Here is a 144,179-nt window from a genome sequence, read left to right on the forward strand (position 1 = left end):
TAAGAGAACCAAATTACAAATATACTCTGGGGCCAGCCCATGTACTGCTTTATAAGTTAAGATAAGAACTTTGAAATCAATACGTGATTGAACTGGAAGCCAGTGTAGTTTAGAAAGCACAGGAGTGATATGACTGCGGGATGGTGTGTAAGTTAAAACACGAGTTAAATCCCTGGATGTTCTGTGTATTGCAGCAGGAATGAAGGTATTTGGTAATGCTGTTACATGACTACAATGGTATGGTTGTGGTATGACTACAATGGTATGGTTGTGGTATGACTACAATGGTATGGTAATCAGAAAAGTTCTTTTTAATGAAAACAGACAGGTATGTGTGTCATTGCTTACCTTCGTATTCTTGTTTTAATTTACTTCTGATGATTTTTCATAAAAAAGGTCAAAGACTTTGGGCAGGAACTGAGTCTAATTACTCTGTTGTATGGTTCAGTAATGATTCGGTTTAAAAAAGCGGCTTCCTACAATTGCTCATCAGTTGTTCATCCAATGGAGCAGTGTTTCTCAGGTGTCTCCAGGGGGTCAGTGATTTTTTTTAATGTAGTTACATTGGTGTAAATTAGCCTGTTTGATTGGTCACTTGAATTGAATAAATCAAACTTCAAAAACAAGTAGCCTATAAATAAGGGGGGTCTGTGGAATTTATTTTACAGTTGAATGGGTCACTAGCTACAAAAAGTTTGCGAACCTGCAATGGAGAGTATCAAATGAATCTTGAACTCTTCACCTGATGTTCCTGACCATCCATTGAGTTTGGATAAAAGTGCCAGCTGGAGTATTCGCTTACAATCTGATCTCACTTGGTATGACAAATGCATTTCTCACAATCATTGTGTTGTTCTGGTCAGAGTATGAGTACCACTTAGATTACTCATATTACTGCGGGTTGCTTTCATGCAAGTTTGAGACAATGGGCCTAAAACCAGATCTGATGATAACCTTAAACAACAAAATGCTTCTTGTTGTCTTTACCATATCACCTGCATTTCATTTCAGCACAGTGAACTATGACAATAAATGAAGTTAAAGGTGTACTCCTGCGTTTTTAATCCTAATCTCTGTTAGAGACTTGAACAAGGCCCATGTTGTGAACAGAGTACGTGATCATGAATAACAGGGTGCCAACGTGATGATAGGAATCAGTCCCTGAGGCAAACTTTTTTTTTTTGGGCAAAGGCTTAAGAAAGAAAAGGAACCCTCCATGCCACACCCTCACCACACATTGCACTATTCATACTATTTCGACCCACGGTGTTCCAAATTTCCCTGTAGAGAAAGACTCGGTACAGTAGACTCAGTGGCCTGCAAGGCAAGGTTTTCAGTCGGAATCCACTTAGGGGGTCTAGGTAGTCAGTTCCACTATTTCCTACACACTATGCCCCTGTTTTTATTACCAAAAGCGATTCAGTCAGTCAGTGTGCAGTATAAATACAGCTGTATCACACTTATGCATTGCTGTCTTTGAGGAGTATTTCCATTGACCTTTGTGTTACTGTAAATTATGCTACGCTGCAGTATCCAAAATTTTTTTTTGTTGTTGTTGGCTCTTAGTTTTTAAACTAATTGCATTTTTAAGTCTAAAATGTCCAACTAAATGTCCGTACAATGTGAAATTATGCTGGTATTTGGGTATCATGGGGTTATAACATAAAAACTTTTCCAGAATTTTCTAGTAAATATCTTTTTCTAACCTTATCTATGAAAGCAAGACACTACGGGTAGAAACGACAATTTTGGTCACCTCAGTTATTTTTTGCATCTATAACACATGTTCTCTTAAACCACTGCATTATTTGATGCTTAGCAACTTTGAATCATTTCTGAATTTTATACAGTTTATAACCCTTATAAACCACACCAACTAGAGTGGAAACATATTAAACCACATTGTATTTAAAAAAAATTGTCCCTAAAATAATTTTTTCTCCATTCAGAACCAAACATCTCAGTTTCTGGATAATTTCTACATTCATGAAATTTTACATGTTAAATCCTATCCCTAATTAGAACAATATTACAGAGGAATTTCACAAAATTTTTAATTATTTTATCAGATTTACACTGTAAAATATTTTTTAAAATAACAATTCCACCAAAGTTGTCTGTAAAAGTCTTTTTCTTGAGAGTGTCTTCACAGTGAAATAAATATTTTAATTCTAACAACACTGAAAGACTAGATTTTTAGTTTTATTAAGTATGCACATAATACTTGGCATTATTAAAGATATCTATTGTGATATCTATTGTTGTTTTATTGCCCTATTTAGCTGCAGTGTTTTGCCTTAAACATGCATTTAACTGATAATATAATGCTGTTTATATTTTGAATATCAGATTGCTTTAATGAAGGATGTTAATGCACATTCGGTGATAAATGATGCCACAGTTGATTGGAGGCTGTGAAGAGGGAAATCCTCTCACACAAGGCTCAGATTTTCTCCTTGGGCAACTCCGCCCTCTCCAGTAGCAGTGCAAGTGTGCACTCCGAGTGAACACAGTCGGCTTAAAGTGCCCTTCCTTTGTGCCACCTGCGTCCATTCCCTGCGCCGAAACCTCCGGTACAATGCGCCTGCTGTGCGTGATCTGCGGACTCCTGACGTCTCTGTCCGTGTGTGAGTGCGGGAAGCCCGACTGCTTCTCCATCCCGGTGCGGGACCTCGCGCTGCACGCTGGGGTGGTGTTTGAGGGGGTACTGGAGGAATCCCCGGAGAGACCAGGGTACAAAACAGAACCGTTCCGTGTGGATGGGGTACCGGACCCGGGTGCAGAGCTTCATCAGAGTAGGATAAGAGTGCACCGGGTGTGGGAGATCAAGACGGGAGGGCTCAGGAAGGACGCCGTGGTGTTTCTTATCTGGTCCCGGGAGGATAAGTGCTTTCGGGTGAAAGCAGGGACGCGGTATGTGTTCTTCACGCAACCCACCGGAGACGCGTCGGTGTTGCGCGCGCACTCTCCGCCTGTGCAGAGCAAGCGCGCGGTGAGAAAGGATATAACTCACGTGCTGTGCCAAACATGCGGTAAGCACCTTATCTAATCCATCTTTATTTATTTATTTATTTATTTATTTTTAAAACAAACTTTTCCCTCAAACTTTATATGTTTGGTAAGTGTTGCCAGATTGAACGCTTTCCCGTAAATTCAGTATTTACACCCTCTTTGGGTTTGGAGAAAAAAAAAAAAAATGACACACTATTAGATGTAAACATTGTCACAGTGTGGCACTTGCCCCTCCTGAAATAAACCTTGCCACCCCAATCTGTGCTCGGGTTACATCCCAAAGACATCTATTGCTATTGATGCAAACCTAGTGAACTCATGTCCATCCAATCTGGCAACACTGAGCTCGGTTAATCACAGCCGCAAAGTTTTGCTTTAGGTGTGAAGAACCTTGGTGGGGGTGTGACTGCAACCTGATGTTTTACAAGCTTTTCTGAAGAACAGGGATTGTATTTATCTTTTAATTTAGAGGAATTTTGGGTCTTCCCATGTTTTGATTTCCAAGAATTGAATTGATCTGATGTGGAAAGAGTAGTTCCGATCTGGCAACCCAGTGCTTGACTGATCGCAGCCGCATGATTTCCCTGCGCCTGGATGAAAGGTCACACCGCGTAAAAGCGCACAGAGATGCACGATGCTCAATACCAAAGGCCTGCCTCTTGAACACACAGTGAGCTACATACTGTGTAGAAGCTACTATTTCATACTGAATGTAGTGCACTTTACACAGATAACAGGGAGGTTTTTGGGACACAGCCATGGAGAATAGATGGAGCTTTCTACCTGTTGTGGTGCTGAACTTGGCACAATTTAAGGAACTTTCGTGGGACTTCTGATTGCGATTTCATTTTTTAAAAGCATTTCTAACTCTAAAAACTAGGATTACACTTAATTTTGTGTTCTGCTGTTTTTTTTTTAATATTAATTGTTAAGAGAAATTGCAGCCATATGTTATAAATAGATATTTATGTTCATTTTCTGAAGATCAGCTTCAGAAACTAGTAATTATTTAGATTGAAATATTTTCATGTGAAGCATCACATAATATTTGGTACCTATTTTACACCATTTTGTAAAACTGACCTAAAATGTTCTTTTAATATGCTCTCAAAAAGCCAAGCCAAGCCAGGACATTGCTTTAACATATATTAAACCCATATCTGTATAGTTTTGACTGTGATCTTTGTCACCTACCCATGGATCTCCATCAGTTTGTGTTTAGAAACATTAATTATTGTCTGTGTGTGTTTATTCTTGCCAAGTTTATTAATAGATACTACTCATTGTGCTATTATTACTGACCATCTTCAGTGAAAGAGTTGCTTTGAAAAACATTTAAGTCAACATTTAAGATGGTGATCTGTTATTGACTAAAATCTGTGCTTTTGGCAGAATGGGCAGTAACAGAATCCACACTTATACCAAATAATCTGTTGAACATAACAGAAATCTGTATAGGAATGGATTTAATATTGGCTTAATGTCTGAAGGGGAAATACAGTAGCCCCACAATGATACCAACTCAGAACAGGTATGATTATCAGCATTAACCAGGCAAATATTTTCAGGTTAATAAAATGGTTAATTTGAGTTTATAATTTTGGGGATATCTTATATATTTAATTCTACAATGCCACAGTAATAGGGCTATTACATTAGTAGACTGGCTAGATAACTACCTGGATCATATGGGTTTGGGTTTTTTATGCAGTAAGCTTTTTGACATCTGCCACTGTAAGGTTATCTTTAGCTGTTTTCCCCTTGTAAAGTTAATTTTATGGTATTTCCCAATAACATTTTTTTGCTCGTTTTCCAAAGATAACTAGTCTGTGTTCTGAGGTATATAATAAGTATTAAAATTACTAATACTCCCAGCTCACGTGGAGCAGCGGCACAGTGGGTAGCATTGCCTCCATACAGCTCCCGAGTCCCAGCTTCAGTCCTGAGCTTGAGTTACTCTCTGTGTGGAGTTTCTGTGCATGTTCTCCCTGATTCTCTGGTTTCTTCCTACCTCCCAAAAACATGCCGGTAGATGAATTAGCTAATAACTTAGGTGTGAATGAGTGTGCGCATGGTGCCCTGCAATGGCTTAGAGTCCCATACAGGGTGTATTCCTGCCTTACGCCCAGCGTTCCCACAATCAGCCCAGACCCTGATCGGTTACTAAAAAGTGAGTGAGTGATGGAGTGAATACTCTCAACTTTGTTAAACAACTCATTGTTTAAACCCAGCGCCTCCAGTGAATTTATTTTCTATTCTACCACTGTTTAAACATGCCCTCATAACTTTAGACATCTTTCCCCATGGCTATAACAATGTAATGTAATAATAATTGTCATTTTGTGGCCTCGTTTTGAATGTATTACTCACTTAACAGTTGCAAGATAGACCTGTATTTTTGCTTTTGTAATGGAGTTCACTTTGTTTGGACTTGGCATCTGTAACTGCTGTGAGATCAAATCTGTGATTTCTTAGCATTGTTTCAGAGTGTATGGGCATGCAAACAATGCGGTAAGGAGCTTTTTGTAGCTGAATGTTGCTTTGTTTTTCAATCAGCTGGTGCCGTGGCATTACATATCTACATGTCGTGCTGTTGCTTGTCTGTTGAAGGCATTTTGAGGTCACACATATCATTTGAACACTGGCTCATGGATTATTAGATGGTGATTGCATGATACCATGCAGTTTTTCACTCTCATAATTCTATTAGATGTTTCTTGGTCTCTAATTTGATGTTACATAAATATACTGTGATTGGAACACATATAGTCAGGACATCTGAGAAATCTAAGATGCATATTGGATGTAGAGTACACGACTTTTCATTTTGATTAGAGAAAGCGCATGTGCTACTTTTTTCATAAGAAATGCAGAAACTGGCTTTGCATTCATATAGGATGTGTGAACTATAACCCCTAAAAGAGCACTGTGTTTAAGCAAAATTACACCATTCTGTTTTTCATAAGGAAATTTCTATTCTATCGACCTGTGAATTATGAAGTGTTGCTCAAGGCTTCAAAGACACTTTAAACTTGTTTTTAGGATTATGCCATTTCAGGGGTAGTGGTGTGAAAATGTTGTTGCAACTGTTACAGCAGAAATTTTGCCATAGTGTTTTCAGAAACAAGGATAGAGGATAAAGGATCGAAAATCTGAGTTACTGTTGAAAAATGACAACATTTATTGTCATAAAATATAACAGCCAATCATGGTCAAATATAGGGGAGAGGGGGATCTAGTCTTGGGATCAGATTCACAGAATCTAGATTACGTTGTCATATGTGTCACATGCTTCTCTGCCTTTTCTTAATTTCTGTCTTTTGTTGGGCAATATATTATTCACTATAGAAAAAAAATTGAATTTAATATCATCTTCATTCTTTTTATTAAGCGAGTGGCTCCTGTTGCACATTATGGTAAAGTGTATGGTCTCTACTCCATATCTATTCTGCACTCTCTCTCTTTTTAAATGGACATTGTCACAGTAACAGCCTAGCAAAGTGAGGTTAACTAACCCAGATGTGTCAACTTATACCACCGTATAGAGAACAGATTTGGCTAAAGTGCTGTTGTATAGTAGTTTAGTAGAGCTCTCAAGTCTTTCCCAAACATCTTTTGTCTTAAATAATGGCCAGGAAACAGATTGATTTTAAAGACACAGGAGCCTTGTGGGAACTACAAATTTGGATCCTTTTGGCAGACAACACTGCTAGTACATTTGACTGATTGAAAAGTATTGATTTACTATTTGTCCATAGGGGAAACTATTTGCCCATGGGACTGTGTGACATAATGTGGAAGATGCTTTAACAACAGATGGATGAATATACATATATGGGAACGTGAGCATCAGAGCTGGACCATGGAGCAATGGAAGAAGGTGGCCTGGTCTGATCAATCACGTTTTCTTTTACATCATGTGGATGGCTGGGTGTGTGCGGCGTTGCTTACCTGGGACCTGCGGAAGAGATGGCACCAGGATGCACTATGGGAAGACGGCAAGCCGGCAGACAGTGTGGTGCTCTGGGCAATGTTCTGCTGGGAAACCTTGGGTACTGCATTTATGTGGCTGTTACTTTGACACATACCACCTACCTAAACATTGTTGCAGACTAAGTACGCCAGAGCAAATACACCTTCATGGAAACGGTATTCCCTAATTGCAGTGGCCTCATTCAGCAGGATAATGTGCCCTGCCGCACTGCAAAAATTGCTCAGGAATGGTTTGAGGAACATGACAAAGAGTTCAAGGTGTTGACCTGGCCTTCAAATTTCCCAGATCTCAATCCGTTCGAGCATCTGTGGGAAGTGCTGGACAAACAAGTCCGATCCATGGAGGCCCCACCTCACAACTTACAGAAATTAAAGGATCAGCTGCTAACGTCTTTCATCGCAGCACACCACAGATATCAGATACCACAGCACACCTTCAGAGATATTGTTGAGTCCATGCCTTGACGGCGCTGTTTTGGTGACATAAGGGGAACCTACACAATATAAGGCAACGTTATCGTTCCAATTTTAGTATATGTGCTATGGCTGATCGGTGTTTATATATAAAAGTAATGAATGCATGTTATGCTGTGGCTTCAGTATCACCACAGACTTTGATAACTGTAAAGTGTTTTTATGTATTATGCCATACTTGAGTAAATTCAATTATCTTCAGCAACCGCTTTTTCCTGGTCAGGGTCATGGTGGATCGGGAGCATATCTCGGTAACCTGAGCCCATGAGCCCATGTTCTTGAGCCCATGTTCTTGTGCCGGCCTGTAATTTAGTAAATATTTAATACACTATATGGCAAAATTATGTGGACACCTGACCATCACACCTATATGTGGGTCTTCCCCAAACTGTTCCCACAAAGTTTCAGGTTGTATTGAGTGTCTTTGTATTCTGTAGCATTACAATTCCCCTTTTCTGGAACTAAGAGGCCTAAACATTTTCCCGCATGACAATTCCCCTGTGCACAAAGTGAGATCCATCAAGACATTTGGTGTGGAAGAACCTGAGAGGCCTGTACAGAGCCCTGACCTCAAGGTGAACTGGAATGCTGACTGCATGCCAGGGCTTCCTGTCTGACATCAGTGTCTGACCTCACTAATGCTCTTGTGGCTGAATGAGCAAATCCCCACAGCCACGATCCAAAATCTAGTGAAAAGCCTTCCCAGAAGAGTGAAGGTTATTATAATAGCAAAGGGGGACTGAATCAATAATGGGATGCTCAACAAGCACATATGGGTGTGACTGGTCAGGTGTCCAATACTGTAAATATACTGTAGGTATACAAGGACAATTTTATAGATTTCAATAATGCCTCAATAATGCCTTCACTGCTATTTGAGAGGACATCATATAACTGGAGCAAACTGCAAATCCTCAAAAAGTTAATGTATCTTATAAATCCAGTTTAATGCACTTAAAATTAAATATAACATATTAGAAGCCATTATATACACCACTCTAAGTACAGGTGTTCTAATTAAATATATTATAGTACATTACTGTCACACTGGAATCACAAGTTTGCCATATTTTTGGAATCTGAACACAGCACATATGAAGGTAGCTGATACTTTTGTCTATTTAGAAATTCACACTTGAATTTAGAAGCAGAAGTTTACAGGTGCTCTAATTATTTGCATTCAAATTGGTGAGAAATGGAAAGACACTGTAAATGAATGAAAAACTCGACATGAGTAATTCTAAATGATTTTTAATGATTTCCGTCTGTGACATAATAAATGATCCATTTAATGGATCATTTATTATGTCACAGAGGGAGGCAGTGGACTAAATGAGCTTTGTTTGATTTGGAAGACCATCAATATATCCACCATTTTTTTTAACACTCTTATCTCATCTTAGTGTTTCTTTATAAATGGATGAAATAAAAACGGATTGCTCTCTGTTTAATACTCTGTATGGATAGGAGACATGGACATACAAACTGTAGGAGTAAGCAACTTTCTTTTAAAGTCCCAGGCTGTAGACCTTTTTGCAATTCCATAATGTGGGGAAGCAGCACACACACAAAAGGGACTGTCATAAACTTTAAAGCATTTGCTAATGCACAGGTATGAGCTGAACCCAGCCCCTGTGTCTGGCACTAACATACATTACCACTGTTGACTTAGACACTCTGTGGAGGCATGTCTAGCTGTGTTGACATAGTGCTGGGTAGGTATGTGTCTATTTTTACAGGGCTGCTGAGTTCATACATACCGTTATTAGCAGTAAATTAGCAGTAAATACAGAAGTGGCAAAGTGCAATTCTCTGAGACAACATGATGAAGAAACCTTGAGAATAACCAAAGGGAACTCATACTCTTCTGTGTGACAGCAGATAGTGGAATTCTAAATCATTACAGTATACAGGTGTAGAAGACTAACAGCAATCAGTACTAAGTGTATTGAAACGATGTTAAGTGTGAAGCATACTGTGATTAAAAGTCCTGAGAGGAACACAAGACAGTCTTTATGATTACAGCAGCAGTTCCTAAGTACAGGTCTGTAGGATTACTTTGAATACTGGGTGTAAACTGTTTATAAGGCTATATTACATTGGCCAAACATTAATTTGGTCAATAGAAGAGCTACTCATGTGGAATTGCAGTATAGCCATTAGGTTTTGGACATGTGAATTGTGTGCTTTGGCCAAACCAGTTCTTTCTGCGAAATAATTATAGATCAATAGTCACTAGTAAAGTTTTTATTTGCAAATGAATGCTGAATGTTATATATATATATATATATATATATATATGCACTCTATATATTAACACAGTGTTGTACTGCAAATGGAATATATGGCAAAATAATCATGTTTGCACACAATATGCATTGCACCATTTAGTTACAAAGTTTGTGAATGAAGTCAACAGGACAGCTGTGTAATATTTTATAAGTAGATTGCAAGATCTATAAATCCCTATTTTTTAATTAATATAAACCATTTTGGTAGAAGCAGAAGGAAAAATAAATCAGCTGTGAAAATGAAAACGTCTAGTTAGCTGTGAGTAGTGGTGTTTTGGAAAATTACTGACGATACTCCCAATACTCTTAGAAAATTACCAAAGTTATTGATTAATAGTATTGCTATCGTAACTCAGACATTGTCTTGAAATGTTATTTACGTAAACCCAACCTTATGTAATATGAATTATTTCTGTAATTATGTAGTTCTGGACAAGAATGAACCTAAAAAATTATATCAACTAGATTGAGCAAATATTTTGCCCAATATTTATGGTTTCCTCCAGATGCACAAGCCAAAGAACCCTTTTAGATTCAACCATTTTGTAACTGCCAATAGCCTTGGCCACCTCCAACTTATTCATTTGATTTAACATAATATCACTGGCAAGCTTGCCTTATTGTCACTATTTCCAACAAGCCCCTCCAAGAAACTTGGGGTAACAGTCAAAGACTAGCTATCAACCAAATCAATCAAGTCAGACATAACTTTGTTATGGAGCTCTCTTCTCTTCATAACAATCAAGAGAACTTCACACGACAATGTAGTCACTCATCAGGGACAGTCACTGGTCTGGTGAATGGCACATGGTGATAAAACCACTCTTTTCACTTGACATTCTGTAATTGTGGAATGAATAGTCCAGCCCTGCTTGCACTGAAGATATTGATATATATTGATCATCTGGTCATTTTTTTTGTCCTGCTAGCTTCATATCTACAACTCACACGGCAAGTCAAGAAAATTAAAAACCACCCACTCGTGTGACTTTTTTGCTGCATGCTATGGGATCGTAGTCCTGATACATCCCTCTAGTTTCAACCAGAAGCTTTCTTAAAAATAAAGCAGTAGTGCAGTAAAGTATTTGTATCTGCTTAGATCACTTTATCTTTTCTTTCTGAATAATGTTTTAGCATTTGTTACTACTATCTATGGTTCTTCCTACAACTGTAACACTTCTGGGCTCTTTCTGTTCACAAGTCATTTGGGATAAAAGCTTCTGCCAAATGGACACACATGAATGTAAATTAAATGTGGTAGTAAATTATTTTCTAGCTTATCTGTTATTGAACAGCCCCATTTTTGGATGGCATGCTTCCACTACAATGCTTGATGTATTTCATCAGAAGCTCCTTAAAAGCTCCCTCTTCCTTAATGCAGTGCTTTAAACAGGGAAGCCCTTGCAGTTCCATCTCAGTTATTATGAATATGAAGTAAATGATGTATGACTGTAGCAAATTTAGTATTACTGAGGGATTGTGTTTGGAAGGCACAAACTTTGCTTTCTTTTCTTTTCATGTACTGCTAATTTGGTATTTAGCATCCATCATTTTGGAGTAATAAGGACTTTTATAATCATTTGTTAATCATGGAAGCTACAAATGTACATCATGGAAGTGTACATAATCACAAGAGAAGTCAAATTAGTAGTGAAACAGTACATGCACCGGATGCATTCTTTTTTTTCTTTTAAATGCAGAAGGTAGAAAGCAAACGGTAGGTGAGGTAGATATAGATGCAGAAGCATCTGATCTAACTCACAAAATAAGTATATTTCAACTCTGTTATTGTTTTAGCATTGGGGAGCTTCTATTGTAGCCTTGGCCTTTTGATGCTCTATTATTGCTCAGTCTGGTGGTTTGAGTCCTTTAATCTTGTATCATTTTGCCTTCGTGAGTCTTCTTCAAGTTCATGATACAAATGACAGGGCCTGTGATCTGGGTATCAGTGTCATTAGAGGATAATATGTTTGTTATACACAGTCTGTAAAATACCAAAAGGAAATTCCTCATCTGTCCTTTATGGCTCTTCTTATCCCCTCCTTAACATCCTCCTATACATCATGGGTCTTTCAGACAGTGTGGAAAATGTGATGAGCTGCTTTGGGGAATTCTTTGGATGTTTTGGAGGTAAGAAGATGAGGCTTATTTGATGGAATGAGCAGATGCAAAGAGGGAATATGTTGTATGGCGAAGGAGGCTGGAGAAAGGCACATAGGTGAAGAATGAGAGATTAAAATACCACCAGGATCACAGCTTGTGCTCCAGACACAAGCTCTTGTTGTGTTTTTGTATGCTTTGAGCCTCAGTCCTGCTCCTGAGAACACCTGTTAGGTGGTTAAATTGGGGTACAAACGTCCACAAGACATTGTTTTCAACTAAGAACCATTTCATGACTTTGTCATATCGAGGAACTTTGTTATTTGTTATTCAATTATAACTACATTAATAAAACATTGTGTTTTTGTTGTTCTGCCATCATTACACCGATTTGTATTACTGTACATATTGGGAATTATAAAATTTGGAAGTTATAAGTGCAGCAGCAGCTATATACAATATGGTACATAAACTGTTTTTATGATCATCTCATAGCTCATGTGCAGTCTGATGGAGAGAACGTTATGTAAGGAATAAAACATGATGGAGAGTGCTGTTATAGGAAAATAGGGAAAAGATGACAGGGTGGTGTGATTTTATTTTTCCAATAACAGCACATTCCAGAAGTGTTTTATTCCTCTTATACAACAGCCATATCACAGTTATAGCAGCTATAAAAAGTCATTCCCTCACCAGCCTCTCTTTTTTTTATATCTCTAAAAAGTTAATAAAACCTTAAACTGAAGTTAGAAGAAATGCTTCTAATGTTACAGAGAAATTGGAAAGCCCTCTATCCAGAAGGATTTCTTGTGTCAGAAAACGTAAAGGAGCAGGACTGACACCAGAAAATCTTTCCAAAAATGTTAAATAAACATCTATTCACAGAAAACTTATATATATACCATATCAACAATTACATGTTTTGTGATCTGTTTATTTGGAACGTCCACATGTATTAAAGTGAGTAAATTTATATAAATCTGTAATTTACGTTACATCCGTAACTACTGTCCGAGCTGCTGTTGTAAAAAAATCACTCAACTCCTTCTGACCAATTACAATCAAAATACTGAAAAAAGCACTTTAGTAAATAAGGTGAAATAATAGTAATAGAATAATATTTCATCATTCTTATAATTATTGTTAACATTGTTGAACCAGAACATTCTTAAAACCCCAAGCCTCAAATCCACTTTTAAATTATGACTGACTATACAGAACACTGGTTCAAAGTGTAGAAGAGTGGGTCGGTAGCATGTACAGTAGACCCACCTGTCTACGTCTGGCACGTGCCCACTTCCAACCCCCCCCCCCCCCCAATTCCTCTTGTGTCCACTTCCTCAGCTGCTCAAGACAACTGCTGGAGTTAAGGATCATACTTCCCTTCTCAATGCCCACTGTGCTCCACTATAAGAACTCCATTGTTGTGCCACGTTCATATTTCAGGAATTGGATGTTCATGATATTTCCTGCTGTAAATATCTGAGGAAATTCACGTAACTGTTAACTTACCCCTAGAGAGACCCATATGGAATGGTACTGATGGCAGAATAATACAACCATGCTTCATGGATCTTAGGCTTTGACACAAACACAGCTAGAAAAGGCAAATGTTGAGTAGTATAATTTGCTGGTTCTCAAGCTATATGGTTTATCATGCAGCTTGATGGTGTTTAAGAGGTTCATGCCTTACAGTATAAAGATCTTCCTTTATATGCACTTCACATCACCATTGACAGACTGACAGCAGGATATATTTACTAGTGTTACGGCTCTTCTAGGGTGGACTACAACATGAATGACAGAATGGATTCCCCTTCCCGGCTAAAGCACACTGCCAGACCAAAACACAGAACATTTATAAAAATATCAATGAGGTTTTCACTTGTATTCTTAATAATAAACTGTTGTACTGTGAGTACATACTAAATTGTTTGGAAGATGTAGTGAATGGGTACCATTTATTTTGATTACTTGTTTTTCCTGTTTTCCTGTTTCTGGTCCCTGGAGGACTAGTGGTTAGGCCTTGGTGCCCTCACTGCTGTGGTCCGGGTTCGATTCCCAGGCCAGGGAACCAAGCCCAGCCACTGGGGTTGCACACGACAGTACACTGATAGTGCTGGTCCCAAGCCTGGATAAAATTGGGGAGGGCTGCGTCAGGAAGAACCTGTGCCAAATCTAATATGCGGACCAATGATCCACTGTGGAGACCTCTAGAAAAACTGCTACACCACCACCTTATTTTTCCTGTTTTGTGGCTAGGGAGGTAAGGAATACAATAGTATATATTATTTTCTGTTTCTTTTATTTTAGGTTTGTTAGCTGCCCAAAATCTAATACTTTTTGGTTGTTGTTTTGGCATATGTTCTTTTTGATGTACAAATTGTCATTTTAATGTTAACAACAAAATAGCTAACACTTCAACAATACTGTGAGAAAATAAAGCTACAGCAACAGGTAGAACTCACTTCCTGTTCTTGAGGAACCATTTTTTCCCCGTGTTTTCCAGTTCCATGTTCTGCCTACCTTCATTGTTCCACTGGTGCAGCACGTTGACCTCAGCACCCCAAAAACCAGAAAGAGAAGTGGTCTTAATCTGTCCCTAATCCCCAGACAGCTGTTTTGTATAGTAGGAAGGATCGGCTTGTTCTGTGCTTTTGAGAGTCAGCGCACATAAAACATGAAACAAGTTGGCAGACACACGCTCGGCAGCTGTCCGCAGACATGGTGTCGTGTGTAAACATGCTGCAGATGTTCCCTCTTATTTCTCTGTCTTATTTCTCTGACCATCACACAGCAAAGTTTTGGGTGTGTGTGGGATACTGTCTGAGCTTAAAACATGGAATCAGCCTACAATCAATATCATCATTTCATGTGCATTAAACACAATGCAAAAGACTAAATAATAAATAGATCTGTGGTCATGCATAATTATACTAATGCACTGAACAAACTACAATCTTCTCGTAAACCAGAGCCAGTCATTAAAGGCTTGTTCCATTTTTTTATTGCTCCATTAATTAAATGGCCCAGTATCTGACATCTTGATGTGTTCTGTTATTGCATAAATAATTAAGTGTCTCACTTTTAGTGCACTGCAACATCTTATTTAGCAATGATAGCTCTGCTGTTATGGTTCTGTGCTAGAAACCAAAAGATTGTGAGACTCCCAGAGGACCACTTTTGGCTTTCGATCTAGCAGTTAACCCTCAAATGCTCGGCTCTATGCTTTGATTGGATTCTGTTTCACTTTTAAGTCACTTTGGTTAAACATTGAATAAATAAATGTAGTGTTCAAAATAAATCAATTAAAGTGTAACAAAAAGATCTAGTTTGATCCTGAGCTCAGGTTGCTGTCCATATGGAGTTTAGCATGTTCTCTCAGTGTCTCAGTATGGGATTCCTCTGGACTCTCCGGTTTCCTCCCACTTAGCAAAAATCTGCTGGAAGTTGGCTAGGTTAAATTGCCCCTAGCTGTGAAAGTGTGTGTGCATGCCCTGCAGTGGACTGAAGTCCCAGCCAATGTGTATTTCCACCTTACACTATGTCTAGTGTTCCTGGGATAGGCTCCAGATTCACCACAACCCTGATCAAGATAAAGTGGTTACTGCAGATGAATGAATGATTAAAGAAGAAGAGCTATAATCTCACTTATATGAAAATCTTCTCCCTTGCAAATTTTCTCAATTTTTTTGCTGCTGTATGTGCAGTATGGTTATGCATACAACTTCATAGTATAGAGATCCTGTGTTTTAGCATAATGCTGTAAGTGACTATTTGCAGTAGTCTTTGGCTGGGTTACAGTTCTTTCAGCCTACTGTTTATGGTCATGACTTTGGTATTGGTTATGTACACCAGCCACCAGCCATTAAAACCACTGACTGCCTAATATATCTCACACCTTGACAGGTGCCATTGTAACGAGATGATCAATGTTATTTACTTCACCTGTCAGTGGTTTAAATGTTATGGCTGATTGGTGTACATTCGATGCTGGACCTGTGACTCAGTGTATTAATGTAGTTAAGAAAATTGGTAGATCTGAAATGATATATTGGCTCACACGTCCGGGGTTGGGGGTTCAAATCCTGCCTCCACCCTGTGTGTGCGGAGTTTGCACTCCTGTTTCCTCCCCCAGTGACACGAGTTGTAGGCATTTCCAAATTGTCTATAGTGTGTACGTGTGTGCAGATTTGCCCCATTATATGTTGGCACCCCATTCAGGGTTTCCCCCGCCTTGTGCCCTGAGTCCCCAGGGATAGGCTCCAGACTCCCTGCGACCCTGCATAGGATAAGTGGTATGGAACATGGATGGATGATATATTGCTTTTTCTTTGAGAAGACAAATTTTCTATTATGCTAAAAGCTAGAAGATATCATGTATACTGGGCCTTAAGTATGAGCTTTTAACCTGATTAACTTATACCTTCAAGTGATTAGGGTTTTTTGTTGTTGAAAAAGAAAAACCATGATTATTACATCAGGGTTAAAATAGCTTATAAGCAGATGTTCCTGAGCTGCTTTGAGTCACCCTGACAGTCATTTAACAATAATTCACAGTCAGCAGTCTGTCAGGGGTGTTGGATCAGAATTGGTGGCAAATCTGTACGCATACATCATAAGCCAGCTCAGAACCCAAAAGATATCAGACTACACGGTGAGTGGCAGAAGCTTGCAGCCAATCAGGAGAGATAGTGATAATCTACGGGAGAGTAAACAAACCAACTGAAAGTCAGACAGTCTAATATTATACTTTAATATTCATGAGTTGGGGTTTTTAGCATTTTTCTTGCTAAACAGGTACGGCATTATAAGGTAAAAATCTAGTGAATTATAGATTATCGTCGACTGATTTACCCTTGTTGAAGAGTTTGTATTGTTACACAGTTGCTGCTGAGTTTCTTCTTATTTTTATATTTCAACCTTGGTTATAATGAGCAAGAGTGTGTGATTTGAGCCCTCTGTTCACCAGATCTGGGTCTTTAGGTGGTGTGCTAACATTAGTTACCTGGTTCAGAGACAGCTGTGGTGTTGTTTCAGCAATCTAATTTTGAGGCATTAATATAACATATGAATAAAATACAGTAGCTACTAAAACCGAGTCCTGTGACTCTCTTTTTAGAGCTCTTTATAGGCTGTGAATAGAGATAGCTAGCAGCTATATGACTTCTATCTGTGACTTCTATATAGACTTCTATCTGTGAATAACTATATGATGGATTATAATAAGTTTGTAAGTTATACGTCTGAGGACAATAGGTAGTAGTGAACAAACTGCTCTATCAAATAAATTTAATATTGTAGATCAATACAGAGGATTATATTATGTTGTTACTTTCAGACTGGTATCACTATCAGTACGTAATATAAGCTGCTACCTTGTTTTTATCTAAAACATGGGCACAGAGCCAAGTGAAACTGTAATATATAGACTGTTCCATAAACCTGATTGGCTGCACAGGAGCCAGACACTGTCACCGGTTATTTTCGGCTTCAGTCATAATAAGGCTTGTTGGTTTTTCAACATTCTCAATACTGGTGCCAGGTAATTAGATCATAACTACTCCCAATACAAGCAAGAATGGAAATAGATTTTGCTTTATATTTACTGATTACATTTTCCCCTTTTTACTTGGGCTCCATTTTAATATAAAACTGCACTTAAAATATATGAAAAGACATCATTCCTGCACATTCAGTGCTAACATTGTGTATTTACTGCACTGGATCACCAACCACTACAGATACAAATAGAGATACCTCACCATAATAACATGTGCCTCTCTATATGTGTGTTTGACTGAAAGTGTTTTGTAATGGATTATCTTATAATATCTATGATCGCGGTTCTTTTTAACTTCCATTGAGTCTATTGGCCAAATGTACATGTGTTAATAATTCATTCATTCATCTGCAGTTACCGGGGGCACGTGATGCTTCGCACCTCCAGGGTTGGGGGTTCGATTCCCGCCTCCGCCCTGTGTGTATGGAGTTTGCATGTTCTCTCTGTGCTTCGGGAGTTTCAGCCAGGAACTCTGGTTTCCTCCCTCCAGTCCAAAGACATGTGCTGTAGGCTGATTGGCATCTCTAAATTGTCTGTATTGCGTGAATGAGTCTGTGAGTGTGTGTGCGATTGTGCCCTGTGATGGGTTGGCACCCTGTCCAGGGTGTCCCCAGCCTTGTGCCCCGAGTTCCCTGGGATAGGCTCCAGGCTCCCTGCAACCTTGTGTAGGTTAAGTGGTACAGAGGATGGACGGATCTTCAGTAACCGCTTTTATCCTGGTAAGAGTCGCACTGGATCTGGAGCATATTCCGGGAACACTGGAACACAACCTGGATGAGACGCCAGTCCATTGCAGGGCACCATACACACACCTTTGCCCACTCATTCACACCTAGGAGCAATTTATAGTGGCTAATCCACCTACTGGCATGTTTTTGGAAGTGAAGGAAACTGGGGAACCTGGAGGAAACCCACACAGAGAACATGCACAGAAACTCCACACAGATCTGAGATCAGGAATGAACCAGGGATATTTTCTCTATTATTTTCTTACAGCACTTAGGTATGCACTACAACCCCGTTGTTCCACTTTTAATATGATCTAATACAGACATTTCCTTCTGATGCTAACTTCACAGAAGTGATTGTGATGCTTTTAGACAATTTGTGGCCCTGTCTACATGTATGATTGCTGTTATTTCAGTCACCATTACACACTGATCTGAATGGAAATACATCAAATGCAATTCAAGACAGAGCCAGAGTTTCACTCCAAATATCGATGCATACCTAATACCCCACTTCAGAATCAGAGTTTATAAGGTGCTTTACAGAAAAGTTATAACAAGAAGATGAACTGATAAAGATTAAAGTACAGGTAGATCAAGAAATGTTGATTAAATTCAATGCAAATTCAATGTTAAATTTTCAGATTCACCAAGGGCGATGATGGCTTGCAGATGTTCAGGGTTTCAGGGCTTTGGTCCATAGTAAATAAAAGCTGACTCTACCCCCTTTAGTCATGTTTTCGGGATGACCAAAATTGTTGTTTGATGGCCTGAGTGATTTAGCAGGAATGTGTCTAGCAACAATTTCATGGATGTAGATTGTATGCATATGTATAAAATGTAGTAAAAGAATTAAAAAAAAAAAAAAAACAGGTAGTCAGTGAAGGGATTAAAGTATTAGGAGTGATGTGATGTTTAGATGTTTCTGCCTTTATTCCTTTCTGAGAATGGTTATGTGTAGATAACATCTATTAAAATAAGACTTGGGCCTGATTCCAATAAGAAAAAAAATGAAAACCATTATTTTGTATTAGGAAAAATGGTGTCCGTTTAAAAAACGACAGCTGTGCATTCTTGCAAAGTAGATTTTGCCTTGTGATAATTGCTAGTGGAAGTGTGGGAGGTCTGCGATTTGTGATTTGGAATTGGGCCTAAGACTGTGCTAATGTACTCTGTGTGTGTGTGTGTGCGCATGGTATTCTGCAAGAGGATTAGTGTGTGGATCATTATTGGAATCCCATGGGAGAAGTTATGTGTGCTGAGAGCATGATCCTGAACTGGACCCTTTGCTGCCATATGCATGCACACAACTGCAGGGGATACCAATGAGCCCCGTTAAGCAGTGTGTGGCATCTGTGTCTGATGGTGAATCATGGAAGGCATAGATGTTGTGTTAGCTGTTTTGTGTGTATATATGTATGTAAATGTGTCTTTGGGGATCTTAATAGAGCCATACATTGTGTGCATGTGTGTGTGACAGGATGTTGGAACTGGCCCGAAGATAACTGATTGTGGATGATAGATCAATTATATTGTGTGTTTGTGTATGTGCCAAATGATTTCCTTTTGGATGCTGAGGTTAAGGCCAGGACAGGGTGAAGCTTTTGGAATAGCTTTATCTATCTATGGTAATACAGATGTCAGTGAAAATACCCTACAGGGTATATGAATGTGTGTACATGCATGAAGGTCAGCTAGGTTCGACCAACTCTCTCGAGCACCACACCCCAGCAAAAAAAAAAATAATAAAAAAGCAATTCAATTTAAATCTGGTTAAATCCCTTAAACTCACATTACCTGGTTTAGACTCATTTTACTGTAGTTACTCAATAATTCATAGTAGTTACAAAATAACATTCGTAAAGATCAGTAACTAAATAACTGGATAATAAGCTCATGGTTACTATGAATGTGATTTCGGGACTCAAAAATCCCAAAAATATCAATTAATTAATTGAATTTGAATTTATGAATTAATTTGAAAAATGAATTTGTATTTCTCTGTAAATTATTTATTATTATAATTAATTATTCTGGCTAATATTCTCAAAGTATACAGTATATTCAGTTGAATTGGTTTACATGATGACTTATTTACTGATGGGTGGTATAGGGTGCAATGGCTAAATGGCTAAATGTTGGGGGAAAATTTTGACAATGAATCTAGAAAATGGACAATATGCAGTATGTTTTGGACAGGGTTAGGGAAAACAGGCCTACTTAATTGCTATGGTTAAATGTCTAACAGTAGAACCAGGTCAGGGCATGAGCTGCTGTAGATTCCCTTTGCTTGTAATAAAAACCTCCACTTTTGGGGGCTTGTAGTAATCTGGCTATGTGCCTGGAGCTTGGGTTGTTGGCTCTGGGTTTGCTGAGAGAGAAATTTCTCTGTAACGTTAAACAGATAGTAGCAGCTGCTCAAGTGCTACGCGTTCTTCAGAGACAAGCAGTCATTGTGTGTTTGTTCGGAGCGCCATCTCCTCAGTTCGCACATCTTCCTTCTCCAGCCAAGTTTAAACCCTACGGATCCTCTGGACGTGACTTTCTTCAGGCTTTATCCAATTACAGTCAATATTACACACAAACAGGGACAGATTATGTAGGGTCACCATAATTTGGCAGTCAACACTAGGTGCATGCCTGTAAAATCATGAATAATTCTAAATTTGGTCAAATTTGATGGAAATAAACTTTCAGCAAGATTATGTTTTAATATAAAAACATAAAAATAACTTTTTTTCCGTTATGACAAAAAACAGGGGATGGAAGAAAATATGCGAAACATTTTTTTCTTTTCTTTATTTTTACAGTTTACTAATTAGCTATTTAGTCTCCAAATTTTGTTGTGTCTAAGTAAACCAACCAACCAAACAACCAACAAACAAACGTGTTAATTATTTAACTTGTGTATAAATCCATGTGTTAAATCCTTTGCTGTAAATAAGCTAAACAAAATTCTGTTATAATATAGAATATAGAGTTTTATCTGAGTTTATATAAAATCTTTTGTAATATTTTCCACTTCAGAAAGAAGAGATGTCCAGGAAAAGAGTGCTCATCTCAGATTGGGGAGTTCTTCTGATAGACATACACTAAGTGCACATGACTCCAGTATTTTTATTTATGTACTATGAGTTAAAGCCAATTAATTGTTACAATTCTGATCATTCAAGCCAACCTTTCCCAAATTTCAATTACTTACCATTCTGATCTCTAGATGGCAGTGTTGTATGCTTATAAATCTTATAGTTCGTCACCTGCTTCCCTTTACATAATCTTCTTCATGAATGTACTTCATTTTTAAAAGTTGAAAAAATGCATGTATTGTATTGGATTACAAGATAATCTTGCATTTGGATAAGAGAAATTGAGTTCATGACTGTTAGGATAGGATTGGGAATTAATGCTATTTAATTTGGTTAAATTGGTTAATTTGGCATACTTTTACGGGATAAACGTGGGTTTAAGAGGTAATAATATAATTATGTACTTTTCTTTCCTAGTGTTGAACCTGTAATAATGGTTCATTCTCTCTATCATTCATCTCTCAACATGAAACTTTTAAGTGCACCATCAACTTACCCTCAACGAACCCTAACCCAAAGTATGTTCTTACAAGCATAACCAGTGTTGAATTTTATTAAATTTAGCCAAGATGGTTCTCCTGTATACATACATTAATGTCTTTCCTTCCTGAGGGTTATTCAGGAGTCACTGCTTTTCTAAAAAAAAAAAAAAAAGGACATACAACACATGGAGTGGTGGATATCAACAGGAAATGTTGAACAGCCCATCTCAGCTCTCCAAGTAAACAGTGACCTCACCATAGCATGATTAGACTTTCCATCGGGCCTGCTCACCTAGATAAGCTTCTTCCTGATGGAACAGTCCCACAATGTAAAACAATTTATGATGTGCATCGCATTGTATGCTCAACGTCTTGCTCCAATCACTCTTGCCTGTGTTTTGAGTGGGTTATATGTAAGGTCTTTTTGAATGAATAATTCTCCTTATTTCCTTTGTGTGGCTCTTGATGAGATGATAACATTCCAAATTGCACCATTTTTGAACACTTTTGTGTTTCTGGTTTTATTACAGTTCAATCACTACTCGTGCCAAAAAGAAAAGAAAATATCGTAGAGAATTCCTGGACAAATTTAGTTGGCTTTAGGAACGTAAGAGCCAGTTATGGAAATGGCAAATGTAGTGTGGAACAAACGTGACCCAGTTTTAAGCAGCCAGTTAGTGCTTTAATGGCATTAAGAAGCTGGACCAAACATGGTCCAGATTCAGATCAGTTCATTGGGTTCACCTGTGCTATAAGGGACAGACTGGACACTAAATGGGGAAAATATTAAACATATTCTACCAAAGACCCAGATAGTTGTATTTAAGTTCATCTTGCTGCTCTGCAATTCTAATAGCACTCGAAATGAGTACTTTAGGAAGGTGCACTTGGAGGGTAAACCAATTAAACCTATAGCTAAAAGCCTTTAAGACAGTGCTAGTATCAACTATGGGACAACATGACAATATGTAGTCTGCTACAAATGCCTCCAAATTCTCACAATCTAAACTTTTTTTCAAACAGAGCTAGATGCAATGAATAAAATTAAACACTGATGAATATTTAATTTTATCCCAGTGCGTTTTATTATTTTGACTGTCCCCAGTATTACTTTCTACCCTATTAATATGTTGTACCTTTAAGGAATTAACCCAGACTACATTGACATCACTTTCACGAATAGACATCAAATCTAAATTTCCTAAACTGGTCCTAACACTCCTCTTTATTATCTATCTTTTTTGTTTTTTCATCAATATAGATCATCTCGTATTACCCACTCATACACATACCACATTGTTAGGCAAATTTTTTTTTTAAACATATGTAAGATAAAGCTATTTAAAATATGTTCAAAGTCAACCATTCATTTTGCTAATAACATAGCTAATTTCGCTTTCATATTTCCACCCTGTTATGTTCCACTGTGTTATGTTCAACTCTGTTTGTCTTGATGGAAAAAACACCTAAATTTTCTTCTCACAAATTTATACAAACAGAAAGGTTCTACTCACATCAGTAATTTTGAAGAGTATACTTATATATAGTAAAATGAATGCTCCATAATAGCATTAATATCAAGTTTTCCAAAAGGACCAAAAGACACCATATGCAGTGTATTACTCATATTAAAAAGAACTCATTGCTTATTTATCTGAAAATGGTAAAATATAGTGCGTTGAGAAACTTTGGTTAAAAAGTTAACTGGATAAAAAGTTTCTTATCTAATCCACTGGTGGCGTATCAGTGTCTTACAGAATCTCAGCTTCCACCAAATGATGTTTCATACTGTGCCCTTATTTATGGAAAGGCTTTGTGGAAATGTCCTGTATGCCTGTGAGCACGTGTGGCACATGTGAGTCAGGCCCGGAGGTGGTGGGTGCAGCAGCAGCAGGACTGTGATAAGTCCAGGCTCAGCATCTAATGGATGAGTTCCTGTTCAGCAAGGTCAGCTTGGCTTAACCTCTCATGCTGGCTCTTGAGTCAAAAACAGGGCCTTTTTATCAACAAATGTTTTCTCCTTTAGTGTGCACCAGCTGTGGAAAGGTCATGCTTAGTAGGAACTGAGAGCCCCAGAGGGCCTCGCTCGTGTTCTCCACACACACACACACACAGGGGTTGTTAAGTGAACGGTGTGCAGCTGTTTGTACATGCTGCATATGCTTACTGGAATGAATGCTTCATCGCTGAGCCACTGTGAGCACAGTAAAAGCAGACAACTAAATCATAGTGATGACTCATTTTTATTCTTACTATAGCAAATATCTTTAACATAAAGCCAGCATTTGTTTTTTATTTCATAATGTAAAGTATGTCAGTCCTAAGTCATTTTTTTATTGCACCATAGCTGATTTTTATTCTTATTCATGAACCTTATCAGCTCACAAACCAGCAGTAATACAAACATAGTTGATAATGATAAATCTGATCAGAAATCACTATTATTTGCTCTTGATTCTTTAGTCCAGATTATTATTATTTTTTTACCCTGTGTTTCAAGAGAGGGCGCTGTGTGCTACAGTTTATCTCCCTGCTTAGTCCAGCAGTTTGATCTCCCTGAAATCATCTACTATGTACTTTTGGAGCCAGTGGTTAAGTGGACCTCATTTAATGGATTCATTAATCAATAATGCCTCTTCGCTCTTTTGGTAGATGAATCTTGCTGGTATGAGTCTGCATGTTGTCTATACTTTTTCCTATTGAACGTGACCCCAATTTTTCCACATTGGAAAAGACTTACAATGATGCATGTAGAGACCCATAAAAAGGCTGATACTGGCTGATACTGTTGTCAGCTCCTTCGCCACCTACATGGAAAAAAAAAGTTACAAGTTTTTTTTTTTTTTTTGTTTCTAACGTTTTCTGGTGGTTTGTAACTGTTATTATTATTGTTAATTAGTGTTGATGTCACATTGTAAGGGATTGCAATAGTTTAACAGATATGGTGTCACTGATTCTGGATATATTTGATGATTTTCTAATGGGATTCAAATGTATCCTACAGTCGTCTGATGGTGTCTTGGTGACCTTTTAGTAATAAACTGTGGTTTAATGTTTATTCAAAGGAATAAGTGGTTGTCTGTGATATTCGCACCTGTAATGATGCTGAACTTCAGGCTGTCTGCAAGGAAACAGCACCAATATATAGTATTAATGGTTATTTAACTAGACCTGTCACACACACTAAATATATCGTAGATCTGTAACTTAATTAAGAATGAGTGGGTTCTTAGAATTGAAACTACATCATTCTGATGGGCAAATGTTAAATGGAAGCCAATTGATATTAGTGAAACAGAAATATGTGACCAGCAATTAACTGTGAATTTTATTGAATTTCTTTCTTTCTTTCTTTCTTTCTTTCTTAATGGATTCATTCTTTGGACCTCTAAACAGACTGACATGGAAGAGTCATGTATCCTCACTGGCTGACTAACAGATCTCTGTCGTGTCTGCATCCATAGAATGTGAAGTATACAAAAACAGGCCATTTAAAACACATACCAGCAATCCATCAGTAAAAAAAATGTTGCCAGGAATTCACCTGTGGTAATATTTTGTTTCCAAACCCATATTTCAGCAAAATCCTTGCTATAGGATTGTTAGATGGCTGTCCTGCTAGACCTGCCTGGTCTTAACCGTTCCATAACCTGCACGTAGTTGTTTATGTAGTAAGAACAGAAGTTGTTTTTACTAGGGTTTGCGAAACCCTTTGCTTGAAGCCTTTGTGTGTCAGACACCTCTCCCTTCAGTGAAATGTAATGGGCTTTCATATTAACATTAGTCATAGTTTAAACTAATTCTAGTTTAAATTCATTCTTGGTAGAATAGTAGTCATAGGAAAATAGTCATAGGAAAGGTAAATATGTTAATGACTATGCATTTCCACATGGATTATGGGTTAGGAATATAGAAAGGAGCAGCAGTCTTTATTTTTCATCATTTTTATTCACAGCTATTTTCAATGTGATGGCTAAAGCTACATTGTCAACTAATCACCATAGCATCTTTCAGAAATGAAAAAACACATATTCTTACAGAAAACACTCTCAGATACTTTGACAATAAACCATTTAAAATAAATTTAAAAAATGTATAAACAACATTCATGAGTGTCTGCTATATTCACTATTATTAATACTACAATTGTAGTGTATTTTACAATGTATAGGCCTATAGTTAAACAATCTTTACAGAAGACTGTAAATAGATTATTTAATGTAAGACTGATGTTTTCACAGACTATGGAAAAGTGCTTAATGGTTTTGACAAGCCTACATGAACACTCCTGGCTATATCCTAGCTACACTGTGGTGTTTCATGTCATACTAAGCTTAAATGGTTCAGTGGGATTGCTAACTCCTAAATCAAGATGATTCCACACCAGAGAAGGAGGTCTCTTGTATGAACCTTCCACAGTAATATGTATATGACAATTATTTGTTAGATCTTTCACCATCCCTCTTGTTCACAAGATATTAGACCTTGGGTTGGCCTGGATTTGGGATGCATTTGAATCACTTTTTAACAATCATGTGTAGAAGCATTGGTATCAGTAACATGTGCGTTTGGACCACACCTCAAAGTAGTTTTTCAAAATATCAGTGATCTGAAACTTTTGCCTCATTGGTATCAAGTGTCCCATGTCTAGTATCTGTCCCCCGTGTTGAGAATATGTTGTTTTAAAACCAAAATTACCAATGGTGTCAACCAGTCACTTGTTCCTCTGTGCACAACTGTTTTACCTCTTATTAAGAAGTTCTGGGTTTGGGGTCTTGACAGGGCATCTTTGTGGAGTTCAGATCTGACGTTTCAGTTTATACATGTACTTATTCATACAGTATGTTTTAATGTCTGGCTATGTAACGAAGCAGTAACATGCTCTCATAAATCATGATGTATTAAACCATATAAAAAACATGGCATGACTGGCATGATCATAGTAATAGCACTATTACTCTACTCTACTATTTATATGGCTCTTATTATATATTATGGTTTATATGGATCTTCATCATTCACAACCAAATCAGTGTCACTAAAATTGTACATTGCTATAGAGCACAGTGGCAGACTTTGACACTGTTAATTCACAGAAGCACATGGAAATTGTAATTGTTTTTTAAGATAAGCATTGAGCTATTTTTAAAAACAAGGAAATTGGAGCAGGGCGGCCTCACTGAATGGCTTTAATCTGTTGTTTTGCTTGCTGTCTTTCTGCAGCAGGATCATGCCCTTTATGTCAGCAATGGACTTTTTCCATGGACCTGTGTATTGTACTGGGCTAAAAATGGTATTAAATACAATGGCTGTGATATTGATAGAAATACTTAGTGAATTGTGATTTTCGTTAGCATTATACATATTGCAAGTACATTTGATTAACAATAATATAATAATTACATAATTAGGTATAATATAATGCCTTGCATTGCATTGTAGCCTGCATCATTTTTTCATGGTTTAGCAAGAAAGAACATCGCCAATTCTGCTAACCAAAATCTTCTAAATGATTATTAATGTCAAGTTAGGTGATAGTACACATCGGTGATATTACGTAAAACAGTAGTAGTAGTGCTTTTAATGCATTTTAAAAATAGGCTACATAATAGACTACATGAAAATAAATAAAACTACATTCATAAAATACAAAACTATTGTTGTGGTTTCCATATTGCCTAGAGACCACAGTGACGTTAGTGGAAATGTCCTTAGGTGAAAAAAGGTAACATTTTTGGTCAGGACAAGCTAGTAAAAGAGCTTGTTTCATTCTATAAAATCTGAATGTTTATGCATATCCTGAGCTGCTGCTTTTCTGGGTGAACAGTTGAACTGTACTTCAGTGACAACACATCCAACATATTTTTCCTTCTATACTGTTTGTATTGTTGGTGACTTTTATTTACTGTTTATTCACTGATTCAGGATATAAGTGCTAGGATGGGTGGACGAGTCAAAGCTTTAGTACTTTCCTGGGGTGAGTGGGTTTGTTTGGCGAACACATCCTGTTGTAAGTAACCATTCCGCCTCCTCCTCATGCTGTGACATACACTTTGCCATCTCCTGGTGAGATTGTGCAGGTGGTGGGCTCTAATCTGTTTGGCTTTCTATGGTGTTTATGTTCTACTTGCCTATGTTTCGTGAGGGCATGTACGGTCACACACAAAATCATTTTAGGTTCATTTTAAATCATTTTGCTTGTTAAACTAACTAGATAGTTTTCAGTTGGTGGCTGTGACAGACTTTTTAGGAAGTAAATAAAATCTAAAGGATTTTAAATACATGCTGACAGAGTCCGCAATATATGAATGTAATTTATAGCTACAAGATATTTACTGTGTTCGGTTTCACGGATGTTTCTTTATATCATGTAAAAAAAAAAAAAAAAAAGTGTGTATGTTTTGTTGTATGTATGTCTACTCTTCGCCTTGATAAATGCTTCCAACCTTTTCATAGAGCAAAATTTATTTTATGTTTGGGATTGTTGTCTTGTTGCAGGATACACCCACATTTCATTTTTAACTTCTTGGAACTTTTATAGTCAGCTGTACATCATCACTTAAAGGACAGAAAACACATGGAGTAAAGGTACTTGGAAACTGTAAACTACAATTCATGCCCTAATTTACTTTTGAATTCGAAATTACATCCTCACACGCACCAAAAATGTTGGAAAGTGTCTACATTCGTTTACAGCACATGCAAACATTCCCATAATTTGCCTTTATAGCATTTGAAACATGCACAATTGGATTTATGAAATTTATTCATGGAAAAATGGATAGGAAGCTTGCTAGTAGTTTTTGCTTAAAAAAAAAATTAAATGGCACAAGCTGATTTTAATAATATGCACACCTTTCACTGAAATACTGTGTAAAGGGCACTTTGTACATTAATTCAATTCAAACTTTACAGAAATCCAGACTCACACTAGTAGGGCACTGACATTAACTCTGTAGAACCAGGAGAAGGTGCACGGTGATGCCCAGGTAGCAGCAGTGCAAACCTCCTGGCATGGCACACCTGGAGTAACGGCCATGAGGAGGAGATGCTCCTTACAGAGTGGGATGTTATGGTATGGGCTCACTTTTACACCATGGTGGTGACGTCCACCTCCCAGTGGGCCAGGCTTTGTTTAGAGCAGAGAGCCCTTCATGTCTTTCCACCATTCAGTCTAAGGGTCTAAGTGGTATCGTAAGGTGCACAATGAATGTGCTGCATGTCAGTTTTATGGAATGCTGCAAGGTCAATCGAAGGCCAGAATCCCCAGGTTTAACCACAAAGTCACTCCAAGTTCACCACCTGTACTAGTCGGTGCTGCACTGTATCTTATTGTGCCTATTGTCCTGTTTTGGTAGTCGTTGTACTGTCTTGTGCTCTCTACACGTCTGCATGTGCACCTTATGTAAAGAAATATGTAGTCTCTTGTAGTTCTGTGTTGTTTTCTGTAGCACCATGGTCCTGAAGGAACGTTGTTTCGTTTTACTGTGTACTAACTAGCTGTATATGGTTGAAATGACAATAAAGCCACTTGACTTGACTTGACCACCACATGCAAAGTGAGCTTATTGACAAAGCATGCAGCTCTCCCACTCTTGCTCTCACTCTTTGCTGAAGTGATTGCAATAAGGCCGTCTTAGAGACACCCCATTCATTTCGGAATCTTGAATAAGCTCATAAGCAAGGGTTAGGGACTCCAGAACAAGCAGTAGATCTCATGCTGGGCTCTTGGGGAATTCTAGAGGAAAAGGCTTTCAGTAAGGTTGTCAAAAGTTGCCATCCATGTTGCTGTGATGCACCCCAATGGCTGCCACAAACAGTTTTAGTGTAGACAGCAACTTTCTGCCGTGAAGCTATTCCTAAATAAAGGTATTGTGGTATCCAATTGAGCAGCGAACACCATTCGTGGAACAGCTTACACCGACATACGTGACCTGGCTGGGGGTGCCAAATCCTTCTGATGGATTGGGACAACAGATCTGTCCAGGGAGGAAGCATCCAGGGTGCTCCGACCTCAAGGGAATGTAGCAGTGGGAACCTAGTCCTTGCCAGCCATTTTGAAGCTACAAGGAGGGGGCCGAGTTGCTAGATTCTGTGCAATGTGGGAAGAGGAGGAAAGGTGTATAGTAGATGGTGGGGACAGTTGTCGGCCAGTGCAACAAGAGGGGTGGGTGAGGAGGAAGGCTTTCACGAATAGCCTGCTCTTTTGTTGGCATGCAAAGGAGCCAGAAGTATCCTGATGACTCTCAGACGCTATCAGAGGAGACAGGACTGAGTGCATACATGTCGAAAAAGTGGAAAAGGTAGAACTTCAGATTGGAATCTCAAAAAGCATCTGTGTCCTTCTGAATCAGAAAGTATATTGAGCAGAACCTTTTGAGTAGAACTGTGCGTACTACCTTTTCAGCTGTGCCTCTGTCTAAGACAGAATGAACCTCTCGGGTCAAAATGGTCTTATTGGCCTCGAGCTTGAGCTTGTACACTGCGTCATTGTCAACAGGATGAAATAATGGAGAACTTTTCTCCTTACAGCAGTCGTTTACTCAAGAAGATTAGTTTCCAATATACACAACATACACAGATACACTGCCTACAGCCTGTTTGTACTTAAATCTGTCCCACAAAAAGATATCGTGATTGAACTTTTTCCACTAATATGATTTGTCCAACTGGATATTTATTTAAAAAACCTTAAAATGTTAATAACTACTTTTGTAACTAATGTGATTGTTCTGATGTAATTTATCTATCGCCTCATCTCAGGCTATTATTGGCCTGCTCTATATTATTTGCAGATGAGCACTGGAGTACCTGACACTCATATCCAGGTAATGCACGCATCCTGTATCTAGGGCAGCTCTGTATGATTAGCATATCGATCTTGAAGATAATTTTGCTTCAGTATGTAATGAGTTTATCTGAGTTTAGATTTATCTACTTAATCTCTATACTAAATGTCTATATAAAGTAAATAAGTGTTGTGTGTACTTTAAGTGTTTTATCCTAGTGCACCTGAGGTCACTTGTGTGTGTCTAATTGTTAATAAGTGCTGACTTATTAACAATGCAGGATGCAATGATAAATTTCCGGGCAGATAAGGAACAGTCTTTTCCATTAAACATATTAGAAACCCAAACCTTCTGAAATTGCCAGAGAGCAGGCAATAAATTTGGGGGCTACTAATGGAGAAATTCAGCAGATGCCTACTTTATGATCCGTTCAAGTTGTCTCTCACACTATAATTGCTCTGCCGGATTCATGATGTTGTTTTGGCATTAAATCTGTAATAAAATCTGAAAAGCCTCTAACGTAGCATTACTGAATGGAAATCACTCAAAGTATTTTTGCTCACTCACTGGTTAGAAATATCCAAAATTCTTTCATTTCAAGTTTATTTATATGGATTATCCAGTTCTAAACACATTATACTTGTTCTTATGGTACTTTCCAAGTTTAAATATTTACTGTTTATTCAATGATCATGTAGATATCATGTAAAAATACGTAAGGTCAGGTCAGTGTAAAAGCTCTTCCGTTAATATACAAATTGCTCATGATGAACTTCCAATTCGTTGGCAACTGACACAAGATAAAAATGTATGTTTGTTCTTCGGGTTAAAGGATATGATCATCAGTATACCACAAACAGAGGATTCATCTCTGCTTACGCTCATTGCTCTGTGATTCACCAAATTGTTTATTTTTGTAGATTTATCCTATCTGATGGGACACTCTCTTATTATGTTTGACTATTCAGTAAATGACTTGGCATAAAATAAGAGAATATTTTGTCGGTCAGCATAAAATAAGAGAATATATCCATCATGACAGACAAGTGTAGAGTAGAAAGGGTGATGACTGAATTAATTCTGCCAATTATCATAATCCCGCCATTAGAATTTAGTGGAGCGGTAGAAAGCACGTGAAAGCCAGTACCTGGAGATTAAATAGTACCGGGCCTGCATGCTTTTGGTTTCTGCTTCATTAAATCTTATGCTTAGGAGCCATGCGGATGAGGGTATACCTGCTGACTTCAGAAATGCAACATGTGAATTTCCATTTAAAAGAATAGTATTACTGTTACCTCGAATCTTGAAAGTGCATGATCATTTCTGATCTGCACACTGTGAAATTGAATTCTCCAACACAGAAACTTTCATATCTGTTCTGTCCTCAAGCTTTTACTAAAGTTCTTCAAATCTACAGGTCTTGTCTTGGCATATTTGGAGATTTAGATTTGGACTTAAGGGGCCCTGTACATGTGTATGTGCACATTGTAAGTCTCCCTACAGATCCATATGTTCTACACTTTGCTGAGTGGACTTTTCCTCAGACTATACTGTGTTTAATAAACAGTTTAGAACAACTTCACTTTCGCCAGCATTTCATGAAAACACTCCATCACACTGAGTACACACGACATAGACAACATCTGGCTTTTTGTGTGAAAAAAAATGGCTTTGATGATTTGGCGGTCTACTCTGTTCATCCGAATAAATGCTTGAACACAGCGAAGCAAAAGTGCATGTTTAATGCTATCCTCCATTACTCATAATATTTACAAAACCCAACTTTAATTGTGGTTTTTGTCATTCGTTTTTAGTTGGAATGACCTTTTATGGGAATAAAAACATACACCTGCGAAAAGATGTTCATCGGGTTCAACTCCTACTCGTGGTCTGAAAAGTTGGGAAAAATATTTACTTTATCAAAGCTGGTGTATCTTTCCGACAAAACAACATTGGTGACTAATCAGAACTTGGCTCATCCTGTAGTGACCCATAAAATGTACCGTCATCCAATGCATATAGACTGTAGATGAAAAGATGGAAAGTACATACTGTAGTTCTTCATAATATTACAGCATTATCACCTTCAGATTGCTACTAACAAATAAATAAGTAAATAAATAATACATTTGTCCAAACCCTGCTCCTCTAGTTGTCCCTTAAAAAGGTGAGATTATTTCTTTTAGTAACTTTAAGGGGTGTTAAAGTCAACAGTTATAGGGGTGTTAAAACAACAATTAAAGTCACAGTGTAGTCTCAAAAAAATAAAGTTATAAGGGTCTTTAAGTCTGCACCCTGATTCACATCTGACTCACACACCTCAGGACTCAACATGAGGTGTAATGGAAGGAAATGCGATTGCTCCCAATTTTCAAAATGGCATAAATTAGCACCCTAGTGAAACTGCCACCACTTTTCCCATCCCCTTTAGATGAATGTTGTGTATCATTTAAGACATCTATTATCAATAACTTTTAGAAATGTTTAAACTTAGAAAACTGCAATGAGATTAATAAAACAGGTATGATAAATAGCTTTAACAGTAGTAAAAGATGTTAACCAAATTGGGGATTTGATGGCTCAGTAGTGAAGGTTTTGGCATCCTAATCAGAAAGTAGTAAGTTCAAATCCCACTGCTGTTATGGTTGTGTTCTTGAGCAAAACCCTTAACTGCTCAGTTTTATCTTGTCTCAATTGTGAGTTGGTTTTGATAAAAGTGTCAGCCATATGAGCAAATGTAATTTTGAAACTTAAATGACAAGTGATCAAGTTGAAAATGGTAAAACCGAGTTAATAATAATGAAATGATAACTGGAAATTGCTTAAATAATTATTTATGCTATGTCACAGTGATTCATAGTCTAAGTAGCTAACAAACTGTTTCATGATTTTTGGGTATTAGATTATTAGGGTTTTTTTTTTGTTTGCACGGCATGATTTTTGATATCTTCCATGTTAATATTATTTTTAGCTTGACTTTCCTTGTAAAATGGGTATTAGGACACTTTCTGAGAATTTGAGTAAAGCAAAATTTGGCTAAATACACAAAAAGTATTATTATTATTATTAGTAGAGGTAATGTAGTTATCCCTCAACCCCCTATTTCAACCATTTAAACTACTGGTAGACTGTCATTGTACCTAAATCCCTAATTGGTCTATCAGTGTTCTCCATTATCTTAAAATAAGATCAGTTAATCTCGATACAGATTCTAAGAAAACAGTTTTGCCAGTAATGATTCAAGTTTAAATGGAAAGGAGCATGACATTGAAGCTTGCTATTTTCAACAATGTGTAATCTTGCAGGTTTCTTTAATGCTTTTGGGAAACTGGTTTCTGCCTGGTCCAAGTCAGTGGACTTAAGAGGTTCAGGTAGAAGCCAAAAAAAAAATGCAAGTAGTCAGGCAAAGTTACGGCTCATTTGATCTATTCAAGTTCAAACAAGCTTCACATATAGATGGATTAGTATGAAAGCCCTTCCTAGCTACTTGGGGGGAAAAAATAAACTGAAAATACACTTAGACTATTTCAAAGAAGCTACAGTATGAAAATGAATCAATCAGTGGCTAATTTACACAGTATAAGTTGTTAGATTCATAGTTGTTAAAACATCTGCCCCACAAAAATTGAGTTTTGACTAAAAATAAATGTTTGGAAATCTGGTTAACCTTGTGACAAAGAGATTCTATCTTTTGCTGTTTTTGAGACCTTGGGATGTAAATTTTGAATTACAGCACATTTGAGAGAACCTAAAAAAAAAAAAAAGAAAAAAGAAAAAAGAAATACATTCAGTAATCAATTAAGTCTTGTATTTTTTATTTATTTATTTTTTTTAATCAGGATGTGATGTTGTCCTCACATGTAGGCGACTGTTTTGGATCATCTGCATTGCTTAAAAAGCCTGCAATTTCTCCGAAGTCCTTTGGAAACTTCAGGATTGTTAAGTGCCCTGAACTCATTGCTATAAATTGTTTGTATGAGAAGTCTCAGCGTAGATGAACAAGAGTCACCATTTACGCATCATGTTCATTTATTGTTCAAAGGAAATGACGGCAATGAGCAACTCACACTTGTCCTCTGCATACCTACATTTCTTATTAAGCTATAAGAGCAATGTGGTTTTTTCCCATGACATCTTTTAACAGAATGATTGCTCTGTTTTGGATTTTAGTCATTTCCCTGTTTAGTGGCTTTCTCTTTTGAGTTACTTAACTGCGATACATACGGAAAAGCACTGTTTATGTCCAGTAGCAGATCCAGTTGATTCAGTAGTAGCTGTGTTTGTATTAATAAGGACATGTCCACACGAAGGCTATGGAAATTTACTGTTTGTGCTCCCTATGCTGCAGATATGATCATAATGGTCATAATAATTTACCAGGGGTTATTATTGTTAAGATATGTCTAAATGCAATGTTGCATGTTGTAAACAGAGTTAGCAAATTCCCTGTTTAAAACTTGCTGGCTGGCTAACAACAAACAGGCCTGGTGATTTGTCTAATGCTAGCCTAACATAATGTGGTTTTATGTTGAGAAAATATTTATAGGAAGTTTAATATACTTTGATTCTTCATTCAAATTCATTTGATTACTTCAATTTTCATTCCTTGAATAATTTTAAATGTTTAAATGTAAATGTTTCATAGCAGCTTATTGTCTTGAGAATTTGATTTGAGAATGGAGCATATTTAGAAAGTGTGAAAGGTACTTTAAGATTCGCTAACCTAGTTCAATGAATTTGTTGATTTCAGCTGTTAACATAACTCACTGCAATCTTCACTGGTAGCTAATACTAGCCATCTAGATAAAATGAGTTAACCTGATAGGATTTCTGAAAGGAATCTTAAGTCAAAAAAAGTGTACACAATCAGTTTGTGTACAGTAAAAATAACAATTTAATCATCAATTTCAATCCAGCACTAATGGTGCTAATGTACAGTTCTCAATACTATCATAACTTTGCTAACCTAGTTGCAGTTAGCTAGTTAATTTGATCTCTTATAATGATATTTTCATACTGGATATCTAAAAATTATTTACAAAATTTAGCCATTAGTCAAATAGTTTCATCATTATGGTATTAAAATTATTTTTGAAAGACTTGAAGAAAAACTGCACCAGTCAAACTATGTCAGCTGTGCTGAAGTGCTGGCACTGAAAAATATATTATTTCAAAGAGTATAATGTGTCTTAATATAGATAAACCATACTGTTTATCCAGTCAGAACAGAGGTCAAGTGTCCAACTGCCCTGACAAGGAAGTCAAGTTGACATTTATAGTAATTTAGTATTTATACTGTAGTACAGTAACATATTTGGTTAATGACAATAATGCATAATTGCTATTATTACTTAGTATTATTATTAGGAAGACTCTTAACAGTGAGCATCTGTGCATCAATTATTAACATTAAAACTAAATGACAGTTACTGCAATTAGAAAAAACAAAACTACACATTCAAAAATTTTAAACACACATTTAGCTGACTTTTTTCGGATTAAAAAAAAAAAAAACAAGTAATGGTGCTCTCTGCTCGCTCGCTTTGACCATGTGTTGACCAGTGCTCTAGCCCAGCTCGGGCTAGGTAGAATTTTTTTTTAAAAAATGAAAAAGAAAAAGATACACTTGCTTGTAATAACAGTTTTATCAATAAGTGCAACACAGCAACATATGCAATAAATATTTTTGTTTTAATATTGCTATGCCCCAGGTACAGAGTTAATATTTCAGTATTTATTCTTTTAAATTTTAGTGTAACGTTTTGCTTCATTAATCCCTTTAATGTCCTTCAGAAAACTTTCCTCCCACATAACCTGCAGTCTCTTTGTAAGCTACGGGAGGAAACCAACCTCTGGTTTTGTTAACACATGCTCCGTTGCCCTTCACGGCTGAGCCCATCTCTGCTGCTGTGTGTGTCCCATGCGCCCTTTCGAAGGCACCACATTCCAAAGGCTTGGCTCACCCTGAAATCGACTGTGCATGTTCCTTTGTGACGCATCAGTCAAGGAAGGTAGAATGTTCTTCAGAAAAGAATTTGTGATCTCCCCTGTCCCACCTTTCATTAACCCCCCTCCCCCTGTTTGTCCGTTCTCCAGTTTACCTGGTGACGTCGGGTTTCACATGCACTCTGAGTTTCACTGTACACCCACGGAATGAAACAGAATCACAAGATTAAATCAGGGTTAGGAATCACATGCATTTAGGAAGTTTTTCTCAGGACTTTGACTAACATGCCACAGCTTGCACAGATGAAAAGATTGAGGAGTAAAACTGAACTGTGCACATAATTGCTGAGAACATAGATTATGTTGCCTGCTCATGGCCCATATTGAATTTTTTTGGGTTTTTTTATTGACAAATGTAATTTTAAAAAGTATATAATTAATATTTTACGTATATATATATATATATATATATATATATATATATATATATATATATATAAAATAACTTTGTGAAATATTAGTAAATACACCCTTATCTTGTATCAGATCAGAAGTGGTTGGTATAGTAAAACAGTCTGGGTTCCTGATTGCACACCTGACCTTGTTAAGGTCTTTTTCATCAGGCAGCAAGTCAAGCAAAAAAAGAATATGACTCATCAACATGTTGTCAACACAAACAGAATGCTATCAATTAACTAATTCAGCAGTCTTACTTTGTTGAACACATGGAAACAACGGAAATTACGTGTCCCTGTTAAGATCTATTGATAATAAAATTATATGTGGAGCACCTGTCTTTTGAAAAGGATGACGTTATCAGTTGCATCTTGTAGTTTTTTCCATAAAGGGCACTTGATTTTGTTTACTGATTTATAGTAGGACTGACATAGGTACAGTACAGTAAATCATGGCCCCTAAAATATGATCTGATCATCTGTCATAGCAACCTTGTGTGTTCTTTGTTAAGTAATACTCTTATTTAACGAAGAACACAAAATTTTCCTTCTCATTTGCGTTATTGGTTTAAACAGTGACTGTCATTGGTAGAAGGTGAGTGAACCTCTTGAAAAGAGAGTAATTGGAGTCAGGTGGTCCAGTCAATTCAGGTGAGGGTTTCACCTATGCCACCACACAACTTTAGATCTGGACCTTAGAGAAGAGCTGTAGAAGCTTGTAAGACATAAAACTTTTAAAAATGGATTTCTAAAGAATTAGTCCACAGTCTGGAATATTTACTGTTGCTCCCCTCCTGCTGTCTATGAATCCACTGTTGCTCTCTCTGAATAACCATCCAACAGTGAGCTGTGATGTGCACCAATAAAGTCCTTAAAAAAAAATGACAAAACCCTTGAGTAATAGTTAAGGAGCTGCAGGCATCGTTTCCTTTTGATTCCATGCTTAGAAGTCTACCATTAAAAAAAAACCAAATGCTGTGCTCATGGGAAGAGACTTAAAAAAAAAACCTGAATGTCACTGCTTACCAACACTAAAATATATATATAACACTCTGGACCTGCTTTGTTGCACCTGGACAATTTGTAGTCATTGATTTTATTTAATTTTTTTTATTTTTTAGCAAAATAAAATTTGTAACAAAAATGACAAAGATTAGGGTTGGGATTATAGACAGGTTAGTGTTTATATATATATATATATATATATATATATATATATATATATATATATATATATAATATACATTATGCAGCCATGAATTCAAACAAAATATGATCGAGTACTATTGTTAAAGTTCATTCACTCATTCATCTTCAGTAACCACTTAATTCTGGTCAGAGTCGCAGTTGATCTGGAGCCTATCCCGGGAACCATAAGTGTGCGGGGAGCTATCAATATCACCCATGCATGGCCAATCCACCTACTGGCATGTTTTTGGGAGGTGGGAGGAATCTGGAGGAAACCTACGCAGACATGGGGACGACACGTGAAACTTCACACAGACAGTCTCAGATTGGACTGGAGACCCTAGAGCTACTGTTATAGTTGTTATTGCCTCCCCTTCTCCTCAAATTGGTCACTTGCCAATTCCCACCCACTAGCCAGCTCTCTGTGGCTGTGGCATTTTCCAGGTTTGAACTCATGATCTCCAGAGAACGGGGCTGATCAAGTCATGATTTTAACAATTATAGAAACATCATAGCTATAAAGCCAGTTGACTTGCCACTTGAACTGAACAGGTTGAACAGTATGCTGGTCACACAACGGCTTTCCTATAGGAAGTTATTCACTTCCTAAGCTAAAGCTACATAACTTTGGAACAAGTGTAAACAATGTCAACATGAATCTAACAGCAAGTTTAATAAAATTGGGTTGTTTGAAATCTACATTTTAACACGATAACTGGTTTAGAGGAAAGTATTCAGGAATAAGGAGCTACACTCTCAGAAAAAAAAGGTAGCAAACTACTTTTCCTAGCTGCTTGGGTTTGACCATGACGTCTGCCTCTTTGTTAGCTTTAATAAGTGTCTTTAATAAGTGTCTTTAATAAGTGTCTTTAATAAGTGTCTTTAATGTGAGAAGGTTGTATGTAGTGTACACTCCTGGGGAAAAAATGTGCCAAGCCCAAAATGGCAAAATATTAAGCTTTCAATAGTCTTAACAACAAATCATTGGTCAGGAAATTAGCAAAAACTGAACAAATAGATAAAGGAAGTTAGTATGGGAGAGCTTTTCCCTTTGATTTCTTTACATGTTTAAGCCTTGTGGCCCTTGATGTACTGCATCAGGTGTGGCAGATAACCAAATAATGACTAAACTAAGAAAAAAAAACATCCCAGATGATACGTATGGAAAATTTTGTACACCCAGCCAGACATGTGTTAGTTTGAATTTTACATCAAACCTTTTAATCATTATCATGATTTTACCTTTGCATACAAGAAGACTACATAAGTGAATTTCTCTGTTTCTTGCTTTTCCCCAAACAGCTCACTGTAGCAGAAGGAAACAAGCAAATGGTGGCACAGGAGCTCTCAGGAGAGCATTTGTTTAATTGTTGCTCATTTTCTGATCAATGATTTGTTGTTAAGACCATTAAAAGCTTAATATTTTAACATTTTGGGCTTGGTCCATTTTTTTGTACATGTAACTAGCTTTTAGACTAAAGCTTTCCTACAGTAAATCAGTGGTCCTTAAAGTCCAACTATGTACCTTAAATGTATTTTAAGGGTTTACAGTTACATATTAAGGTACTAAAGGTGTGCCTTTGGTTTTACTACACCAGAGTCAAGGAGAAGGTACCTTTCTTCCAGAGGGTGCTGTGAGTCTAATGTATAAATATGATGGTACATTCTGTTGGTTTGTTTGGCTAATGTGGCTAATATTTGGTATTTGTTATGTTTTTACATTTGCTAGTGTTCCTGTGTGTATAGGAGGTTTGAGCAGCTTAGTTGTAGGTGTAGAGAACGTGAATGAATTGGAGAGAAATTTGAGCTGTGGGCTTTTAGTCGAAGTTGAAATCCCGCCTCTCGCTCGAGCTGTAAAACACGTGCGCGCGGAGGCGGCGGCTAGTCAACAGTTGGCTGGAGAGTAGCGCGCGCACAGACCGCGAGGAACAAACACTTCAGCCGTGTTAAACCTGAACTCCATTCGCCTGACAGCACTGAAGCTACGAGAACGCGGTTCAACATGTCGGGAAAAGGTGAAAAGGGCAGAAAAGGGGAAAGGAGAGGAAGGCGCGGGCAGAAGGAGGAAAAGAGCGACGTTCCAGGTGCGTAAATTCCTCCAGCTCGGCAAGGTGTGTGGGAGTGGTGGCGGTAACGGAGTCTCACTCAAAATACAGCGCGTGTGACGTTTCGAAATCACGTTTCTGTTGTTTTTTTTTTTTTTTTTTATCTGGCTGTCTGGATGTGTGGATGTGTGGATGTCTTATCTGCGGTCCCGGAGTTTGGTTCTGATATCAGATTGAAATTTTTCGACTGTGTTTCTCAGCACAGGTGCAGTGTGTTGTGAGTTTTCTTGCCGCTTCCGTGTGAACTGGGAACAGTCACGTTTTTCACGTTGTAGTAAACAGTCACGTTGGTAAACAAAATAGACTAGAATAGACATTTTGACAGTTTGAGTCTCTGTAAATAAATTCCCTAAGAGTTACCAGAGACTTTGGGAAAGGTAAATGAGTTGTGACTGGTCTTTTAAAGAGGCCACGTTTCAGACTCAGAAGTTCCAGTCTCAGAAGTTCAAACTCAGAAGTATGGTCTCCGTTCAGTCACAGAAGTAGCAGTCTCAGAGATTCAGTCTCAGAAGTATGGTCTCCGTTTAGTCTCAGAAGTAGCAGTCTCGAAGATTCAGAATCAGAAGTAGCAGTCTCGGAGATTCAGTCTCAGAAGTAGCAGTCTCAGAGATTCAGTCTCAGAAGTAGCAGTCTCGGAGATTCAGTCTCAGAAGTTCAGTCTCGGAGATTCAGTCTCAGAAGTTCAGTCACAGAAGTAGCAGTCTCTGAGATTCATTCTCAGAAGTAGCAGTCTCGGAGATTCAGTCTCAGAAGTTCAGTCCCAGAGATTCAGACTCAGAAGTTCAGTCTCAGAAGTATGGTCTCCGTTCAGTCAAAGAAGTACCAGTCTCAGAGATTCAGTCAAAGAAGTACCAGTCTCAGAGATTCAGTCTCAGAAGTATGGTCTCTGTTTAGTCTCAGAAGTACCATTCTCAGATGTTCAGTCACAGAAGTTTTAGTCTCAGAAGTTCAGTCTAAGAGATTTAGTCTCAGAGATTCAGACTCAGAAGTATGGGCTCCGTTTAGTCACAGAAGTACAGTCTCAGAAGTACCAGTCTCAGAAGTTCAGTCTAAGAGCTTTAGTCTCAGAGATTCAGACTCAGAAGTATGGGCTCCGTTTAGTCACAGAAGTACAGTCTCAGAAGTACCAGTCTCAGAAGTTCAGTCTAAGAGATTTAGTCTCAGAGATTCAGACTCAGAAGTATGGGCTCCGTTTAGTCACAGAAGTACAGTCTCAGAAGTACCAGTCTCAGAAGTTCAGTCTAAGAGATTTAGTCTCAGAGATTCAGACTCAGAAGTATGGGCTCCGTTTAGTCACAGAAGTACAGTCTCAGAAGTACCAGTCTCAGAAGTTCAGTCTAAGAGATTTAGTCTCAGAGATTCAGACTCAGAAGTATGGGCTCCGTTTAGTCACAGAAGTACAGTCTCAGATGTTCAGTCACAGAAGTTTTAGTTTCAGAAGTACAGTCTCAAAGTTTCAGTCTTAGAAGTAAGGTCACAAAAGTTTCAGATTTAGATGTTCAGTCACAGAAATTTCGGCCTCAGAGTTTCAGTCTCAGAAGTACATTTGCAGAAGTTTAGCCGTAAGTGAATGTAGTTATAAAACCGTCCCATTCCCTTAGACCACATTAATCTTTGCTATGTCACAAAATGTTCACTGAGGATTGTTCACTTTTTATCTGCTGACACTGTCACCTACCTTTCTAAAATCCCATATCTTGTTTTATCTGTCACTCTCACATAACACACCACTTCCTCACTCATGTAATTGTATACAGTCGTGTTGAAACAGGCATATTTGTGCTCTGAAAGTGTTAGATGTTGAAATTTCTCAGAGTATAATGTGATCATATTCATTCATGAGGCAGCATGCACTGGTGTAAGCGCTGCTCATTTAAAGCCTCTGTTTGGCAGGTGCCATGTGTTTCCTAGTGGTCTCTGTGAAGCTCTGACGGGTGTTTCTTACTGTCAGTCTATTCTTCTCTTAAGCAATGGACTGGCAGAGGGTTTAATAGACATTTCTGTAAGAAAGGGATTAAACAGATCAAACCTGAGCACTGTGTAAGATTGCAGATCTTGCAATCAGGCCACACTCTCAGAAATAAAGGTGCCAAGTTGTACTTTTCCTTATCACTGGGGTGGTGCCATCAAGGGAACATGTTTTGTACCTTTAGTATACATCTTTTACCTAGACAAGTACATGTGGTGTACCTTTAACTAGCTTTTAGAGTAGTGGTCCTTAAGGTTCAATTATGTACCCTAAATTAGTTTTCCATGTTTCCCAGGTAAAGTATACATACTAAAGGTACAAAACATATCCCGTTCGTGACGAAGAAAAGAAAAGTACAGTTTGGCACCTGGTCAATAACAAAGTTAGTTTATAAAAAAAAATCTCAGTCGGGATGTTAATTTCATAAACAAGTCACTTACATAAACACTTGCATAAATAATTAGTTAATTCAAGGTTATTAGTCATTTCCTATTGCTAAACAGCTTAGAGAAATGTAAATATATTGTTATTTGACTATTGTGGAGGATCGATGGCTTTCTGCTTTGGAAGAGGAGTGTCTTTAAACTCCCACAGCCTCCAAACAATTACAGCATTAAGGTGATTCTTTTAGCAGTCATAAAAACAGTTGGAACTATGTACCCTTTTCCTCACAAGTCCCTATAGTCCATGGACTAAAGGCAGAAGAAGGCCGGATTAAGTATTAGATCATGGAATTCCTCGCTCAGCAGAGCAATGATGGCTGGAATGCAGACCCTGGTCTGTGAAAATTCTGTGGCCTAAAAACCAGTGTAGGAGTTTCCCTGAAGGGGACTCCTCCATGACACAAAGAAACAGCTGGAGAAGCAGCCTGCGTCCACCAAAAAAGAATTACAGAAAGACAAGTTGTAAATGAAGCTATCTGTCATATTGCTTTTATGGCTGTGACACATGACTCATTTTACAGTGTTGTAGATGAAAATGATTGGACCACCTACTCTGCAATACACATCTAAGGCAAGAAGAGATCAGTAAATTCAGGCAGTATTGTTAAGTCTTAAGGCAGACATCTGTATTCTGTCTGTGACACTGACCAGTATTGAAGCACTATTGCTCAGTAGTTCAGCTATAAATGTCAGATTGATGAAGTTGAGTGTTCCTTGGTATTGATTGGTTGTGTGATTTACGTATTACACAGATGTTGTGCCTGCTATCTTTTTTGGGTATTACATATATTGTATGTTTACTTTCTTGAGCTTTTACATGCTCCTGTACAGATTAGTACAGCAAAGAAACACATCTGCTTTCACTATATTGACTGTACACACGCGCACGAAAATATGTACACCATATCACTGTAATCTGAATTTGCCAAATTCTTAATGATGTCAGTTTAAATGAATGAATGGCATTGTCTTGAGAATTTCAGGATAGTTACAAGTTCAGATAGCTTTAACCTTACACCTTACTTACCTATGGAATTCACTCTCTTATCATTTAGGCTTTTTTATGAATAAGAGTGAAGGTTTGGGTTGGGCACCTCTGGAAGGTAATTGCAAATGAAAGTAACAACTGTCACGAACCTGTTTTTTTTTTTTTTTTTTTAACGCATAAGTAAAACCGGTATGATGATATCCGGGGGAAACCTGCAATATTTCCTTGAACTTTGTCTATTCAGGTATATTCAGGTATTGTGAGTTCTGGCTTGCACAGTGCTTTGTGTAATTATGGACCTGCCCAGAGAATAATCAAGGAGACCGGATGTCTGGGAGTATGGCTGGGCGATATGACCAAAAGAACATATCGCAATATTTTTCACATTACTGATTATACTACAGCTATGGCTTTTAGCAAGTCACCAGTTGCTGAAGTCATCCTTTTCAAATATATTTGTTCACTTTTCTAGTTCTTAAATGAGGGCTGTGTAGCTTGTTTTAGGTAGTGGTAAATATGAGCATAAGAGACTTAAATAAAATATTAAGAAAATCACTACCATTAATCTACAGTACAACAATATAAAAACAAGATCTGTTTGGGCTCGCATTCATGGGGTAGGTTTCGGTTTTTTGGTGCCGTCATGACAGAAAACTCGGATGTGTAAATGGAAACATGTGGTCCTGGTAATCGTGATGTGATCGGTGCGGGAAAAACAGTTTCTAAAAATAAGCCAACCTGAACAATATCAGCTTTAGTACAGGTTTGCTAATAGCAACAAAAATAACATTATGGGCTTCTTGTTTCTCAAACTGTGAATATTCAGAGGTACACAATATCAAATTATTTTGATTTATTTGGAAGGTCGTTGAAAGCGTTACCAATATCTGGGTTAAATAATTTTGATACTAGAGCATTGGTATAACAATATTGTTTTCCACCCAGAAGTAAGTCTTGTATCTGTGACGTAAGGCTGATTTGGTCTATCATTGTGCCACTACATCGCCAATTCTTTCAGACATTTTTAATATATAAAGGATAAATACTATTGATGAAGGTATTGCAAAAACATTTTCATTAATTAATACATACCATTAATTAATACTACCTAAAATAGGGGATCATAATAATGAAATATGCTGCTCCGCTCCATGAGCAGTAAATAGCCACAATTAACAGTATATTAATTTGAGTTTAACTTTACTGTCCAAGCTTATGTCCTGTGCCTTGCAGGAATTTTGCATTGTATTTTACTTTTTACGAGCTTGCATTTCACCAAAAAAAACAACATTAAAAAATATTTTATGAGCTCCCAAGTAGCGCAATAGAAAAGCATTTGCCCTATCGTCTGGAGATTGCATGTTCGAATCCTGACATTGTCACAGCGATCTGAGAGTGAAAAATTGGCCATGCTTTCTGGGTGGGAAGGATGGTACTCTCTCACCACAGTGACACTAGTCAATCGTGGACATCTGTGAGCTCGTGTATGCGGAAGAGGGTAGAAAGCACTTTCCTCCAAGTCTGTTACTCATTCTTAATATCGTAAGCCTTATGCATTAATTGATATTGTGAGGGTTTTCTAAGCAAAGTCTTGCTAAGTTAATATCAAGAATTAATCTTAAATATGTTCAAATCATCATAGCAACAAAATAAAATTAGTTTTCTGGGACAATGTTTGTGTATTGGATTTTGCATTAATGTTATTAGTGATTACTAATTCTGTCCTGACTCTAACTGGTTGAAGGATTAACAGTGCTCTTTATATTTTTCACATGATTTTTTCTGTTTTTTGTTTTTCTGCTGTTATCTCCAGGGAAGTCATTATTGGGTTTCTGGTAACAGAATGTTCTTGGTGTCAAGTGAACAAGGGGACATCTTATTTCACTTTCGCATTGACAAGTTAAGAGATATTAACAAGGAATGGATTTAAAAGTATTTTGGACCTATCCAATTATTTAAATGATTGTCCACAACATTCAGACAAGCTCAGAGGAGTAAATACCATCACAGACCTCCACTCAGATTGTAGTTTCATCAGATTTTTCTCCTTGTAGTTTTCTCTTAAATTCTTTTGACTGACAAACAGGTTATTTATCAGTGAAGGGTGAAAGCAGCATGAAATACTTTGCATAGTATTCATAGCATGTCAGTAGCTTTTGTTGATTCCCAGCCTGCAGAGATCCTTTGGGGTAATCTGAAGCCTTTGAAGCTGAGTTTATTAGTGTATAATGCCTTCAATATCCTCTAACAACCTTCACAAAGGTGCTCCATAAACTTCTTCTGCTTCAACAGGTTGAAGTAGTTGATGGCCTACTCTTAGTTAACTGTTTGCTCATCATTTGCATAATGAACTTTCCCCTAAACACATCTCTTACAGCCAGGACTTCGCATTTAACTACAGTTTCATGGCAACCCTGTGGGTCGTTTAAGATGTGAAAGGAGGCTGATTATTCTTTTGTGTTTGTCTGTAACTGGAGGAGCGGGTGTCTCGAAAATGTGCGGACCCACCATGGAGCAAAGCTGTTTTGGAAAGGGGCAAAAGCCTCTGTTGGTTCTCATGGGATTGTGGAATGGCTAGGATTTGCTGAAAAGATCGTCGGGCATAATGAATATTAACAGACTGAAGTAATGCAAAAACACTCCAGGGCTGTTGGCACACAGTGAACACACGTCCATGTCTCCCTCTATCTAAGACAATGGACAATCGGTCATGGCTGGTTTTTCTTCAGAAAGGGGCTTGGCACTTAAAATGAGTTTGTACTGAGATTTTTAGGATAAACCCTGTTAAATGTGTTGAATAGCTCTGGATGGAGAAAAATAGTCATGAAAAGACAATGCAGCCCCTACTTTCTTTTCAGGTTATGCCAATCATTAACCAGCTGATTTTTGTCTGTGTTTCAGCCACACCCAAGTTAAAGAAGCTGACTAACGTGAAAGTGGAGGAAGGTCAGAAGGTGACATTGAAGTGCGAGCTCTTAGCTGGCGGCAAACAGACCAAGATCGAGTGGTATCAAAACGGCATCAAGATTGGCAAAAATGAGACCAGAAAAATCAAGCTGAAGAAAAGGTGAGTACTTGTATTCCTGTTACATATTTCTACTGAAAAGAGACTGTTCTTTTCTTCCTGTTTTGTGGAGCAGGTGAGGCCTGCTACAAGCAACATTAGGTCATGAGTTAATAGATTAAACAGTATGCTGAAGTAGTGGAAAAATTATTGTCCTGGAGTTGATCACTGCCTGTTGCATATCCCGGAGCATGGGAAGCTACTCTAAACATTTGTCCATATTACAGGTACATGCAGGCAGACTTTTAATAAAATTTGCAATCCTGAATTATTGATTTTTGTTTTTAGAAATTAATTGGAAACAAATTGTTTCTGTGTATTTAGAGCCCATTTTATTTAGCAGTTAACAGTCACTTCATTTTTTTTTTTTTTTAAAACTGTACCCCTGTCTAATAATAACAATTAAGACATTTTGGAAAACAGAACCAACTAGTTCAAGACCTGAGTGGTTTGGAACAAGAATTTTATTGCACAAGCAATAACTGTAGAGTTCCTATATTTGGCATGTATTTGTTCTCCTCCCTTCATTTTAATATCATAATTCCAGGAAGACAATCAACCAGAAAAGTTTATGGTCTGACTAATAAACTTAACATTTGTGGCCTTGGGCAATGAGCAGAATAGTTATACATGAGTGTGTTGTCAGAATATAAATGTCATAATCTATTACTGGCAGATTTAATTTTGTATTAACATTTATATTAAATGGCCATTAACATTTAAAAAAAAAAAAGATTCCCCCATTTTCCCCTAATTTGGTCTTGGCCAATTTCCACCCACCAGCCAGCTCCCCACCATCATATGGCAGCTGCCAGCCAGGGAGGGTGAAGGCTAATACACGCCTCCTCAGAGACATGTAAAGCCAGCCAACTCCATCTTTTTGAGCTGCTGCTTATGCAGCACCACAGAGCAGAAGAAAGCGCAATCTGCCCTTTTCCGCATACATGAGCTCGCAGATGCCCATGATTGGCTAGCCTCACTGTGATTGACAGGGGAGAGAGAGTATGCCACCCCTCCCATCCAGAGAACACAGCAAGTTGTGCTGTCTTGGACTGTGACATTGTCGGGATTTGAACTTGGGCACATTAACATTTACATTACAGTGTTAACATTTTGACCAGGTCCCACTGATGCTAAAATGTTTTCCAAGTATTGTAGCACTGAGATCAAAAGTTCATAATACTACTCTTAAAAATGTCACAGATTGTACCCAATGCACAAACTAATTGATGAAAAACATACGTATTGGCAGATAAATTCTCACTTCCTGATGCCATGAGCATCATGTGAGGCTGAGATGATTTGGTCTTCTCAAGTCCACTTGCATGTTTCCTGTTGTAAAAATTATACTGGGCATGCGCACTTAGTGTCTGACCCATGATCTATCTATCTTTCTTTTTGATGCTGCAGTCATAAATCACACATTCTTTGAACTATACAAAGCAGTCAAACAAATTAAAATCTACTTAAAACACCTAATTCAGGAAACACCATCATAATAAATTCCACCATGGTGGAATTATGGAGATTACTTGACCACCATCATCAGCATTTTCAAAAAAGCTCCATTTTCCCTTATCCACATTACAACACAGAAACCGCAATTTCACATTTTGAAAAGATGCATTTTCATTGGACGAAAATGTCACTTCATCGTGGCTGGATAAGAAGAATGGATAAGACAAGAAGTGCTTTCAGGATTATCCACGTTATTATGGGCTAGGCCTCAGTGGTACATAGTAAGAAAGCTGCATATCTTGTTACAATTTATCTGCCTTTTTAATTTATTACTGTTGTCAAGCCCTGCAGTTTAGCTATTGTTGACAGAAACCTAAACAAGACAGTATGTCTGTTTTCACTGCATGTAAATTATGATGTATATTAACATAATATACAAATGTTCCATCTGTTTGATATATTTTTTCCAGAAAAGAAAGGTGTGATGTTATAACTGAGAACTGCAATTCATATTATAGTAAATAATAATATTGTTTTATGTTTGTCTGACAGAGGGGCATTATCAGAGCTGCAGTTAATGAAAGTTACAGACTCTGATGTTGGAACATACACATGCAAGGCTGTGAATGATCGTGGAGAAGATACCCAGATTGCCAGTGTGCAGGTCATGAAAGGTAAGAAGAGAGAACTGCTAGTAATCAACATTGCCTAATAACCACTGGATTGCATTATTATTGTATGTATAATTGTCCAGTAGAGGTTATAATAGCTGATCATTTAAAAGTTTTGAAAATAGATAGAAGGCTATCTTTGAAGTATGACCCTATAAAGGAAAAGGAATTGATTCAATCTGAGATATGTCAGTGTTTAGAACACAATAGGCTCGAACAGCCAGCAGGTATGCTCTGTACATAAACCTGAATTATCATGGGTTTTCCTCTTTGGTTTAATGACCAGACATTTTGTTTTATCATTTTATTTATTAAATTATTGTGCTTTCAAATTGCTATCCTTGTGGTAAGTTTTCCTAAATGTCTAACACATTTGATGAAGCCAGTTCTTTCTCGCTTTACCAGCTTGTCCTCAACTACCCCATTTAGGTTAGATAATTTGAGTTAGCACACCTCTTTAAAGCTCATTCTGAATTGATAAATATTGGCTCTGGGGTCTAAAAACTTTGTGTAGCATTAATATCACTGTGAAGTAAATGGGTTTCCTATTGCCCAGTCTTTATCCTCTCAGCGCAGCATTGAACGGGTGATCAGTATGCAGCCCTGTATGCTTTAATCTGATACGTAATCACTTTTTTCAATTAGCCAATAGTGCCTCCTTGAATGCCTGCCCAGATAGAAAAAAGCTGTTTCATCCGCGTGTCTGCCCAGATATTATTAGAACAAGGACAAGCTGAATCTGTAACCTCCTTAGCATTGACACCTCACAGACTCTACACAACATCAAGATCTAGACCTTGTCATTGGTTCAGTTGAGATTTCTTTTTTTGTGTCCACAGCCTGACATGATTCCATCAGTGTAAAATGATTATTGGTACTGGTAGCTTTATTGGTATATTTCTGTCTGCTGTTCCTGTGCCAGGATTGACTTTGTTGTGTACAGGACACTTATTTTTATTTGAACTGAAGGTTTTGTTCAGATCTAGAAATATAAATCCTGATACTCAGGAGTCTACTGGAGAATTTTAACAAAATAATGTATCATAAGGAATAGTGAATACTTAGCATTTGTCCTGTTGGTTTTGTTTCCTATTTTTAGTTTTTTTTTTTTTTTTTAATTTCTTTATTCCTTTCCATTCAGATGATAAGGTCATTGCTTTACTTTGTGTCGATCAGAGGCCTGTAGTAGTGGCCAGTGTAGTGGTCCTGCTTTCTTGGGCTGCTGTGGGGAAGAAAACACTCTTGGCACAGTCGGTAATGATCTTCATGCTGTGCAGTGGTGTAATGGAAATGCCTGCTGCTGCGATGGTGGTCAGCAGCCAAATTTCCACAGATAGCAATCATGGCTGTGGATAACCTTGATATGTTTTATAGGGATAGAGAGTGTGTGAGGGCCAGGAGCATTTTTTTAAGTAGCTAGTGTAGATGTTCTACAATGCTAGCCATGTGACCCGATGCGTCTCCTTTCCAAAGATTTCTAATGAACACACAAGTTAGAATTCAACACCCCACTGATTTGCGGTATTTTGTCTAAGTAGTTTCCCCTCATGGTTCACCATATTAGTAGCATTTTCGTGCAACTTGAGACCACAAGCCATCATTATCTCCCCCATAAAGACTTCCCCCGTATTCATCAGAGTGTCTTATTTGACTCATTTAAGGGAAGTCGTTTCTTTCTATTACATTGCTGTAATGACCTGCACCATCCAGTTGTATCACATGGTCAGGTGTTCATTTTTTTTTTTTAATCCATTGTCTGCTCAATAGATAAAGCAGCCTTAATTCAAATAGCTAGTAATGCTTTTTTGTAGACTGATATCAATTGTATTATCATGTATTAGTGATCAATTATTATGGACTGTTTGGGATTGGAGAAAATAAGTGTGGTACAGCTATTAACTGCAGTATATGATTTCCATTGGTTGTTAACTCCATGTTATGCTTAAAAGTGTTGCATCACTAGAATTGGTATACATGACTTATAAGGATTCAAATAAATTAATAGCTCTTTGATACTAAATTAAAGGTAGGCAACATATGGCTACTGATTTGAGATTACTGAAAGTAGTATCAGAGATGAAGACTAATACTGTTTTTAATTTAAAAAAAAAAAAAAAAAAACTTTTTTCCCACTTGGCTGTTAGCCCTGACTCAACTTCGGTGTGTGATTTATGTAGAGCATAACCAAATCTGACAATTCTATTAGTTTGTAATGTCTCCTACAGAATACCAGCTGAAGTCATGAGCTCATTGAGCAGATATGTCTCATGAGGTGATTAGTACAGGGGCCACTGGTCAGCACTCCAGACAGAAGGTAATGGCTCTGGACTGTGGAGTGTAGACTGCTCTTGTACCTCAAGTCAGTAAAAAGTTCAGCTGTACACAGGGATAATATGTCAGCATGTTCAGTGCTGTCTGCAAGGCAGAGGCAAGATGTAATATGTGTGGTATTTAAACCTAATACCATTAATTAAATTGCGTGCAAATGTCAAAATGTTTTTGTAGGCTGTTATCTGAATAGGTCATATTTCAAATGGAGAACATGAATAAGTGTCTAGACAAGTGTAAAGTCTCTTAGGGAATATGATGTGAAGGTGGTAAAAAAAAAAAAAGCTTCTTTAGACTAAGTTCATGAGGTAGGTTGAATCAGGTCTGGCATCATCTCAAGGGGCAAAGTTCAGCCGGGTTAGGAAGAGGGAACAGAGACTGGATCTTTACTAAATATTTGTGCTCTGAGTTAATAATGACTGTATGTTATGGCTGCAGTTAAATATGTTTTGTCTGTCCTTTCTTTTGAAATGGATAGTAAGAAGTTAAAAAAACACAGAACTTCAGTAAGCACAATAGTGAATATTTATTAAAAAAAAAAAAAAAAAAAACTGTTCCAAATGTTGCCTGGTTTTTCCTTTGAGTGTCTAAAGTGCATCTGAAGTCCCACTATTTGCATAAACATCTGCTCTTTTTTTTCTTCTATAAAGTTAGGACTGTGAAGACATGCTCTTCACTCTGTTTTTATTTCTATATTTAATGTTAATTCTTTGATGTGATGTGTCCTCCTGCCATGCGTGTCTTGGTTTTAAGATGGATGAATGTCTTTTTTATATAGACTGTCATTGTTATAATAGGCTTATGTAGTATGGCAGTGGAAAAAAACAAATAGGAGGTAACCTTTGCCTTACAGTTAAGATTTGCGTTAAAGGCGTATTTACACTCACTTTTGGTAAACGCTTTATCCAGATCAGGGTCATGGTGAATCTGGAGCCCGTCCTGGGATCACTGCGAGCGAGGCAGGAATACACCCCAGATGAGCCCCCAGTCCATCACAGCATTAAAGATGCATTGACTATAGAATTAGTCTCATTGGATATTTTCACACATCTGCCTAAAGACAGTAGAGTAAGGAAAAATGTTAATGTTGACTGAGACGGAGTTGAAAATGTTCTCTTTTCAGAAACGTTCATTATACACATTTTTCCCCTTTGGACTTTCACAGCTGCAGGCTATGATTAAATGTTTAGTGGGCCAGTTGTGCGTGAGCTCAGCGTATTCTTAGTCACGCTACTCTGTTCTATATCTGAGCCATTTGGGGAAAGACTCGAGCTGGAGAACACACTGTACTCCTGCCAGAGAATTAATAATTACCGCAGTTTTTATCCCTGCATTTTTCTGACATCCTATATTTCAGGGACTTTTTTTAAAATGAAAAATTTTTATAAAGGGGCTAGGAACACTGGATGAGGCTGTATTGCCTTTTTTGAGATATCTTGTTTCTGGCTGTTACAAATATTTTAGATTTAAACCCCAAACTGTGTAGATAATTGCTGTAGTCTGCCTTTTTGCCATTACATCCTGGCTTCTTATTCAGTTATTATAGCACATTATTCAATAACTACTATGAATTATTACGTAACTACACTGAAACTGATAGGAATGGTGTGTATGAGAGGAATGTGAGTCTGGACCCAGAAACTGGGACTCTAAGAGATTAATGAATGGAAAGGACAGAACATCAAAACCTCTTTGTTAATATGTGTAATTAATGTTCATTGAAACATTAAGATGCAGATTTTGCAATCAAGCGATATTTATTCATTCCGGCATATATACCATGAAAATTACCCAAAATGTACAGTATTATAGTGTGTGTTTCCTTCACCATTTAACATTTTTAACTTTTATTTGTACTGAACGCAAAACCATGGAAAACTTTTTTTACAGTTTTGAATAAGAAATATTGGGTGATGTGGTTCGGATTCACTTTAATTACTTACGTGAAGTAGTTAGAAAAGTTATGAATGTTTAACTCGCCACTAATCCTAAGCTTAACCTTTTCTTACAAAATGAGTTATCGATTTACAGTTCATATTGTTTGTACAGCATAATGGTTCAAGATGGAAATTTAACATAATATGAATGGAGGACCACCTCCACAACAATGCAAGAACTGGTAGCTCTGACTTTGATTGAATATTTTAGGCTTTATATGGCAAGCTCTGGCATAAATAAGTAAAGCTGATATAGCCTTTACCTACATTAACAAGTGCTCTACATTTCCTTCTTTAGTACTGAGTGCTCTGAGGTGCCAAATGTGGCCTGCTGTGGAAGGGAGGAAGGGACACTAACAGTATTGCACAGGACTGGATCAATTGTTTGCAATTCCCAGTAGTCATGTGATCCAACTGCCTGACTACTTCACATACATACCCACTTAGGCAAAGTAAGCTAGTTTTATTTTACTTAATTTAATGTTAAATATACAGGTCATTGGGCTTTATGTCAGGTCTGAGTCAGAATATTGCAAAATTTAGGATAGTAGAATGCATTTCATCAGGAGATTTGCTTCAAATATGTTTCTTCTTGAGTTTAATTAACAGTATGAAAATTAATGAAAATTCAACACTGGTAGATTATATTTTTCACATACACAGTTATATACAGTATGTAACCTGCAGTGAAATGAAAACCTGGCCTACTCCTCCTTCAACTGTTTATTTAAATAATAAATTAAAAACCATAAATGAATAAAAAAATAAAAAATAATAAGAAATATATGTACAGGAATGTGCAAAGAATGGCTGTACGAAATATGCAAGTATGTTCCGTGTACAAAATATGCAAGATATACATATGTATGATATACATTTCCTCTATGAAGGCTATAGTTCATATTAGATGTCATTTGATTGGAATAATTATTATAAATGCGGATTTGTCTTTCTGCAGGTTTTTTGAATCATTGGAGCTTTAGTTGGGGCTTGAGATATGTAATAGTGATTAATTCCCTTTCTGTCTTCTATTAGTTTATTATATTACATTCTTCAGTCCTGGAGTACCTGAGCTGGGCAGCTATTATGTCCTTTATACTATGTACTAATAATATATATTGCATACAGTTTACAGTATGATTTGATAATGATAGACTAGTAACTGTATATTTTAATTGAATATTAATCTGAACATCTAGCTGGCACTTCATATCCTTTGTAAATATGTTGTGAATCTATATATTTTAATCAGATGGATGTTGCTTTGGTAAATATTGTACGTCTCTCTGTGCTAAAACTGGATCGCTGAGCCACTGATAAATGTTTTAATGAATTGGAGCTTCACAAAACTTGTTACTTTGTGTGATGTGAATTCATCTGGGAGTATTTGGAAAGTGTATGAGACAGGAGCTGTCCAGTAGAGCAGTGCTGAACACACACACACACAAACGCCGCCTTCTTTTGTGCTTAAAGCCACCCCTGAAGGGAGCATGTAAAGAATGAGCTAGTGTGCACCCAGCCTTAATGATAATGGGGTCATCTTTCTAAGCCCCACTCGATCCTCAGTCGAATGACTTACTTCCTGCCTGGGCTCCATTACATACACATCTGGGCACTGGTCGCTGTGTGTGTGTGTGTGTGTGTGTGTGTATGTATCTGTCAGGCAGAAAATAGAGGGTCGCTGTGGGAGACGGATGAGCCTGTGGTGCAGGCACCAGCCAGGCGGGCAGGCAGAGGTGAGGGCCCTTATACACACACATACACACACAAGTCTGGCCTTTTAATTTTGTCCTCTCTGAACTCAAAAAAAAAGCTGCAGTTATTGTAAAGTCATAGCTAATGGGAGGAAAAGACACCAAACACATCTCCCCCTCCCTGTTGCTAGCAGTGGGAAAGTAGACTTTACTCACAAGTGCTGTCTCGTCCTGGCAATGATCTTGCTCTTAAGATGGATGTCAGGCACTCTTCTATTTGTCTAAAAGCCTCTCAGCAGAGAATGCGCATCAGCAGAGAATGGCAGCTTTAATGAATTTAAGCCAACCTCATCCCTTGTTTGGTAAAAGTTACCATCCTGTCTTTTGGCCAGAAAAGGCCCTTCATCTTTTAATGCACCAATAACATTGTCTGCCAGTACATAGTCTTCGCTCGTCACTGCGCATGGGGATTTTTCTAGGTCAGGTCCCTCAGATTCTCTTTCTCCTCTCTCTCCCTGTCTCTCTCTCTCTGCGCTATAAATAATTCACATGACTTCCTGTAAATGCCACAACAAGGAAATGAATTTCTTATTTTGTTAGTCAAATAATTACCACTGACACATCTTTCTTCCATGTTTATTTAATGTATCTCACACCTTTTTACTGCTGTAGCTGTGTGTGGTCTTTCTCGTTGCAAGAGTGCTTGAACCACTTCCTGAATATGAGAACATGTGTGATATAACGCTGTATGTCTCCAGAGAGCTGGAGGTGAAGAATAGTGCTCTGAGCATTTGCTTCAAAAAAGTTCTTGCTGCAAGAACTTTTTCACAAGCTGTAGATGCTGTTTTTAAGAATGACAGGAACTTGATGACCAAAAAAAAGGCTCTTTGAGATTCCCGTTCTGTGACTGACAGACTTGCGTAGTGACAGAAACTGACTGGCTTTGGCAAGTTGTTTGGCATTCGTTCTATGAGCCAATTCCATTTAACCCTTGGTGCTGTTTCTACCATCTTAAGGTTGTTTGTTCAAACAAATATTAAAAACACAAAAAACATGGAAGTAACTTACAGCAGTGTGCATCTATTTTGGCCTTATCAGGCCTTATTTTGCACAGATGCAATTTATCTTAGAATCATTAAAGTTTTGGGGAGGCCACATCTGTAAATAGACAGCATTAATAATGTGGCCAGACTTTTACAAGCTTACATTATTGTGAGATCAGTAACAAAAACTAATATTAAATACCATGCAAATATTGGGCCTATTAAATTGTGTGTACATTTTTTGTGAGTCAAACTGAACTAAAAATTCTCACCAGATTTTTTTGATACTGTTGATTTTTTTTGTACTTATTTGCTTATGTTGATAAATACCAAACACCTGTAAATTATCAAGCACATTCACAACATTGCAGATTTACATTTAATGATGCCTACAAAACCCCATAAAAGGCTCACAGCTAGCTGAAAACAAGAAAATGATGACTAAATAGTGAAAAAACATCTCCTAATCACAGTTTGCGCTAAATCTTTTAGTGATGCCAATTCAGCAGTCATAGCGCATTGGCTACCACAGGCACAGCATCACTCTTACTCCTTTTGTGGGGTCCCATTTCTTTTGTCCTAATTGAATGGCTGGTATTATTTGTCTTAATTACATTATTGCTGATTTGTTTGGTTTGCTTTCTTTCAAGTCATTAATATGACGAGTTTCACAAAATATTCTTGGTAGATTTGTATTGTGTCCTAGCCTGTTAGAACCAGGACTGGGAAGAGCTTAACACCTGTCCCACTCATCCCATGCAGGCAAGGGATTATGAGGCTGATAATCCCAGACAATATGTAGTAGCATATTGTCATACCGTGACAGGCTTGGAAAAGGCAAAGGAGATTTGTGTTTGTATATAACTGGAATGGTATAGAGCTGTGCGTGTCTGTGTCTGTGTGATTATTATTCTTATCATTTAGGTATATGATCATGGTGGTTTATATTAGACTGTTAGAATGTTTACATTTTGGCAAATATGACCAACTAAATTCTTTAGTAAATATTGTAAGCACATCACTCAAGTGACATGAGGTCGAACTGTCAGGAACTGTCAGAGCCAGAATCCACAGACTATACTGACACTGCCGGCATTTCTACCGCTTGGTTTTTTTCTAGTGTTTTCCAGTGTTTCCTGGGGCATAGTAGTAGGATTCACATTTATTTTTAAAAAATAATAGAAAACAAGCATTTTCCAGTTTAGGCCATGCCCACCTCTGGCGGATGCAGATCAGGAACAGATACAGATAGTGATGTTGCATTACACACCTAGTAGCTTGGTTAGCATGCTAAATAAATGTACAGACATTGACGGTGTCAAGGATATTGCTAGACAGATTAATCTGATAAGCAGATGTCCAGTGTCTGATGGAACTGGAGTAATGAAGAATATTTAACTGTTTGGAACTTTACCTTATAGTGATCCTAAATTGCATACTGGTACCATACTGTGTCATGAAATTCACATCAGTGATTTAGTACTGTATATTAATTAAATATTTTAACAGTAAGGCATGTAACATAATACCCCTTCTCACAGCACTAATGATAAATGCCCTTGTTCCTTCATTGCCTGTTAGCTGAAATTAATTACGTTGAAGATATAAAAATGATTTCGGTCCTTAATTAAAGTCTGCTCTTTGAACTGATAGTTGTGGCTAAGAAAAAGCTATTGATTACACAATAACTTAGCTAACTAACTCAAAATGGAATGGTTTCAGGAGTGACGAAAAGTCTGTTCTTTACCCTGTATTTCATGTACAGTGTCTGTGTACCCTCCCCCATCCCCTGAGTCAGAAGTACAATGTATGTAAGATACAACTGATTATGGCGTGTAAAAGGAGGGAACTCATGCATAGTAAGTGTCAGACAAAGAGAAAGGGAAAAAAATACAAGCAAATATGTTCATCCATATTTACAAATCCAGTTTATGATTTTAATGTTCAAGTGGATTAATAAAATGTTTTCATTCATATTTGTTTGTTCTCTTGAACAGTGGCCAGTAAAAGGTAGTATCTGATAAAACAATAGCTGCAGTCCCCTGAGTAATATCACATGTCTCTGTCACTGGTGGAGCTCTTTCCGCTCATAAAAACGCTCCTTTCATATTATCATAATCAATGGTCTACAAAGAGGAGGAGGAGAAGTGTGTGAGGAAATATGAGCGAGAGAGAGAAAGAGAGCAGCACAGAGAGAGGTAGAGGGAACTGGGCTGGGACCATCTGACTTGCTTGCCTTTGATTCGTTGCATTCTCTGTAATTGGATCAAGTGCAGACTTGCCTAGCTCCGCTGCACGCGTTATGTTCAGAGTGCGGAGTGGGAGTGGCTGGAGAGGGGATATACCATAGAGAGAGAGGGAGAGACAGCATGAGAGAGGCAGGAAGGGGGTAAGAGGGAGAAAGAATGCCCATGTGTGCATGAGTGAGAGAAGAAGAGAGAAAGAAGAGGAGGGGCAAGAGCGAGAGAAGAGGCGTGCACCATCCTCACTCGTCCATCCTTCTATGTTGCGTAGCGAGGTGTGCGCTGTGCTAACAATCAGTTCCTGCTCTTATCCCTGGTGCCAGCACATGGAGAGGATGGGCACCTGCAGTTCCTGGATGATTCAACACCTCTCAATACCTACTGCCAGAGCATGACAAGAAGGCTCTCCTGTTGGCTGAGCTCCAGCACAACCACTGCACTCCTCTTCTGCCCTCAGGTGCTCGCTGTCCTCCCATTTGAGCTTGCTAAGCCACGCTGTACCAGAGACCCGAGAGAGGGATCCACCCCAGGCTGCCCCGTGTGTCTGCCTCTTGAGACCACCATTATTTATAGACTTTGTGTTGTGCACATTTTACCACAAGTTACCAAGTGGGAGGATGCCGTGAGAGTGAAGCCAAGAGAGAAAGGAGTCCTTTCTGCAACGGAAGTCGGAGCCACTTCCCGGATGCTAACAAGGTTATTCTGTTGCCACTGAAGACCGTCTCTGCTCTCTCACTCCCTTCCCCCTCCTGCATGATCCGATAATGGACAACACACTTTATGAGCCACGATGCGCGATGCTGAGAGCACCAGCACTAATCCTCATGTGTAAGGCTCTAAGCTAGGAACCAGGCTTTTGGAGAGTGACCTTTGAACAAGACGAGGAGAACAACGGAGGAAGAACGAAAGAAGAGACTAACTGAAAGTGATGGCGGCTGCTGGAGTGGAGGATTCCTCTGACAGACTCGGTGCACCTGAGAGCTCCACATCTCCTGTGGATCCCTCCTCTGAAGATCTTTCTGAAGCTGGTCCTGAAGAGGCTCTTGAAGAAGTGAAGCTGGAGGAAGAGAAGCTTGAAGAGGCAGAGGTAGTGGTTGAGGAGAATGGAGAGGAACACAGACTGTTGGGATGCCTAGGGTTGACAGCTGCTTCCTGCTGTGTATGTGTGGAGCTGGAGCAAGTGCGTAGCTGTGTGCGCTCAGAGAAGATCTGCATCCTGCCCATCCTGGCATGTTTGCTGAGCTTAGCACTTTGCACTGCTGGCCTAAAGTGGGTCTTTGTGGACAAAATCTTTGAGTATGAGCCGCCAACTCACTTGGATCCCAAACCTATTGGCCAGGACCCTATCATTATTGATGCGGATCCCACAATGGGTCTACCTATGTCATTTTCACAACCCACCTCAACTCGAACCCATCTCCCAGCCACCACTGCAAAAATCCCTGCACACCCTGAGGTGTTTGTAGAGGATGATTCCACAGCAGGTCCTTTTGCACCTGCCTCGCCCAAGGTGACCCACTTTTTGCCCCCCTCAAGAGTGACTACCCACTTAAACCCAGCCTCTCAGCCCACCCCCAGAACTACAGCAGTACCTGGCAGGAACAACACACCAAGCCAACATGAATCCAACAACATAGTTACTAAAACATGTAAGTACACATGGTGTTTGCTTAATGCGTCATTGCTGACTCATAGAATGAAAAACTTTTTCATTTCAATCTGCTGTTATGGATAGGATGGAAATTGTTCCTGTGCATGAGCAGTGTTTGTAGTGCTCTTCTGACTTTACGTTTTATACATAATAATGACCTTTAATTGGATTTTACTGAAAAATCTCAACTGCTTAGTTTCATGTGAAAATTCCTCCTTCTCCTTTAAATAACATCACTGCATATTTTTCATGAATGTCAATATTGGCATGGACAGTATTTTTTTACAGCTCACTGCCTGAGGCATTTCCTCCTGTCCTCTCAAACCAGCTCTCAGTTGATTTGAATAATTTGGTTTTATTTGCTTTTACAAAACCAGTTTTACATCAGGGAAACCGGACCGAGAGGAAATGCCTGGTGCTTGCATACTCTACCTGAGAGTAGGCATGTTGTGTCTTGTCAGGTATGTCACAAACAGCTGTGACAAAGCCTCCAAAGAATGGGCAACTTTACCTAGGATTGAGTGTATTATACACTCCTCTTTGTATGCACAAATGACAGTTACTACTCTTTATCCTAAACAACATTACCTTCTGTTCTACCACATCAATTACTTTAGTCCATAACATCAGCTATAAAACATGCTACTAACATCCTTTTAGTGAGAGTGAAAAGCTTCCAGCCCGGCTGATTCATTTGCAGCTCTTTAACAGGCATAGGCAATGCCGTTTCCTCTAATTCAGATGCTGTGGTGTGAGGAGACTTCCTCCTTTGGGTTCTCTGGTCCATTTCAAGGTCAGTCTGCAGAGGATCTAATCGATTCCCATCCATCGCCCAGCCACATAGAAAGACTATCCCCAGTAATGCTATCTTCCTGCCTAACTACTCTCCACCATGACTTTGAAAGCTGTAAGAATTATAACAGTTGGAGGGCAGCCAGACTCTCACCTTCCTACCTACATCCAGTACTATTCCTTTTTTTTCCCTCATCTATATGTGCTGCATTTAGCAGTATAGGGTGGTATGGAGGTTGGGCTGACCCAATGTCCTGGCATAGCTAGAAACAGAGGGAGAGGGAGATGAGACATAAGGCAGTAATGACAACCTGCACAACCAAATGACCTTAGGACAGGCATTTGAAATAAAACAGAAGTATTATTCATTCCAGAGTAGGCACAGTGAGAAGTTATTGATGAGATATGCAGTCTCTTAGGTTTACCAAATTTGTACATCCTACCATTATAATGTCACTGGCAGGGAAAAAAAAATACATCACTTGGATTTCCATTATGTAAGTAATCCTAGTAACATATAAGTTTCTACGGTAGAACTGTGGTTCAGTCTATGACAGTAAATTCAAAACTGCTTTCAGTTAGACATATTTATTGGTATTTTTGTCTATTCAGCTGTATATGGCATGTATTGCCTAGATCAAGACCGGTGGAACACTAAAAGCCCTTCCCTTTTTGAGCAGCATGATCAATTGTCCAGGACTGAAATGGAAATGCGTTTTTGTTGGTAATCTCAGTCTAAATCAATAAACGCAGAGAGCAGGTCAGCTGCTCCAGCAGGAAGCCCAATGAAAGCGATAGTGATTGTGACCCTGCCGGACACCCACTGACTAATCGGCCAAGATGAAAGACCTGAACAGAAACATCATGCAGAAGCAAATATATCAATATATACATCAATAACTTATATTTGTGTAAGTTTGACTCATAAATAGATGAGCACTGCATAAATGTACATATTTGTGAACTAGTATTAACATACTCTTTAACATATCCAAAATTATTATGAATACTAACCTATTTCTGTTCCTAACGTCCAATATTCATCTAAAAACTGTAATTGAATAAGAGCTTGTCTATGCTACATTTGTTGTTGTATTTGGTCTGTTTCAAAAATGAAATAATATTAGCTTGTAGATTAGAATCAAGCCTAGTTCAACGTAATAAATCAGATATTTTTTTTTCAGGCAATGCTGCACCTGTACTTTACCTGTCTTCAGGCAACACCTGTCAAAACACTTATCTCAAAATATATATATATATCCTACAGAGGTGATTGTAGTCCTCATCCTACCACAAGGTCCTAACACACCCACTTCATTGTGACAGGGAAATAATTTTGTACTACATTTTTTCCCTCTTCTCTGTGGCCTTTTTTTGCAAGGGAATTACATCTGGCTTCCCCAGCCAACAAAGCGTCAACACAACAGTTGTCTTGTCCTTTGCGTCATAGGGAAGAATAATTACAGTGTGAGGCCATAATTTGCAGTTAAAGGAGTGTAAGATTACTGTTATGTCATAAGTGTGTCTTCGGTTCTTTGTACTTCAAGTGGCTGTCTTGGTTAGTAATTTTCTGTCAGTGGTGTTAAAATGTCAGGATGTACAAACCTTTTTTGGTAAACCTAAGGTTATGCCTAGAGAGATATAAGGATTTTTTTTACTTAAATTTCAAGCTCTAATGAAGCATAAAGGGAAAAAGTCTGGGGGAACAAGATAAATGAGTTTTAATATGAATTGTTCAAGTCTTGCTCAAAGATTGTTCCCCACTGAATGCTCTTGTAGCTGGAATATATATAAATAAATATCTCTGCCATTTAGACATATAGTTTCAGGAACTGTATAATATATAGTGTCATCAAAAATCATTTTATTATTTATCAGTATAATATAATTTGAGCTTATCCTCTCCTTTCTGGAAATGGATGATGGAAAACCACATTTAAAATATTTATTGCAGAACTGAAAGTACTTTCACAGCCCATAATGGCAGTCATGTAGTTTCCTATCTCACAGCATAGATAGTTATTTAACTGTAAGGGTCTCTGCTCTTATTTAATAATGTATACATGACTGCTGTGTGAAAGGAGTTATTGATTGCCAAAGTCTGTCTCACCATCTACTCTCATCAGTGATTATGTTGTATCTTGAATGCTTGTTGCTTCCTTTTTTATCTTTTATCTTTTTATTCAAATGACTGTTAGTTCATGAGTATTCCTCATGATGGTAAAAGATATATTTATCCAGGGCCTATCTTCTCATTTTCCCTCTTGTCAACCCTTGTTCTGGGATAATAAGGTTCACATAGAGGTCATGTCACACACTTAGCAAATTAGTATTGGTCTTTCACATCCACGGTGTTCACTTTTAGTAGAATAAGAAAATTTCACAGCTATTTATGGTTTGAATTCTTTTGTAGTCTGAGGATGAATTGGTGTCTATTTTGTTATCTGATGTGCTGTTCAACTAGTTTTCATTCCCTAATTTGCCAAAACCTATACTGGATGTCTTGCATCAGTCATGCCATTGCTGAAGACAAGAATTAATTATTAAAGGAAATGCAGAGTAGGGGAGTAAGTGCAGAGTAGCACCTAAATGCAGGCCAGCACCCAATTGCAAGGTTAGTGAAATATCTGAGTGGCAAAGAAATGGAAAATATGAGTCTCTGTCAAAAATTATATAAGCTTTCTTTTCTGTATCAGGGATGTCCAATCTTATCCAGAAAGGGCCGGTGTGGGTGCAGGTTCTCATTCCAATAAGCAGAAGCCACACCTGAGTCTAAGATTGAAAGCCAAGATTAACTGATTAAACAGGTGGAATCAGGTGTGGCTCCTGCTTGATTGGTTTGAAAACCTGTACCCCCTCTGGCCCTTTGTGGATAACATTGGACACCCCTGTTCTATATCTTTGATCAAACGCAGTGTATACACTGGTGATGGAGCCACTCTTTCAGTCCTTTTGATTAGGATCTGTAAATGTGAGTGTGAATGTCACTGAGGCAGGTATGAAGGTGAAGAAGCCCTAGATGAGGGCAGGAAGCTTCAGTGGATTCATCATGCTTATGGTGAAAGGCCAAAAGTAGATTCCGTTAGATCTGTGCCATTCAGAATGGATTACGCTAATGGCTCCTCGTGTTTGATCTCCCGTTCTACCCCAGTGACTCAGCGTGCAGACGGTCACGTCTCTCTGAATCCTTCCCTAATGAAAACCCCACCACTTTGACCGTGAAGCTGAGGTGAGCAGGATACATTTAAATTGATGATGAACAAGCATCCATGCTATTTGTCAGATAAAGTCCATTAACTAATGATGTGCTGTGCTCCCATCTGTCTCGCGTTAGACACAGAGGTCCTCTTGCCTTTTTAGCTGTGAGATTTCGAATCCCTTTTTCCTCCTGTGGCCACAGCAGAACGAGTTTGAAGCATGAACAATGTGCAGTGTCTGCTCACTATAAATAATCGACAGAGAGGTATAGAGATGCAATCAGCAATATCCACTGAGAAAGCACATAATGTCTTGGACAGTTTGTAGCTCAGTTCAACCTCAGAATGGCATTGATGAGTTGTCAATGTGTTGTCACGTTATTATATAATTATAATTAACACTATATAAATATATGTCCTTTTAACCTTGTTTAAAGGGGACTCCTACTACTTTAACTGAGCACTGGTATATGATTGATTATATGATACTATTCCAGAAAACCAGTTCCCCCTGGAGCCTATGCACCACAAGAATATTGTCTCAATACACATTGGTCTTATATTACAGTGCAAGGTCATCAGAGATGAGATGCACTGCATCAGCACGTTTCCTCTGTGTCAGTGCTCTCTTAATATTGTAATGCAATATCCAACTGCAATAACCATTCACACGAATCTGGCATTTTATTATTAGTAGCTTCATACAGTGCAGTATACAGTATGTCTACCATTCATTCATCGTCTTATACTCTCACAGGAAGCTAACCCCGATGTCTGAGTTAGTAAATGGAATGAATGGGGTGACGTGTAATAGCGCTCTGCAAGTGTAATTGGGCGTGACGCTGTGTAGAGCATGTGGCTGTCTGCCATCTCCAGACTAGATCGTTAAATGACTTGTACCAGTTTGTATTGAATGCTGCAATATGTGCCACAACGGTTAAGACCCACCTTAAAACAGGCCCACGCCTTTTAATGCCTCCTTTTGTTCCCCTTCTCAGTTGAGATTGCAACTGTAAGCATTGTGGTTTGGGAGCTTTTTTACTGTGCCATTTAACAGCAATGTCTGCAATTTTTGATGAGATTAAAAAAGCAATTTAACAGCAATGTCAGCAATTTTTGATGAGATTAAAAAAGAAAAAATTTTAGACCCTAACCAGTGTTGTAATGTCAGAGGTCTTTTGCTTGCACATACAGGAGATCAATCTCTTACTAAGAAATAGTGTTTCAGTTCTGGTCCTCACGTTATTGTCATATTGTCTTCTGGTAAATCACAGAGCATCCAGCCTCTGCAGTGTGGAAACAACTCTCAAAGCTAGAAAAAAATTACATCCTGAGAAAGGAGATGATCAAATATCAATGAGAATGGATGTGCTGCATCATTCACCATTAAGGAGGACTTTTAAATGGCAATAAGTATGCACAGGCACAGTGAGCCTGCAGAGGAACATTAGCAGGGATTGCAGTGCTGCAGTGGAAGATTACAGAAACTGCTTCAATGCAGTCTTTCTGACTTGCTCTCTTTCACTTTCACTCTTCACCCTCTTTTCTTTCTCTCGCCCAGCACATTTTCCAATTTTGGTGCATTTTCCTGTTTCCTCACCCACCTCTCTTTTAATCTTTCTCCTTCTTTCCTCCTTGTTTAAACACCCCCACCTCTTGTCTTTCTCTCCCCACGCCTCTCTGTCTGCCACACCTTGCGGGGTCCGTCACTCTTTTGTGCACCACACCTCCCCTTCTGCTGCAGTGCTACCGGCAGCCTACAGTAGTGTATTAACACGCCACAGTAACTGTCGCCTCTGTATTCCTCTGATATGTCATACATATCGGAGTCATACATCCTGTCCATCAGTTTCACCGCAATATATTTCTCTGTAATGGGTCACTGCAGCAGAGCAGCAACGAGTAGCATGTTTACTGTCATTGTGTAAAAGAGGACATAAAGTGAAGGTTAATTCAGGATGTGCAGCACAATCCACCCACTCTCTCTGTCCGTCTGTGATTCATGCACATGCTGTCTTCTCTAAGGAGCTGTGACGTGACTCCTTGTTTAATTTTCCTGTACTGACTGGCTCAGTATGCATAGTGTCAGCTGTGAAGACATAAAAATGAAGAAGCCTAAACTGCGGCTTAGCTGCTTCCTTCATGCCTTGTTCCAGCCCTTGTCTTAATGTCCTGCTTTCCTCTTCTGTTTTACTTGAGCAGGTTAGAAGATGGTAAATCAAAGATTTTAATGGCCTGTGTCCTGAGGACATGAGCTAGCTTTATCATATAGGGGTCGTACAGCTCTGTTCTTCATTTCACAACTGTTTAATTGCTCTTGAAAATTAATTAATTACGATGGGGTGTGGTGCCATACCGGGCCATTACTGTTACCAACCCAAAGTTAATTATTTTCTAACAGTTTGCCAATGATTACTACAATTTTTTTTTATTAATCAAAGAATGAGATGTCATACTTTTTTAAAAATTTATTTATAGTTATGTTTAATGTTATGGAACATTAAATGTAACTATATAATTGTGCATTAATCTGTGAACATTAATCTGTGAAACAGGTTAGTTCCTCATATCACTTATAGAAGCTCTAAACAGTCATTCCCTCTTTTTCCCCTCTCTTTTGATGAGAAGACAGAAAACATCAGCTTGTCATGTTACAGAGAAACTGTAAAGCCCTCCATGCTGAAAACTGTCCCAGGTCAGAAAGTTACAGCTTTGACAGTCAGAGTCACCTCTGACTGTTGCACTGACACTGGAGACTCCTTTCAACAATGCTTAATAAACAAAATGTGGTATAAATGCTGCTGATTCACGCAGCTCTAATGTTGCACATAATTTGATGAGCTTTTTAATAATTGTGAAATGTAAAATGATACAGAAGCATCTTTCCATTTGACAAATGAGTTTATAAGAGATGAATTTAGAAGAGAATGATGGCAGTGAAGTGTCTCTTCATATTGCTTTTTATGGCCCGTGGACTAATGGAGTGTGCATGGGCATTACATTCAGATTTCCATTATTCTTTTAAACTCTCTGCCTTGTTTGACAGTAGGCTCAGTCTTGGCCAGTTTCAAACAATACGGTGTCTGGCTGATCCGGTCTGACAAATGTTAATTAATAAGAATCTAATGAGTAGAGGCAGTTGGCAACTATGGGCAGGATAAGAGATGTCTCATATTGCTCACTTTTGAATGTGGAAGAGTGATTTGTCATGCTGTACACAGAGCGGTGTAACCTGCTGTTGCATTATTTCCATCACATTAGTATTTGTATTAATGTGATGGAAATAACACTATTAAATTAAATATTTATTCAGTGCTTCTGTATGAGCATTTTTTCCAGTAAAAGTGCTAAAACTTTGATAAAGCCTTAGACGGAGGTGAGGCGAAAGATGCCAGTTATCAGTGGTTTCAATGATTAGCTTGTGCTGTTCCTGGGCCCGGTGTTCAGGTGGTTATTACAGGAATGCTGGTGTGGTGATTCGCCTTAAGTCCCTAACAGAGCTTATCTCTCTGTCTCGCGCACACACACACACACACACACACACACTCACACTCAGACAGACACACACAATCGGACACACAGAGCACACACAGAGACAGGACATTTATTGCTAGTTTGTTACCCAACAGCTGATTACAGAGTGGCTCAAAATATCCTGTAAATGACATTCTGTTATATAATCTACACTATAAATGTTCACGCAACAAACACTGCAGTCATATATGCCCTGGTATCTCTGTGACAGTGTGATCATTTCAGCCTATAGAAATGAGCTGAAATTAGCTACCTGTCTACAGTAACAGTGTAGTATAATTGCATTATAGGTAAGCCTTTAAAATATCAATTTTCCTTCTTATAGAGTTTACATTTACAAATATAAATAATTAATGACATCTTATAAGTGAAGTTATGTCATGTAATGCACTGTAAGTTATTTCCTCCTTTAGACAAATATTTGGATGATTAGGAATTGATAAGTCTGTGTGGTTAACATTCACATATGACTCAGCTTCAGGTCACTGCATGTGTAATACGCTGATTGTATCTCTGTTCATGAAGCTGAAAGCTCTGTGTCTGTTTCCGTATTTTTGTGCTGTGTCATCCTAAGTAAAGGATATATTATCCAATATTACCCTGCTGTATTATCATGAGATGATACTGACTTTCTGTATTCATTCAAGTCCTAAACTAATTTTGCTTTAACACCTTCCTAAATTGCATACATGATATGCCCAGTAAACCCATCAGTCTGTCTGTCTGTTAATGTCTGTGAGTACTATGTGCTATAAAGGAAGTTTTGGAGACCTCTTCTCCTGGCCCAATACTGGGGCAACTAACGTGGCGCTGCTGTGAAGCTCAGCCAAACATAAATTCATTTACTCTCACTTGTGCAGAACTAATCTTTCCTCAGTTTCACACTTTTCTGGGTTTTTGTTTGTCTGTTTCTTTAGGGTTTGAGCCTTAAATATTTGAAGTATTAAGTAATGAGTGGTTAGCTTGGTTAAAAATCTTTCTCACTTGCATTTTCTTTAAGACATGGGAGATCACCTTACTGCAAGTTATATTCAGATATATACGGTATTATTAAGAGTGAAAAAAGGCATAAGATAGCTAATCCTGTGCAGCACAGCTCCTGCATTGAGCTATCTCCATTTTTAATCCTATAGGTGAACAAGAGCATCTGCACAAGCTGACTCATGAGAATGTGAATCAGCAGAAGCAGTTACCCAATGTATCTGGGTTTCTCCTTCACCTAATCCTTTTAGAGACATTTAGCCTCACCTCATGGAGACTGCACCTTTCCAATGCACGTGAAAGTAGCTTCCTCACATTGATTTCTCCTAGTACTTATTCTGGGGTGCAGGGGCTAAATGCTGCAGTAGAAGCTCGAGTACCCTGCAGAGGAAGAGAGATCGAGATGGAGATACTGGTGTGGTGGCAGCATGGATCACCATGTACAGAGCATTTAGTGATTTTTTTTTTTTTCCCCCCCCTTAATGGATCTTCTTTTTTTTGTCTATGTAGACTACTTTGATTCTTGGTGTGGTGCATAGTTGTCTACTTGCATCAGTTGCCAGGAAGCTAATCAATACACATCAAATGTTAGATTCTTAGCTTTTGCTAATTTAATTTAAACATTCAAAGATTTTTTTTTAGTTTCTTTGTGAAATGACAAAACACTTACTGCTACACTGCTGTGTAATGTACCACCGGGCTATAATTATACAGTTGACTGCATTGCAGGTCTGTCCTGCTCTTGTTACACAGCAAAATCCTCAGTATGGAATTAACACTTACAAGGTTGACACTGTTGCTGACTCACTCGTCATCGTACACGGGAATGAACACCTTCTGACTTTTGTAAAACTATTCACAAACTTCTCAACACCTCAGGCATGCACTGTCAGTTGTACCTCCTTATGATAGATGACCGCAAATCAGGGAGGAGAGCCAGTGGGTATCTCGGCAGAATTGGAGAGAACAGCCTAGTTCTGTAATGACAGCAGATTGTCGGGAAAGAGCTGGCCCTGGAGGTTCTAGCACCGGTCAGCAGTGTTGCCAGCACATCAATCACACTGAAGGTGAATACATTTTAGATGTAGTTTATGCTGGTTTGCTGGTTGTAGGCTTAGCGATGTAGGTGCAGTGTATCTGCCTTTATATTAAAGCATTTTTATATAAAATATATTATTTTTTGTACATTTTTAAAGATTACAGGCCAAATTTTAACAACAGCTGGTTCCAGTCAGTTTGTAATTTTTTTAAAAGGTAAAAATTTAATAAAGATTTAATCATGATATCTGCAATATTTCAGAAAGGGATATTGTGACAGAATTTATCACAATATTGATATTATATTTTCATATCATCAGCTGTGATGGGGCTCAGCTGCTGGTTGAGTTCTGTGCTGTGTCCACTGTGTCCATGGCAATAGAGAAAGAAATTAGCAGATATATGACTGGAATGATTAAAGTCGACGCTTCCTGTGCTTGCCCCCCTGTCGAGTTTTAACCTATAGCCTGCAGTATCCCTGGTCAGGATACTGATCATACAAGCATGTAATTGAGTTCCAACTTCTACTATAAAATAATTATTAAAATAATAAAATGTGCTTTTTGCACTTCATGACATAGTCATAAAGATTGTAAAGATTAGATTATGATGCTTGTAGTCCTCCTAAAGCTAGCCAGACCCTGAATTTGGTGTGTTTAAGGATATTAAGTGTTTTATTCCAGTGTAAGGGCTGATCCTTTTTTGTTTAATTGCTGGACCTAAAATAACAATAATTTTTATACTAGGGAATACTAGTAAAAAAAAAAAAAAAAGAACCTTCCTGACAAGCGTCGTCTATTTCACTTCAAGTAACTATATTATGGTTGGTGTGAGATCGGGAGAGATACAACATGCACAAATGAAGTAGTAGATCAAAAACCATCTAGAGGAAGCTTTCACAGGAAGTTATTTCCTTATTAGGCTTTGAACATAAATCCACCTTTCCTCTGCACAATGCCCACACATGCTACAACTTGGAGCCGGTTTCTCTGTTGCTCAAGAGCTGTGGGAAGCACACCCACCTGGCGCTTGCATTGGATTACATATTGAGTGCATACAGAGTCACCATGGCTTTACGTACAAACAGATGCTGTGGCCTCTTCCTGCAGGCTCTGGCTGGCCGTGTGTGAAATGAATCATCTGATGGTCCTGTCTGGCTGTAGCAGTAGCAGTGATGGCATGTCTGTAGTGTAGCACCTGAGGAACTGCTCCATCAGCCCCACCATCTGACCCACCTTCAGGGGACTCCTCAGATCATTTCAGCACCAGTTATAGGCTTGATAAAGTGCAAAGATGTGGAATGGTTTTTTTTTCTTGTTTGTTTTATCTTGAAGTATTAGTTTTGGGTTTCAGAGACAGATACAGGGGGCTGTAATGACTGCTTATTTACCCTGACACTTGGAGAACAGTGTTTTATCACAGACACAAAAGCTCCTCTTAAAGTAGAAAAAATGATTTATAATTCATCACTGTGAGTGCATCATTCTTAGTGGATGACTGTGAATAGAATAATTGGTTATTTGTGAGTGACACCCAAAGATAGGCAACATGAATTAATCAGCTTTATATGTGTACCACATATTGTTGCTTCTCTTTTGGAGCACCAGTGAGGTTTGGGCTTCACTAGTGCACTGCAGCGCTGAATCTGCATTTTAGCACTGTCGGACTGGACTGTCCACATTTACACAGTGCTGCAGTAAAACTGCTATCCCAGTGAATGCAGCAGAGGAGGAGGAGCAGGAGGAAGCTAGTGTTGCACCATCGCACAGTCTGCATGGCCTCAGCAGCTTGGGTTTCCTACCAACAGTGGAAAAAAATATCAAATGTACCCAAACTGATCAAGCCAGCAGCCTTTGTCTAGAAAAAAATTAGTGCTCAGCCCTGCTGCACTGAAACCCAAAACCTGACTGCCTGCTTTTAGGTGTGACTTCAGCTTGTACCCTTATCTTGCTGGGTACTGCAAGCAAAAACTAAATCAGGTGAAGTTATGTTCATCTCCTACTTTACTGGCTGTGATGACTTTTGAGTGTTTAGAAAGAACTAGCTAAAAATGTGGATTTTTTTTTTCTCAAAACAGTGGAATTTCAATTCAACTCTGGCATCTTAAAAGTAGGCAGTCCTGCTTTGACCACATTGAAGCACATTCAGAAGTGAACTGAATGGTCTGGATGCTCTGTCCCTCACCTTGAAAAGACCCCATGTCCCCTGCTGGCATGGTGGCAGTTTTACTTTGTTTAAGTGTCTATCATTTGAGAGACAAGTTGCCAAAAGCATAGCATTAACTGAATAGTCTTTGTTTCAGACTATTTTACTTTAACTCCATTGCTTGTCACTCCACACTTTACCTCTCTGGTGCTGGTAACCCATCTCATTGTTTGCTCTCTTTTTATGTGTTGTTTTTGAGATTTAGACATATGCTAATCTATTTTGAGTCTTTTTTCCCCCTCTGGAGCCAAAGAAAGCTGTTGGTGCTTGACTGATGATCTGTGGCAGCCTCAGATTTCTGATCTTGTAGGTTTAATGGGGGAGAAACACAATAATCAGATTAGAGAGACAAAAGCGATCTGTTGCACTGTCAATTATTTAACCAGCATAGGTTGTCTAGAACAACAGGGGTATGGATCACAGAGGCTGAATTGCATTTAACTCAATGGTGACGTCCGCCACCTCAGTGGTTACCTGACAGGGTCCCTGACCTATGATTTCACTCTGGCATCTCAATTGTAATCTCTAAACTAACTCGATTGTCTCTCAGGAAGGAGACGTGATGTTGCAGTATCTGTTCAGAACATTTAGTCCATTGATTTTCAGATCATGCGCACATTAAGATTTTGAAATAATGGACAAGGACTTTGTGTGATGTAAATGCCAGTTAAAGATGGTTATTGATGTTCTCCTACAAAGTTCCTGCTGGAATTAATCCGGTCGTAAAACTCATGCTTTATTGATCGATTACTATGTGAAGTCACACAGCCGATGATTGAGGGGCTGGCGGTGAACAGATTCAGCATCTGATCAAGGCTCTGGCACGTCGTTAATCTTGATCATTTTAGAGGGAGCATCTTCTTGTGTGAATACGGTGACAAGAAGTGGGCTAGACATCCTGGTTCATTGCTTTATGCATAAATATTTGTTCTTTTTCTGACTGAGGTACAAGCTCATTTGCTTGGAAATAAAGCAATGACGTCTCTGGTTGCGCACAGCTGCATCGCCCCCACGTGAGCGTGCCTGTGCCAGGTGTGACGTGGGTGGGAGGCAGAGAGCAGGAGCAGGAAGGGCTTGTTTAAAAATGTTGAGCGTTGAGCTTCCACACTGGTGCGGGCCAGTATCAGGAAGACTTTGATCAGGACTATTGACTCCTACTGTGTAGCAGTAGCCAGGGAAGAAGATGCGGCTCCATTTGTCCAGATCTAACCAAAGCATTACAGGTAACACCTGCTCTTTTAAAGTGCTGTACAGTTCTTTCTTCTTACAGAGGTTTTCCTCAGTTAATCTCTTGGTTTGCTTAATGTTCATGTGTTGGCATGTCTGAGTCAGTTAGGCAGCTTCAGACGTCAGCATGCTTTATTATATATTGTGCAACACTCTTTTTGACTTTTGATTTTTATTAGTGTTTCCAAGCTTTGAGAATCGAGGTTAATTTTTCCATATTTTAACTTGGTTTTATATCAGCATCTGATTAGTGTTGCACTGTATTAGCCTAGCCATTTAGTTGTTTAAAAAAGTGCTTGCTTGTTTAAGAGTTTCTAGTTTCTCATCCTGGAACATATTGCTAATATAATATTCAAGGAAGGGATATTTGGGATTCATGGTATGCAGTATGCATTGATTTGGACCACATCAATAATCCAAAGCCTTGTCAGTGCAGTCCTTGTCCTCTCATATTTCTCTAATATTCAGCAATCTATTTGGCAACAACGAAGGACACTGGGATCAAACACAATGTGGGTGTCAATTTCTGCAGCGTCCCTGTAGAGGAGCTAGCAGATCTGGTATCACTGTGAGTGCTGTGCTCAGTAGGATAGCACGGCCTGCATTTCCTACAGCTGCCGATTTTGGACCAGCCTTCCTTTACCCTAGAACTGAATTAAGCAAAAAACAAAAACAATTCATAATCAGTGTCCATATTCTCTGAGCACTAAGCTGTTCTATCTCTTTCTTTAGCTCCCACCAGCACCACGGCGTCAGCCAAGACGTCTAGTCATATGACGCGTTGCAAAGAAGAGGAGAAGAGCTACTGCGTGAATGGGGGCGAGTGCTTAACTGTGAATGTCACACCCAACAGCACCAAACACCTCTGCAGGTAAGAAGAAAGGATAAATATAAAATATAGTATGCAAGTAAGAAATAATCAAACAACACCCAAATAGTCTAGCGTAAGACTCCATATTACATTTTGCTCACATAATTTGGAATACGTTTTGTCTCATGCTGTTATTATAGGGATATCATTACTGATTTTAATGTAAAGTGTTGTCATAGAGGCCTTTCCATGCTGTACATGTAATTTTAAATCCAGCACAATGCAGAATCTGTTAGTAGTAAAAACGTACATATGCAAATCACTCGGAAGTGCTGGCATGACCACATTTTTCCCTAAAAAAAAAAACAAAAAAACCACCGAGCAGGAAAGAAGATTCCAGGCGTTGAAACTTGGCATGCTGTCTGAGAGTAAAGACTATAGACTGGAAGAACGGGAAAGACCTGCTGTAGAGTGAAGGAGCAGGTGAATGTATGAATAAGAGAGAGAAAAGTAACAGTTTGTCAGCATTGGCCGCTATATATCTTTTTACTGTACGTCAGTTAAAGGTTATGGGCCATCTCAGCACTACAGAGTATTTCACACAGATCTATTGCAGACTAACCTCTTAGTTTTGTTCATTATATTACAGAAACATCCAATAGAGACATGATGCACAGAGAATGTTGTCTCAGCTTCTCAAACACTCTGCTATTACAGTGATCTGCAAGAGTGTCGATCCATTAGCATCATTAAGAAAAAGCTCTGATGACTTGCAGTCTCGTGCTGTACCCATCTTTAATGACATGCTGGACCAGGAGGCTTAGCATTGCCAAGGAGACACTTTGGCTTGTGGCCGTACAATACATAAGACTTTTAGTCCACTGAGAGACTGGGTTTAATATTAAATACTTCAGTGACTAAGCAGAAAATGACTGCTGTCGTGTGTCTTTTCGTTCTGCAAACACTGCGGGACAAAGCAGGCAAGAAGAAAAGCATGCCTGTCGCTGTCATTCAGTTTCTTCTCTCTCTCACTCTTCCTCTCACTCATGTCTATACTGTGCGGAAGCAGGCTGGCTGCCTGAGTCTCCGGGGATCAGAGAGTGCTGAGATCTCAATAGTCTGATACACATGTCAGGAGATGAACCTTGACACAGGATGTGTAGTGAAAGGCACACTGTGGTTGTGTCCCTGCAGCCAGCCATCTTGAAGTATTTTCAGAAGAAGCTTCAAGAAGCTTCAAGCATTCATGTCTCTTTCACCATTAAATATTCATGTCACAATTCCATGACTTTAAATATTACAGACCTTATATGTTCTCAGCCTTTCTCAGCAGTCAAACATTGGATTTTCTTTCTTATTTCTTGCTAGCTCTCCCGGTCTCTCTCTTCCACTCTCTGCTGAGAGACTCAGCTGTCCCAGCTGTTAAGACCCTGTAATAGGCACAGCTGGATAGACTCAGAGGCTGTGCCAGTCACGCCACTAGATTCCCTTTATCAGAGCTTTAGAAAGCCCGACTCTGTCATCAGAGAGCAGATGGCCTACCAAAAAGCTCCGGTCTTGGCATCCAACTACACTTTTAATGCCTACCTAAACTTTAAACATGACTACAGGCCAGGAAATGCAGTTATTCCCTTACAAGCAGCCAAGTCCATTTTTGGACCATCAAACTATATCTCAAACGACATTTTATAAATGTTCTAATGTAATTGCAATCTAATTTGTCATGCTCTGCTGTTAGATATTATGTTCTGTGCTTAGTGTCAGTTTTTCGATGTGCTCATCCCCTCTCACCCACCACCCCCGCCCCCTTTCTCAGGTGCCTTCCAGGATTCACAGGGATCCGCTGTGAAATCAAAGAACCTGTCAGAGTCTCAAACCAAGAACGTATGTGCAGCCACTGAACCTCCCCAAGCGCATGCTGCATAGCTGGTGTTATATGCTTTTTCTCTCCTCCTACCATTTCCCTAATCACAGTCTCCATAACTCATAACTGTCCATCTGTCCCCTCCATTAGATGTGGACAGGCCTGGAAATGTGTGTGGCACAGTCTGCTTTAAGCCACTAATCACTGCTCTTGCTAATTTGAAGCGAGCATTAAACCTGGCGACTGCCATCTCCATTGGAGGACATTTGGACCAGTTGCTGATGCAGTTTTGTTCGCATGGTGATGATACTGCATTGTGATTTGATAAATCCTCCTTAAGTTGTGTGATTTATTTATTTGGGGTTTTCTTTGGACAACTTAATTGCTTGGAAATTAATCTCACCCAATCAAGCCGTTACTTTGGGACTGTGATTTGGCCAATAGTTGGGAAGAGTGTGTTTCAACAAACATTGACAATGTTTGTGACACATTTTGCAGAGAACACCAGAAATGCACATGGGCACGGGGAGAACTTTTGGGTATCCACTCACTTCCTCTCTCTCTCTTCTCTCTTCTCTCTATGACTTTTTTGTTTCCCTCTCAGGTGCCCAAATGAGTTTACTGGTGATCGCTGCCAAACCTACGTAATGGCCAGCTTCTACAGTACGTCTATTTCCTTTTCCTGTCTGCGCTTGGATTGAAGCATGCTCAATCAATGCTATTTCCTATTGCTTCATTTTGTTTTTCCTGGTAGTCAGATCAGGGTGTTTCCTGTGCTGTTTTGGGGTTCTGTTGTACGTCCTTTACCATACCTACTCCTCGCATGTTTAGCATTTTTTAACCTAGTTTTGTTATGCTGAAATATTAACCTAAATAGGGAGGGAGTGGATAGAAACATTTTATTCAATTTGAAAACAGGTGAACTAAAGATTTTGATGTATTTCATTAGAGAAGTCCACAGCCTTCCAGGGAAGTAAGAGGAGTAAGGCCATTTCTAACAGAAATCAATTGGAAATGCCATAAAAGAATCAGACAGGAGTGTTTTGTGCCACATTATGCAATATAGGTTTATTACTGATTCTACAGAGACCAAAGAGTTCAATCAGAAACCACCAGTGCTGAAGAGCCAACTTATAGCCAGGTGAACAGCAGCTAAGCCCTTACACCAAAACTGATGTGGGGTCTTATGAATATATCGTCAAAACAGCAGTGGATTTTGTCTTTTTGACAAATTCACAGAGTGTTATTGCTGAGTGACATAAGATAGCTATTGTGTCACTTGAGATTGAGTACTAACTCGCCTAATCTTTAACATTCACATTCTTTTCCGATGAGAAGCAAAAACTTTGCTTTAAAGGCCAATTTTGCAGATACAGGACCCAACATGAACCTGAACAAATAAAGTTGACTCTCTGAAAAGTCTGGCTCAGTCACAAATGGAACAGCAGACTACTGAACTCACACTTGTTCCTCCATCTTTAGTATTTAAGCTAAAATATCAATTTGTCTGGATTGATACAGACTGTTCTTATCTCCATGACCAGCAGTGCAGTATGACTAGTGGGTGCTAAGAAGCTAAAATCAATATATACTGCCACAGTTTTCTTGTTGAGCACAGCACCTACAGCAGTTTATAATTTGGGTTGGTAATTATTTTATGGCTTCCCTTTTATGTTGCCAAAGCACTATTTTTCTACTTCCAAGCATTCTGGAAGTGTGATGGAGGCCATGGAGGAAGAGCATCTGCTGCATCAGCATGGCAGTAGAGCTGTACTTTGTGGCTGTTTGCACAGCACATTTACTCTCAGCTACACTAGTTTAGCTTAGGACCTTGACTTGCAATCCTAGGCACAGAAGCAGTTCTTCCACAAGAGCAAATCATTGCTCTCAGTGGGGAAAAAAACAGGTGCAGTTATCATTTAACTTCAGGCAGATTTTGGTTAAACTAGTGACTTCATGTCTACTGCTGGAGATAAGTAAAAAAATGATCCAGGCAATGAACATGATTACAGTTGTTTATTAGATGTCACTGAACCTGGTATTCAAATGTGACATTTTAAAAACAGTAAACATTCTTTTTCCTCTTTCCATAATAGACACTATACAATTCAATTCAGTAACTGCAAATACACTCACCACCCACTTTATGTAATACACTTGTACACCTGCTCATTTATGCAGTTATCTAAGCAGCCAATCATGTGGCAGCAGCACAGTGCATAAAATCATGCAGATACAAACCAACAGCTTCAGCTAATGTTCGCACCAAACATCAGAATGGGGAAAAAATGTGCTCTCAGTGCCTTTGAACATGGCATGTTTTTTTGGTGCCAAACAGGCTTGTTTAATTGTTTCCAAAACTTGTCAACTTTTTCAACTTTTCACATAAACTCTAGAGATTACACAACATGGTGCAATAAACAAAAAACATCCATTGAGCGGCAGCTCTGCAGGTGAAAACACCTTGTTGCTGTGAGAGGTCAGAGGAGAATGGTCAAAATGGTTCGAGCTCACAGGACGTCCACAGTAATTCTAATAACCACTCTTTAAAAACTGCAGTTAGCAGAACAGCACCTCAGAATGCACAACACATCAAACCTTGAGGTGGATGGGCCACAACAGCAGAAGACCACACCGGGTTCCACTCCTGTCAGCCAAGAATAGGAATCTGAGGCTGCAGTGGGCACAGGTTCACTGAAACTGGACAGCTGAAACCTGGAAGAAGATCAGGCAGATGGTTTCCAATTTTCAGTTGTACAGTTTCATTGAGCCTGCGCTTTTACGTGATTGGCTGATAGGATAATAGCATGAATGACCGGGTGTACAGGTGTTCCTAATAAGATGGTCGGTGAGTGTATATTTTCATACATGATGAGAGTACAACATCCATGTTGTTGGGTCTGTATGTATATCTTAACATGTATGAATAGCATGGCTGTGAAAACAGTGAAAGCTTTTGGTTTTGATTTTGGTGTGACTTATGGTTTCATCTCACTCAAGGGTTTAAATACTGTACTTGAGTGAAAGATGCATGTCCCTAACAGCATGAAAGACATGTGGTGGTGTTACCAGTGGAATAACACAGGTTTCGCTCCTGTTTCAAAGAATAGGGCCAATCTGTGTCACGATGCAAGCACAGTGATGTTTGCATGTGCATGCTATTTTACTGAATTCATAACTAACTTATGACAGGCAGCCACGAAATGTATTGGAAACAGTAATGATACATGCCTTTGAATTGCTGGACAATGTATTGTTAAGATGAAAGATGCTCAGGCGTGTGGGTTCTAGTTGCTTAGTGCTTTACAGTTGTCTAAATATTTGCTTAGCCAGGTGATCATTACGACATTATCACTCAAATCTCCAACCAACTGTACTTTCTTTCTTTTTGTCATCTTTTCTGCCTCGGCAGAACATCATGGGATTGAATTTATGGGTATGAATTGTTCCTTCCTTCTAGTTTGCAGACTTGTAGGACTAGTAGCTTGAGCCTTTTTCCTTCAACTCTAGCCAGTTTCCTTTTGCAAATGAAGGGATCATACAGCCATAACATATGTGATTTCGCACCACATTGCATTATTGTGTTAATTCTTTGCACAACAGTACAGTTGCTCAAAGAATGAGGACTTTAAAATCACAATCTCTTAGAATAGTCAATATTTCCATTGTTTTAATGCTCAAATGCGGCATCACTGCATCAGTGCTCGAGAGTGTTTGATACGCAGGGCGCATCAGCACAAAGCAGCCTGAATGGCAGTAAAGGATATCTTCAATTATTCATGCAGACCTCTGACACGTTCTGTTCAAGACACACACACAGCCACACACACAGCCCTCTAGTATTAGATGAATTGCTCCGCGGTTATGCTGTATGTGCGGATCCCTTCAGTCTTTGCTTTGCTCTGTTCCTCTGCATCCCTCCAACCTTTGCATGTTGCACAAGGTATGCTGAACATCTTCTGCCCATCTTTCGTTTTCTCCTCCTCATTCTCTCATCAGCCTCATTCTCTCATCTCCATCTCATTTTCTTTTTCTCTTTTTTGTTTCTTCAATTAGTCTTCTATCCTTTAAACAAAGTACCTGCATTTTTTCTATACATAGTAATGGCAGTTGTGTCGTGTGCCTGTTTCAGAGGATGTTTACTACCAATAAACTGGACTAATAAATTGTTAACCAGGACACTTTGAGTTTTGGCAACAGCATTTGCTCACAGGGCATCAAACATTCTATATACAGAGACTATTTCTAACTCTCTGTTGATGTTATTGATATAAAGCAAGAGTATATGGCTCCATCACACACTGTAGGATTTGAATCATGTAGCATATGACAGTATCATTTTACCAGCCTGCCAAAGGCCCTGTGACCAAGTGCTGCTGCTCTTTTAGTCCCGTTTCCTAAAGCCTTGCGTGTGTGAAAAACCGTAGTATCTGCAAGCCAAAGCAGTATATGACCAAAAAAAACAGTCAAATATTCTATCACTGCTGCTTTGGTTCTGGAGATGCTACAGAGTATTTCACAGATTTGAGGTCTTATTGAATACAACCCTCAAGATCCTAATCCATAAACAGCATAATTAACCCAAATGCATATGTGAGTAGTATATTAACTATGCCCGCTGTACTGGAAATTTATAGGAATGCATTTCAGAGGATGTATTTAAAGTGATGATTTTCAAACCCCCTTTTAATTAATACCATCTACTCAGCAAACCTGCATCAATTTGCATCTAGATGCATTCCCACTCTATTAATTAAAAAACAACAACAACAACAAAACCTACAATATATGTGTGAGATTTGTGCAAATAAAATTATGTAACATTAATTCATTTGCACAAATCCTCCAGGTTAAATACAACCTTATTTTGAAATGATGTTATTGTGGGGTTGTTACAAAAAGCTTTGTCCTGTCTTCCAGAAGCTGAGGAGCTGTATCAGAAACGCATATTAACAATAACAGGCATCTGCATTGCTCTCCTAGTTGTTGGCATCATGTGTGTGGTGGCCTACTGCAAGACAAAGTAATTCCATTTACCATTGATATTTAAATGTTGGCTTTGTTTGTATTTTATGAATGATTCATATATTGATATGTGCAGCAGTGAGATGTGGTTTTAAACAGATCTGTGTTTGTTCATTGAGCAGGAAACAGAGGCAAAAGCTGCATGATCGCTTGAGGCAGAGTTTACGAAAGCGTAATGCCATGGCTGACATAGGCAACGGCCCACAGTACCCCCAAAACTTCCAGCAACCACCACAAAGCCTGCAGCTTGTTAATGTAAGTGGTCACACTCAGCCTGGCCCTTTGTTCTAATTAAAACAAGATAAGGCCTCAATTAAATCTAGTCAGCATGACCATAAGAAGATTTCTGTGTTCCAAAATGTCTGTAGTATTGCAAGAAAGTGAACAAAACAGTTTTAATTTTGGACCCCTGTGACAAGTGCTGGTGCATTATTTTAAGTAAAATGTGCATTCAAGCTGAAAAGACTGACCTGTTAACAGGTTTAGAGAAATCTGTACCAACAGTATTGCATGTTTGCTCACATTCTGTTGATTTCTTCTGATTTCAGCAGTATGCATCGAAAAACACTGTCCCTGCTCAGCATGTGATCGAGAAGGAAACAGAAACTTCATTTACCTTGAGCCAGTACACATCGCCAACTCAGCCTTCCACCGCCATCACTGCTAACCTCAGCCAGTGGTACAGCGTCCTCTTTTTTTCTGAGAGTGTAGACAGACCACAGAGTGAAAAACAGGGCTTTATATTAAACCGTAACATGGGTAAAGCATTGGACAGTAGGACGTTAGATTGTATGAATAATGCTGATTGCATTCCAGAAGAAGGAAATTAGTTTTTAATTAATTAAATGACTGATGTAAGGCGATAAACTGTGATTTAGAGGTCATTCATCATGTCTAATAAGACAGATTGTGTAATAGGCTTGAATCATAAGAGCTAATGTAATCATGAGCATCAGGTTTTGTCTTTGAACAACAAATTGCACTGGTGTAGATTTTCTTTGTATCCGTGCCTTCTCAGTTGTGCTGTTAGTATAACCATAAGTTTTTCTCTGTGTGACAGTTGGAGTAATAAAAAGCCAGAGAATGTGGTGTCTGACAGTCGCGTGATCTCTGGGGTACAAAACAGCCGGAATGGCACTCCAAGTCACCGCGGGCGTCTAAATGCCACCGGAGGAGTCCGAGATGTCAACGCCTGTGTGAAAACCTCCAGAGAAACAACAGATTCCTATAAAGACTCTCCATATAGTGAGAGGTAAAGTCAACCCAACACTGCTAACACTGATGTTTTGGGTTTTTTTCATGTTATTTAACACTTGACAGTATTCTTTAAGATTCTTCTACCAGCAATGTTATTTGTACAATTGAAATTCATCCTCTTTATGTAAGGTATGTTTCGACTGTGACAACACCGACACGCCTCTCGCCTGTGAAGTCGCTTTCCCCAGCAACGCCCTCCTCTCCTCCCTCTGAAGTGTCAGCACCTCTCCCCAGCCTGGCAACCTCTATTCCATCCATGGCAATGAGTCCATCGGGTGAGGAGGAACGCCCTTTGCTGTTCCTCACGCCCCCGCGGCTCAGAGAGAAATCAGAGCCCAGCCGAGCCCAGCAGCTCCGCAACTCAGCCCACTACAACCATGGCTTGGACGAGATGAGCCCTCCACCCAGCCCACTGCACATCCAAGAGGACGAGCAGCATGAGAGCATGCAGGAGGACAGCTCCGTACCCTGTGCCCCACCCACATCCGCCCCTCACAGCCCCACGGCCATGCACAACTCTAAAAGAACAAAAGCCGGATCTCAGAACAGTCAGGATGAGCAGAGTGGAAGCAGCTCTGAAAGCAGCAGCTCAGAGAGTGAGGCAGAGGAAGAGCGCATGGCTGAGGACACACCGTTCCTCATACAGAACGCTGGGGTCGCAAGCATGGCTATGCTGGGGCTGGAGCTGGTAGACAGCAGCAGGACTAACGCCGCACTGCGCCTCTCCCCACAAGACGATCTACAGAGCAGACTAGCCAGCGTAATGGCTAACCAAGATCCAATTGCTGTGTAAAAGTGAACATACCATAGAAAAAAAAAAAATAAGTAAAAGGATACTTGTAAGATACTAAGAGTAAACACTAAACATTTATTTTCTATAAATTAAGTATTTGAGGGAAATAAAAAAATAACTTTTATTTTAGTTATGTAGTGCAAAAAAGTCTTTTATAAATTAAATGTGTATATAATGTGTTTGCTTCTTGAAAAAAAAAAAGTGCCATTCGTTATATATATGTATGTATATATGGTCTCAGTATTTCAAAGGCAGAAACAATATCAATGGTGCCTTTAATTTCAGAATGGAGAACTAAAGGAAACTCCATTATGACACTGAGCTATATATTCATGACCTTGAGCCAGCATCCAGCTCTGCTACAATTCACAATCGGCATATGAAGTTTCAAAATCCATACCAATTAAAAAAAGAAAAAAAAAAAAAAAAAAAGCAGTTAAAACTGAATCTCAAAGTATAAAACTGAAGTAATATTAGTTATTATTAGTTTGTACTTTCTCAGCTGGTAACAAGGTTATTAAAGCTCAGCACTAGAAATCAAATTTAGTAATTGGGTAAGTGAAAGCTATGAATCAAGCCAGTTGAATTTGTCTAGTTTGCCTGTTACTGAATGAATATATGGCTCACTATGTCAATAATTCAACACATCCGTTGGCTTCACAGTAATGCATTGTGGGGAAGGTACAGCACCAATATAAGAACTGGTCTACACATTGTAAAGTAAACGCCAGAAAATGTAAGCATTCGCCCATCAATATTCTTGTACAATGTTATATTATTTCCAACGTGTCTGTTGTATTATTTCGTTTTACAGATGTGATCACTTGTGTAACAGGTTCACTCGCTTAAATGTAATTTGCAGCCTAAAAAATGATGCCAGACAAAAAAAAAAAGAAAACACACACATCTGAGTGGCAAACGCAGACACAAACTTATAATGAAGCTGAATGGTGGATAAAATGCCTCTGAATACTACTTCACTTTATAAATCTCTGTATTGTACCTGTTTAGTGTGTCAGGAGCCAGAAAGTCTTAAACAATATTCGTCCAGTTCAAATCATAACTTCATTTTTTTCATTTTAACAAAAACACCCTAAAACAAGTCTTGCTTTATCTAGATTTTTTTTTTTTTTTGGGAACTGGAGAAAAGTTTGAGTGTTTTAATAATTTCTGCAGAATACCATACCAATACCATTTTTTTGTTTGTTTGTTTTTCTTCCTGAGATAATCAAAAAAGCCATCACAAAATCTGGCCCATAACATTCTGCATTTTATAGTATTTATTTTGTCTCTTATTTATTTATTTATTTATTTATTACTTTGGCCTTCTATAGTCAGTCAGATATAGTCTATATTTTAATAGTGTTGAAAATATACATTTGAATATATATATATATATAAAATCAGTATATATAAGACTGGTTTCACTTTTTCACCATTCCATTATATTCCCACGTGATTTTTTTTTAATGTTGGAGGCCTAGTGTAAAATGCAATATGAATAAATTTACAGCTGATTATATTATCAGTGTACGATTATATCATCTAAAACATTAAGCCACAGAGAGCCGCTTGAAAATACCCCATGATGCATTGCTTTCAAACCAAGGAGTGTCTGTCAGATACGCCTGTCTGTGTAAATAAGCCTCCAACAGCTTGGGTTCTTTAATTTATGTAAGACAATTACAGCAAGTTTGTGTTCTTGGCCCACTTCCTTAACAATTTGTATCCATCTCACCACTGATACTTTTCTGACATAACATTAGCTAATTATTCATGAAATCTTTATTGTTTTTTCAAAGAACAGACTGTATGTTCATTTTTTCTTTTTCATATAAATGACATGTAAAATGATATGTTAATTCTTACTGGGTCTCTGTGTCAGTGGGGTCCATTATGACTACACTGTTGCAACTACAACTACATTACAAATGCAAGAGAAACACAAAATAAACCATAGTCAAGATAACTGCATGAACACACAAAAAGACAATTGCAGGCATGTATTGCACTAAATGTGCATGATCACAGATGTCAATCAAATCCATTGCAGTAGTCACAGACTTGCAGGTCTCTCTACTCTTCTACGTTTCATTAAAGAACTCTCCATGTTCATGTACTATTGTGTGAAATACTAAACATACTGTGTGGTTTGAAGTGTTTGCAGCTGCTCACCTTTTTTATTAGATCCTTAATTTTAAATTCATGGAAATTAGGATCGGCTATTTGAATATTTTGAGATTGAATATAAAGATTACAACATACATAGTATAAACAATCCTGTGAATAACACATATGGTGCCAAAAAGCCTAACTGACATCCCACCAGTTTCACTTTTACTTTGAGGAATTCAGACCTGCCAGATGACAGTGTTCTCAGTGTTCTCTATACAGAGAGATCTTTGGTACATTGACGTCTGCATTTCCCTGAAAGAGTATCACTGGTGTCATAAACATGTCCAGACATGTGCTTTGCTGCAGTTCCTGTGCTGTTGGTATTTCAACATTCCTGCTGTTCTCTCCACCTTAAGTAATCACTGAATACCTTGCCCCACTTGGTTATCATCTGTCGGATGCATCAAACAGCTCCAGAGGGCAAACAGCTACACTCTGAATTACCTTCGTGACAAAGCGCACACAATAATTTACAAACAATCCCTATGTTGGAAAGGTTGCAAAGTTCTATATAGGGCAAAAGCCCCATGTTGGACAGAAGTCCTAATATAGGCAAAGCCCTATGTAGGGCAGAACTACTAGTTGTATAGGGTGCTATATTGGGCAGAATCACTGGTGGGCAAACCCTATGTTGGGCAGAATCACTGGTTGGGGAAAGCCCTATATGGGGCAGAATTGCCAGTTGGGCAAAGCCTAATATTGGGCTGAATTGTTGGTTGGACAAATCCCTATACTGGATTGAATCACTGGTTGGACAAATCCCTATACTGGGTTGAATCATTGGTTGGGCAAATCTCCATGTGGAGCAGAATCATTGGTTGGGTGAAACCCCACATTGGTCTGAATTGTTGAACTTAAATTGGTTGTTGAAAACCAATTGTTGAACTTAAAAGGGCTGAAACCCTTAGAAAAAATAGAGAAAGTATGGAAATGATTTTATAAAAACGGATACATTACTTATTATTCATAAAATGCTATAGTGCCATAATTACTTACAATCCATACAGCTAGTGAACTGTTTTATACGAGTTAGTGTTTCAGTTAATGCTAGATGGCTAACTAATGAGAGATAAGTTTGCTAGCAGCTAATGTTTGTTAGGTAGATAGTTAACTTAGTTGATGTCCTTTCAGTGGCTAGTTATATAGCTAACCTAGATAACATTAACCCCCATCATTTGCCAGTTATTAGCTAATGTTAACTTAGTTACACAATATAGTACTTTATTTTGAAACAGCTATTAACATCCGATCAAGTAGGGGGTATGGCCACGCAGGGACTTCTACAGTCCAGTCCAGGGCTTCACACTGTTGGTCTGAATACCTGCAGTTAGATATTATTGTGAGATTAACCTTTCATTTATTTGACATCTAGTGCACCTTCACATGCACTGATTTCACTCAAATTATTTAATGTGTTCATGTAGTATGTGTAACTATGGAATTTACTACAGCAGATCATCAGACTGTCAGGTGAACTGGAACAGCTGTGCACGGCTAGTAAACATGCCTCTGGCTGCGCTGTTATTTGCATCACTGACTTTTATGGCGCGTAGTAAGTTGTTAAGTTATTTAATTGTCCTGGTATTAAAATACCCCAAAATACTGTGTTCAAACAGGGGCATTTTGTGTTGTGGGCCAGAGTAAATAGTTCACCCCAAGTCACTGTAGACTGCCAGCTCAATGGACTTGCTAAAAATAATGAGTAACTCTATCGTTTGTTTCTACTTGACAGTCTGTAACACTCAGTGCACACCCAACCATTCAGTCTATCAGCCTCATGTGAATGTGCTGTATGAGATCAAAAGTTGGCCATTGTTTACTCCACCTGCACTGCTCACAAGTGTAGAGATAAGCCAGATATATAGCTTTTCCATCAAATACAAATACAAAAAAAACGCATCTATCGCATTGCCTCTCACAGTGACAGTGCTTTAGTGGTAGGCCAATCTCAAAGATAAATTGTGTAATCTAAAACTCTAGACCGAAACTGACTGCTCTTTAATAACATGCTAGACATAGCATCCACAGTAGCATATAATAAAGTTTTATAACAACAGCAGAGGTAACAATAGTACTCCTCCTCCTCCTCCTCCTCCTACTACTAACAATAATAATGATAATAATAATAATAATATGCAATATTACTAAAAATGAATGACAGATGTGTTCGTGTGAGTAATGTAGTCATAGTAAGTGAGTCACTAAGTGTGGCGGTTGCTATCATTCAGAAAACAAGATCAAGATTAGGATGAAATCAAATGCTGTCTATAAACAAAATGCAATCAAAATATCTGTAAATCTCCAAGCTTGCTTTCGGTTTTAGGTTTAGTGAAACCAAAATCTTGCAAACTGTCCTTGTGGCTATGCATTTAGGCTTGTCTCTGTTAGAGCAAACGGTATCTGTTTTTGGTTACAAGGCCAATTTATAATGTGCAATTTGTGAATTTCTCCACAGATATATGGACCTCATGTGCCCACCATGAAAGATTCGCTCACGATCTTATAAATGCACATTGTGGGAATTCGTGTGAGCCATTGCATAACAACAAACAGTTTATATAGCAGCCATGTTAACGGTCTTGCACCATGGTTAACCTCACGGCATGCGTAAAATCGCCCTTCAAATCAGTTGTTCACATCATCCAGTGCAGGTATTGGAAAAATGAGCTGAATCACACTGAGAATATGATTACTAAAGCATATGAAAGAGTGGGAAACAGGAAATGCAGGTCTTTTCCAAGCTGAAGTGTGGAGATATACAAAACTCTACATTCAACAAAAAGTCTACATTCATTTCAACAAAGTTTCTTATAGTCAACCACTGATCTGAGTTTCAAAGACTCAAAAAGCTGTGTATTTTATGTATTACACCATTAATTTGTCTCTCTGATTTTGAAAAGTTTTCACTGCAGGTTTGTTGCAAAGATTCATCCATAAAGATGTCTTAACTTTGATGGTGGTCCAGATATGTCAGTATTGGTGCATTTGCTGAACAAACTGAAAGGAAAATCTTGGCTCAGGTTTGGGATCTGATTAAAAGGATCCAAGCTGTTGGAGGAAATAGTGGAACTAAGAATTTTTAACGTAAGCAAACTAAACCTAAATACAGAACCTAAATACAGAAAGGGCATTAGGTGCCAGATTGGGCTGTTCTTGAAAACTGTTCAGAGCCTGTGAAACTGTTTGAACATTTCTCTGGGGTAAAATCAGTTTTCATACTCCACAGTGGAAGAACCAGAACATGAAATTGTACAAAGCCAGGGAAAGGAAACATAAATGATTGTTTTGTTCACTATGCTCCAGTTCGAAATTTAAGTTGGCACAATCTTCTGTGGTACACACATTTTCCTTTCCTCTGCTCTATAATTGACCTTTTCTGATCCTGTGATACACTGTATTAGACATGGACCAACAGTGAAGTAAGGACGAAGAACTAAACCCAGATCAGAGGACCAGCAGCTGTTTGCCTGCCATATGAGAGAGATCATGTATTATAGGCAATGGTCAACAATAAAGTGCTGTGACAAGTGTTTGTACAATATAGGTTGAAAACATTCATCAGAGTAAATTATACTGATGATAATAGAGGGACTCTAAAAAATGGCTGTAATTCCTAAATGGTTAAAGCAATATTTTTGTTAAACCCCTTGAATTAAAGCTGAAAGTCTACACTTCAATCGCATCCTGATTGCTTCATTTCAAATCCATAGTGGTGGTGTACAGATGCAAAATTACAAAACTTGAGTCACTGTACAAACACTGTACTTATGGACTTAATTGTACAGTATATATGCTGTATAAGAAAGAGTGACGTGTCTTAATCTCTAAAGCTATTCAAAACATTGAGTCAGTGAGTTGTTAACTCTGATCCTTTTATACAATGCCGCTTGCAATTGCAATTGCATGCAATCATCAAGTATGTTTGAAATGCCAATGAAAGGGAAGTTTGTGAAGTCATGTTTTTAGCCCTCGTCTGCCCAGATTCCTTATGTAAACTCCAAGAGTTTAACAAAACATCAAGACAACAGCACTTCTGACCTACAGGATCTGAGCAAAACAATGAAGCAGAGGTCTTAAAAAGAGAGGACCCAGTTCTTTTTCTTCACTAATTAATTACAGTGCTAGAGGAAATTAAAAACAACACAGGGACCTGTGTTGTTGTGTAACAATTAGTCTAATGTTAATTACAGAATAATCTGCCACGTAGTCAGGGTTAATAGGAGTCAAACATCATGCACAAACACTGAAAACTCTACACCAATTTATTCCATATATAGAGAGTCTATCAGAAGGCCTTGTTTTACTAGTATACTGTTAATTATCACAAAAAATATTTTAATCTTAACAAGGGTGTCTGCTAAGAATAAAAAGTTTGGTTTTTTTCAATGTTTTTGCTGGGAGAATCTGAACAATTCTGACTTGGCTTGACCCGCCAACCCTTAAGCCAAAAGAAAGACATGCATGAAGACTTATCTGTTCCAGCACCACCTCTTCACTAAGCACTTAAGCAAGCACAAAAAAGTGTACTAACTCCCATAGCACCTCCTCTCAAGGGTTGTAGCTTAATGGTTTTCTTAGACTGTGATCTACTCGTACTTGCATGAGGATCTGTTTTTCAGTGGAAACTATAAAGTACTTTTGTAGTCTTCAGTTGAGACTATTAAGCACTGCGGAAAAAGATGTTTACTAAATCATATGAATGTACATAGATAAAGTGAATATGCAAATAAGGAAGTGAGTATAGATAAAGCTATCAATCAGCATGGTTCGCTGATATGTTTTTAAGTAGTGAGCACATGATCTAACTACTTTCTAGTTCTCTGTTTCAGCTGAAATATAGCATTTAAAAGTTCTTGGCAGAACCCAGAATATTCCTGAATGTGGTGAATATCAAGTTTCTATCATAATTTAGCAGTTTATGTTGAAATGGTTAACAAGAAACAGCTTGTTTGTACATGTCCTGCTCTGACCCAATATTTCCAACTAACCTCTGTGGCAGTCACAAAAGCTGTAAGGCCATTTAGTAGGAGTGAGAAACCGTCACTGTCTCTGCGGAAACAATTCCCCTCTGAAATCTCCTCTATTAAAACTACCCAGCTTGGACTCTCGGGTGGTGCCTAAAGCTTTGCTGGTGTCCTGACCTCTTAATTGGAGTGAGCCAGCAGTCCTCAGGAGCCCAATGAAACTGCTCATCACTCTTATTGCTCCAGCTGTTGCAGTATTGCAGGGGAAACTCCACCGGAAGCCAGGGTAGCAGCAGAAGATATATGATCTGACATCAAGCATGGCCTCTTGAAGCCTTAAACATGCAGAGGGTGAGGCACACTACATTTGACCATATGGTGTCATGGAGTGCTTCATTTGTTTGAATAAGGTGGTGCACAAATAAGTCACCACTGGGAAGTGAGAGGGTTCACAGACACTGTTGCTATGTGACAGGCATTTATAAGCTGTTATAAGCTGTCACTGTCTCGACTACTCTCTTGAATTTACTGTTAGTGAATTGATCATGTTTTGACCCTTTGCCTGATTTTTGTCTATTTTGAATTGAGGACTCATTGTTAACGCATTGTTTGGCTTCATTTGAAAAGATCAGGGCTTGATTTCTGAAAGCATGTAATGATCTGATGAGCTGAAATGACAGCATTAGTTTATCCAGCATTTATTAATGTGATACAGAGCTGCTAGGCTCAGATATGCTGTATATGCCATATATAAACCAAATTCTAATTTGATCGCTATAACAAAAAAACTAGACCAAAGGTTTATGTGGGCGCTATTTATTCAAATGCATATTCTGTGAGTCATTTGGGTGTAACTAAAATAACTACAATGGTGTCCCAATAAAATATCTTTTTGAAACAGATCAAAACCTCCATCTAGGCCCTCTCTTCTAACAAACTATCTCTAATCCTGGAAACTAATATAAAAAAATTTTAGGATGATGTGCAGAAAAATCCATGGTCTTATGCAAGGTAACTAGTTTTTAGCTAGTGTTAAGGATCAATAAAGTCCTGGTACTATTTCACCCTTCCTCACCACCAAGGGGTTGTCTAACACTTGAATAAACCCTTGTGCCCAAGCATTCTGTTTTTCCTTCTAGTCTGAGCACATGGTATGGAGCTGTGATCAGTTTTGTGACTAGAGCTGGAGATGTCCTGTCCTGCAAAGCTGAGCATAGCTCAATGTTTAATTGAGACTGTGCATACATCCACAGGAGTGGTGTGTACACCTTGTGGTAGCCCAGATCTGGGAGAGATTTCTCCTGGTATGTGTGGACCTTTTTGCTAGTGCCATGTAAACACATGTTAATACCATTGTGGTTCTCCCTTTCTGCAGGGATTGTTGAACAGCAACAAGTTTCTCTCTATTCATGCTACTGCATGTGGCAGTGATCAAAGCAAAATTCCATAATGAACAAAATGCCATGAGATTATTGGCTAGGTACATTGCAATATATTAAAAACATTTTCCCATTCAATTAATGTTCTACTTTTTGTTGTTCAGTGTATTCAAATGCAGATTAAGTTCACAGCTACTTTGTTATCTTTCTTTATCTTACTAAAATAACATTGTTGCGCGAGAGCCCAAGCAGAACAAACTCATAAATACAAGAAAGGGATCATTTGAGTTTATTTTAGAGCACAATCTATTTGGATTTTGTTAAAATGACTCGAGAGACAGGCCTCGCTTGAAGTAAATATTACACTGAGGAAGACAGATGCTAACCACTTCCCTGTATCTCGATCATGGATGTAGTATTTCCTGTTTATGTTGGATTGTGTTTCTGATTGGCTGGCGATGGTGAAATACGTCACTGTGCGTCAGTTGTGCGCTACTTTTAAACTAACACTGAATAGTTCAGGACTGACTCTTTTGTGTGTCTTTTTTGTCTTTTTTATTTTTATTGCATCATTTTGAACAATTTTGAACACATTATTAAAGGCAATTATGACATATATCAGTCATAGAAAATGAAATACGGAAAAAAAGAAAAACTATACAAATAGGGTATATCAGCATCTTGATAAGCAAACAGCATATTATACATGTTGCGCATTATAAATCAATCAGTCAAAGGACAGATTTAAGGCTTTACAGCAATTCACAGTTTTGTTTTGTTTTTGTTTTTTTGCTTTGTTATTTCTTGGTTCTGTTAAAGTATGAATGTATTGGCCTATTTCTATTTTAAAATGAGTAAAGGTAGGTTTTTTTGATGCCCATTTACATTCATGGATAAAGAATTTTCCATATATAATCAGTAAATTTATAAAATACTATATTTTAAATTCGACATCACTATCATAGAAAAATAAAAAATGCCAAATCATACCAAAATAATTTTGTATAAATACAGTCATGAAACAAGTGGACAATGCTCTCGTTTCCCTCCTTGCAAAAAAAAAAAAAAAAAAAAAAAAATTAAATCGATCTTTCCAAAACCTTGCAATCACCTGTTTTACAGGATAAATCCAGTGAACAATGTTAAATGATACCTTCTATATTTCATTGGTAATACAAAAACGTTTTGTAATTTTAAAGGTCTCTACCCAGTTGACATCCTGAAATTGTGATTTCCAAAAACCTATGGCTATTTCAATCCTGTTTCCCAAATTATAGGTTATTTTACAAATTATTAATTTTAAAATATAAACGATTAGAATATCCTTAATGTCCTCATACCATTAGCACGGATGCTAGTTAATCACATTTTGGTTAACTGTGTTGTTAATTTAAACCCTGTTTAATTTAAATTGCAGTGCAAAATGCAGAGAAACCTTTCTTTTTAAAAAGAAATATTTAAAATGCATGTTTTCTTAGATTCAGTGTTGGAAAACGGTAAAAGATATTGTTTCATTATTAAGAATTACATGGGTGAAATGTATTATTATTATTGGGTACTTAATACAACACTGTTTTCAAAAGACATTTATACACTGTATATTCATACATAATGCTGACTTTCAATTGAGGGAAAGGTACAGAAGTGTATTAATGCTCATTTTAAGTAGTTATGGGGCATTATAACATTCAAAATCAGTAGAAAACCATCATTTTATTTCAGTGTGAAAATTTTACTGAGAACAAGTTTTAGTACTGTTAATATGATAAAATCTTGCAAAAAGAGTGTTGCAGGGAATTTTAGTACACTGATATTAAGCTAAAGTTAAGTAAGTACAGTTTGTCTCAGTGTGTTTATGTGCCATAAGATAGAGAGCACTGCTGCTGGAAGGTCCTGGGGAATTGTACTAAGCATATCAGATGTTTCTGGGGTAGAGAATAGTTTTGTGCAGCATATATTCTATGCACACTTATTAGTGTCCTTATCGCAAGCATAACAAAGAGACAATTCCCATTGCAGCTGATAATTGTGATAACTGCACTATTTCACACTTCATTGCTCTCTTGTTACTCTTACACTGAACTCCAACTTCTTTGGAGCATCATAAATGAAGCCTTAACGAGGTGTTAATTATTAATAAAATAACTAAGCTGTAATTAAAGTTCAACTATGGATAATGGACTAATTTAGGAGCTATCATTGAAGATCTAATGAGACCTTTATTAGAAATGCTCTGCAATAATTTCATATTTGCACATCTTACACATGAAATACATGATCACATGCTTATGTTAAGGATTGTATACTAAAGATTATTAAAGCTGTAATGAGTAACAGGACCTAAACAGCACTGCAATCAGTAACATATTCTAATCTATTCATTCCTATTCGTTTTGAATTCTGTCATTTAAAGTCTTGACAACTAAACTGGCACCATGTATGAAAAAATATAAGAAATGCTATTAGAAAATTATTCAAATTGCCTCATGCCTTCAAGAAGGGTTTTGAAAATTTCATAAGCCTCACTGACCTAAAGTGGTGGCACCATCTTCTCTCATTATCATTGCCTGGTGTGTGAGATAGGTCTATGTGTAACCTCCAAACAGATAACAGTCATTTTAAAATGCATGTTACTTCACCATATATTCCAGCTAATATGCCAAAACCTTATCCAATGACAGAAGAACTCAGTACTTCACTTGTAAAATAGTTGTATTCAACCTTTTTTTTGGCAGAGCCTCCATACATCTGGTAATTCTGTGCACGCCCCAGAGTCCCTCAACAAGTATCAGCTCCCCTACCATTAGACAATACTATATAAGTACATACACTCACAGTTGAACATTGAAAAACCATAGCCTGGTCTTTTTATAATCTGTGCCACTGTAGCCTCAGATTGCATTACTACTTGGCTGACAGTAGTGGAACCCAATGTGGTCTTCTGCTGTTGTAGCCCATCTGTCTCCAGGTTTGGTATGTTTTATGTTCTGAGATGCTTTTCTGCTTGTCACGGTTGTAAAAAGTGATTATTTGAGTTATCATAGCCTTCCTGTTAGCTTGAACCAGTCTGACCATTCTCCTCTGACCTCTCTCATCAAGAAGGTGGTTCTGCTCACAGAACTGCTGCTCACTGGATATTTGTTTTTTTGTTTTCACACCGATCTGTATAAACTCTAGAAACTGTTGTACATGAAAATCCCAGGAGATCAGCAGTTTCTGAAATACCCAGACCAGACAGTCTGGCACCAATAACCATTTTAAAAACCATGGTCAGTCACTCAGATCACATTTTCCCCCATTAACTGTTCTTGACCTGTATCAGCATGATTTAATATATTGTGCTGCTGCCACATGATTGGCTGATTGGATAATTGCATGTATGAGAAGGCTGCGCAGGTAGCACATTATCACTGTCAAAACTGACCGTGTAAATTTACACCATTTAAAACATTTTAAAATGTTTATTTATAGTAATAACATTGTTCTGTTTTTAAAGGACTACATATTGCTAATAGTATAAAACTGTAAAAATCACCACTACACCACATTGCAGTTGTGATAACGGTTTATTATTAATGTTATGTCTTATTGTTACGCTTGATGTTATGTCTAATATTTAGCTATTGCGAAATAGACATCTTAAATATATTTGAGAGCCAAAATTCAGATAAAAATCAAATAAGGTATTTTTTTATTAAAGCAATCATTTCATTGCACTTAAGAATCAATATGTTAACAAATTACAGATACATGCTAAACTAACATACATGTTACATGCTAACCATATGTCATATGGTAACATGCTAAAATGAAAAAGAAGAAGCTAGATAGCATATGTTCACTACCTAGTTAGGCTAGCATTACCTAGCACTGAGTCGCTTTTCCTCCAGTTTAAACCTCACACTTAACCTATGAAAGAATTTTTTTTATATCTGGAAGGTTCTTTTCCTGCTTCAGGAAAAAGCTTTTCATATCTAGTTTTACAGTAATGTTAATAATACTGTGTTTTTTGCTGTATTATTATAATATAGTCACAGCAGTGTTTCTGTAGATATACTGTAAGCTGCTTTGATACAGTATAATCTACCAGTACAGTTAACATCTTCCGGCAATACTGTAGCAACAAGCTGTTAAACATTTATAATCTCTTACTGGTTTACAAACTGTATTTTATTGTAGAGATTATAGAATTTTTGATTTTTTCATTGTGTAGGTGTTAGCCCTGGCACTATGCCGTCCAGGGCTATTACTGATGTTTTCTCTGCCAGGGACCACTACCGCCTGTCATTATAATCACTGAGTGATGAAACAGGATGATTTATAATCTACTGAAGTGCACTACCTAAGTGCTTATGCTGTAGGCTACATGACATTGGTTACAAGTTGTTTACCAGATACTTAACTGACATAATCGTTTCTGACATCAGCCTGAAACTGTGTGATGACTCATATGTTTCACTTTGTTGATAGTAACGCTGTTTTGTGTCAGATGCCGTTTTCTGAAAGGGAGAACATCAGTAATTGCATTGATTTTATGTGTTTGGGGATGGGCTGTCAGGATTTCAGTCTTCTAGCAGTTTCGGTGGAAAGCCATTTTGATTGGAGAGGTTGAATTATCTGACTACGCTCAAGCAGTGAGAACCAGAGTGGAAATCACCACCACATTAAAAATAATATATTAAAATAATATAGTGACAGTGCTCTGTATGGTGCTGTGCTGGTGGCTTCCTTAAAAATAAATCTTCCCCTAAACAAGTGTGGACAAATAAATTCCTTAGTGAGCCCATCACTCAGGTGAATGCTCCAATGAACCTGCTGATGTTTTTGCTTTTGCCTGGAAACCTACAGGCTAATGTAAAGATTAACCCTAAAGTATGACAAGCTAGTTAGTAAGTTAAATGTATGAATGTAATGCAAATAATACAGAATACTCACATTCCTGGGAAGGGGAAGATTCTGCATAGCCATAGTCCTCATTCTCTAGTGAAACTATCTTCGATGCCTGCTAGCAAACTAGGAAAAATGAACAGAATGCAGCCTTGGCTGATGTGTGTATTGCAGCAGACAATGAGGAGTGTGCTAGTGGTGTGTTGCTCCTCCATTAAACATATGAAGCTTAAACTTTTAACGTTTAAACATACATATAAAGTAAAAGTTGCTTACTATCTAACTATTATTAACACCCTCTAAACTTACACGTCCCCCAGTCAACTATGAATAGTAAACTAATAGTGCAGACACGCAAAGTGGTGCTCGGGCTGCTGATTTGTTTGGATCATCCATGTCAATAACTCTATGTGACAATGATATGTGTCTGTCAGGCTACATATGACAGAAGGAATGTAATAAACACAAGAAGCTCATTGAACTCTGTCATCAGCAGTATTGCAGTGATACTGTGATGAAACTCAAAACCAACACTTGTACTTTTGGTCACAAGGGAAGTGAAAGTTGCATCTGAATATACTGTAACCAGTCAAACCAAATAAGTGGCTTTATTGTAGTCATCATGTTGTAAAACTTCTTAAATTATAGTCAATAGCTTGGTGTCAAAGTGATACAATTATGTTGTTAAGATAATCATTTATGATGGATCAAAATGATACAAAGCTTGCAGTGACATTACCTCGTGTTTACAGCATGTATGTTTATGTAAGAAATTTATAACTTATGATAGTCAACATATACATATGGTATAATGCCACAGATTTAGGTGTAATAAAAAAAACAGATGACTTGCTTTAGTAGACAATTTTATGTCTTTTATGTATTACTTTTACACCTATTTTAGAATTCTGTAAAGTTTTTTTGTTCATTTTTGTCTTAATTGTACTTAAGGGAAAAAAAGAAAAACAGGAAGGCCGTTTAATGATCAGTCATGCCTCAGAGATCATGGCGGCTCAGAAGCACTGTGGCATGTGTGTGTGGTCTTGAAGCATGAGCACTGCTGCAGTGGGATACTGCTGGGTAAAACCTGCTTACCTCAACTGAATTCATGAAAAACTGCAAGCTGGTGCAAACTGTAAATTAACACAACACAGAACATGCCACTGTGGCTTTTAACAAACCCTGAGAAACCAGAGCTATTGCCAAAATGAAGAATATTTTCCTGATCCTATTAATGTTAATGACTAGAATATCAGGATAAATTGCTTAATGGAGATTTTAAAAAGAAAAAAAGGAATAAAAATAAGAGTATCATTCATTCTTCTTCTGTAACCAGTTTATTCTTGTCAGGGTCATGGGAACACGGGGAGTGAGGTGGGAATACACTCTGGATGGGATGCCAGTTCATCGCAGTGCACACCTAGGGGCAATTTAGGTAACATTAGGTCTACTTAATGGCATGTTTTGAAAGGTAGGAGGAAACCGGAGAACCTGGGACAAATATATACTTTTTACTTTTGCTTGGCTAACAATCCAAACAATCTCATTTCTGTGCATTTAACTTTCTTCATTAACTGTATTTAAGACATCCAATCAAATCCATACCAATTAGTATGAAACCACATTCTGTCATTGTGCAAGAACTGCCTATTGCCCTTCAGACATTAAAGTTGCTTTAAACAAAAAGCAATATTTGAGTACTTTTTTTGCAATTGATTATAAATACTAGTGAAATGTACAGTTAAAAACAGCTGTTTATACATGTTATATCAAATGTCAGTAAACGAGCCAAAAAAAAAATTGGCTTATCATAAGTAAATGATTAGCCAATTTTGAACTGAATGCTCATTTCTAGTGACTATCTTTTTAATGGTAGAACTGAAACGAGACTATGGTGCTGTGCTCTTCAGAAAAAAATAAAAAAAATTAAAAATCAGAGTCTCCATCTAGTGGCCACATCACTAGCACACAAAATAAAATCTGAATTTGTGCATTAGAACAAATCTTCCAGGAATTGGAGAATGGGTAAGCTCTTTTAAAAACCAGATAGTAATGTCTGGGGTACGATACACTCATATTTTCCTGCGACCAGCGATGAGGGCCTGTAGGTGTGTTTAGGCTGTGTTGTATGAAGTGCAATAGTTAACCAAGTAAATAACTTGCAGTATAAGCAACAGATTTTCCACAGCACTATACCAAAGTGTCTGCTCCTCATTTAATTGGATTTGTCTTGTTTGAAAAGAAAGACCAGTCAACTTAAGGTCTTAATACCATTCAATATACATGAATTAATTTTTTTTTTTAATGATGAGATATGAACATTTATTATAGTCTTTTTTGACCAGCACGCTAACTTAGAAACATTCACTGCATGTCCCACAAGTTTAATACATATGTTTATTATTATTATTATTATTATTATTATTATTATTATTATTATTATTATTACAGTATTAATACAGAAAGGCACTATATGTAAATGCATGCATGTATATGTATTTTTAGCTACAAATGTAATATTCTGCATTTTTTTTTTTCAGCACTTCATGGTTGTAGTCTATATCATATAAACATGTGATGTTTAGGACAGTGCAGTACTTTATGGTCAGCCTTTTTGGGGGGGTCAAAAAGGCACTATATTTAACTGTTCACCCTTTAACACACAAAGTATATATAAAGTCGATAGGTGCAAGAGTTTATTCAGTAAGGGCTAAATGACCCCCATTAAGGACCAAAATTGCTACAGCTGGTAAAACTTTTAAGACACAAATATAGCACACTAACTATAGGCTCTAGGCGAAGCTCTATTTGTGGAGACGTGAGCTTTCTGCAGCACACTGATGGTATTGATTTCTATTGGTTTCACCTCAGGTGGCCTTTCGTCCCATGCTAAATTTGTAAATTTATTTTTTGCTAATTCCACAAGAGAGCACTGCTCATCTTTCCTGAGGGAGCTTAATTGTTTCTGATAATAACATAAAATCTGCAGGTATGGTCTAAGACTGACTTAAGCAAGACTACAGCAGCTTGGGCCCTTGACTCTTGTATACATCTCAGTTTACTTTAGAAACACAAGTTCAGGTAAATGCTATATTTAGAACCTATATGCTATATTTAGAATTCATAACATTAAAACCACTGACAGGTGAAGTGAATAACATTGATTATCTCGTTACAGTTGCACCTGTCAAGCAGTTGGATATATTAGGCAGCAAGTGAGCAGTCAGTTCTTGAAGTTGATATGATGGGCAAACATAAGGATCTGAGCAACTTTGACTAGGGCCAAATTGTGATGGCTAGACGACTGGGTCAGAGCATCTCCAAAACGACAGGTCTTGTGGGGTGTTCCCGGTATGCAGTGGTTAGTACCTATCAAAAGTGGTCCAGGAAAGGACAACCAATGAACCGACCACAGGGTCACAGGCACCCAAGGCTCATTGATGCAAGTGGGTAGCGAAGGCTAGCCTGTCTGGTTTGAGCCCACAGAAGAGCTACTGTAGCACAAACTGCTGAAAAAGTTAATGCTGGCTATGATAGAAAGGTGTCAGAACACACAGTGCATCACAGGTTGCTGTGTATGGGGCTACTCTGCTGACCGGTCAGAGTGCCCATGAGTACTGCTATTCACCGCAATGGGCATCTGAACATCAGAACTGGACCATGGAGCAATGGAAGAAAGTGGCCTAGCCTGATGGATATGGATGGACGGGTGCATGTGCGTTACTTCCCTGGAGAAGAGGTGGCACCAACATGCACTATAAGAAGAAGACAAGCTGGCTGGCATGGCAACGGTATTCCCTAATGGCAGTGGCCTCTTTCAGCAGGATAATGCGCCTGCCACACTGCGAAAATTTTTCAGGAACGGTTTGCGGAACAAGACAGAGAGTTCAAGGTGTTGACTTGGCCTCCAAATTCCCCAGATCTCAATCTGATCGAGCATCTGTGGGATGTGCTGGACAAACAAGTCCAATCCATGGAGGCCCCACCTTCAACTTACAGAACTTTAAGGATCTACAGCTAACATCTTGGTGCCAGATACCACAGCGCACCTTCAGAGGTCTTGCTGAGTCCATGCATCGACAGGTCAGAGCTGTTTCGGCGGCACCAGGGGGACCTACGCAATATTAGGCACGTTGGTTTTAATGTTATGGCCGATTGCTGTATAGTGCTTATGGCTGTTTCAGCGTCTTTGAAAAGCAACTTTTTGTTAATAAAACACAGTAAGACATCTGTTAAAAAAAAAAAAAAAAAAAAAAGTAGCTGTAAGCAGTGACAAAACAAAGGATGTGAGTTCAAGGACGGTCAAAGAGCTACTGATGGGTTTTCTAATTATTGCATCTTGTTTATGTTTGTAGGAAACATTAGAAATGTACATAAAATACTGTTTTAGTGTATACAACCATATCAGCCGTAAATTGTAAGTCCACGTCTTGTCTGAGGGATTAGAAGATAGCAGCCTGTAACCCTACCTGCATATTAATGTCTTGCTGCTCATCAGATCAGAACAAGAAGCAGGTCTAACTGTAGTAATAGAAGACTCTCTCTTTCTCTCTCCCAAATGCTATAATATTTCAATTATTTAAAAACATTTACTGCCCTTTTAAGCATTACATGATCACATTTCATGTAAAGTGGAGTTCAGTCACTAAACACCTCCCTCCAGAACTGTGTAGATGTGAAATTCCTGTTTCTCAGTATTAGCCGTCTTAGAGCTCGGGCTTCTCTCACTGACTGCTCATAACTGGCTCTCCAGATGTGGCGCAGAGAAGAGCTGTTAGAATGATCTACAGCAAACTCGAACAGCTTTGGAGGTGGACATGTGAGATGATGTTCTTCAGCCTGCCACACTCTGGGGACCAAACCCTGTTACAGACAGGATGAAAGAGGATGGATGTGTTGACATGGCAACAGTATAGATGCAAGTAATACAGCAGCATTATTAAAGCCAAAAATACAGGATTTTTCCTTCATTTTAGGTGTATACATATCCTTCACTTTCATTTAGATTTCTAATAAGCGGCAGTTTTACCTTCTTCAACCAGAGGTGAGGCACTACAATTAATAACGCATTACTCTACATATATTTCAGTCATATGGTGAAATGCTGAAAGTACAGAACTTTCCTGAACTATGCCTATGCATATTATGAATAAAATCAAAACGTTTCCTTGTTGTTTTGGTGAAATATAATTATGGTTTCTTAAAGTTAAGGTGTCAAAGTATATTATTGGCAGAAAACACCAATTATGTCAAAAAAAACCTGACTTTTCATCATTCTGACTGTTTGCCAGATTTCAGCTACAGGACAGGCTTTCATAAGAATTTTTATAAGAAAAATCTAAAATGACACACATTCAGGGGCAGCTGGTATAAATGGACTAGCACTCCTCCAACCCCCAATAAAGCAGACTATTTTGGACTTTGTGGAACCACTGATGTTCATAAGAAGAATATGCTGAATGGTGTGAATGGATGGAATTCTTTCTAGCACAGACTGTAGCCTCATCCTATCAGTGACAGTCGTGTCAGGTGATTACACAGAGTGAAACACCCCTCAGTGTCATCACGGTTGTAACGATAGCAAACAATCTATTTATAATAGTATATTTTAAATATTTTCATTCCCACTAAACTATTAAACACTGTCTAGTAACCTGACTTAATTACTAGCCAGGTTGTTAACTGCTAATAAACCTGCATTTGGGTTTTTTAGTATCCAAGCATTGATTCAAATGTTCATCTTCTCAGTGACTGATATAAGAGTATCCATTCAAATCACACCACACCATCCAAGCCAATGTTGAGACATACACTTACCATCCACTTGAATAGGAACACCTGTACACTTGTACATTTATGCAGTTATCCAATCATTCAATTATGGGGCAGCACAATACATAAAATCATGCAGATACAGGTCAAGAGCTTCAGGCAATGTTCATCAGAATCAAACATCAGAATGGGGAAACATGTGATCGCTGTGACTTTAATTGTGGCACGGTTGTTGGTGGTTCTGATGTCTGATGTGGACTTTAACTGAAGATCTTGACCTGTATCTGCATGATTTTATGCATTGCACTGTAGCCACATGACTGGCTGATTGGATAACTGCATAAATGAGCAAGTGTACAGGTTTTCCTGTTAAAGTGGACAGTGAGTGTAACAAACTGAGATGATCATATGCAACACTTGTAACTTACGTAAATGGAAAAATGTGGCAGATTTCAGAAGGTTTTTGGGTTCAGGGCTACTTTGACACCTGTAGAAATGCTTACCTCATTTTGTCTGTTGTTGTTCTCCCACAGCCTGTTACACACCATGCACTCAAACACATCAATAAAGTTATCCTGATGGATGTCCTGCACACCCCACTGACGCTCCTTCACTTCTTTAAAAAGTCTCTGATTTGAGACTTCCCGTTTCAGCTTCCAGTCCAGGTATGTTAAATACTCCTGGTCGTTTTTGTCCAGACTCTTTATATACTGGGCCAGTTTCTCTGGAGACTGCTTTGGGTCCACCACAATTGCGCTTCTGTTGCTTGGAAGCCACATGTGAACATTAGGGGCTCCAAAGTACACAGGGACTACGCCGAGCTTGAGTGGCCGCCACAGTTTCTCTGTGATGTAGTCATCACAGATGGCATTTTCAAATGCTAGGATGAACTTATACTGGGCTAGGATCTCATAGAAGCTCTCCGCATCCATGGCAGTGGAGTCACTCAAGTGGAAGGGAAGATCCTTGTTGTGCAGGCACTGGCCATAGGAGTCCACTGGAATGTGATTCATGAGCTCCTGCACATAGACATCGCGGTCTGATGGTGGGTCACAGTCTGACTGGACATACGCCACAGGAGCCAGAGTGTGTCTCAGCTGGTTCTTCTGGGCCAGAGGGAGCAGGAACGTGTGGGAGGTGAGCATGTGGAGGCTCTCCAGGTGTTGCGTGGTGAGGGGGAGGTGGGAGTGGTGGCTAAAGGTGGCTGTGTGGTTGAACAGGGTGATGACAGGCTTGTGGAAGAGCTTGTAGTTGTTCTTAGGTGACTCCTCATGGAAAAGAGCCCAGTGGTGCTGTTGCTTTCTTGGTAAGGGGAGACTTTCTATACTGAAGTCCGTACCTTGAAAGAAAAAGCGCTAATGCTGTAAACGTAGATAGCTATGTATAAGACTAGATAAGCAGTTTTTGCATCATGTTAATATGATCATTAAGGTTTAATGCACTGGAGATTTATAAGATACTTTTGTATCCATCTATACCACAACACTTTTGAATTCTTGATTCTGATTGGTCACAATGTGTTGATTAATTTTCTAGAACAGTATAACTGTGACAGTAGTTCCAACTGTAAGACACAGGTTTATATTAATATGCTTGTTATTGTTTCTAAAGTAGTAACTGAAACAGGGAGTGTTTGGTGGATGCTGCACATAAGCAGATTTTAGAAAGTGTGTAATTGTTGATATGGTGAAGTTTGCAGTGAGGAGATGTTTATTTAACATGTTTTTGGAAGGAGTCTCCAGTGTCAACAGTTCAAGGCAAAGCTGTAACTTTTAGTTCCCCCCAGCAGAAAGCGTTCAGGGTTCTCGGCTGTGACAAGATGCATTCTTTTTGTCTTTTGTTTATAGCTAGTTATTACATAAGTGTTAACAGGAAGTAACTTGTTTTGTGGACCATTAGATGCAACTATTAACAGATAAAAGATAAAGTACAATGATTCATACTTTAATAAATAAAAAATTGTAATCACTGGCAATTTGCTGTGGTATAAGAGGAAAAAAACACTCCAATCTCCCAATGCAAAAGGTTATGTAGCTATTTTGTCATGTCACACTGGATCACTGTTTACTGGATCACAGTTTGGTCCCACTGCTTTGTCAGTAGCATTCAGTAAATTTTGTACCAGATTTTTTTCCTCTTCTGTCACTATAAACTCTTATGATTTCTAGGAGAACAGACATGTAGGGGAATAAAGCTGTCAAGTGTTTAAATTACATAAAGACAAGTTTGCCCATTTGGGGGGTCGCTGAAAGGACAAGGCATTTAAATAAGCAAAGGTGCATTAGTGCCACTGATCTATTTTTGGACTAGAACAGGGGGCACAGCTTTTGGCTAGTTGGCTTGCAGCAGCTATCCACAGAGGACTGACAAGTGCTACTTATCATGTTAATTGAGCCCGAACTCCCCCTGAAGATCAGAATCACTTGAGAGATGTAGAGCGCACTTCAAGGTCAACACACATTTAGGAGAATGGCTAGACCGTGAACATGATATACTGTTTAGAATATAGAGAAAACTACAAACTGGGTGAAGAATGCATGCCATGAGTGATGCATATAAAGGAGTATCTATTTTTCAAAGGTATACTGCTACCAGCATGGATCTACTTTTGTTAGCATACTTGGTTCTGTGTCTGACATTCTTCTGCATCAGTTAGCATTCAAGATACAAACTGGGAAAGAACACTGATGCATCCATTAAAGTGTGTGTTTTGTTAGCAACAAGCTAGCCAGCTACCATTAGGGATCATGAATTTATGATGTAGTTTCTTTCTCAAAACGGTGAACTGTAAGGTCAGTGCTATAGTTGGTCTATGTTGGACGATCAAAAGTAAATGCTGCTATAAGCTCATATAAAATAGTTAAGTGATATTTAATTTAGTGTGAGCGGCGATGTGGACATTACGTCATATGCTCATAACAAGTTACAGAGTTACAACCTTTAGTCGATTGCAGTGTATGTCTTAGGTCCAGACCAGACAGGACACCTGTTTAAATATTTTAGCTATTCAGTGATTGTTATTACCAGCATCTGCTCAGAGATTAATTAATCTAAATCACTACAGTCCTGACAATGCCAGTGCAATGTCAGGACAGTGAGTTTGACTGAACTGGTTTAACGTCTGCCTCTGCTCTGAGAGGTGTGATAAAGAGTGGATTCATGGACTCAGTGCTAAGATGAAGGCAGAAGCTGCAGTACTGAAAGCTGCAGGGTCAGCCAAGCCAGGATTAGCTCTCCCGCCAGGGGCCAAAAACTTTCCACTCGTACCACCAGAGAACTGTGAGCCAAATGAGTGGAAAGGATTACTGGTGAATTTCACAGACAGTTAGTGGTCAGATTACTCATGGGAGAGTATTCAAAACCCTTGAATATATTTTCATTTTCATACGAATCAATGTCTATAAAAGACAAAATGTAAGAGTTTCATCTTTACAGGCTTTTTTTTTTTGCAAGCTTAGTCATGATTAACTGACGCGTTCCACTATTTTCCTGTTTTTACATAAGTCTGTGATGATAGACTCAGCATCGATTGTGTGAGTATAATTCACACAAACCCAGAGTAGTGAGGTAACACTTGCATTTTACCAAGAGTAATGTTTTTACCAAAAGCTTTTAACTATATATCTTCTTTAACAAATAGTAGATAAGGAGCAACACACTCTAGTGAATGACACATAAGTGATTTACACTTATATTCACACACATATTAATATTCCTACCTTCAAACTAATAGTTCTTAAATGCATGTTGTGATGACTATTATCATATTATAGATACCTGTATTATACTTAGAATATATGTTGCATATTTGCATATTAGCCTTATATGGGCATTTTTTTTTTAGTTATTTATTGCTCAAGTAATAAGAATATAATTTTGAGAGAAGTAAATGCATATTACAAACTTATGTTTTAGTATGCATACTCTAATAGTACTACATTCATATTCATGCTATTCATGCTCACAGCCCACAGTACACTTTTCTGTCACAAACTTTAGAATCTTGCAGGATGCAATCTGAATAGTTGTTCACACTTTTGTGTATGCACACTCCTATCAACCAATTTTGAACACTAACACAGTGAGCTTTTCAGAGCAAGTTATAGTTACTGGATTGAAAAACATTCACTGTGACACGTATTCATGGACCTGGCTTTATGCACAGGGGCATTTTCATGCTGGAACATGTTTAGATTTAGTTCCAGAGAAGGGAATTTATAATGCTACAGCATATAAATCAGTTTAAACAAGTGTGAGCTTCCAACTTTGTGGCAACAATTTGGGGAAGAACCACATATGGGTGTGACGGTCAGGTGTCCGCAAACTTTTGGCCATATAGTGTAACTGCTTTATCGCACTATGCATACTTATTAGATATTCCATATGGCATTATATTTCTTGGTCTGGTTGGTCAACCTCATGAAATTTCTGATGCATGTATACATTTCATATTTAATACTAATTTTTATAAAGGTACTAAATTCAATTCAGGCATGTGTGATGATTTAGACATGCAGTAGGAAATGTGGAACTGTCTTTACACAATCCTGGGCTCAATCCCAGCGTCACTTACCATAAAACAGGAAGGCCTGTGTAGAAGGATGAGCATAGTAAGACTTGTTAATGGTGAAAAAACATCTGTTATGTCCGCACTCCCCAAGCCGGCCCAGCTCTCCTGTCAGTGGAGACCACCATACAATAACGGGGTAACGGCCCTCAGAGCCTGGAGACACTCCATCATCAGTGAGCACAGCACTCGCAGGAAAAGCCTGGATCTGTGTTAACTCCTCTCTGTCCTTTAGGGGGAGTGTGTGCACCGCCTGCTCAAACTGGCCCAGCTCCTCCACCACCTAAACAGAAATACAGCTGAGTGCAAAGGTTTGCATACCCTCAGAACAAAATGAAGGCAACAAAGATATGTAATTTAGCAACAAGATATTAGTGTATTATGTTTTCCTTCCTTAATACATTATGGAAAATCAAAGGTTAAATGGTTAAGATTTTAATAGTAAAAAAATTTTCATGATATCAGTTCAAACGTTTGCATCTCCCTTTATGAATGATATAGATATTATCTACGAATCCTTTCTCTCTAATAACTGTCTTCAATCATGGACACCCACATTTTATTATGAACTTATTGGAATCCTTTTTTTGAATATAAAATGTATAATAGCGTTAAATTTTCTTCATTCCCCACTCAGAAATCATGAGGGATGCAAACCTTTGAACATGTGCATAAGACCTTGTATAAGGATGCTGATGAAACTTGCATTGGAAATGAATGCATGCAGAGGAAAGGACAAAATGCAAATCAAGAGAGCAATGGCCTCGCCTCTCCAACACTACCCCATACACCCCATTAAGCAGAACACAGCACTAGAGAGGGCTATGGGTGGAACTAATACGGCAATGTTCCAGTCCAGACATATACTAAGAAGAAAGACTGTAACACGCACCGAGAAATGCCCAGTACAACAGAAATCAAATGGCAGTTGTTTACATCCATCAATAAACAATTAAAATAAACAACTATATAATGTGAATTCAAGACTACAGCTGTTACAGCCTAAAGGCCCAAGGATGACATAGACATGAGAGCAAAGCTGTTCTTCTTCAGTTTTCATTCCAATAATTCCAGTTACTTACGCTTTGCCAGAGTTTTTATGATGTCTGTGCATCAGACCCACAAAACTACATTGGTAACATAAAATTCCCTGCTCTCTGAAAGAGACAGAGTCTCCTCTCAGATTTAGAGCTTAATTTACAAACATCTTTGACTGAATCTATGAGTTTTACAAAAATGTGCTTTGTGAAAATATTTACTGATGCACCAATGACTGCACTTAGATTTTATATTATAAACTTATATTTATATACTATAAATATATAAAATTTATAATTTACACAATTTATAATTTATCTGTTATATTATAAATTATACTATAAATCCATATTATATGAGTTTTGAGTAAACTTTTTTTGGTGGTTGTTCTTTTCTCAAAACACAGAATAGAGCTGAAATGCTTGTGATCCATGCTATAAAGTGGTAGACAGAGATTAGGTTGAAAAGCTCTGCACTGATGGATGGATTGTTTGTAGCAGAGTAGTTACAGAAAGGTGGAAAGGTGGAAAGGTGATGCTTGTGGTTAGAGGGAAAGATAAGAAATACCAGCAGTAAGAAAAGGGACAAGCTTTTATCCAAGAGTTAGTCAATTAATCCTGGAAGCTCAGCTCAGGACTGTTCGCCTGCAAACAAGAACACATTCATACAACAGACAGCCTTCACTTGTTTGTTAAAGGTGTGAATTGTTGTGAACTTCTTTTCAACTTTCACATTTTCAATATATAAAATATCTATTTATTCATATAAACTACAATGTCCAGCTACACCAAGACAAATGTTTCATTTCATTTTTAGAACGAATGAAAATGAGACATTTTCTCAGATAATTGAGACTGAAAGATTAATTGGTTCATGAGCTGCTTCCTGCATGCCAAGTCATATTTTGTAGCCTTCAAATGTGGTACATACTCATCATTTCACTTCACACACTGGTTCACAGAGGGCAAGTTACAATACATTTATTTTGTTACTTCAAGGTGCAACAGTTGCTTTTTTTTTCTTACTAATAATACGAATAAGCTGGAAAGTTAGGTAGAACGTGATTAAAAACAGAAAAGATGGTTTAAGCCGTGACCTCAGGAGAAAGGTATTACACGGCTGAAAAACCTCTTTGGAAAACTGCATTACGGTCCTGAATGCAGGTTTGTGTTTACATGGCCATCCTGTCAGTCATTTCACAGACACTCCCTCACACCCCTTCACTCCGCACCCTGCTAACATGCTACTATTGCAGTTTAGCGCTCATAAGAGCTTATTACGAAGAAAAAAGGAAGGCAACTGCACTTTTGACCATTCTCCTGAATCACTATGAGTCGGGTTTTGCGTGTTTATAGTGTTAGATAGTGTGTTTGAAAGTGATGTCATGGCACTCCTTGCTAATGCTAACTCTAATTGAACCACTGCTTTGTGTTCATGGGTGGGGAAAAGGGGGCGGGCTCAAATAGTATAAAAAAATCACACCTTATTCAGCCTCACCTACTTAACCGATAGAGAGCTATCTGTATTCGATTCACTTCTATTCTACTGGAAGAGACACTGAAAACATCTTCCTGCTTCATGTAACACTTTGACACTGTGAGAACGCATTAGCTACTTTCCCCTGAGAAGAGTTAACAACACTCCGCTAATGTTCATGTCTGAAATCTGATGCTTCATTTGTATCTTTTTTGTATTATAATATTCTTGCATACTTCCAGTAAGTTATGTTTCATTTTCATGTCTTTTAGGGTGTGGCACCTGGCTTTAACTGAAATAAAGAGCAGAGAGAGAGATCAGAGCAGAAACACTTACCAGGAGACTGGTGTAGACACAGACACAGACACAGAGTGAGAGTGAGAGTGAGAGTGAGAGAGAGAGAGAGAGAGAGAGAGAGAGAGAGAGATGTATATGTATCTGTGTATGTATATAAAATATATATAAAATTTTTGTGTAGAAAAATGGTGTAGACACAGACACAGACACACATACACACACATACATACACATACACACACATACAGAGAGAGAGAGAGAGAGAGAGAGAGAGAGAGAGATCAGAGCAGAAACACTTACCAGGAGACTGGTGTAGACACAGACACACACACACACACACACACACACATACAGAGAGAGAGAGAGAGAGGGATATGAGACACACAGAGAGAGAGAGAGAGAGAGAGAGAGAGAGATCAGAGCAGAAACACTTACCAGGAGACTGGTGTAGACAAACAAACACACAAACACACAGAGATCAGAGAGAGAGACAGATAGAGGGAGACTGAGAGAGACAGACAGATAGATAGAGAGAGAGAGAGAGAGAGAGAGAGAGAGAGAGAGAAGGAGGGAGGGTCTTATCTCAGGCTGTTGTTGCTGGGTGTCTGTAGTGATCCTGACTGTCAGTACCTGACTTCCTGCACACGTGTAGAAGAAGGTGCTCCTGAGTGTGGAGTGTAAACGTGTGTTTACAGTGTGTGAGTTACCTGAAGTGTGATGATGAGAAACACACACGCTGAAGCGCAGAGGCACACGGCTACAAGTTTCCTGGCAGACAGTCGCGCCATGTCCTGCGCCTAGAAACGCCCTGAACAGCAGCAGCACCATGTTTCCACCTCCTACAGCATGACTGCAGCGTGTTCCCACCTCACACTGTTCACACTGTTTACACTCACAGCGCACAGAGCTACTGCTACTGCTACTGCTCCACCATTCAGCCCAAACACCCGGAACTGCGCCTGCTCACTTCCTGTGCTAATCTCCAAACCATCCTCCCAAGCTTTCCAAAGGAAGCAGTGTGTACATATGAATAAGGATCGGTGCTTTTCTGTGCGAACAATGCGAAGACAAAAACACCTCACTGGCTCCAAATATCCACTTTACATTTTAATTATGACAAAACAAACATACTGTTTTCCATTTTAAACTTATTATTATTATTATTATTATTATTAGTATTATTATTAGACCTAAACTTTCTGAACACTCCTCTCTGAGTGCTTCCTGCTGAAAAAACAATAAAAACCATCACAGAAATTCTAATGGTTTCCACTACAATACCATTACAAACCATCAGCTAGCCATTCAAACTATTACCATTACTGGTCCTTAATGGAATCCACTAGACATAACATGCCACCAGTAGAAATCAACAAATTACCAGTAGAGACCCATTACAGTTTCCATTAAAACCAATACAATTCCCATTATAACCATTAAAACCATTACAAATTCTATAAGGGGTTCTATTGTTTTTTCAGCAGGAACATCCACCAAACTCGGTGCAGACCTTCAGTCTGTTCTGATTTAGTGTGCTTTGACTTTTCTAACTGATCAGAATTAGAGTTTTCCTGTTACAGAAGCTCAAAGTGGCCAAAATTCCCGTTGACTTCCATTAAAAGTCTGACTGTTGAGCTTTCCAGTTACTTCCACCAAACAGCACAGACCTTCAGGCTCTTCAGACTGATCATGCTGTATTTTTTCTAACTAATCAGACTTACGGTTTTTCCGAAGCAGAAGATCAAATATCCTAAACTTCCATAGACTTGTACTGAGGGAATGTTCAGAGCCTGGCTTGAAATGTTCATGATTCAAACTCCAACTGTCAGAACTCACTCACACACACACACCTGTGTGCACACGGCCTGACGCTCCTCTTCTCTCCATCTCACTCTGTCAATGTATCTGTAACAGAGACTCTCACTTCATCTATCTCTCTATCAGTGCCACACACTTGTGGCCATTAAGGGATGCACATGATCAGCAACAATACTCAAACAGGCTGTGGCATTCAAGTGATGATTGATCGGTATCAACAGGCCCAAAGTGTGCCATGAAAACATTCCCCACACCATTACACTACCTCCACCAGCCTGGACTGTTGACTCAAGGCAGGTTGGCTCCATGGATCCATGCTGTTGGTGTCAAATTCTGATCCTACCATCTGTGTGCCTCAGCAGAAATCGAGATTCATCAGACCAGGCTATGTTTTTCCAGTCTTAGAGAGCAGATGCCACAATCAGTGTCACAAAGATCACACTTTTTCTTCATTCTGACATTTGATGTGAACATTACCTGAAGCCACTGACCTGTATCTGCATGATCTTATGCATTGCACTGCTGCCACATGATTGGCTGATTAGATAACTGCATGAATGTGCAGGTGTACAGTTGTTCCTAATAAAGTGGACAGTGAGTGTATATAATCAGGATAATCCAAAAGCAGCTGATTGCTGATGTTCTTATAGCAGTACAAGAAATTAAACCAAGAAATAAATCTAACACTATTGTGAACAAAAGAAATTGAATATTTTCATTTCAGGACACAAAGTTTCAGGACGGTTCTGGGACAGTTCCGAAAAAAGCTATTCTGGAGTCCCTGATATTGGATCTCTACAAAACAGTGCAGTTGTTTGATCACGAGCCTTTACAAGCTATACAGTATTCATTAACATTTGAAGAAAAATATCACATAAATGAACCTTGTTTTCTTTTGTTCAAGAGAGAAAGAAAATTGGGCAAATTAGGTGTTTGATATTCAGTGCTCAAATGGACTAAAATAGACTTTTGTTTCAAAAATGTACATTTTTGTATAAACATTCCTTCAAGTATAATAAATAAGTTGATGATGAAAAAATAATTTCTTACACCTTGGTTAAAATTATCTAATTGAAATAAATCATCTATCCACATATTACATAGTAGACTCATTTCAAAGATTGATGAGTTAAACTAAGCTAAGTTTGAGGAGAAAATGCAGATAATAAACAGATGAGTCACTTAAACACAGGAGTTGGATTGTTGTGAATAGTAGTAAGTGATAAAGACGTGGTGTAATTCTCTGATACTACAGTAAGGAAAGTTACTGATCATTGACTAGTGTTTAAACTTTGTTCTTTTGGATAGTCTAATCACATCTGATGTATTTCTAGTACATTCTGTGTGTTGACTGGTTGTTTTCTTGAAGGACGTGTGTCCCAGCAAGAGACTCCGATATAAACACACCATGGTAACTATTCAAAAAAACATTGGCTGAGTGATCTTTAATTTGTTATTAATTTATCTGTAGTCAACCTTGGGTTACTGTTTGAGTACTGTATCCCTAGATTAACTTGATTTCTCTAACTCTTACTCTCTCATTGCTATAGTGGGTCTCAGTGGGTGACTGTGTATATGGAAAACTTTGGTTTCACCCTTTGGCCTCAACTTTTCAGAGCACACCTGACACTCTGTTTGTAAACAAGTATCGACACACGGAATACCAGGCCATCTACGGTCCTAAAGTAGTATAAAACTCTCTGCTAATCACGAAATGTCATATACAGTAGTACTTATAATGATATCCAGACTCTTACATTTACAGAATTTGGCAGACCTTCTTACTGCATGCTAGTGCAGTTAGATCAGGGACTAAGAACACTATAAAACTAAAACTGTCTTAGAGAGAAGAAAACATACTAGTTTTTTTTTTCTTCTCCCAATTAGTAATGTAACTGCTTGGTGAAACACACACCATAATCATGATAATTATGATAATTAAACTATTATAATTAAACTCTGATAATTTAATTGTTTGGCCAGTTTTTCCATAACTAGCCCTTACTCCAGCCCTTGTGTCTAGTGCTCACTCTCTCTGTACTTACCACGACTATCCTGCCATTATTTTGTACCATTTGGTGGAAACTCGTATGTCACTTTGGATAGAAGCCTTCTTCCAAATGAAACTCTGCATGGTAAAGGGTCCCATGAATCAGGCCAAATGGATGAATTACCTTCTCTATTATATGAAATTGTAGTCAGAATACTTGTAGTCATTCTTTCATCAGTCTGTACCTTTACTTTCTCTTTTCAACAGATCCGCACCGCTCATTTCAACATTACTCTGTAGTGACAGATCCACAGAACAGCTTAAAAGGTATTTCATCAGAACACACAACAATAATACAGCAACACAACAGTCAAAAAAGTTCACTGAGGGTGTTCAGTAAACACATTCATGCCATCACCAGCTGGGAAATTTAATTATGCTTATACAGTATGACAACTGATATGACAACTGTTCCCCTAAGGTGGCTTATAAGTGCTATTCTTGTAAGAACAAACTAAATTTCTGGGAAGTTCTTTTATGGCCTCATAACAGGAAGTTTGCCAAGTAGGCATTAAAGGTATTATTCCAAGGTAAAGTGTAGTTATAGTGGGCTGGGACAGACAAAAGGGTCTGTAGACATATTTGTTTACATACTTGTAAAAGTAATATTAGTGGGACACAAATGGCAACTCAGTGGAGTGAGTGGAGTCACCCTTACATTCAGCTAAAAATAATTTAATATACAACATTAAGCCTTTTTTAAATATGGGAACATTATGTGGGAATTATTCAATTCTGCACATCTAATCTAGTCACAATTTGAGACACAAATGTTTGAACTTTCCACTTGACCAACAGTGAAACAACCTGAATCTACAGAGATGGTCCTGGGTTTTTCTAATTTCCTGATCAGACCAGTGTTTATCATCATCAGTTACAAGTTAACATTAGTTACATTATAAGTACTAGACAAATTGAACTATTGGAAGTGTACCATATTTCCCTTAGGTCATGACCATTTTGTTATGGTTGAAACATCAATCTGTATTTTCACATCACTATGAATTCTATCCTCTAAATATGAGATAGCCTTTTGCCAAATCTACACCAATTCTTTGGCATCACATTATAGTGGAACTATGTCTTCCTTCAAAGGACAATTGGTCACTCATTTTTAAAACTTGCATTAATCTCATGTGTATTGATTTTTGCCATGTAATGGGATTCAAAACTTTGTGTTATTAAAGTTGAAAGGACAAATGTTTTTGACCCAATACCACTGCCAAGTGCACTTGCCAGCTGGTCCACCATGCCAACCATTACAAGCACAGAATTATAGCCATCTGACAAGACAGCAAGACTGAAGTTCATTTCAACTGCGTGCTTTTAATGCTGATGGAAAATCTCTGGCATCAGACTGCTCATCCTAATATCCTCCACAGAACCGTGTATATCATAGAGGGATGAGCAATTTATGGCCTGTAAGATGGTCATTCACATCTTGCAGGTTTGGTGTGTGATAGTGCACTAAATTTTTGACAGAGAAGTAGCTTTTAATGCCCTGTCCTTCAGAAACGTGTGAAAATCCACCAAACGGGTACTTGTCAAGTAGTAGATTTTTTTCTCTCATTCTTTCTACTAACTTAGAATGATAAAGGGTCAGGGTCATAGTCACATTGGTAACATGAGCCTTACAATAAGCCTTGCCACCTCTGACCTTAAAGGACATCTCTGAGAGATCTATTACTAAAAAGTAAAGCAAAACCTTCACTGCATTGCTGTTATGTTGCTTTATTCTTTAAGTGAAAAACAGTGAGAAGGGGATTGCTTTTTAAATAATTAAACGTTTTTAAATGACTTTGCTTCAGAAGTGAAAGTCATTTTCACCAGGGCATTGCAGTTGTGCCACACTGAAATGCAATCACTGTTCAAACCCGGCTCTTAGCCATGCCTGGAGGTGTGGTTGTAATTGGAGAATTTTCCAGGAAGCATTTCTGTCCATATAAAGGAATATCCCTTGTAGTTTCTTCATTCGTAGTGCATTGACTTTGACTAAACCCTTAATCATCAAGCTTTTCAGAATTATTACTAAAACATCCTAAAAGCATTAATATAATGCTTTAATAAAAGTGTTAATAAAAATACTTACCCAGACACTACTGCAACACAGTGATGAAAGTAAAATGAAAAGTAATGAGGAATTACATTCACTTCTGACACAAAACAAGTGTTAAGTTTTTAAAAAACATGCTGAGTGTTTTTTATAGAAACAATAAAGCGATGTAAGAGAAATGCAATGAAGGTTTTGCTTTTCAGTGTGGCATGTTGTCATCATATCACAAATGAAACGCAACGCCTATTGTCTATGTATTGCATTTCACATCTTCCCCTGGTGTGACTGCTTATCTATCTTGCATGGAATCTTCTCCATGTTGACATGAATCATCATTGTACCTAATTTTGAACAAACCTCTTGTGTATTAGGAAATATACAGAAACTATTGAAGCCAATACAACTGTCATTTTGTGGCCATTCGTCTGCACCAAGGAACAAATACTATATTCTGCACATGTATTATGTCATGAATAATGTAATTAAGTTGTCCCACGTTGTCTAAATACCTGGACACACTACTGTAAATTTTGTGTGTGAGCAGGCCTGTGTACACAAAAACTATAGACTGTGGAAAGCTTAAGTTTACTTGCCAAAGATGCATGCACCTTCTAAAAGAGGATAAAGAGAAGACCGTAGACGATACATCTAAATTGTAGGCATGATTTAATCCCATCCATTCACTGCTGTAATAAGATGATTTCTCTTACTGGATGGATAACCTGTGTCTGTCTGTTTGCATTCATCACTGAAGAACAGATCAACACTCTATAACTTCTTGCACCATGCTGAGCGAGGTTGAGCCTGCGTTCTTGTCTTTAGCTGCTACTGAATCAGAGATGAACGAGCTGCTGGCACTTGTTGCAATATTCATTTGTAGCCATGAAGAACTCTTCTGTGTAACACAGCGCAGTCTCTCTGGGCTTTTATAAACTCTACAGATGGATTATTCAAGGCTGATGCATCCTACGTCTTGTTTTTGTGAGTGTGACCTTTGTGGTGCAGAAGAGACCTTTAGCCAAAGGGCCCAACAAAGGACAAGTGAATCAGTTTGGCAGTAATTACAGCCATTAGCTGAGGTACAACCTTAGAATTTTGGCTTTCCTAATGAACGTGAAGAGCTCTTCATGAAAACGATTAGCTGTTCTTTAAATGAATATCAAGCATCCTTCTTCTTTCTCTCCATCATTTTCTCAGGCCATCATAGATTAAATGTCATCATAGATTTAAACAGGTTCAGCTTTAAGAATACGTAAGAAATCATTATTTGAGAGTTACTGACTGACATTTATGGATCTTCTCATGTTTACCCAGTAACATTTCCAAAATCGTGCCAAATGTTTAATAAGTTTCTCCAGGCACATTGCTGACATTCTCTGAAACAGTATTATATTTGGTTGATCATTTTTAGCAACTTGTGAGTAACTGAGTCACTTTATTCAGAATATCATATTTGGGATAGAAAGAACTTAAAGATTATTGTTACCTTTTAACAATAAAGAGCTAGACCTATTTGCATTTGAAGTAGATCTGGCTGCTTATAGGAGACTGTTAAATTCAGTTGGTAAGGATTAGTGTACAGTTACTTATACCATAGTACTGTTGAATTCTTGATTCTGATTGGTCAGAAGGTATTGATTAATTGATTAAACAGCAGCTTGGACAGTAGTACTGGCTGTAATTCAAATCACGTTTATATTAATGCACTCATTCTATTGTAACAATTTACACAGGGACAGAATTTGTTGATATGGAGAAGCTTTCTGTGAAGAGATTTTTAATTACATTCATGGAAGGAGTCTTCAGTGTCAACACTTTGTAACAGAGGCAAAACTGCAACTTTAAGTTTTCCAACATTGGAAAGTCTTCAAGACAGAGGATTTTGCACATCCAGGTTTCTTGGTAACATCACAAGCTGCATGGTTTTTTTTTTGTCTTATCAGATTCAAGGGGAAACGAGAGAGGTTAATGAGGGGACGACTGTTAATAGCTGCTGTAATGTAAGCGATAACAGGAACTACTTATCTTGCAGATGTTCCACAACATTAAACATATCTATAAACAGATAAACACATATGACATGTTGTTCTTTCATAAATAAATAAATCATTGGCAGATTGCTGTGGTATAAGAAAAATAAAAAAAATACACCTTGGGGTGGTAATAGCACCTTGTCATATTGTATTCCTTATATAATCTACTATTTGTTTTGTCGTATTTTTGTCGTTTTATGTAAAATAACTTTTTCAAACATGGTTTTTGCATGTTTTGCATGGTTGTAAGTCACAGAAAGTTAAATGTATGCGTTTTCAGTAAAAGTCCATCCATAGACTAAAGCACATGAATCCAGTGTTTATTTGAGTGTAATGTAGCACTGAAGATGATGTGCTGCCATCACACATTCCCCCCCTCAGGCACTTTCATTAAAGCTGTACAGAACAGTGCATACACTTTTACAATAAGTGACTTTCCAGTATAGCAATGTCTGAGTGCTTGCTGAAGTAAACCCATACTTACTGACATCAGCTCCTCGTTCCCTCCTCAACTCTCCATCATGTGAAGTGCATTGCAACGACGGGTTTCCAAGCAACTGATTCCAATCAGAACAGTTTACTTATGTAACTTTTATCTATATACGTGTGTGTTTATGTATGTACTGTGCTTATATACTGTAAGTAACATTAAATAGGAACATTATATAGACTTATGCTTAAAATCATGCATGTGACACCAGGAAATAAAAGTATGCACAGAATAAAAAATACAGTACAATCATAATAATCATAATTATTGCTCTGAAAATGATTTAATTATGGATGCTCAGCTGCTGTCTGCTCTGGAACACTTCCTGGCTTTTTGACTCTGTTTCTGTGTGTATAAATGCCGATTTCCTAACAGGCAGTTTGTTGTTGATGGTCTTGCTCCTGCTCCTTTGTATGAATGAGATTCATTAGACACGTTAGTAACTGTGGGTTTGATTACACACACACAGGTCTAATTTACTTCTCATACTGATGGATGAGGTGCCTCTAGTTTCAGGTTTTTTCTTCCACCAACCGTCGGTGACGCATCACAACTTAAAAGCTCAAAGAAAAAAACCTGAAGCTTAAAAATTTTGAAAAGCTTAAAAGCTGTTCATGCCCTGACACTCCCTCTTTCCTCCTGTGCCTCACTTTGTACCAGGAAGTCCATCTCTCCTGTTTATGCTGCTTTTATCGGGGTGTCTACACTTATACAATCCAAGATCTCCATTTTTAAGACTTTTTTCAGTGGACCAGCTTTGTAGTGGTGACATAGCCAATATAAATAAAACACTCCTTGATATAACTCATTTAATTTGTGTTAATTCGGCACAAGAATAAAAATATAACACTAAACATCTTGCACTTTCAAATAAGCTTTACAGCATAGTATGCAGTGAACTTTGTGAATATTTGTAGCTCTTTAGCCAGAGGATCTTATACGTCAGAATCTTAAAAAAAAACATGACACCTTGGTCATTTTGTGAGGTTAATAAGATAAAATATTCAGGCCTTTTGTATTTTGTTATTTTTCCACAGATAATTTTAGACAAATTAAGACTTAAGGACCTGCAGACACATTTACTCATTTGGCAGGCACTTCTATACAAGGTGATTTACAATTGAGTTGCACAGATGAAGTTTTTTTTGGAAGGGTTTTGCTCTAGTACCCTACAGTTGCAGTGTGGTGGAGCTGGGACTTGAATCCACAACCTTCTAATTACTAGCCCAAAGCCTTAACTACTGAGCCACCACCACCACCACCACCACCCTTCTGTTAACCCAACCATTTTACCATCAGTAAGCAAACCTTGCTTGGAGAAAACGTATAATGAAGTGGACGAAACTGATGATGCAACTCCAGGGCCTGGTTCCTATCCGGAGCTCGGGTTACTGTCTGTGTGCGTTTCATCTGGGTTTTCCAGGTTCCTCCAAAAAACATGCCAGTAGGTGGATTGGCTACTCTAAATTGCCCCTCGGTGTGAATGAGTGTGTGTGGTGCTTTGTGATGGACTGGTCTCCCATCCAGGGTGTATTCTCACCTAATAACAGAAACCACAGTTATGGGAGCATAATCACTCTGAACGAGTCAGAAATTCACAACTATACTTGAAAAGCAGCTCTTAAATATTTGTCATGCACTTCTGTAAACTGTGAGAAATGATTCTCATCTTGAAGATTGTAATGATTCGCTTCCATAGCAACTGTGAATTAAATAATAGGATCATCTACTTGAAAGAGGGAGGGTGATGAGCAAAAACACTTTAAAAGTGCTACATTTATACAGAGCTTAGCATTGATATTGTTTCATTAAATCAGCTCTTGGCTCTTGGGTTGCCATGGGTTACTTGGTATTTTCTTATGCATCCTCTGTAGGAGGCTGTGCTGTTACCTTGGCTAAAAGCATTTCAATGAAGCACAGATCTTTGATTAGCTCACTCACTCTCAGACACCTACATTTTCAAGGCAATTGCTTTCCTGACATATTAGGAATGTATACAGCAGGTAAGGACATTCATCCCAAAGCAAAAAAGAAGAAAAACAAGACGACGTGTAGCATTGAATTAAATACTGTATTTTATTCACTGAAACCGTCTACAGTATGTATGACACCAGCACTGTGTCCCTGATCTTGGCTACAGGGCGTAAGACACGCTCTCATGCCAAGATAATCACTTGAACAAGCAGAAAGTGGAATCCTCTGAACACAGGGCGACAGTTATATTCAACAGCATTTACAGAGTTAAAGGATTGTACAAGATCACAGCTTTGAGAGAGATTTCTAAGTGGTGTTTGGAGATCAAACAGTCCATCAGAAGGCTAAGGTGTCTCACTGTCTACTGAGTCAGCTGCTCTCTGATTGGGTCCGAACACATGACAAGAGAATACAGAGTTTAATAATCGATGTCCGACTTAATGGTCAAATTTTATACTCAGCCTTGTCACAATGGCATCCAGTAACCCAAATCTTAACCCTCTCCTTAGCCCCATCCTGTCCAGTCATTTTAAATCCTGCCAATTGTCCATTTTAACAGGGGATGTGTCCTGCTTTGGTCTTGACTTTGCCTGAATCCCCTCCGAGCTCTCTTCTGATCTGGACATGGACTAATTGGTCTCGACTACAACATTAGCACGAGGTTTGCTACAGCAAACTGACTGAAGCTTGGAACTATTTGAGAATTTTTTATAAGGCAATAAAGTCTATGCAAAAACCTTAGACCTCATCTAATGTACACCATCCAGTTTTGTACATTCCAGTTTGAATAAAATGTAATATTATGGATTATTACTTGAAGTTGGTGTGGGTGGAATTAGATACAACTGTGACATAAAAAAAAAACCTGCAACAGATCAAAAATGACATTTAAAATGAACATATACACGTGTGTCTTTTAACCGTACGTTTCAGTTTGTTTGTGTCCTCCTGTCATATTTCTATCAAAAGTAATTACTAAGAACTATTCAATTCTTTACTGGTAAAGGAGCACTGCCGAAATAAAAATATTCTCTATCAACAAGGGAAACTATTTGGTCAGTATATGTAGTCATAAATGAACAATATGAAGGATGGCAATCGCTTCATGTCAGCTCCCAAAATGTGGGAGAAAAACCTTTTAAATGCTGGACATTAATCTAGCGAAAGTGAAAGCAGAAAGCTAAAAGTACATATTAAGTGCTTAAGTATTAATATCCCCACTGTTGTTTAAAAATAGTGGTATGAGCAAAAAAAAGAGCTAATAACAAAGCTTACTGTGTAGCAGTTATGTAGCAAAAGCAATATCTGAAATATTGTTCTGATTGAGCTTGTGATAATAAACTGTAACTATCCTATCCATACTTTACTGCTCACATTCATTATTCCATATGTCTACTAAATAAACAATAAAAAAAAACTAAATATAATAAAAAATAAAGTGTCCTACATATTTTAATACGTATAGTTCAAGTAAACATCGTTTATGACTGGAGGGATTTGCATAAACTAACTCAAAATATCTTCAACCAGCCTGACTATACTTCTATTCAAAATGTATTAGAATTCAATTCAAACCTTCAATAACTGAAAACGACGTGGATCTGCAATGGAAAACTTGTGCAATTAGCAATGGAAGTGTAAAATGCTCATAGTGTTCAATCCTTTGCCTAATGAAAACAGCGACAGCTTAAAAGTCAAGAGCAACATCACCAAAGGTGATCATTCCTTGTTATACAGCATCGTAAATAGCCTCCTAAAAGGAAACTTTGTCTTTGCACTACCTACTTATGAGGGCAAAACTACAGAACCACTGACAAACTAACACACTACAGCTCGAGCTGACAGAGAAAAATAAACGTACATTCAGCTCAGTACCTTCAATAAGCTAAACACGATCTAAACGGCCTGAAATAACCTGTGATGTAGCCGAGAAATGCATCACTACATTTTTTTATAAAGCTCTAAATACTCAAACAGAAGAACTAAGTCATAAAGTGCACTATAAATACTAATTTCATCTTTACAACAATAATGTCCTGAACTGAGAATTATAAATCCAAATATATAAGATTATAAAATACACTAAAGGAGCATTGGCATTTACACTATGCAAAAAAAAAAGCAGAATACTTTTTATTTTAAGAGTTTAAAAAAATAATTGGCTCGCCTGCGCCAATGATGAACATCATTCCGCAAGTCTGAAAAGCCATGTTTTGTAAATACAACTCAACTTAGCTTCAGATGATCGCTGTTAAGTACCTCAGGTTTATCGTTATAAAATAATGAACTGGCTTTTTCATTTTTCTGGATTTTCTAAACTGCTATGACATGCTGGTACAGTTGAGAGAGAGATAGAGAGAGAGAGAGAGAGACAGACAGAAAGAGAAAGACAGAGAGAGTGTGTGTGTGTGTGTGTGTGTGATTTGGGTATCTCTTTGTTTTGCTATAATAATAAAGAATTAAACCACTAACTGCACTGAGTTGTTGATCATGACCTGATGCACTGCGTTCCTGTATTTACATCCTGATGCATCAATGTAATGAAAAAATAAAAATCTCGGAGGTCCTTAAAGAACGTTCCTCTCTATTAGGAGAAAAGCATTCGAGTCTCCTGTCAGTTCTCTCTGGAACCCTTACTTGCCTATAAACTGTGGTTTTAATGTTCACTTCATTTCCATACTAAAATGACCTTCAGAGAAAGAACACGTCTACTGCCTACTGTATGCACAAAGAAACTGCTGTGGAAATCGGCACTAAACTGTAGGCGAGAAAGCACTACTCCTCTTGAGTGAAAGGCAAATCAAGTTTCAAGACACGACACGGCGGGAACGAATCGAGTGAACGTCTCGCAAGGAAATCACACGCTCTTCACAACAATGACAACTGCAACAATGTCAACGACACTGAAACTAAATTAAAAGACCACACGGATGTAAGTAATGTCTCCTACAAACAGCTACACGAGCACCAGTCGATCTAAAGAGGACGAGTATCAATTCAATTACATTTTACACAACAGTTTTCCGTTTACAACAGTGGCAGATAATAAATTACATTAAAATATATTCACATGATGTGAAGAATGGCTCTTGTTTTCAAGAGGGGTGAAGACACGCTGCCTATGTGACCTTGGGCGTCTCGGGACGGTAGTCCTTCCTCTCCGACGTGTTGCGCTTGATTTTGGCCGCGGCCGGCTGGGACTCCTGGTTGAGGTGTGGGCTGGACTGGGATTTCTTCAGAGCTGCATCGTTCTCTTTAGCAGTCAGGAGTTCCTTCACTCCATCCTTCAACAGCTTCACGTACGTCTCGTAACGGTTTTCCTGCAAACGGCAAAGAGAGACGGCCTTTAAAAATAACATCAGCTCCAGGGGTGGAAAGTAGCAAACTACATGTAATCTTGATGCAGTACTTCAGTACATGATTCACTCTAATTGCACTTTTTGGAGTAGAATTAAATCACTTTAACTTGATTTTTTTTTTTTTTAAATAATACACTACATTCATTTATTCATTTATTCACCATTACAGAGTAAAAAAATAATAGTGCATTTAACCCCAGAAGACTATGAGCTACGTAAAAGTATTACAGTGCAAATTTCAAATAATTCAATTTCAAGACCAAATGAAAAGAAAGCAGTTTTTTCTGAAGGTTTACCCTTTCAGCACCGCATGTTTAGTCAGCAGCAGCAACACCTGAGACAGATCAGCATCGCTGGCTCAACTTTATCACATATCTTCAGTTTAAAATGCAAGAAAACAGCTTTATAATAACTGACAATTAAGCAATACAAAACCCACAGACATATCAGCATTTGTCTGCTCAACATCAACCTGCAGAATCGTACAGATAAGTCTGCTGAGTGAACTAGACTAGCTAGCCAGACCTTTCTGATCTACTGTTTTACAGTGTGAAAGCTCTGTAGGAAACTTAAAGATGTACATTATTAGCATAAACTTAAGATATTAACATATCACCAAGATTCCTGTTCTAACTATTAAAAAAACTATATTTAGAAACATAACCAGCACTGTGTGGCTCTTAATAAGGGACTGACACAGAAACAGGACAGACTTGCAGAGGTAAGATTACTGTGTACGCGCGCGTATCATTATAAAGACATTCCCGCCTACAGCAGGCTCTGCCTGAGTGCAGCGAGATGCCGTCAGAACGCGTCTGTTATACCTGCAGAGAACACGCAGCTCTTCAACACTGTCTTACATAAAAAGGTTACTGTATTTCAAATCCTGGAGTCATGCACACATACACACTCATACACTCTCACATCCTGAACAAACCACTTCAGCAAACCCAGCAGCAGCATGCACAGTAACGTCACTTCTGCTTTTATAATAAATACACACATCATTCAAAACATCACACAAGGTAATGCAGCATTAGGCATTTGATTAAAGGCTGTGCTTTAATCACTCGAGTGTAACACACACAGACAGACCTATTGATCTGCAACACGCCTAAAGGAGTTTCCTGGAGAATCGATTACTTCCCCAAAAAACACAGAAGATATAAAGACAGTTTCTTCGTAGACTCACTCCATTTTGAGGAACTAAATGGCTCTGGAACTATTTTGAAGCACTGTTCCTGGTTTGTGATTGCAGAGCACTGCAGGGAACGAGAGACCATTATGTAGAACAACAGAAGTGATGTGAACTGCATGATGGTGCAGTAACACTGCAAACATGGAGAACGTCAAGAAAGACTTTGTTGCGTAAATATGATGTTAACCTTCATTCATTTATTTTCAGTAAGCTCTTTACCCTGATCAGGGTTGCAGAGCCGATCCCAAAAACACTGGGTGCAAGACAGGAATGCACCAGGGACGGTCACTCATTCACAATTTAGAGTAACCAATCCACCTTCAGCATGTTACTGGGATGCAGGAGCAAGTTGGAGGAAACCCACATGGACATGAGGAGAAGAGAAAGCATCATTTTATACGTTAAGTCTTTTGTGTTGCTCGTTGAGAACAGCCTGCTATTACAAGCATGCACAATACATACGCTCATGTTTAACTCATCCGATTGTCAAGAAAATTCACCTTTACCTTTGTCACCACAAATATAAAATAAGCTTTAGGACATGCCTATTAACTAAACCTAAGTTTTCAGAAGGTTACTCATGGAGCATTGCACCAACTGGCAGTATCAACACCATTTTACTGAAGGTCCAGTAACTAATATGAATCAGAGGCTTTAATCTGAAAACGTCTCCAGCAGCAGAAACATGGCCCATGACAGAACACAGTCTATAAACATCTGTGTGTCTCTCACATGAATTAGACAGCAAGCTCGGAGATGTTTGAGCTGTATCTGTCTTTGATGTGGAGCGTGTTCAGAGAAAGGGGGCAGAGAGACACAAAGCACTGATTGATTAGTGGCATCTGACTATAATGCAGTACAGGGGCTTTGTTCCAAAGAGTCTGACGCCACTGCTGTGAAGATCTGAGGGAGGTGTGCTTAGCGTTTGAAGCACACTGCGGGAGATCACTCCACTCCGTCCTCACCCAGTCGAGAGCTCTGAAGTGCAGCTCTGCAAACAGGACGGGTGAAAGGGGCAGACACCATTACTGTGGCTATTTGCACAGAGATGGAGTAGGACATTATAGCAAAATGAGCTCAAGCATGAGGTGCAAAGGAACTAGCATCCTGCATTTTCAACAAAAAGTACCAAAGGATATCAGGTATGTCTTAGATAAATTTGGATTAAGGATTTATTACCACATCACAGTGTACACAAAAGATAAAGTATGAGGTGAGTGAAATTTTAAAGTTGCCAAGATCTAAAAACAGACAGTTAACCGAGTTCCTGTTACAACCCCAGAGTTGATTATTTTGCTATAACAGCACATCCCAAAGTGTTGAATTCCTCTTCTGCTACATCAATTGACCAAGGAGTACAATTTTATTTTATTAATGAATAACACATCATGCTTTTTAATGATGTTTATCACTCCATTTATTTTGTGGAATGTCCATGAGACAAGTTAGTTCCTGTTATCACAGCTGTAAGCACTTGCAGCCTCACCAGCCTCTCTTTTTTCTCTTACTTGAGTTAATATATGGAATTAAATTTGTGTCAAAAGTATTGAGACGAAACAAAAACACTCAAGACTCCTTCCGTAAATGTTAAATAAATGTCTCCTTATAGAAAACTTCACCATATCAACGATACTTTTTTTTGTTGTTGAATAACGTGGTTGTTTATATATTTATTATTAGCTTCCAATTATGTAGTGTCATCCATCATAGAAGCCTTGTGAATTAGCCATTATTATAGAAATATAATGCATTAAAATGAGTTTAAACATATCATTTGAATTACAGAAGGCACTACTGTCAAGAGCAGTGCTGTTGTAGAGAATTAATCAACACCTTCTGACCAGTCAGGTTTGAGAATTCAACAGAACTGTGGTATAAATAAAAATATGTAGAGGAACAGGAAAATAAAATAAATACAAAGGTAAAATACAAAAATACAATAAAATACAGAGGTATGTTGTGTGCAAAATAAAAATAAATCAACAAATAGTAGAACTGTATAATGATCTGTACAGTATGGTGGAAGAGTTCTGATAATAGCAACAAGTAGTGATTGTATGACTATAACAGTAATATAAATATGTTCGTAATAGTACATGTAAACAGTTAGGTGGGTAAGTAAAGTGTAAGTAGTAAAGAGTGCAGTAGAAGACAATGTGCAATGTTCGGTTAACGTCTGGCTAGTGCAGTGTGCTGTTATTCAGATAGTCTTATGGCCTGTGGGAAACTATCTCTGAGTCATGCGTGTCCCAATACTGCAGAACAGAGTCGTGCAAACAGGCTGCAGTTCAAAAGGCTGGGGTATATGATAATCTAACAATAATAATTACACTGTTTACACATCTGACTGAATTTCAGCAAAAATGAAATTCAGAACCATACTGGAATACAATTTACTTAATTTCCTTGAAAGCTATTGGCCATTTATGTGGTGCTGCAAATCTTTAGCCAAGATTTGACCATCTATCTTTCACTTCACCTGCAAAGAAAAGGCTTTATATTATGATAATATTCCACTGTGCCACAAAGTCTGTTTTAAGTGGTGAATTCAGATGTGTGTGTTAGTCTAAATCTCCTGGCTGATTGGAGGAGTCGTGGCTCTACTGCAAATCATCTCATTACTACAGCAAGCACACCTGCCACCCGCTATTTGAAAAAGTTCATCGTTTCCTGTGACACAGTTAAGCAAACGATTGATGTTTCATATCGCAGCGTCATATTTGTTTATTTGACAAATTATCCATTGTGGCTAGGAAAATAAAGCACTGGAACCTTTTAGCATCTCATAGACAGTGTTACTTCTCCCTTCAATTCAATTTTTATTTGTAGAGCGCTTTTGACAATCGGCATTGTCATGAGGCAGCTTTATAGAAATCCGGATGTAGATTTAGAGTTAGATCCCTGATGAGCAAGTCGGAGGCGACAGTCCCTGAGCCAGCATGAGCATGAAACCTTGAGAGGAACATGAATCAAAAGGAACCCCATTCGTACCATATAGTGGGATTATTGAGGCATTAGACTTACCTTGGATGTGGACATATGAACATATTTATCTCTAAAATCAAGCTGGGCCCCCTCCTCGGCACTTCCAACCGGAGGCATTTGTGCTCTTCTTCAGCACTTCTGTACTCGTTATCTCTGAGATGCATGGTGTCACATCTGCACTGCTGGCAGATGTAATCTTTGCATGAACTCCCCAAATACTGACTGGGTTCCAGCATGCTTGTGTCTACAACATTATTTTTAACGAAAGAGCTGTGGATAGCCTGAGGCACGTTGCAGCACAAGATGATTGTTTTTCATGGCTCATAGTTGGCCAGTAACCTTCAACGACCTTTATTTGCTGCATCAGTTGTGAATTACGTTTCTGTGGCTGCTGGGTTACTTTTAAATGCACCACAGAATACTTTATCAAAGTCGTAGAAGGTAACAGGGAGTAACAGGGAATGCAGGGAGTACAGATGTACTATAGATGGAGAACATCTGGAGGGGGTGTGTGTGGGTGTGTGTGTGTGTGTGTGTGTGTGTGTGTGTGTGTAGTTGGGGGGAGGGGGTGTGTGACAGGGTTTTAAAGGATCAGTTATGATTTAAACATTTAATCCTTAAAAGGAAAAAACCCAGCTTGAACGACTGCACATTAATCTTTATAATTAACATGTGATCTTCAATGGCATCCATGATTTATTTGATAATGAAATTCTGAGCTAATTTTTTTTTTTTTTTATTTTAAACATATTTCATTGTCATGTTGGTCTATTTTCGCTATGGATAACCATTTCCTACATTACCCACCTGCCAATAGTGGCACCAGTGGGATTTGGCCCTTGCTTCAGCTCTACCTAAAGAGAGTGATGCAGCAGCACTTTAATCCTTTATTCTGCCTGGCTCTCTCACCTCCTCATCTGCATACTCTGCTCAAACAGATCATCTTCCAAAGGTTCAACTTTGAAGCTAACACCCCCATCATGCACGTCATTTAGATCACCAGCTGAGCTGATTCTTTGCTGTAACTCAGTTAAACAGTGTCGTATAGCAGCATTGCATTCTGGAACTTTGAGTCAAATATTTGTTTTCTCTACTACTTCTATGCTGGATTTTTCATTAATATTTCAATATAAGCTCAAGTTGCTCTAAATCTATGGAACAAGGAATACAAGACTGTGTGGGAGGGTTTAGCAGCATCTCTCTCTAACAACAACACCTCCCTCAAGCATGGTCTCGAATCATTTGTAAGAAGCCTTGGGACAAAGTAATTAGAGAGTAGAACAAACATTCAACAAATATTCACGAAGGGATTAGACATAAAATTAAAATACATGGACACAGTTACTAGGCTTTTGCACAACGAAAAGACTTAAGTGTTTAGCGAAAGCCTTTGCTGATTCTGAGGTTTAAATAGTTATTAGAGAAATGTGTCATGTGTTCCCCTTTACTGAATTCATTAATTTTGACCTTTTGCTAATTAGCGCAAAAATACTGTATGTAATATCATGATCATGCAGAGATGAGGTTGAGCCATTGAACAAGTTATTGCATCTATTTAAAACAAAGTGTAACTAAATTTGAAAAAAAAAGCAAGAAAAAAGGCAGAAAAAATGACACTAGTAGTGTAGTGGCTCAGAATTCCCTTCTTCCCTGTCACTCATTCAAGTCCAGTGAATAAAAGAGACAGTGTTCAGCAGAGCATCTGTCAGCATGTGTAAACAAGCATATTCCTGTCAAATTGAGGCAAGCACTGTTCTAGCACTCTCCGAGAAAATGTGTCAAAGACAATGAGTGCAAGCATGTACTGAAGTGACAGAGTAAATATGAAAACAAAGGCTTTTCTGATTAAATAAACTGCAATGCAACAAGTATGTGCAATGCAAGCGCTGTTTTCTTTACCTCAAATTCCAGGTAGTGCTCTTTGAGGCGGTACTCGTCAACCTCCTTGGCTTTGACCTTCCTGTCTGGTGGGTAGGACCTGTGCTCGGCTAATTCTGTGGAAATGTGCTTCAGCTTGGCCTCATGTGACTTCAGCTGCTCCTCCTGCAATACAACGAAGAGACGAGTGAAACTAAATCTCCTACTTAAAAGCCTTTACCTAGACATATATATCCACATCCAGCTGTTTCACATTAAGCACAAAAATCATTGTAATGATTCTCATAGTTGCATAGTTCTATTAGAATCAGCCTACGACAAACTTTACTTCAACGCTGTCTGAAATCTCTCCCTCGTTCACTATTTAGTACAACATATAGTCCAAGGTGTATTTCAGTGGACCTAACTGAGTACTTGAAAAAAATACTGTAGCAAAGTAGATAAATGCATGAAAAAACTGGCTGTAGCTCTACAACTCTAGTTCTTTAAATGTGAACCATTTTTGTTGCAGATTCTCTACTGCAATATTTATGTAAATTATTTAGCTAAAGGCAGCTCATTGGACCATGGAGTAGCTACAGGGCTAGAGACATTAGATCAAAAAAGTGAGAATTTTCACAGACTTTCATAGATTATTTATTTTTTTTCCCATTTTATTTACCTACTCTGTTCTGACTAGCGAATTAATTATATGGATTTTCTCCGTTTTGTTTCCAATTTGGTCAACTGTCAATGCCACCCACCAGCCAGCTCTACCCTATCACACGACAACTACCGACTGGGGAGGGTTAAGTCTAACCAGTGCTTCCTCCAAGATACGTAAAGCCATCCAAATGCACCTTTTCGAACTGCTGCTCATGCTACATCACAGAGCAGTGTAACAAACTCACAGGACAAGTGCTATCCACCCACTTCCACATGCATTAGCTTACAGACTCACACAACTGGCTAGCGTCAATCACAGGGGAGAAAGAGTATACCATCTCTCCCACAGAAAGAGCACAGCCAATTTTGCTCCCTTGGCTCTCAGCCATGGATGGCTGCAGCATCATCGAGATGACGACGAAAATAGAATGTTTAAATTAGACACATGAATGTGATAGTGGCTCATCACCTTACCTTTCCTGATTAAATTCACTAAACAAAACATAACCACGGCTTATTTATAGTCAGACCTTAAGCATTAAAGGTTAAGCACTAAAATGTAAATGCTGTCACCATTCAGTCGTGTTAGGTGCTTATCCAGACATACGCAAGCAAGGAATTATATTTAACTGGACCTTTAACTTATCCACCTGCCAGTTAAAGGCTCATATGAAAGCAGACACTCAGAGCTTTAAGAATTTGTATTAAGTATTTCTATTTTTTCCTAGCCTACTAGGTTTAAATGTTATCATTTTATTGTGACAGTTGTATGCAGTGTTTCGCTATCAAAAAAGCTTTAGTTGTGCTGTCCCTTTTATCCCTGTACCAAAGTTATTGTGGAGGGGTGTGAATTGTTGGCCACCAGGGGGCTCACACCCCTCCCCTTTCCCATCATCCTGCTTACCAGCAGCTAAAGAGTCACGATACTCTACATACAGAAACCCAGCAGTGCCCTGACTAATCTTATAACAGACTTGCGGCGATAAAACAATTTATTTGTTTATACTGATTGAAAATGTTCGGTAAGTCGATTCCCATTCTGCCAGCGGAATGAAACATCAGTTTACTGTGAGACAGGGTTGAAAGTGATCATAAGTGATCATCTGTATTAAACAAACCACTGAGAATTTAGACAACACTAATGGTGGAATTCAGACGTCACACGTTTTTCTCCATCCATTAGTTTTGTTGTCAAATGTAAACGAGGCATGATCCTGTTAATAATCCTTAATCTGTAGATCTGTAGACGTGCTTGAGTTTGTGGTTCTGATTTCACCTGTGACATCCTGGTGGTGGTGGCTGGCAGCAGCGGGCGGCTGAATTTTTTCTGCGAGCCAATGGCAGCGGGGAAGGAGGGCGCGGAAAACATGGCAGCCACTGAGTTGATGACTCTGATCCAGGACTCCATCTCCTCAGGGCTCCTGTGGAGGAAATGGACGACAGTGAGCACTTGCTTTATGGAGAACAAGAGTTTAAAAGCCTGCCTTGACCATTAAGTGGATTAAAATTCATCTGCTTGAGAATTACAGTGATAATGGTCTAAGATACTTTTTTTTTTTTTTTTGCTGCAAAGTAGCCTATAACGTTTTAATGCATTACATATAGTGACTCTGTCAGCAGAGCAACACAATTGGAAATATCGACACTGTGGGAAAAGTGCAGGAATGTTCTCACTATGTCCCTATTAAGGAGCTGCAGTACTTTACTACTGTCACAGAGTGAACTTCTCTAATTAACACATTTAAAAATGGTCCCTGAGGAGCTCTCCAGTCTAGTTTTATTGATTAGGCCCTTTATTTAGTTTGCCATGAATACTAAGGCACGTAGGAGAAAGGGGAAAAAAGCAACAGCTAGGACAGACTAAGAGGGAAGATAAATGTGTTTTCACTATGAACCCAAGCATGAAATTAGATTTTGGTTCCAGGGGAGGTCTCTGTTCTCCCCCCTGTCTTCAGTGTGGTCCTGTGAGTGATGGCATTTCTGTCTTCGATAAACTGTGCAGTCAGTGTGTTTCCTGGACAGTCAGCTACTCTTACTGGGCTTGGAAGAGGAAGACTCTCCAGTCGGCTGTCTTCAGTTTCAGCACGTTGGGCTTCTTCTCGTAGTCTACAGCCTTTATGGCCAGGGCATGATGCACACTGATGGCGTTCTTCAGGTCCTCCTCAGACAGGGCCTTCTCAGGTTTGTACTCATCCTGCAGGACAATAGAACAGCATTTAATATAGCAAAGAAATATATTACATTTATGGCCATTTTCATTTCCATGAATATTTATGATTTGTCTAAATGGCACAACCCAAGTTGAGGGCTATTTTTCTTCCAGATAATAATTCTGCCTGGACATGCTACAGCACGTTCTTAATAAATGTAATAGATACACATTTTCTACAATAAACAGAATTTATTACTGCCTCAAACATCGAACATACACCTAAAAATGAATGTCTGCGGTCAAAGTCAGCAAGATTCAGGTGTCTTTGTATTAATCATGATTAGGCTTGAGTGATATACTGGAAATATGGGTCAGATGTATGTAGAGGTATTGTGAGAAACCTTTCTTGTGTTTAAAACCAGAAAAATGTTGATTTTTTTTTTTATTAGCAAAGGATATTCAGAGTGACTGTTAAATTGACCTCACTTATTTTAGTCCTTATTTAACTTTATAGCCTGTGCTTCGTACTTAACACAAGTGTTTTATTCCTCTTATCCCACAGTAATTTGCCAACAATAACCATTTTTATTTCATTAATGACATTATACTTTTTAACTTAAACTTCTCCTTATAGAAAGTTTCAACATATAAACACATACATTTATTCTTTGTTAAATAACAGCCCATTTTAAATCCGTTAGTATTAGACTCTGATTATGGAACCGCCATATAAGTCCCTGTGAATCCCTGTGAAACGTTAACATATTAGAATGAGTCACTACTGTCAGAACTGTGCTGCTATAGAAAATTAATCAACCTTCTGATTAGACTGAACTCATATGCACTCTGGTATAATGATACACAATGCATGTGTTTTTGCATAATTTGTCCATTTTTGTATTAAACGATCAGAATACTATATATACCAATAAAGTTTTCATGGAATGTATGATGGTGTGGAAATTTTTATACAATCCAATCATATTCATGACAGTTCAAGACTCCTCCCCACCCAGTCCTCTGCATTATGCCTTTAAAAGAAACAATATATCCAGCATCCACTATTTGTGGCTATAAATGCAGTTCTTGGAAAGGTCAGACAACAAGAATTTATAGAATCCTTCCAAAATTCACACACACACAAACACACACACACACACACAATGTATAACATAATAATAAACAGCCATGGTAAACATAAGTAATAATTTTGTTACTGCTCAACAACCTATTTAGACTCTAAAAATACAGTCAACATGAAAAAACTTCACTGCGTGTATGATAGAACTTTCCAGACTAGACTGAGGTAAATAACCAAGTGGGAGGTGTTGTCAGAGCTTGTGGCTATACTGAGAAGTGTAAACTAGGTCATCAAGGTGCAGGAGAAGCTGGGTTATAAATTCTGGCCACGCTGACACGTGTGGCAAATGGTAAACGGTATCGACTCGCCGTCAGACCGTCAGATGTGATGTCAAGGTTATCACTTTTCATATTCCAGGGCTGCTGCTCTTCACATGAAAAGTTCAGCTGTTCTCAGATGCTTTCAGCTTTGATGGGATTAACGGGCTACATTTTTACTGCAGATTTATGGCTCCAGTGTCTCAGAGAAGGCTCCAAGCAACATTTAGGGAATATATATATATATATATATATAGGTATACAAATAGACCTGTTCATCTTTAGATTTCAGGTCATCTATATGCTGATATAAGATGCTATAAGAATTTGTCAAGTCAACTAGCTGATAAGTAATATTTTAGATAGTAGTATTCATCAGATGGTGTAGCTTTGTTTTGAGACATTTGAGAGATAAGAAGGATGACAAAAATAACCCCCATTAGTCATCCATACCAAGCAAGTCTCACTGCAAATATACACTTTTATTTTAACCAGTGTTTAAATCCACACCAGCTTTTTCCAACACTTTCAGCAATCACAGAATGATGGAACCTATCTTTAAAATATAGTTGCTATGGTTTACCTCACCTATATGTGAGCCCGTTAAAAGGGGGAAAATAGTAAAACAAGCAGTGCATTAAATGCCCATCATAATCACAGCTATAAAGACATTCACATATTCCACAGCATCATGATTGTAATTTAACATAAATAAAATCAGAATAAAATAATGTGATCATAGCAAGGACATCTGGGTTTGCAGATGAAGAAACAATACATGCTGCGTTCATTTACAACTACAGGAACAATAAGCCTGTATTAGTGCAACTGAATAACTAAGATCCCTGAATAATTACAAGAGACAAGACTAAGTGACTACCATCCTGGCAATACAGCTAAGCACATATTAGATGCTGCCATGATGCCAATGCTTGCCATCTTCTCATTCATATAGTATTTTTATTTCTCATTTTTAATCGTCACATAATAATTCATTTGACAGAAGAGAAAAAAAGCAGCTTCCTTATTCAGTCCACATTTTCTATCCCAGATTTTTGGGGGCTTAAAGGCAAGTGCTTGTGTTTATAGTTGTCAATATAGTCGCTACTGAAAAACCTCGTCTACTCAAGAAAAATCGAGCGACCTCGCAGGTGATTTGTGTAATCTGAATCAACTTACATAAGTGCTTCAGCCATTTCTGAATACGTTTAATTTTCCCCCAAGTAATACTGACGCAAGTTGCCGACTCTAAATACAGCCCACATTGGCTGAGAGAGTAAGCGAATCTGTCATGTTCTGATAAGTGCAAGTCAAGATTGTTGAGACCCCTCATCTCCACACGAAGTCAAAGAAAAATTTCAAATTCAAAACTACACTTCACTGTGTACTGCTGATGAGCCACAAAGATTAATTCAACATGATTGCCACTCATCAGTTAATGTATCAGGCACACTACTCGATGACTGGTGATACCATTAAAAGCTCTGGCTCGAGCTGAAATCAATCAGGAAATGCAGACAAACATCCTTCTTGTTTCCTAGCAATGTGCTCATGCCTGTGCCTCACATAAAACACCACAAGTTCTGTTGTAAAGGTTTTGTGCTAATGTCTAGAAGGTTGCGAGTTTAAATCCCAGGACTGTCACAGAGCCACTGTTGAGCTTTTATTCAGCGCATAAAAATCATTTTGGATATGAATAAATGTGTTTTGTTTGTAGTACTTTTACACAGTTTATTCTGAGCTTTGTATTAATAAACTATTATATCTGCAGGCAAGATAATAACTAGTCTTATCACTTTTTTCATACAACTGTCCATCAGCAGCTTCCATCAGAAAAGTGACAACATAGATTGCTAGGAAACAGGCAGCATTTTTCTGTGCTATTCTGGCTGGCTAAAAGCTGTCAGTACTCTCCGCTAATCTCTCCCTAAAGGAGAGAGAGAAAAAAAACCCACAACTTTGTACATTTAATGTATGTAATTTTCTTTGCAAGTCATAATTATCTAATTGACAAATTGTTACCTAAAACTTACTTCCCATACTGCGCCCCACTCCCCCAAGCACGATAAATGTAAAGGAGCATACACTAATCTGGCTTTGCAAAGCCTACACACACCTCCAGTAATGTATATAGAGCCTGCGACTGACACATCCTTGCAAAGGACATACTGTTCTCCACATATAGCTGAGTGTAAAAATATGCATCCCCCATGGATTCTAGATGGAAGAAAAGGAGAAATTTTGCCAAGACCCTCTTGGTCTCCAGAGCAAGAAGAAGTGTTTTTTGTTTGTTTGTTTCGTTTTTTTTAAATTGTGATAGAACTCAGCTCAGTCTATAAATGAACTATACATCAAGAGCTGTAACCTGTACCATCCAAATCGTATCCAAAGTGAAATAAACCTAATAAATTAAAGAATTGCAATCGTTGGCAAACTGCTGAAGTATAAGAGGAATAAGTCACTTCGGAACTGATAAATAATCAACTTCATGGTAGTAACAGTTCTCTACTTCAGGTTGGGTTGCACTATACCACTCTGTTGTTAATTATTTTCCTATAACGGCACAACCCGATTGCCATATTGTTTGGAATTATTTCTCAAGCTGGTTCACCTGACAAGTTGTTGAGTCTATATAGATGTTTTAGTTGACTGTTTGTAGAGTGGCTACAATAGAGCATCCAAATAATGCTGGGTAAATATTAAAACCAAGAGGATCGAAAAGCTGCATAAATGTTAAAGGCTAAAGTTATAAAGGCAAACGGTGCACACGCAAGTCAACAGAGAATATTCCACTCCTTACGTTGCCGTAGAAACTGTTTCCGATGTTCAAAACATACAAAAACACCTTCACTCTTTCCTCCTATCAACAGAGTTCAATTTACGGCTAATAGTTTAGTATTTTCATTGTTTTTCTTGTTTTTGTTTTTTTTTTTTTTTAAACAGGAACATGCAAATGACTGTGGAAAACCATTTACAATAAATAGGAAGTGCCTTGTTGTTTGCTGTTAATAGGTAAATTATCTTTAATGGAAAGCAAACACGAATGTAAATCATTCTGAAAGCACCTGTAATTCGAAATAAAACGTGATAAATGTAACGCATGTTGCTCTGCATGCAAATTAATGAAGTACAAAGTGTTGCAGGGGCACATATTTAACTGCGGTGATATAGCTGAAAACAGACAGCTGAGAAACGTGACTGATGATCGCCACAACGTATCACAACCACAGTCAAGAATTTTAATGTTGGCTGCTTTGATCACTTACAGAGGTTAATGGAATATAAATAAAACTTTACAATAACTTACAACAATCGCATCATTTAAATATCATGTTTACCCACAGTAGGAACAGGAAAGTGAGTGGGGAAAGGTACCTTCTGTAAATACAGGATCATGCCTTTGAGAACAGCATAAAATGTCTTCCAGCCTCTCTTTCCTCTAGGAGCTAGAAAAGATGAACAAGAGGCATGTATAAACCTTGTGAACATTAAAAGGAAACAATTCAGCTTGTATACGCTCAATAAATTAGCCAAACTCTGCAATACATAAATAACTGTACGTAGTAATGTATTCGTACATTTCATGTTTTTTGCTTAAACATATCCTCATAGTATTTGCTTCACCACCACAAGTTTATTTATAAGTAAGAAATTTAGGAGGTTTTCTTTTCGATTAGTTGTGCCGTCTGACCGGATGATCCGAGTGCAGGAACAGCACACATAAGCCCTGCTGTTTTTATCCTGGCTATAACAGAGCTCCACCGGTCCCATGGGTGGACTTGACCTTGCTGGCACACAGTATTCCGGAGATGGTGTGAAACTGCTGTATTCAGGCTGGCACCACAAACTAATCTTACTTCCATCAAATTGGAAAATTTATTAGCTGCTGATCAGAGATCGGTTTCTAACCTCGTCTTTATAAATCTTTTACGACTGCATCACTCTAGAGACCTGCAACAGGAGAAGAGACGCCTATTTTTATGCAACGCCGCCATTACGTTCTGGCAAGTTAAAGCAAATGGGCCACCTGTTAGCATATTGTCAAAATGATATTATGATATTCTATTTAATTTTAGACCGTATCAAAATCAAGCCATGCTATCAGCTATCAGCTTGCAGGCTTACTTTCTTTGTGTACCCAAATGCCACAGTGACATTCTGCAGAGGTGGGCTTTAATCCTCCGCTATTTCAGCAGACATAAGCACAACACTAACAAGTCCGAATTCTTTTCTTTCCTTTGGTGTCTGCTGAAACTCATTATACAGGTGACAGACGTGGTCATGAAATACAAAGCACTAATGGCAAATGCTGTGCATTCTTGCTTGGTCATTAGTATTGCTGCATTCAACGTGCTCTTCCTCCTGCCAGCTTGTACTAGGCAGCAATTATTTTAATAACCTTTTCCACCTTGCATTAGCTCCTTTATCTAGGGGATTACATCACACATCGCCTCAATTTTTAGGGAAAAAAAATATTTAATAAATTTAACTTGAGAAAGGAACCTATAATTCTTATAAACAAAAAAACATTCATAACAAATAGTGGCAATTTTAAGGAATCTTTTTAAACCAATGTGAAATTTAAAATTACTTTTACATTACATTTGTTAAGGAATCCAAATGAGAAAAAGGAAGCAAATGTCAAACGCGTGGCTCACACAGTTCATTCATTAACATTACACCACAGCACTACTGAAGTCACGAATCTGACTGGTCCGAAGGTGTTGATTCATTTTCTATAATGGCAGTTTACAATAGTTCTGGCTGTAAGGCAAATCACAGGTTTATATTAATGCGCTCGTTCTAATAGGCTATCGTTTCTATAGTAACAGCTAACTCATAGGAACTCGCATGGTGACTAATAACCAAATTTTTAAAACGCATTGTTATTAACACAGAAAAATGCAGAATCTTTGTCAGGACTTAGTGCTTTCAGAGATCTTAGTGACATAATTGTGTATTATTTTTGTCTTGTTAGAGAAAATCAAGTCTTGCGAGAAAGAAAAAGTCAGGGGATGTTAGTCAGGGGATGTTTTCATAGCTTCTATTATGTAAATGACTTGTTTTGGGGATGTTCCACAATTCTAAACATAACTACAAAGAGATAAATTGTAAGATGTGTTATTCTTTAATTAATACAAAATGTAATTGCTGTGGTGTAAGTGGAATAAAACACTTCATTACATGTTGTTATAGGAAAATAATTAATGTCAGGTTGCATCATGTCATCCAGTCAATGATGATTTTCCTATAACTGCACTCCTCCCGTTAAGTTTTACTCCTCAATTATTAGTCTTACTTTTCTTGCCATCCATGTCAGCGTGGATTTTACGGGCCAGAAAGCCGGCTTTGTAAACAGCAGCGTTGGGGTCATGGGCGATATCCAGGAAAGGGTTGCTGCCGCTGCTGATCCTGCTGATGCTCTTCATGTGGGCATTGTCGTTCTTGGTGTCTGCAAGCTCAGATAGCGATTTCTTCAACTCATCCCCGTCACTGAGGGCAAAACAAGAAACACTACAGTTACTTTTCTACTTTTTTGATTTGCACCAAATTTACTTGATTCTACTGTGCTTATGATATTTCTGAAGCAAAGGTACAGTGCATTTGGTTTTGCTAATTTGGTAACCCACTGTGTGGCCCAAAAATGATTTTTAAACCATATATTTGAGTCTTTTTTTTTTAGATCCATACAAAATTGATATTCTGCACTGCAGCAGTGAAGTAGAGGTTACTTCACACATGACTGAGCAACAAGCTTTAGTATCTCTTTTAATTATAGATCACAGGGGGTCAGATAGTGTATGCTTAATATAACTACGTATAAATGGATTTTATTATTTTCCTAAACAACTGTGCTGCGATATGATGATCCTTTCTGCATAGGGAACTTAAATACTCAGCTTACTATGCTACCCTATAAAAAAAAAACAAAAAAAAAACACTGCTTATGCAATACACTATTTTTGTAATCATCATATTGTAGCACTGTAAGAGAAGAGGATGGAGAAGACTATCTGCTCTCCATTACAGTATACTGAAGTATCATGACAATGTGTAAGTTTTGATATCAAAATTAAGGAAATTAATATGGCGGACTGCAATAAGCTGCTACATGCACATCAAGGACAGAAGTATAAAAAAAATTGACAAATAAATGAAAATTTATTTAAAAAAAAAAAAAAAAAAAGTTCCACACAAAGTAAAGAATCTAGTGGAATCCCATTAATACGTATCTAAAAGCTGGTGAAAGACAACGTGGGCTGATGTGTAGGAGGGAATCTACATTGTTTTTAAAAAAGAATACGTAACAGTGCAACCATTTAGCTCTCACCTCCTCTACAGCATCACCACAATCAATGCAGGCATCTCCACACATACATTCTTGTTGTTGTTTTTTTTTTTTTTACTCTGCTTGCCTCTTCCCATGTGCAATAAGCTACTACTTCAACAGCAAATGCTCTCTGAGAGAGGACAAAGTTCTCGTCACTGCTGCTCTCACACCCACTTTGCGAGTGTGTTATTATAGATACAGGTACGAGCCGATGCACCAGCATGTTTAGGAGCTCTGTGCGTGCATTATGTTTTTCCTGCACAAGTAAAACTTTAGTCATTTTGCTGCCTGTAACCAAACACACAATTATCTCTGATGATGATGATCCACCCTGCTATGCGTTTTGAAACCCGGCTGCTGTTCCTTGCAGGGGATAAACCCAAACATTCTATTTAGGAGAAAAGGATGACATTAGAGCATGAGAGCTGTATTACAAGTATCTATACTAAACATCTCGTCATTTACACTCCTCTGTTCCATTGTCTGCACTCGCACCTTGTCCAAAATGTCCTGTATGGAATTCAGACCATGTGGATTAACCCTGTATGAATTCATAAATATATATGAATTATTTCTCCAACCTTGGGTTTTATGAACAAAAAGGAGTCAAAAATTCAAGTCTGGTAATACATCAACTCCAAACAGCATTTCCTCAGATATTAAGTCTGCATCCTGAACCAAAAAATACTAAACTAAATAGAGCGCCACTGCAGGCACTGATACTGGTACACCATTTGACATGTCGAAATGTGTCTTCAGCTAAAGCGAGGACTGAAACAAGCAAATAAATATGATTATATAGAATTTGGGATTGAATGTGGGGTATGAATTTTTTATCGAAATAAATCCAGTACAAGAGAGAATTTTTAAATGTATGCGAGTTGGAGTTTAATATGCTGAAATTAATATTTTTACTGCTTTAAATTTTTTAATAGTGTTATTAAATGTGCTTCATTAAGTGTATGTACATTTGTAGAGGTTTTGACTCCAATCTTTCACCCTTTTTAATTTTTGCACTAAAAGTGAATGTGTGGCCAAAAAAAAAAAAAAACCCACACAAAACGTACTTTTAGATATAAAGACAATAACATAGCTGTGAAACATGCTGACATAAGATCTCAAAATAGTTACATAAGCAGTGACTGCAGTCAGTCTGTAAAGACGTGCTGTGACTGAGAGTTCTGCCAATGCGATGTGACCATGCGGGACGATTCAGCCATAACTCATCGTGTCAAGCAGCCGTGTGCATTTCTACTGCAGCAAAAATTGAGCAACTTTTATGGAGACGAGTTCTGTGATCAAACTGCATCAGGAATCGGGTGATAAACTGCTGTATCTGGGCTGGAGTAGCACATGGGCTGTGCGCTCATGCAATGCGGCAGCCGTTACTACAGCAGAGAAAGCACACGGAGAGTAAGAAAATCATCATGACTTCTTTTACTCATGTACTCATGAAGGCTGCAGGGGAATTAGCAAGCTGTTTTATTTGCCGGAATTATGTTAACAACTGTGTAGGGGAAAAAAAAAAAAAGCTAAATCACAGTTTAAAGAAAAAAAAGACATACAATTAAGGTATATAATTGTATATTTTAGGAAGTATGGAAAGATGAAAAAGATTGTATAGGTAAATCTATGGGAGAAAAATTCCGTGCCTTAATGTTCACCATCTCAGCAGGTGCAGCAGGTAGAAACCTCCTCAGTCACTCTGCAGCAGGCCAACAGACAGCACGTACACACACGCTTATTAAAGCGAAGCAGCTGTCTGTGAGAACAGTGGCAGCAGATGCTACAGTCCGAACTAAAGTCAGCTGAAGGTCAGAGTGAACCACTGACACAAAGTCAAAATCCCTTTGATTAGAACAAAAAAGCACATCTGTTCATATCCACTGTGTGTAAAATACAAGCCCATTTTCCACCTGAATAGTGCTGGGAACCGAAAAAAAAAAAAAAGCTTTAATCTTCTTTTAATCAAAAGAGCCCACTTTAATTCGGAACATGATCACCTTTGCACACAGGATTTCTAATTTACATAGAAGAATATAGTTTATGCAACTTCCTCAGACCTTAAGCATCACCTTCAACTGGACAGTTAATACTGACCTTGAAAGAATTCTGCTCGCTCACATTTTCCTTTGGCTAGTGTTCAAAGATCAAAAATGGCCGGGGGTTGAGATAAATGATGTGCTGCTTGCCAGTTTCCCGACCAAATTACACGTAAGCTAGCATCCCGTAGTCAAGGCTGTTGAAAGCTTTTCACAAAAACTAGGATGTGCATACAGCTATTACGTGAGATCTGCTGAAATCTTCACTGATGCAGTATAATTAATAGTAACGTTTTTGAGTTTGACTCTCTGGAAAGCAAACTGATACAAATTAATATATAATGTTATAATAAATAATATTAATAACTAATCACTAAGGGGTACCCGGTGCTGTCTGAGCACTGCATCACTCCGCAACTACATAATACAGTCATATGGAGAGAAATGAGAGTGAGATGTATAAATGAATCATGTTGTAGATGGCCCACAGGCAGAGAGGCTCTTTAAATCACGATGTGCTTGCCGCGCATGGCGTCTGCAGGCTGTAATTTGGTAGATTACCTATGCTACAATGGAGCGGCCTCACACTATCATTGTTATCAGGAAGACAGCTTCATTCTAATGTGATGTTTTTTGCTGATGTTAATTATGGCTCTTGTCTCAACTGTCACCAATCCAATCATTTGCCTCGGAACATACATGCGTGTGAAATTGCACACACGTTGGTCCCTGTATGCTGAAGTGCACAGTGGCTATTACACTAAATCAAATAAACATTAAGAGTTTAAATTAAAGTTAATGAATATTTGTTTTGATTAAACCATTATGCACCAGGATTCATTGAGCATTCCTTTAAAAAAAAGTCAGACATAAAAATTAGAATAATTTCGAAAATGAAAAACACATTTTCAGTAATTGTTGTTTATTTAGTGTTTGCACGCAGATGAATTTATTGAATGAGAGCTTTCCAAATCATTACCCACAAAGACGTGATTTAATCAGGAGATAATTGCTCTTGTATTTCTCAACAATTATTAATACACTATCAGTCAAGATATTCACTCGTCCATCTGCCACTAACTAGTGAATGCCTGAAATAACTGGCTGTTTTTATTACTAATTTTGATCTGTAAACAAATCAACTGTAACAGGAAACTGACTGAATGTTACAATATATCGCTTTGGATCCCGACAATACCATAATCATCCATGACTGGGAGTCTGGAGAGCAAAACCGACTGTGTTCTCTGGGTGAGAGGGATGGTATACTCTCTCTGCTGTCAATCACAGCTACAGCTGTGAGGTCATGGATGAGGAAGAGGGCAGATAGCACTTTCCTCTGTGTGTTATGCTGCTCTGTGACGCATGAGCAGCAGTTTGAAAAGATGCAGTTGGCTGGTTTCATGTGTCTTGAAGGAAGCATGTGTTAGCCTTTGCCCTCCCTGGTTGGAGAGCTGGCTGGTGGGTGGGATTTGGAAAATGACCAAATTGGGGAGAAAAAAATTGGGAAAAATAGATTTTTTTCCCATAATTTGTTGTCTTTTTGTGAATAAATCTTCTATTTATCATAATTATGTAAATTTAAGATATTATTTATGGAAGAGGTTTTGAATTTAATGCTCAGGCCCCCACACAAATCCTGCACATTTGTCCTTTGAACCAAATCGGTTATGTTATACCTATTTGTTTTATTTTTAACTATTATTACTACTGTTACATCTCTGTTTTTAGTGATGCTTTTAAATGTACACAACAAACCATTACAATCTATTTTACACACTTATCAATTTAATGCCAACAGTGCTGACTGTCACACGTTTGTGCCACTTTTTTTTTTTTTTTTTAAAACACTTATATTGCTATAAAAATAGCTACAAATTCCTCGTAAAACCAAAATAATGGTCTTTTTTCCCTCTGTGTTGTTTTAATCCTATTTCTTATAACAGTACGACCTATCATGTTTTATTCCTTACATAAAGTCAAGTAATAAATGCAGTGTAAAAAAAAAAAAAAGGTACATACATTGCCCATTCCAGCTTTTCGTTCTTGATTGAGTTGTACAATGCCTGCAGGGGGAAAAAAAAAAGAGACAGAGATGGAAATCAGTATGACAATTAACACAGCTGCTCATATTATTTACTATTCTACTGTTCACAGATTTGCTGTGTTCCCCTTCATAATTTCCTCACACGTATGAGGTGTTTTATGATTCACCCAAGAGAAAACGGCATTTCAATTCCACTGAACAATCGCTCAAGAACACGTGTGCTACGCCGCTGCATACGTTTCTCGGCCCTGCCATTAACAGATTCTGGTGAAGCGCTCCAGCCGTGATGTGTAATGCTCAGGGTGTTCGTCTCACAGTTTCCTCCACCCACTGCCTTTTTGAATCATGAGTCCAGAGTCTCTCCAGCGCACCTCTTCAATTCTTTGTTGTGGGCTCGCAGAATGAAGACGTCCACAGGCTCTAACCTCACGGCACAGTGTTGTGTAACTGCACCAAAATAGTGAGGAAGCTATATTTGAGCTACACAGAATGCTCTAGTGACTTTAAATCTAATTGTGGGATTGCATCCATACTGCCAGTGCACTTGTGATGACCGCAGAAATTGGACTATTACATTGGTGCATGCAGAGGTTGATATAATTCTGATATAATTTTTCCATTTTGAAGGACATGACACGCAAATTTCTACCATCTTTAGGCCATTTGTGAACCAAAAATAGAGATGGCTCCATTCTGACATAGCCGTATTAATGCATTAACCAGCACATGAGCACTGAGGAGAAAAA

The 144,179-nt window shown here is 38.2% G+C and overlaps 3 protein-coding genes and 2 long non-coding RNA genes across 29 annotated transcripts in view; 3 read left to right on the forward strand and 2 right to left on the reverse strand.

The window, feature by feature from the left end:
• Window positions 1–2,530: 2,530 nt before the first annotated feature.
• On the forward strand, window positions 2,531–84,582 carry nrg1 (neuregulin 1). 12 transcript variants are annotated; one of them, XM_034312644.2, is made up of 11 exons: window positions 2,531–3,032; window positions 46,514–46,679; window positions 48,687–48,808; window positions 73,408–73,546; window positions 75,303–75,370; window positions 78,763–78,786; window positions 80,271–80,373; window positions 80,498–80,630; window positions 80,924–81,054; window positions 81,436–81,627; window positions 81,762–84,582. In XM_034312644.2, exons 1-11 carry the CDS (start codon window positions 2,579–2,581, stop codon window positions 82,423–82,425), a joined length of 2,196 nt encoding a protein of 731 aa, XP_034168535.2. In that variant the 5' UTR covers window positions 2,531–2,578; the 3' UTR covers window positions 82,426–84,582. The 12 variants fall into 12 exon arrangements, with proteins under 12 accessions (XP_034168535.2, XP_034168536.2, XP_034168537.2 ...); XM_034312645.2 differs by having other exon boundaries at window positions 2,535–3,032; window positions 80,927–81,054; XM_034312646.2 differs by lacking the exon at window positions 75,303–75,370 and adding an exon at window positions 75,955–76,013 and having other exon boundaries at window positions 2,537–3,032.
• LOC128320886 (uncharacterized) lies at window positions 38,928–39,537 on the forward strand. The gene is made up of 2 exons (XR_008304483.1): window positions 38,928–39,300; window positions 39,410–39,537. It is a non-coding gene; the product is annotated as an uncharacterized LOC128320886 (long non-coding RNA).
• Window positions 84,583–97,148: 12,566 nt separating the features above from the next.
• On the reverse strand, window positions 97,149–109,948 carry fut10 (fucosyltransferase 10). Its single transcript, XM_026941674.3, has 4 exons — window positions 109,688–109,948; window positions 106,176–106,452; window positions 102,106–102,941; window positions 97,149–100,693 (listed from the first exon to the last, which is right to left on the reverse strand). Exons 1-4 carry the CDS (start codon window positions 109,766–109,768, stop codon window positions 100,469–100,471), a joined length of 1,419 nt encoding a protein of 472 aa, XP_026797475.3. The 5' UTR covers window positions 109,769–109,948; the 3' UTR covers window positions 97,149–100,468.
• A 6,875-nt stretch (window positions 109,949–116,823) lies between these two features.
• psd3l (pleckstrin and Sec7 domain containing 3, like) overlaps window positions 116,824–144,179 on the reverse strand; it is a 127,865-nt gene continuing 100,509 nt past the window's right edge. For 12 of the 13 annotated variants that reach the window (XM_034312731.2, XM_034312733.2, XM_034312734.2 and 9 more), the window contains 7 exons: window positions 143,409–143,452; window positions 138,313–138,506; window positions 136,389–136,459; window positions 131,500–131,657; window positions 130,740–130,884; window positions 128,840–128,983; window positions 119,482–122,718 (listed from right to left, as the gene is read on the reverse strand). In XM_034312731.2, coding sequence (XP_034168622.2) covers window positions 122,518–122,718; window positions 128,840–128,983; window positions 130,740–130,884; window positions 131,500–131,657; window positions 136,389–136,459; window positions 138,313–138,506; window positions 143,409–143,452 — 957 coding nt within the window. In that variant the 3' untranslated portion in view covers window positions 119,482–122,517. Of the gene's footprint in view, window positions 118,965–119,481; window positions 122,719–128,839; window positions 128,984–130,739; window positions 130,885–131,499; window positions 131,658–136,388; window positions 136,460–138,312; window positions 138,507–143,408; window positions 143,453–144,179 lie in introns of those variants that run through there. The other variant, XM_034312732.2, reaches the window with a different exon arrangement.
• The window catches only part of LOC117599367 (uncharacterized), a 16,016-nt gene continuing 3,341 nt past the window's right edge, over window positions 131,505–144,179 (forward strand). The window contains exon 1 of one of the 2 annotated variants that reach the window (XR_008304563.1): window positions 131,505–131,644. This is a non-coding gene — a long non-coding RNA (uncharacterized LOC117599367). Of the gene's footprint in view, window positions 131,645–144,008 lie in introns of those variants that run through there. The other variant, XR_004579834.2, reaches the window with a different exon arrangement.

The sequence above is a fragment of the Pangasianodon hypophthalmus genome, chromosome 17 (assembly GCF_027358585.1).
Source record: "Pangasianodon hypophthalmus isolate fPanHyp1 chromosome 17, fPanHyp1.pri, whole genome shotgun sequence".
NCBI classification, from domain to species: domain Eukaryota; kingdom Metazoa; phylum Chordata; class Actinopteri; order Siluriformes; family Pangasiidae; genus Pangasianodon; species Pangasianodon hypophthalmus.

Bases quoted from the DNA above. Each gene is read 5' to 3' on its own strand.
- fut10 (XM_026941674.3), bottom strand. From the start codon at position 109,768: ATGGCGCGACTGTCTGCCAGGAAACTTGTAGCCGTGTGCCTCTGCGCT. The intron at 102,942-106,175 runs GTAAGTGACGCT...TTTTCTTTCAAG, and splicing joins ACAGGCCTTCCTGTTTTATG to GTACGGACTTCAGTATAGAA. The intron at 100,694-102,105 runs GTAAGCATTTCT...TGTCTGTAACAG, and splicing joins ACAACAACAGACAAAATGAG to GGTTTGGTCCCCAGAGTGTG.
- nrg1 (XM_034312644.2), top strand. From the start codon at position 2,579: ATGCGCCTGCTGTGCGTGATCTGCGGACTCCTGACGTCTCTGTCCGTG. The intron at 46,680-48,686 runs GTGAGTACTTGT...TTTGTCTGACAG, and splicing joins AAAATCAAGCTGAAGAAAAG to AGGGGCATTATCAGAGCTGC. The intron at 80,631-80,923 runs GTAAGTGGTCAC...TTCTGATTTCAG, and splicing joins AAAGCCTGCAGCTTGTTAAT to CAGTATGCATCGAAAAACAC.